This window comes from Odontesthes bonariensis, chromosome 10 (genome assembly GCF_027942865.1).
Source record: "Odontesthes bonariensis isolate fOdoBon6 chromosome 10, fOdoBon6.hap1, whole genome shotgun sequence".
NCBI classification, from domain to species: Eukaryota; Metazoa; Chordata; class Actinopteri; order Atheriniformes; family Atherinopsidae; genus Odontesthes; species Odontesthes bonariensis.
The window spans coordinates 29,562,684-29,706,862 of NC_134515.1; the positions used below are offsets into that span (position 1 = coordinate 29,562,684).

General features: G+C 40.5%; 4 protein-coding genes across 6 annotated transcripts; 2 read left to right on the forward strand and 2 right to left on the reverse strand.

Moving 5' to 3' along the window:
• Nucleotides 1-2,846: 2,846 nt before the first annotated feature.
• On the forward strand, nucleotides 2,847-38,008 carry itga5 (integrin, alpha 5 (fibronectin receptor, alpha polypeptide)). Its single transcript, XM_075475208.1, has 30 exons — nucleotides 2,847-3,299; nucleotides 13,244-13,374; nucleotides 18,243-18,343; nucleotides 18,822-18,945; nucleotides 19,124-19,185; nucleotides 19,273-19,318; nucleotides 19,407-19,529; nucleotides 19,635-19,679; nucleotides 19,876-19,919; nucleotides 20,142-20,198; nucleotides 20,667-20,719; nucleotides 20,870-21,078; nucleotides 21,602-21,793; nucleotides 21,894-21,939; nucleotides 23,313-23,426; nucleotides 24,678-24,733; nucleotides 25,118-25,275; nucleotides 25,399-25,536; nucleotides 27,708-27,775; nucleotides 29,086-29,236; nucleotides 29,316-29,408; nucleotides 29,871-29,950; nucleotides 30,499-30,579; nucleotides 30,682-30,787; nucleotides 31,103-31,261; nucleotides 31,842-31,949; nucleotides 34,125-34,238; nucleotides 34,869-34,970; nucleotides 35,072-35,194; nucleotides 35,322-38,008. The coding sequence occupies exons 1-30, from the start codon at nucleotides 3,091-3,093 to the stop codon at nucleotides 35,403-35,405; spliced, it is 3,177 nt and encodes a 1,058-aa protein (XP_075331323.1). The 5' UTR covers nucleotides 2,847-3,090; the 3' UTR covers nucleotides 35,406-38,008.
• Nucleotides 38,009-38,034: 26 nt separating this feature from the next.
• On the reverse strand, nucleotides 38,035-65,395 carry rapgef3 (Rap guanine nucleotide exchange factor (GEF) 3). Of its 3 annotated transcripts, none has more exons than XM_075475210.1 (28): nucleotides 65,141-65,395; nucleotides 62,680-62,765; nucleotides 56,116-56,160; nucleotides 50,602-50,708; nucleotides 50,403-50,524; nucleotides 49,786-49,963; nucleotides 49,546-49,630; nucleotides 49,080-49,140; nucleotides 48,637-48,713; nucleotides 48,400-48,546; nucleotides 48,133-48,239; nucleotides 45,493-45,581; nucleotides 45,308-45,386; nucleotides 45,004-45,154; nucleotides 44,809-44,891; nucleotides 44,691-44,721; nucleotides 44,464-44,539; nucleotides 44,104-44,241; nucleotides 43,296-43,393; nucleotides 42,736-42,861; nucleotides 42,360-42,541; nucleotides 40,571-40,661; nucleotides 40,421-40,471; nucleotides 40,214-40,301; nucleotides 40,054-40,118; nucleotides 39,854-39,908; nucleotides 39,625-39,696; nucleotides 38,035-38,736 (listed from the first exon to the last, which is right to left on the reverse strand). In XM_075475210.1, exons 2-28 carry the CDS (start codon nucleotides 62,740-62,742, stop codon nucleotides 38,618-38,620), a joined length of 2,586 nt encoding a protein of 861 aa, XP_075331325.1. In that variant the 5' UTR covers nucleotides 62,743-62,765; nucleotides 65,141-65,395; the 3' UTR covers nucleotides 38,035-38,617. The 3 variants fall into 3 exon arrangements, with proteins under 3 accessions (XP_075331325.1, XP_075331326.1, XP_075331324.1); XM_075475211.1 differs by lacking the exon at nucleotides 65,141-65,395 and adding an exon at nucleotides 63,425-63,586; XM_075475209.1 differs by lacking the exons at nucleotides 62,680-62,765; nucleotides 65,141-65,395 and adding an exon at nucleotides 60,856-61,236.
• Nucleotides 65,396-69,391: 3,996 nt separating this feature from the next.
• slc48a1a (solute carrier family 48 member 1a) lies at nucleotides 69,392-74,023 on the forward strand. Its single transcript, XM_075475205.1, has 3 exons — nucleotides 69,392-69,872; nucleotides 71,719-71,886; nucleotides 71,996-74,023. The coding sequence occupies exons 1-3, from the start codon at nucleotides 69,743-69,745 to the stop codon at nucleotides 72,130-72,132; spliced, it is 435 nt and encodes a 144-aa protein (XP_075331320.1). The 5' UTR covers nucleotides 69,392-69,742; the 3' UTR covers nucleotides 72,133-74,023.
• A 15,965-nt stretch (nucleotides 74,024-89,988) lies between these two features.
• On the reverse strand, nucleotides 89,989-94,361 carry tmdd1 (transmembrane and death domain 1). The gene is made up of 5 exons (XM_075475780.1): nucleotides 94,260-94,361; nucleotides 93,719-93,910; nucleotides 91,673-91,792; nucleotides 90,727-90,879; nucleotides 89,989-90,266 (listed from the first exon to the last, which is right to left on the reverse strand). Exons 1-5 carry the CDS (start codon nucleotides 94,327-94,329, stop codon nucleotides 90,070-90,072), a joined length of 732 nt encoding a protein of 243 aa, XP_075331895.1. The 5' UTR covers nucleotides 94,330-94,361; the 3' UTR covers nucleotides 89,989-90,069.
• Nucleotides 94,362-144,179: the final 49,818 nt, after the last annotated feature.

Genomic DNA, 144,179 nt, shown 5'->3' on the forward strand with positions numbered 1-144,179 from the left:
GAGGAGAGGAAGGAGATGGAAGGAAAGTTTGCTTTGTGTAATTAATAAGCATCTCAAGAAAGGTTTCAGGGTTACAGTTTTAAGTCGCCCATCCTACTCAAATTCTTGGCTAAGTTTTACATGATGATATAGCCCTCTGCTCTTAGACCACATGTTCCATCTCTGTCCTCAATTTCCTTGTTCAACAAACCTTTTTAACAGCAGCTAAATTAATCCCAAACCCAGTACATCTGAAAGGATCAAACAGACTACCAAAAAAAAAAAAAAAAAAAAATTAAAAGGAGTTAGATCCTTTTACTGAAAGGTGAATTGTCTGTGGTCATGGATTACTGGGATACCTGATGTGGCCTTTATTTGCTGTCTCTTTCAGAGTGATAAAATTGTGTTTGTTATTTGACTTAAAAGACAAACAGTAGTTTAATGGCAACTGTTGGAGTGTCTCTCTACCCCCATGGAGCCCATCAGTATCCTCTAACTGTGAGGGAAATGAGATGACAGAGGTTGGTGTCTCTCATTTGTGGCTGATGCATGTTGTAACTGCTAATCCAAGCCAGTCCAGCACTAAGCATTCATTTTCTTTTTGGAGTCCGATTTCTGAAGGCCTTTGCTGTAGAACTTCCATGTTTACATTTCAGGCAGGCAAATTCAAATCTCCTCTTAAAACTCGATTTCTCGAGTTTTTCAAAACCATTAGTTTGAATGATTTGAATCAGTTTCTATTGGCTTTTATCTGAAGAAACCAGTTGTTTTCTTTCCATTCTTCTTCTTTTCATTATTATCTATTTAAATATTGTTAATATTATTACATTATTATCATTCATCATTATTGTTAGCATTTTCAAACCCAGTGAAACTGAACTGCTAGCAGTTGAGTCAGACATTTAAGTGTTTTATGCTATTAGAAACTATTGCAATGTTAATCTGCTGACATCAAGCTCCTGAAGGCTGACTTCATACCTTTTCTTTTTAACATTACATTTCTAATCAAAGTTATCATATCAGAGTAAAACAAAGACACTGAGAAAATAAGAGAAGGTTGTTTTTTTTAACTTTAGGTGTGAACTGAATGTGTGAATATAACTCACTTAGTGATGTTCTGGTGGTGCTATTAATAATAGTATGTCACACCCTTCTGTAAATCATGTTCTAAGTTAGCAAAGAAGAAGATGTATTTGTACTCTTGCATGCAAATCCTGCTCTCTCTACATATATGAATATATGTAATGCAGGCCTACAGAAGTGGATGTGTGTCACTTCTATACTTAAAATAGTTGGCCAGCTGTGTAAAGCCCTGCTAAACATTCTATAAGTGTTATGCTGCACCTCAGATGTGTTGCCATGGTGGCTGAGTGATGATGTCAAAGCCCAGGCATTGGCATAAAAACCACACCCCCTTTTTTCAACAGAAAAATCAAGATGGAAAATACTGTTCACTTGGCCTGACCCAATCATCGAAAGGAGGATAAGCTCTGTCCTCTTGCACAAAATATGCTCAATAAATACACTTGTGTACAATGCTACATTGTCTCTTCTTACATACACACGTGTGAAGAGAGAGATAGAGAGAATACTTGAAAGAAATATTTCTCTTATCTCAAATTCTGATGCTTTAACAGTTCAAACAGATTGTTGTGGGTGTAGAGATAAGAAGAGAGCTAAGATGTTCAATCAAGTGGAGAATAAAGATGAGCAAAAGCTGATACCAGTACTATCTATTAGGAAAGTATTTGCTTGCCCCCTCATACACAATCTTGTAAGGGATTGTGACTAAAATAAGTCCCACTGGTTTCAACAATATACATAATTTTACTTTATTGGCATGTGGTCTTTTCACTTTGGGCTTTGCAGGTAATGAAATGTCTAAAAATGAACTCATGATATGAGCTGGAAATTAAATGTTCTCAATCTTTCCATCAACCACAGTTTAAACTCTTGTTTAAATGTATTTACAATCTCATCTTGAGTACCTAAAAACAGACTGAGTGAATGAGAACCTTCTCAAATTAGGGCTTTGAACCATCCAGTGCCCTCGACAGCTGTGAACTGGCCCCTCCAGACACCCTGGATTTCTCCCATCAGTCTACGTTCAGACTCTACTTTGTGTGTCAAGGCGCTTGGATGAGTTATAAATACGAGCAGCACTTGACGGAGAGTTCGTGTTGCTACAGCCACACAGCCAAATTTGGCCCCTGCGTTCAATCCCTGAGGCTTCAACTGAATCAGTTAAACCAACAGTCACTAATTCCAGCAGGCCTGGAATGGTTTATTAAAGGTCTCATTGGAGTGAGTTGTTGCTTTCTGCAGCCTAACCACTTTTCTCAGTCTCGTGTGACTCAGAAGCAGGAGTACAGAGCCATTCCCACACCCTCCTAACATCACCAGGAGATCTTGTATGTGCAGTCACATCAGCACTGTAATTAGACGGAAATACATGTGGGTCACACATTGAGATGCAAGAGATGCAAATAAGTCAGTTCTTCAGTTTCAGATTTGAGAAATGAGGCAGTAGCTGCTGTATTCTTTGTTTTGGAAAAAAAAAAAGTGATGTGAAGTTTCATTGATCTTTCTGTCACTTATCAAACTGCATTCTCTGGCAACAACTTTGATCTCAAAAGGTCACGATAAGAGTTAGATAAAATCAAAAGGAGGATTGTGGATCCATTGTTCATTTAACTAATAATCTGTGTGTAAGTGAGAACAGTAAAGCAGATAGTTTAGCAGATGAGAGGTTTCATCTTCGAAGATTTTTTTTTTCCAGGGATTCACAGACTCCTCCTCCTCCTCCTCCTCCTTCTCCTCCTCCTCTTCTAAACTTTGTTACGGGTGTGGGAACTCCCTGCACAGTGTATCCTGATTAGGTGAGTAGAGAAGGCGTGGGTCTGAAGAGAAGCAGAGTGGGAGAAGAGGACGCCGTAGAGGAGCTGACGGCGCACTAATGAGATACTGTCCGGTTAGGGTTACAGAGATGCAGATTTAGTCATTTACCCTCACTGTTTGTCAGAATTGATCAGCAGACTTGAAAGCTCGAAAACTTGGGACAGTATCGCAAAACAAAAGTCAGTGGATTATCCCCCCCCCCCTCCCCTTGAAATGGGTTTGGAACGATTTCGTGCAAAGACGCCGGGGACAGTAGTCTTTTTCGCCCGCTCGTTCCTTTGTATCATCGGGCTCATAGTCACCTTTTCTCAGCCTGTCTGCGAGGCATTCAACCTTGATATGGAAAACCCAGCTGTTTACAGTGGACCCAACGGGAGCTACTTCGGTTATGCTGTTGACTTTTATTTGTCTGAATCTGCCAGGTGAGTTTCTTACATATACAAAGTACCAAAAAAAAAATAAATAAATAAATCTGAGTCTTTGTAAAGATAGAAAAAGTTTTAAAAAAACACAGTAATTATTTATTCTTTTAGATTTAACTCCGTAACATTTGTGTACAGTTAAATCTAGCCACTTCAACAGTCCCCATTTGTACGCAAATATGTTGCTCACAGCGTTCAGAATTTCCATTGGATTGTGCTTTTGTTTTTTTTAACCAAATTTTCTAACACCTACAGCTCTCTGTTAAAGTTACAGACCTGATTTCCCATGGGAGATGCATTTATTTTGTGTGATACTGTTGTGGCTCTAACATTAGGGTAAATTCTATGTATACTCCTGGATACATGCTTTACGCACAGCGCACACACCCTCGTCGTGCGTGCACCTAACTGTAATTGAACATGTCCAGGAAAATGCTTTTCTGTTCTGATTTAATCCCAAATAACGCCAAATTAAGGGAGTGGGTGTTTCATCGTGAAACAAATGGACGAACCTCTAACATAAGAAAACTGAAATAAATCAATCTCTCACTTATTATCCGACAAAGGGATATTTATTTTTAAACCTCAAATCTGAACTAGACTTACAACACCTGAACAAACTTGCTCTGCAACCTTAAGCAGTCCCGTTCTGTTTAATATGAAGCGCAGCTGCCTGTGTGGGTGCCTTTTGGGTCCGTGGGGATGTAAACCCCTATGACACCCTGCGTGTGTCACTTTTGGAACTTAAACTCATTTACGGTGGTCATATCTAATAAATACACATAGTAGTGTCTAGAGAACATAACTGGGGATGAAGGTTATTTTAATTAATGCCAGTACTGCATTTCTGTTAAAGAGCCTCGGATGCAGCCCTGTAGTTGCAATAATCATGAACATAACTTTCACTCGGAAATATTCAGACTTCCTGGCCGTGTCTGCTGAGCACCAGCAGACCACTGTTGAACGAGCCAGCATGCTGAGATTTGAGAAAGGGCTATGTGCCGAGTGGGCCGCCAGCAGCAGCATTAGTTTCCCTGTTCCTCCTCCCCATTTCCCTGGACGGCAGACACTCAGACACTAGGGAGACCTCCCCCACTTCCCCACCTCCCCCTCTTTCTGGGCCTTCGCTGTCTCTATAAAAGCCTGCTGCCATTGGACTTATTTTTCTCCCTGGGAAGCAGGGTCTTCAGGGGAATGGTATGATTTAGGATGTGAAGCTTATGCATACACCCCTCTCTTACTCACTCCTATGCTGATGTCATTCTACAGGGCTTTTTAATTCATCCATCGCCCAGACCTTCCCCCCCACTGTCTAGCCCCTCTCCCCATCATATCCCCTTATCTCATTAAGTACCAGACAATGTAGACGTCATCTTACGGATGACTTAATCTGAACTTTTTTTTTTTTTTACAGTTAAGACACGTTGCTTCTTGGGGGCGGATACAAAAGTTTGTATGTGCAAAGCAGCAACAGTCTTCAAATGCAGCCTCCTACAGTGAATTGCCCTATGGTCTTCCTCCCAAAGACCTTTTCCAAAGTTAAATGTCAAACAAAACAAAGTCTGAGAGAAAGCATTTAAGACCATGACCTATCCCGTTATCTGCATACTACATGTATCTGCCATTTTCCATCGACTGTTTTTCTGAGGTTTTCACGTGAAAACATCTTGGACACGAAATGAGTTTTTGTTATCTCCTCTTTTGCCAACACATCATCCTCACCCACACTTTGGAGATGTGGGGAGTGGGGGAGTAGCTGCAACCCTGTGAGGTCAGTTTCGGGCTGCGCAGGATGAGCTGCTGTGAACCTGGCACCAACCTTGAAATTATTGCTGCTCTTAGACAGACATGTTTATCTCTGGTTAGACTGTCGTAATATTTGCAAAATGAGACGGATGGCAGATGTAGAAGCAGAGAGAAGTTAAGATACTTCTTCCATCCATAAATACTCCTTGTCAAGTCAACATACACAAAGGCTTACTTTCTCCAACTTTGATGCTAATCCTTGACAATGAGTTAATAAATGTGCATCTGCCCTGCCCTTTGGCCTGAGCAATAAAATTCAATTTGGACGGGTGGATGGCCCACCATGGTGGAACGCCTGGGGGATAGTGTCTGTGAACTGTGTGTGACAGTTCTCTCATCAGATGCACACAGGAAGGGCAGGATAGCATATTATTCTCTTGTTTTGTGTGTATGCGTTTTTTTTTTTCACAGTCTAGCTGTAATCTGCGAATGTCGGTCCCCATGAATTACTTCTTCAATGTGAACTACAGGGATTCTGAAGGGTGATTTATTTATTTTTTTTGGCTCCTCTGACTTTTTCTGGTGCCATGCAGTGATAAGGGAGTGGATCATACCGAGATAGAAAAGGTCACAGGTCAGGGGCTGTAAATAATAACAGGTCTGGTCCGGTGTTTATGAACTAATGAGACTGGTTAATGCGTTTCAGTGATGTGCATTAAGTTACAGATAGTTTGGCCATGACTAAACCAGATATGGCTCAGCCTGACCATGTTGGTGACTCTCGCGGAGTTTACCCTCTCAAACAGGGTTAGAGTTAAACTAATATTGACATTGGATCAGGGTCTCTTTTCGCAACCAAAGGGGTGATTTTTATTTAGTTATTTTCTTCTTGTCTCCATTGAGTTATATATGATCAGCCTAATTTCTGCTATTGTTTTCACTGGTGTCATTTTCTGTGGAACTCTTTCTAAATCCAACCAGTAAGCATTTGAACTGCGAGAGCTCAGTTTGTATATTTTGGCTGCCAAGCTTTCCTTCACCTCAGTTATCGTTGCGTGGAGACAAAGAGGCCCTTTGTTTGATGGCTGAATTTGTTTACTGTAGTCCTTCATAGGAGCTCTCATGATGACTCATTTCTCTCTTAATTTATTGGCCTTCATAAAGAAAAATGATGCTTTAATTTTGTGTTCGTCAAATGTATGCACCTATGGTAATCAGGTCAGAGGGTTGGAAACACGAGGATATACAGTGTGGTTACAGGGCATGCTTTCCCACACAAAATGACTCTAACTTTCGATGGTCTATTAGTAAAAGGAGCTTTATGTTATGAGACTGTCTGTGCTTCACAGGAAAAATATGTCATTGTGGACAGCGGTGATGTTTTTAAAGGGCTCACGGACCCTCTGCTGTATTGGTCCTGGGAATGCCCCGAGCATGTCATGTCTACTTTGGAGCCGAAATGCCGATCGGTCGGAGTCGTCCTGACTCACGCTTTGCTAGATTTAATCTGGGTTTATCGGCAGGCTTGGTTTGTTTTAACTCAAACTCCCAAAGGGACTCACATCTATGGCAATTTGATAGACTATCCTTTTTATAGCAATAAGCATATGACAGCATTGTTGGCTTGCAAAAGAATTTAGGATGCAATATTAGAGATGGAAATGCCAAGAAACCTTTGGCCACACTTGTCTGTGAAAGTTTGTCTAAATCCATGTGTGGGTGAGCCAGGGTTTGGATTATGTAGAGACAAAGTGCTCAGACAGCTGCAACCCCCTATACCCTATAGCTCTACTCGTTTTAAGACAACAGTCTCTCTATTTGGAGGTGAGAGTACTGGACCCCCTGAAGGGGCCATTGTGTAGAGGTGTGAAGCAGTGGCAGTGAAACCCCCTGCAGGAGGATTTTAGGGCTATAGGACTGTGTAAGGGGAGGGGGAGATGTAGTGTAATTGTGATTTGGGGGACTTTTTGGTATGAGAAAATGCATCGGCAAGACCACGAGTCATTTTGATGTTTTTCAGTAGTAGCAGGATGTTTTGAATTTCTCATTTGCCACTTTTGACAAAACAGCTGCTGCCTTTCCCACATTAACTCCAGAAACCACCCATAAGGATGGTAGAATACGAAACTATCTCTGCTTGTTGAAAGATTCGGGGAAAAACAACAAGGATGGTTAAATGTAGTTGGTGTCGACTTGCTGATTCACTTAACAGACTAGCAACTCCTACGAGCTGCTGAGTAGCATAAAATCATGCAGCCTAAACTAAAACTAGCTAACAAATTGCATCGGGGGGACCACATATTTTTTCACGTGTGACCATAAACAGCATTACTATATCTGTATACTATATCTGACACTGCTTGTAATTTCCAAGCCACCTGTTGCCTCACGGTATCATTCTTTTGAGGGTACAAAGGAAATCTTTTTTTTTTGTCTTCTGTGATGTGGGATCAGATCCTCGACAGACCGGACTGTTTATCTTATCAACACTGGTTTGGTTGGTTCAGATCACAACGGCCCCTTTTCAAGTCAGTCCTTGGATATGGAAATGTCCATAAATTGCTGTAAAGGACATAGCTTGCTTCGGGCTTGTAGAGCAACATGCAGATCTTTTTTCCGTTTCTTGGTCTTCCAATTGCATGTGACCGTCAACAAAAAATGTGGCCTCTGCTCAGCACAGTAGACTCTCTGTAGTCAGCACACGCCATCCCAGCAGGCACTGCTACTCTCATCATCTTCGTGCTCCTGGATAGCAGCAGTGTGTACGTGGTGTGTGTGAATAGACGATCGTCCATATGGCAGCCGTAAGGACTCAAACAGCTTCTGTCTGGCCTTGGCTTTGAGGGGGATGCAAGACCATTCATATGGCTCCATGCGGTCTAGAGTAAGTCATCACACACTACTTGTGTTTCCCATATCAGTCATAAAGCTGATCTCACTCTTAACTGACACATGCTTTGAAAAATCAATATCGGTCTGGTATTACATCACTCAGTTAATGATCTATTTATGAACATGAAAACTGAGTGAACAGGACCATATCCCACTGATCCAAGTACCATTTAAAACCTGTCTCTTAGAAAGATGTATGTGGTATTTTGACACACTCAATTCCTCCACTGAAGGAATGAAGGCCTGTCTCTGGATCATATTTGAGTTGTGTAATATAAAGCAAGATTAAAAGCTTAGCATGGTCTCTTTAAGTCTAAAGTCCCAGTTTTTGATGCCATGAGTTGTCTCTTTTGTAATGTTATAATTGGCTTTGTTCTTAGACATTATGTATTCATATTCTGTATTTTTCTAAACAATCTATGTTCTTATTTTGTACTTTTCCACTCTGCTCATGCTATACAATGTATATCCTTGAATGGTCCAAGACTTTAAGATAGCATAACTGGACTAAAAAAACTGGGACAGATGCAGCTTCTATGTCTTGTCAGATAGGTCTGTTACATTAGATACACGCCTAAAACAACACTCAAACACACGCATTGTTTATCACATCCCAAGAACACAACGTGGACAATGGTTGGCCTGTTCATGTCGATAATAACTCGCCAATTATACTCGGTCGCTTGTAATTCCAACCTCTGTAAGATAAATGTGAAGACGATAAATATGAACTATTTCTGGATATCGGGGCTCGGGTTGATGGATTTCCCGCGAGAGCTCTGTCACTCCGAGTCCAGCGCTGCCATACTTTACATGTGACCACTAATAAATACTTTGTTTGATTAACTTACGACTTCTCCGGCTTGTTCTTGGGCTTCCAATGAAAGAATCCGGCTAACACTAACTACGCTAGATTAACATGTTAACTGAGCACATAACCGGCTCTGGATTTCTCTTAAATTTTCTATCCATCCTTTCACTGATTCTTTTTCTTTTTCTTTTCCTGATGATATCCCAGACAGTACAATCAGTCAAAAACAATTTAAAGGTCATAAGGCAGAAGTATCAAATCTATGTTGATGTCTGACATCATAACAAAACTCAGCTGATGATTACACAGACAGCTGTTGAGCTAGCCTTGTGGCTCCCAAGAAGCTTTGCAGTTACAGTAAAATAAATTTTAGGTTGAAACCATGTTATGTAATCATAGAAGCGTGCATTCAGTTAGTGAAGCACAATCTGATAAGTGTTTATATTTTGTCCTCATGTGCCAAAACTGCTCTTTATCCTGAAGATATTGAATTTAACACAGATTAGAGAAGTAATTAAATTGGATTTATGTCGCAACAAATATCATGCAGATGCAGTCCAATTCAAGCCAAATATAATCCAGTTCACTGTAATCCAATCATAATCCAATAAAATCAAATTTATGTAAATCCATTTCAGTCCAATTTGTAGGTTTCCTAAGTAAGGAAACCAAAAGATTGCCACACAACTTCTCTTTGATCCACCCCCCCTTTCTGAGCATGTACGAGGGGACAGTTGGACAGTGTTCTTCCTTTTTGCGTGAGACAGAGTTTATTTCCTTTCAACAGGAAGAAACCTCCAGCAGAACCAGCCAATCATCTGCTTCGACCAGCTCAGGTTTAAAAATGTTTATGGCTATATCAAGAATAATCAACCACCTCAATCTTATTTAGCTTTGATTTGGTCTGAGACTTAGATGATCACCACGTCATTTTAAATGCACTTCTTGAAAGATGTTTCTGATTGCAGTCCTCTGTTATCTTAACCGGAGCAACATTCTTGCTTTTTCGCTGAAGTTATTTTTGCATTCTTCACATCTTCCCATTCATACTGTACTTCCTGCTCTTCTTATCATGTGTCAGCTGTTTGATGAATTTGGTACATAAGAAGTGTCAGATGATGCGTAAAACAGCTTATTTTACTTGAGTGGACTCAGAGCCTGAAGAGGAAGGCCTGGTTTATAAAGAAGAATTACCACTGTCATAATACTTATCGATTTCTGTTTTTCTTTTTTCTTTTTTTTTTTTAAAGTAATGTCAAACCAGTCTTCTCAAGCCAGCTTACACAAAGTAAGCATGGCTTTGATGAACTTGCATCATAGAATGCTCCCTCAGGTTACCTACTTCTTTTCACTGATATGGAACCACTCCATTGTTCAAGTATGTGTTGATAGCTTAGTGTAAATTCCATGAGCCACTGTGCATGTTTTACTTGAGTATTGGTGAGTTTTGAAGGCCGCCAGTGCTTTCACCCCCCACCCTCTTCCTTTGCTTATGTGCCACGGCGTTCATTGAGCCCTGTTTGACTGCAGATGGTGGCTGCAGCCGGCACTGGTCAGGCTCAACAAATGTGATTTATACTTTTCCTCTTTCAAGCTTAAAATTGTTATAATAGTGTTCAAGTGACATCAGCCTTGCAGCTGGGTGGAAGACAATTAAATGTGGAATGATGGGGTACTGGGCTGAATGGGAGGGTGTAACCTTGGAATTTGCCTGTTGACAACCTCAGTCTGTAACCTCATCATAAACCCTATTAACCATGGCTGCTCGCAATAATGTCACATCAGCAAGTTAGCACACTGCATCGGCCTTAATTTCTCAACCCCACATAAAATAGTGGTTACAGTCTAGCGATTATAGTGTGGTGAGACATTTTTTGTAGATTGCCCCAAGATTGTTTGACCCTCAAATGAGACAGCCAGTGAAGCTGTTTACACATTCTTAACTTTCATAAAGTAGTAATTAATGCTTAATTGACAGTTAGGCAGTGGAAATCATTAGTGGCTGCTGTGTAGCAGCTGATGTAACTGGGTGATGCTTCTAAAAAGCTTTTCATCTAGTCCCTGCTTCACCAGAACATTGCTCAAATATCTCTATTGTGAAACGGGTTAGTTACATGTCCATAGCAACAGAATCTAACAAACTATCAAATAAATATTAGTTCATCTCAAGGAAAATGTATCTCATGTTTTCAAGGAATGTCAGTGAGCAGGGTAACATGTCCCACATCATGCACTGTATAGTCTCTGCCTTTTCATAGCTCATCAGATGCATGCTGAGCTGTATCTCCTCTTAAGGATTTCTGTTGTTTACCTATCAAACCTGCGATGCCGCTGCTGTCACTACAATTTTACATTTCTTTTGTCTGGCCTCACTGTAGTAATAGCAGCATAAACACAGCTCATGTCAGTCCTTTGGTGAACAGCTGAGGATTGCTCGCCCCCCACTAATTACATATTTTTGCATGCCAATCCCAAGAGCCCCTACTTTTACAAAGGAATTTGTAATGCGGCACTCAGTTGACTGCAGCCAGAGCTTAATTAAATGCAAACAATGTAAAAGCACTACCTTTTAAGCTCATAGCTAGCAGAAAAGGTATAGGGGTGGGGCATGCTTGAAAGACCTAGATCCTCTCCAGATAAGGCCCCATTAAATGCTAATTTAAACTCATTTACAGAACTTTGAGATTGCTATCAGTCTGTGTTTGTGTGTGAAAGAGAATTTGTATGTATAAGTGCAAACTATATATAAAAAATAAAAAACAACTAGCATCAATGGCCAACTCTCTGATTAAAGCAGTATCAGCTTGTTATTTCCTGTATTTTTGTATCCTTTGAAAATCTGCCACAACCAACTTTATCTGGCCTTTGGTCAGATCTGATTCAACAGAAAATGTTGTGGCTTTCAATTTCCTTGTCCTTGCTATTGTGTGCATCTTCCTCCACTGGTGTTATTTATTGCATACATGTGTTTTCAGATGATTTCCAAAGTTTTTTTTTTTTTTTTTTTTGCCATTTTCCTTCAGAGTCTGCTCAGAAATGTTCTGCCTGGAACGGGGGCAATGTAATGGGGCTTGTCTGAAATGGGTTTTCCTCAAATAGATTTGGATGGCTTGCCGATGACAGGTGTGCATATTCACTAACTCTCCCTGTATTTGACTGTGAGAGTTTAAAGATAGCAAGAGCAAGACCTTCAGCTGTCTAAGGAGAATCTATACCCAGGAAACCTCTGTGATTTAGATTATTGCACAGGTTGTACGCTGTTGCTCAATGGGATTTTTTTTCTGCATCTGCACTTGCAGTCAGAAATTATCGACTGAGTTGGGACAATGTTTCTTCCTCTCCAAGTAAAACTTGAATCTGGCATTGTACTGTATCTCTTTTTGAAGAATCAAAACCACACCACCCTGTCTAACACGCAGGGATTTGAAAGCTTTGTGCTGACTGCCACCAACAAACTGTTTCCATAACATATCCAATAACTGTCATTATTTTTTCATCAAATTTAAGGGATGGATTCAGTGGAATTTATTAAGTGACATAACAAGGCCTTAGAATATTGCACAGTTTAAATGCTGTTTCACTCAATCTGGCACTTCTGAAACCCGACTGAGTAGTTACCCTTGGGGGCAGAATGCTAAGTTTAGCCAAAATGTAAACTTTTGTCTGCTATTGGCAGATCCAGAGAAGGAAAGGGTGTGTGCTTCCTGTTTTAAAGCCCCCTAGACACCGTTTGGTCTCGGTGGTCCCTTGCCTCCTTTACCCACATCAAAACGACATTAAAATGTCTCCACTGCTTGTTGGGTCAAGTGGTTCAGGATGAGGTAATGGCTAAACCACCCACTTAAGCCACATTATCTACTGGGAATTTTGCTTATCCTTGCTCAAATCTAGATTGTCTCCATTAACATATCATCACTCTACCTTTCCTTAATCTCTTTTGTCTCTGAAATCTGTTCTATATTGTTTTTTGCTCCTGAGCTCACCTGTAACCTCGGTACTTCAGTGTCTGTTGAAGTGGTTGGCTGCCCTTCCTGTAGTTGTACAGCGGAGCTCCAAGGACACTGTCTTTTAGCATCCCAGCTGTAGAAACAAGAGTGTGACTCCACTTAGCCTGTCTGCTCTCTTGTTTTCCTGTTGAATCGGGCCCCTGGGGAGCATGTGCGACCATGCAAGTGTTTCTCCTTGTGTCTCTGACTGACTACAAGAAGACTGAATGTGTCCACGAGCATTGCCTGTGCAACACTTTCCAGTGACTGCATGGACTCATGTAAAGCAGTGCTGCAGCTTTTTAAAATGTTTGTCATCTGAGTCTCAACACAGTTCGCTTAGCTGTTAAATGTACGTACTGCATCATGCTGAAAGCTGACGTTAGATAGGCCTGGAAGGCTACAAACCGTTTGTGATAGTTTTGATATCAGTTCTGTAAGGATTTTGATTTTGTTATCGTTTTTACATTTGATCTAAAGAAAATTCTCTCTGTGTTTCTCCCTCAAAGGGTGAGTGTTGTGATTGGAGCCCCCAAGGCCAACACAAGGCAGGTCAATGTTACAGAGGGGGGCTCTGTGTTCTACTGTCCGTGGAGCCGCAGCCAATCAGACTGTCACACCATTGAATTTGATACAGAAGGTAAGACTTATGATTGACACACAAGCATGCAGTATGTTAATATGTTGTATGGAAACAAGAAACACTAAAGAAAATTCTTTCCATTTTGATAGCACTGGTCTTTGTTTTATTGTTGTTTAAGATGCTGAAAAAAATGGAGATGGTGTTTGAAATGCTCTTTTGTTGCTTCTCAGTTAACTTTTAATACCATCAGATCATTTCCTCTCCAGATTAGGCATCACTGTTTCACTTCCCTAAAGTGTTGTTGCTTCTTTGGCTCCTGACAATCCTTTTTTTTGCTGCTTGTGTCTTGTTTTTTGGAAAATAAAAGGATTGAAGGATTGGGGTGTTGAAGAATGCTTTTTTTTTCTTTCAGAATTACTACCTCCTTCCTCTGGGTCATGTTTAGGTTGTCTTGCCTCAGGATATAAAGGGAGATAAGCGACTGATAACAAACAGGTGCAACAAAGAAAAATCCTGTTTGTATGTCAAGTGAAGCCGTCAGTCTTAACAATAAAGGTTGCAGTTGAGTCAAAATTGAGTAAAGTGGTTTGGCAGAAGACGAGGAAGTCCATGAGGTGGTCTAATGAATGGATTCACGTTTCACTATGTTGACAGAGTCCCCATCAGCCTTGTACGCACAATGGAGCCATGGCGAAGTGAGGAAAGGGGCAGTCAAAGCTGCCCTGAAAAAACGCACATAAACACTCACACAAACAGTATGAATCACACTTCTGGAGGGACAGTTGCTGCGTCATGTTTGGCTTCTTTCCTAAGAAATTAAAGTATTGTATTTTGGGCTAACATAAAAATTCCTGTATGATACAATGGGGAGAAATGTTCCACTGAGTATTTCACAACCTGGTAATGCACCTCTTTTATTGGACACCACTGCTTTGCTCCACTTTTTTGTTGCAGTTTTTCTTGCAATATAAAATGTGCCTTGCATCCATTGGTGCTGGCTGAAGACCACAGGGAGTGATGTCATGCATAAGCAGGGAGGCCTCTCAGTCAAGGTTGGTCTCCTGGGCTGTCAGAGAGTGTCCTTCACGTTTTGAAAAGGCTTTGAAGGAGCAGATTAGAGCGCCAGAGCCAGCTATGACATCTGGATCATGGTAGAGCTGTCGTACAGTGGGGGAGCGCTCACTGTACATGATATCTGCATGAAAATGTGGCTATGACGAACAGCTGTTAGACGGATGACATTTACTGCTGCAGTTCATTTACTCTTTCTCTGCCTGTGTTTTCTTTGCCAGTCCTGACAGTTAAGACTTGAGCAATAAAAAAGGCATTGAGTGATTTATTGTTTTTGTTTCATAATCAATACTAAAAAGGTAGCTTTCTTCAAAGAGCAAAGTATATTTCAAACAAAATGGTTTCAGAGGTCTCCTTGTTTCTTGGTGTGTTTGAGCCCTGACCCGCAGGCCACTGACCCTCTTAATTAGCCTAACTAATTGGGTCAAAGTGGCCAGAAGCCCCCACCCATCCACTTCCTCTTCCATGGAGATAAGAGCCTGTCTATGGATTTGAGAAGAGGAGAGGGGACTGAGGGCAGCAGAGAGGGTGTTAGAGGGCACATACAGGATGGGAGGAAGGGAAGGAGGGGACTGAGGAAAGGGGGGGGAAACCAGAGCTCTGTTGCCCTGCTTCTGTCTTCCTCTCTTCTCCTGCTACTCCCTGAGGGGCAGCTGATGTGGTGAGTGAATTTCACCATTTGTCTTCCACCGCATTGACATACACAAAAATGCGCTCACTTACAATGAGAGGCTGTAACCATTCTAATGGCTGTCCACACACACAAAGTTCAAAGTAGAGGGTGAGTCGATCGACGCACTCCAGATCCATCACTCCCTTTGCTGGTCCTTGGAGAGACTGGGCCTGGCACCGTGTCACATCAGCACACTGCACTAACCAGCCTCCCAGGAGAGATTCTGGTCAGATGACATGCTGTTGTGGCTCGTCTGTGGTTTTCCTGTAATCTCCCCTGTGAATCTCCACTGTTATCATCTCAAGCTATTCCATGTGACTCCAGCTGCCTGCCTTCAGTCGGGTTGCAGACGACAAGCAGAACTTTTTTATCAACCTTTAAGGCTGAGTTAAGCCTGGTTTATAGTTGGTAACGCAAGACGCAACGCAAGACGCAAGCAGCAACGCAAGCCCTTGCGCGGTTGCAAGTCCCCCCTTGCGTGCTTGCGTGTGTCACCTCAATTTTCTAAACTTCACGCAAGACGCAAGCGCAAGCCACTGGCTGTGGTCGAAACCGCCTACTACTTGATCGATCTGACAGTATGCAGAGCGTTTACACACAGTGCACTTCACTCCTGCCCGAGCCGAAATCAGCCGGCCTGAAAAGCTGATTTCCCTTAAGCTATAGGCTAAACTCTGTAAATATATAACTTTAGCAACATTTGAAACATTTTCAGGCGAGAAAGTAGTATTTTAGACCCCCAAGGTGTTGAAAATCTGACAAAATACCGGCTATTTACAAGAAGAAGAAGAAGAAGAAGCATGAATCTATGGAAGAGAGACTTGCCAAAGAGCTCCTGGCGGTGAATTTCCTTTCATCGTAGTAGGCTTGTCATTGAAAAAACCCGCTACTCCACCTACTGTCCTGGCGGTGAATCGCCACGCAGCACACGCAACCGCCGACAAAGCAAAATGAAGTATAAACGTCTCGAGCCATTAACATACGCGCAAGACGCAAGTGCAAGGGCAGTTAAAAGAAGTATAACTCAGCCTTTATACTTCTTTTAACTGCCCTTGCGCTTGCGTCTTGCGCGTATGTTAATGGCTTGCAACCGCGCAAGGGCTTGCTTTTCTTCTTGCGTCTTGCTTTGCGTCTTGCGTTACCGACTATAAACCAGGCTTTATGCTCACACAGAACAATCACTGCCATGTGAGAACTTTACTGCGCTTCTTCTGGGGCTTACGGTTCTGTGATTTCTGTCTCTTCCACAGCAAAATAACTGGTCTTTGTTATACAGTATAAAGGACAATGCTCCATGCTTGCCAGCCTTGGTAACATGACTCAGGCCAACACAGTCAGTGGGGTTACATGGCACTGAAAGGATCGGATTATTGGCTAAATTACAATAAGACACTTTAATCGGACAAGATATTGGATCGGATTACTGGCGATCGGATTAAGACCCCGAGATAACTCGTTTGAAAGTCAAATTAAACGTGCATGTAGACGGTGAAGCACGCGGTGGATTAGACTTTGCGTTCTGCGCATGCTCAAGGTTTTTTCCCGGGGTCGTGACCCGGAAGTCTGAAGAGACGATATCACTGTTGTCGCCGCCGTCGGAAAGAAACAAACAACGCGATGGAGAATGCGCCGTTGTGCATCGCGTTTGTGCAATAAGCAGCTCATCACAAACGAAATGTAGAGGGACGTAGCTTCATCTTGCTCTTCGTTCGACATTTTCTCGAATATCTGAGTCTGTTGTTGTTGGTGGTGGTGAAGCGGTCAACCGGAAGTGGCTCTATTAGCAATAGTTGAAATGGGTACAGCGCCACCTATCGTATCGGAGTATGACATGCTTTGTGCCCCTGATTCCATTCATTCACCGCCATATATCCAAGGATAATTACCCTAGCTCAAATAAGGAGCAACTCAGTCTTATTGTAATTTAGCCAATAATCCGATCCTTTCAGTGCCATGTAACCCAACTGATTAACTCTTCAGCTTTAAACTCCACCTTGTGGGTTTGCATATACATTTTCCAATGAAATTCTCCTGTATGGAAGATATTTAGAAAAAAAAAAATACAATGTAGATAATACAGATTAGTTAAAGTAACAAGCTTCTATTTAAGTGCTGGACATGCAGTTGCCGATGTGGTTAAAGCCCTTCTGAACATTCAGAGCAGGGGTGGCTGTCATTGGCCTACAATGTAGCAGGAAAACCCAGAGATGGAGATTAGGCAGAAATGTAGCCAGGTTATTAAAAATCGATATTCTCTCTGTTAAACGTCGTGGGTGAGGAAAAGCGTCTCTCCCTGTAAGCAAATTAGGGAATAGACTGTAAAGACAAAGGGATGTGGGTGAGAAAAAGGAATAGGAAAATGGAGATGGTGTTGAAAATTAAAACTTAGAAAAGGAGAGTGAAGAGTGTGCATAAACAGAGAAGACTGGGAAGTTGCTGTGAGGAAGCCAGGCCAGAGTGTGTATGTTTTCCTTGGACCCCATTCCCGAGGCTGTTTCCACAAAGACACGGAGCAGACCTTCATCTTCAGCTCCAGGCTGCCTAGTTGGCTGGAACTAAAGACTGGAAACAGGCATGATGAGGAACCTTTTTTTTTTTCTTTGCATTCACAAAAGTCCTGATCTATCAGTAGCAGTATCCATCACTCCTACCCGATTATGCTGTGCCCTTCTCCTACAGATGTCTCATATCCTTGTATGAGCTCTGTGGTGGTGGAGAGTCCTCCTTGCCAAATCAATTTGTTTGCATTTCATTCTTTATTGCAGCACAGATGTAACATATGTCTTCCAATAAAGTTGTGTTTAAACCTGACTCCTGGGACCATCTGTCATATCACCTGCTGCTGTCAAAGTGGGGGATCAGTGTTACTGGCCAGGTGGCCAAACAGAGCAGAAGGTCAGCAGGGTCAAGCCAGTCCAGTCCAGTCCAAACCTGGCCAAGCAAAGACCACTACCATTTCTTGAACAGTGGTGTTGTAGCAAACTCTCACCCAGATGATCTTTGCATGAAAAATGGTGTAACTGGAGTCTTCCAGCCTGCTGTCTGCCAATTGCACAGATGTTTCCAAGAGCGTGAGAGGGGAAAGACGGAAGAATTAGGATACTTGAGGTCGAGCTTATGGAATGCATGTTTTATCATACTCGTATAACTCGTACAACTTTTTTTTCTGTATTTTTCCCAGGGGATCGCTCTGTCTTGATCAACGACACAAAACACCAGGTTGATTCCAAGTCCCACCAATGGTTTGGCGCTACTGTGCGTTCTCACGGTGACACCATTCTGGTAAGATAACCCCCAACCCCCCCGTCCCCTCTCAAAGAAGGATCTTGGATTGGGCAAAGTTTCAGTTTTGCTGTGTGCCACTGATGATTTAGATCAAGATTGATTAACTTTTATTCGTGTCAAATAACATATATAGATTAAAAGAATGAAAGAAATTGGAAAAACAACAAATATTTATTTATATTACAAAGCACAGAGTGGACCTCCAGAGAAGAAAAACTCCTGTAAAGAAGTTTTGTGCCCACATGTGACATCAAAGTTTAGCTACCTGCTGTTTGGTCTGATTGTATGGGTTGTGACCTGAGCTGAGTTAAAATAGTTGCTCTGCTCCAGATGTACCACTGACCTCAGCCTGAGACTCCCCCTGAGCTCACCCGAGCGTTGTTGCAACTGGAAAAACATCTCCTACTTAAAAGCTCATCCCGTTCATCATCACATCTCCTCCCTGACACTCCCCATTTATTTTCTCCACCTTCAGGCCTGTGCCCCTCTTTACTCCTGGCGGACTGAAAAGGATGTCCCCCGTTCAGACGCTACAGGAACCTGCTACCTCTCAGTCCAGAATTTCACTAAATTTGTGGAGTATGCCCCATGTCGGACAGGTGACGGTCACCACTTTTCAAATTGGTCATTATGCACAATGCACCTGCCTATGAGAAAATAAGATGATGGATTTTTTTAATTTATCCATGTCACTGGATATCACTTAAAATCAGAGGGTTTATTAACAAATAATTCTGCCAATGAGTTAAAAATAATACATTTTACTATGTGTTTCAGAACTCAGTGATGCGGTGGGACAAGGCTACTGTCAGGGGGGATTCAGTGCTGACTTCACTGTGGTAAAAACTATATTTGTGTTCGTTCCCCACCAGTAGCTTCTTGGAAAATCTTTTTTCTGTTGTTGTAATTGATGTGTTATCTTTCAGGATGGCAAAGTGGTACTGGGTGGACCAGGCAGCTACTTTTGGCAAGGTACATAGGACAAACAAAACTGATGTGACAAAGCCAAAATCAAAAAGATAATTTTCCTTAATGTTTTCCTCTTTTGTCCACATTATAGGTCAGGTGATCGCTGCAACTAAGGAAGACATAATCAAAGCTTACTATCCTGGTTACTTTATGCAGGCTGTTGAGGGTCAAATCCAAACCAAACAGTTCCAGTTCCATGATGACAGCTACCAAGGTAGGCTGACTAAACTTAGTAGTTTTTGATGAATGCATGAATTTCTTCTCCATTTGTCTGCCATTAAAGCTGAAGCTGACGTCCGGGCCTTTGTATTTATAACAGGCTACTCTGTTGCTGTTGGGGAATTCAGTGGTGATCAGGTGGAAGGTGAGTCAATAAAAAAAGGTGACAATTAGTCAAATACATTTCTTTAACAATGCAAAAATAACTGCTGAAGTATCAGTGATCAGCCACAATATTTCATGTGATTACTGAGCTGAAATTGTCTTCATTGGTGGAATTATGTTGTCCTCTGGGCTTTGACTGTGTATTTTTCCTGCTAAAGCTTTGCTTCTTCTTTCAGATTTTGTGGCTGGTGTTCCAAAAGAACTCATGCTTTATGGTTCGGTAAGAGTGCTTAATCATTGATCTCATTTCGCCATTGGTAGAAATGCTTTTAAAATGAGAGACCTGGATTTAAGACTTGGGACTGAGGTGGGAATGTAAAACAGCCTGAAAACAGGCTCTGCAATGCTGGGGATTGTTTTTGCAGAAGATTCCATCCCAGAGACTGTGCTCATATAAGACCTCATAAAAAGATGTTCGCCATATGTGCTTGATGTGTTGCAGGTGTCCATTTTGAATGGTACAGATATGACAAACATGATGAAATACACTGGTGAGCAGGTAAGTCTGAAAAGTCAGGTTTGATTGTCAGTCATTCTCCAGGAAAATAATTTCCTTTTACAATGTTTAGTAGGTCCTGGTCTCTTTTATGGTGTTCTGTAAAGCTTAGTTACTGAGTGGAAAGTGCAATGGCAATTTGTGCAAATGGTTCTGGTGAATGGTAAAACAGCAATGATTCAGCTGAATTAGTAAAATCACAGGAGAATTTGTATTCACCCTGACAATTCAGGTGGTCTCTTCTGCTTTTCAGTCTCAAGATCATGGCAGAAAATTCTAAAAAGGAAAAAGAAATTAAACTCTAATCTAATCTAATCTGTAAAAACCCACCAAGCCTTTGTTTTTTCTTTAAGTCTTCATTTATTCTACTAATGAAGTATGAGTGTTTTAGATTACGTGAGAACAAATCGAATCTTGATTATGCGAGTCTAAGATTTTCATTGCTTAAAGATATGAAATCGTCATTCACAGATGGGGTCATATTTTGGCTATGCATTGGCAACAACTGATATCAACAGTGATGGGTGAGTGGAAGCATCTTCTCCTTTTCTTGCTAATTGGTTAACTTGGCAGTCTAAATTGGAAACCATCAACTACCTATTACAGCTTTATCCTTGAGCGTCTATGTGGTTGAGTTTAAATGAGTTTGTGCAATGTTCCTTTCATGTCTGCAGGATGGTTGACCTGCTGGTGGGAGCTCCTTTGCTGATGGTCCGTGACTCAGACGGTCGTCTTGAGGAGATGGGGCGGGTCTATGTTTATCTACAGCGTGGCCCCTTGAACCTGGAGCTCCGCCAACCTCATCTGACGGGAAGCCAGGTGTTTGGGAGATTTGGCAGCACCATTGCACCACTAGGAGACCTGAACCAGGATGGTTTTAATGGTAAAAATAGGAAACTGGCCATGAAGAAAGTTTTGAAATGAATAGCACCAGTTTGTAGTTATTTAGATTGCTTACAAAGGAGAAAGCAAGTTAAACAACAAACAAAAATACAAATCTTGTAGAAATCTCAGATGTTTTCCTCTTTCATTTTATTAGGGAGCTACAATATTGAGTTACCAATTTATTTGTCAGCTGAATTTTTGTGAATTTAGTGGTATCACAGTCAGAAGAGAAACTGTATTGCCAGGGTTTTTGTCTTTATATGTCTTTAAAGAGACTTTAGATACTTTAGGTTCTAAGGACATAAATCAATGGTGGCCTCTAAAAAGGTAGGCATAGACATGTACCATATTAATCTAATTTCTTAAATAAGCATGTGATGCTAGCAGGGTCAAGCCCACAAAATGTCCAATCTTGACTCATTTAATGTCTTACTGCAAAATTGAATTGTTTACACCGGGATTGTTTTTGGGCAATTTAAAAGAAAAGACTATTTTTTCCCTCACTTTTTGCTTCTTGGAAGACGTGGCTATAAGCTGTCCGTTTGGAGGGGATGATCGGCAGGGACTGGTCTACATCTATAATGGCTACTCAGAAGGTCTCAGGGAAAAACCATCTCAGGTGATCACGGGCCAATGGGCAGTTGGTGCTGTTCCTGCCAGCTTTGGGTTTGCCCTCAGAGGTGCCAAGGATCTGGACATGAATGGATACCCAGGTAAATGTTTGTTAAATATCTGTCATGACCATCACTGTCTCTTTACCGTTTTAACCGCTCTCTTTACCGTTTTCCCGATTGTGTTCTTTAATTTTCTTAGATCTCATTGTTGGAGCCTTTGGTGTTGATAAGGCAATTCTCTATAGGTATGTTGTTTCATCTTCCTGATGTAGTCATACATGTCTTTTAGGTCAATCACATTGTTTTCATGCTGAGAAACAGTTAAGGGGAAAAATGTCACTCTTTAGGTTTACCCTAAATTTTAAATATAAAACACATAAAACAGACAGACTAAAAGAGCAAATTTTACTAAAAAGCGAAAAGAAAGTTTCAGCATGTGAAAAATGTTCTTAATTTGCAAAATCAGCTATGCTATGGCTGAGGATTTCTGCTATGAATCTGCAGAGCACCACTGAAAGTCTTGGTGATGTAAGGCAGCCTGTGCTCGACTATTTAGAGGAGCCAGTGCTAATCAATCATGACTACCTACAGTGTGGTGCTGTACAGCTTATTTGCATGCACTTTTGAGGAACACGTGAAATGAGAAGCTAGCAAGCTACAACGAGAAGTTAATATAGGCTAATATAGATTAGGTGGAGAACACATGCAAAAGCATGACTGAGTAAGGTGCCGTAGTACTTGTTGAGCTGTGGGGATTAGCTATAACCTTACTTGCTCCTGGTCCAACAGCAGATAACCATGGAAGCCACTAGCTATAGGAGCACTGGGCTAGACAGGGTCAGGAACCAAACTAACCTAGGAGCTAACAGAAAACCTTTGGCACACAGCAGAAGCAAGGCATAGCGAGTATAGCTGGCAAGCTGTGCAAGTGTAAACTGCTATCTCCAGCGGGTAGGCCTGCTCTCAGGCCTATTACAGCTAGTAGCTTCTGCAGGAAGGAAGCTGCCGGTCAGGTTGTATTTCAGCCAAGGCTGTGCTCTGCTAGCTCCTGGGCTTACTTTGCATTAGCTACAGGAGTGGGCGGCTTCCATAGCACGCAAGCTTCCAGTCGGCTTGCACAGCTGACCAAGTTTTGCAGTTTTTGCTTGGCCTTGCTTCTGCTGTGTGCCACTAATCCAGATAATAAGACCACCTCTGGGAGCAATGGGCTACCTATCAGCTCTAAGATGGCCCAGCTCCTGGAGCTAGCAGCACCGGGATTGTTGAAAGCAAAGAAAGCAAATATATTACAGTTATCATATTTCCATGTGCATGCGACCTTCTATATTTTCTTTGGCTCTCTTGAGTCATTCTAAATCACTTGGAGATGTGGGTGTGGTCAGATTTATAGATCCCCATCCAGTGAATGAAGAAAAAAGATGTAGAATCAGAACAGTTTCAAAGATATGACAGATTTGTTTTCCTGGCAAAAACTTGCAAAATGTAGTTTGGAGGAATTTGGAGAAACAGATGAGTTTTAATAGGATTTATAACAGCCGGACTGAGACTTTAAGGTACCGAAAGTGGAAATATAATATCTGGTGATTGACTCTTGTACATTATTTTTTGTTACCCATAGATCCCGTCCAATAGTCAACACCAGTGCCTCCCTGACAGTTTACCCCACCATGATTAACCCCGAAGAGAAGAACTGCATGATCACCAATGGAAACTCCAGCATTCCTGTTTCCTGGTGAGTGTTCAGATTGTCCAGTAACCAGCACTCTCTGTCTTGTATTTGTTTGACTCTACTGCAGAAAAGATGAGCTTCCCCATACCCCCCCCATACATAAACACTTCTATCCTGCCAGGAAATTCTGATAAGCAATACCTATAACATCAGCCGTCACGGTACTTGCCTGTAGCGAGCACTGCCTTTATGTGACCTATTTTCTAAAATGTCCTGATATCACAGCAGAGAAATAACATGCTGAATAGCAGCATTGTTGGCTGCTTTTGGCCTCGTCCAAATGTGCACAGTGTTCAGCTCCAGAAAAGGGGAGAGGAAACAGATGACGGTTACTCGCTGCTCGACATGGTTGACGCTGCACTCGTGTCTGCTTTTTTTCCCCCCTACTCCACATCCTGAACCATAAAGGAAACTCTTGTATACACATATGTCTTGATTATGCTACGTTGCCTGGTGATGAGGAGTATTTGGTGGGGGTGAAAGGAGAGCAGAGGGGATAATGGGAAGGAGGTCGTGTGGGGAGGGGCAGGGAGGTTTTCGCAGTTGCTTTGAATGAGATATTGTTTAGTGGTGGAGCACAGCTGGGAAACATCAGGACACGTAGACTCCTGTGAGTTTGCGCACACAGTTGTGAAGACTCAGGAGCGTATACATGAACTTATTATTAATCCTCAAAAGAAGTCTTTGTATTTTCTGTCTTTTCTCCTTTCCAATTCAGGTTTTTGCTTTTAGAATTTTGCCTCCGCTTTTCTTTGTGGGGTTAGCAGTGATTGGGTTGGGGATTTCAGAGTTGCAGAACCGGACAGCAGCAGCATGTTGTATGGCTGATGTCATGGGAGAGAGCTACAGGCTTATACAGACAGCCACTGACTGGTCAGCACTGAAACCTGAAACTTTGCACAATTTCACCCTTCTTAACTCTGCTATGCCGGTCTGTGTGTTAGGGGGGGGCTGTGGGTGGAAACGGAGACACACTGTTTTATCAGCCCAGCTGGCGAGAGTGGTCAAATGCCAGCCCTGTCTCTAAACATTTTAAATTGTTTTCATATTATTCGTGGCATTCCCATTACGCCTCATGCCTCGTAATGTGAACCATGTAAGTAGCTGACACAAGAAAACTGGGCCATGAGAGGAAGTTGGACACAAAGTGAGGGCAAGTGAGGGGTCCTGTGTGTACGGTATATTAATACTGAACCTTTGCCATTGATGAATATGCTTCTCTCATCATTTCCTTGTTCTTTCTGTCCAAAACAGTGTCAACCTGAGTTTCTGCATATCTGCTGAAGGGAAGCACTTACCAGGCAATCTAGGTGAGCCAATTTTCCACATCTGCACTTTGTTACAAGTATGCAAACTAGCCACCAATGTTCGTGTTTTAGGTACATAAATCTGCAGCTGAAAATGTTTTGACATCCGATGTAGATTTTTTTTTTTTTGGGGGGGGGGGGGGGGACAAACACTTTGACAAAAGTCTTCTGTGATCAATGTTTAACAAACAACCCTCTTCTGTGTTCAATCCATTTTCCCTATCAACCTTTAGCTATTATCTTTAATTACTCCATGCTCTCTCTGCTACATTGACGACATTGTGTGTGTCTCAGAGAACTTATGGCAGCCTTTTTCAAACCTGTCATTAAGCGACTCAAGAACATTCAGCAAACCATGAATGCTCGTTTGTGCGTTATGTGTTCCAGATTTCCAGGTGGAGGTGCAGCTTGACAGTCAAAAGCACAAGCAGAAAGGTGCAGTGAAGAGAGCTCTGTTCTTGGATTCCCAGCAGCCGTTGCTCCATAGGAGTGTGAGGGTGCGCCATGGCGAGCGCCTGTGCCACCACACAAAGATCTACCTAAGGGTATGCCTTCTCTTTGACTAAAAAAAAAAAGAAGAAAAAACACTTTATGGCTAAGACTTGGGTCTTAAAGAAATGATTTTCACTATTTTATATAACCCCTGTAATGTGTTTCTTTTACTGCAGGAGGATAAAGAGTTCAGGGATAAACTCTCCTCCATTTTTGTGGCCTTGAACTTCAGCTTGGATCCAAAAGCTCCTGCAGACTCCCACGGCTTGCGGCCCATCCTCAACTATCAGACCACCAGTGTAATTGAGCAGAAGGTACTTTGGCATCAGTTACACATGGCCCACCTTCTGTCAGTACAGTTAACTAATCCTTGAGTGATCTGCTGAGCTACTAAAATCAAAAGGCTGAAAGTTGTTTACTTCATGAAAGCAAGGTATTTGTGCAGTGGAGTATTTCTATGTCCTTACAGGAATAGCTTTTGGCATGCTTGCCTGGGTAATGACGTCAGGTGATTTCCAAATGGATGGTGGATATCTCTGGGTGGGGGAACAGCCAGGCTTTTTACCTATCTGGTTAAGTCTTTTGGCATTTAGCCGGCATCTGTTCAGCTGTGGCACAGCTTGCGCCATATTTGAGTTCAGTAACAGCTATCAGATTGGAACATTTAGGAAATGGTAATCGGGGTAGTTTGATCTCCCTTTTTCTCTTTTATTCTCAATTCTGGTGTGTTTCTAACTTTCCCGTTGGTCCTTTTACTGATGTCTCTCCTAGATATCAAAGCAGTTTGGCCTCCAGATGTGGTCTGCTGCCGATCCAAAATCCTTGAGAGAAGCCTTAGCCGTAATATAATTTTTAAATCTGAAAAAAAGGGGAATTTTTAAAACAAAGAGGGCAAACTTGATCCGAGTATTAGTGTGTGTAAAAAGCAAGTGGGAATAGTGTCAGACTGCCAACGTATTTCATCAATCTTGCTTAATATTGTGCGAAGGCAACTATGTATAAACAGTGAATAGTGACCATTACACCACAGCCTTGGATTAGATCAGACAGATGATGCTCTATTGAGTTTCACATATGCTTAGAGTGTGTAGCTGGCTATGTAAGATTTCCTTGACGGTGCCAAGTTCTTCTCAAAGCTGGAGTGGGAATGAAAGATGGCTGATTTGCTTGGATCAATCTCTTTCTCCTCTTAACATATTGCACATGTCTCTATGAATTGTTTTGGCATTATGATGAATCTATTAATTACCATATTTTTTTCATTTCGTATCCACTTAAGTATCCAGCCAGTCAAGATTTCACCCTTTTAGATCTCTGAAATGGATGAAATTGTGTATCACTACCCTCATTGTTCGTAAATGATATCATCTGACCAAATGGGTATGACTGATAAATGGAGCCTAGGGATATTGCCATGCTAGTGTCTTGATTTCCCTGCATGATGTTGGTCCTCATTATGTCACATGCTGATGTCATTGTTGATGTTGTTGTTGAAGTACATCCATGTTATAAACATTGTTTTCCTGCCCTGCGCAGACGTACAGACCAGGGTGAACATGTGGCCAAGTTAGCATGGTGGTTACCATGATGTCCATAATTAGAGCCCCCGGATGGTGTAATGACAAGGGGGCCGCTTTGCTCTCTGTAATCTCCTCCTTCACTTCTATTTATTATCATCATCGTCATGAGCATCATCTCACTGTCAGTCGCAGTGGGATGCAATTTGGCTATCCGCAGGGCTTTCTCTGCCTCTGCCCTGACACACTTTCAGCGGTCAGCCACTTATCCGGCAGTGCTTCTGCTCCTCCGCTCTCTTACCCTCCACTGTAATCTGGGAACCCTCACGCCTGTTTTCAGGTCAACAGAGCTATCTTATATCAATACGTCCTCTAAACTGTAAGCTCCTCCCCCTCCATGTGATCATATACGGCTGTGGTTCGCAGGGTGGTGTAGTGTGTGGTGAAAGCGTGGTTCACCACATAGTGCTGTGATGTGGGGCACTGGTGAGAGCTGGGAGCTGGCAACTGTGCGCTCACTATCTCCTTCAGCATTATCTCTGAGCTTTACCAAGTTCATTATTTCCCCTTTTTAACATTACTAACAGGCTGCATGTGTACATCGGGACAGCTGATTCATGGTACCATGTCTGGGCTTGTCATGACCTCATCAAGGCAGTATTGTCCCCTTGAGCGATGACATTGTTTCTGTCTGAAGTGCAGTGATGATGTCTAGTAAATAAGGAGGGCTGCAGTCCAGGTGTGTGTTGGTTGGTGGTCGGGAGGCCGCGGTGGAACATGTTAGTCATGCTGCATGTTGCATCTTGCTACACAAATCCTGTTGTCTCCCTTAATCAAAGTTTTGATTTATCTGTTGTATTCACATGTAAAGTAAGTGGTATTTTGGTCAGAACCTGTGACCTGTAACCTGTGTCATGATTTACAGCAGCCCAATATTAAAACTTTACCACAACAATGTGATCTTTTAGGCTCAGATTCTGCTGGACTGTGGAGAAGACAACATCTGTGTTCCTGACTTGAAGCTGGCTGTCTATAGGTGAGTCTCTTCCTATTCTTACATCTATGTTGAAAAAGCCAGTTCAGTGGATTATACGTGGGGAACTCTGAAGAGAATCACAGCAGCTGTTGCGCTGCTTTGTTTAGTTTAACATACCAGAGAGTGAGTGTTAATAGCCGCAATGTTGCTGTACAGTTGGGGCACCCCGTTCTATAAAAACGGGCAGCAGCTCTGCTTCACAGGTGCACTGACAAACAGTTAAAAGGAGCAGACTGGAGACATGAAAGGCATCTGTTTAGATAGCTTTTTTTGCCAGAGAGACAACCTCATCTGGCCCTGAAGCTGTCAGGAGCACCCGGCCTGCCACACTTTGATTTGAGAAATCTGTTACCATTTTTCTCAAAAATAACAGCCTCCTCGATACACCCTTCTCTGCTCTGTCATTTTGATTTCACATTCCTATATTTATCTACCATCTGCCTTTTTCATTTTTTTATTTTTTTAAACGTATGGTTGATAAGTCACATATGGAATAATCTGCTGCGGCCAACCGATCTAGAAAGTAGGACTAAATTATCTAGGTAAAAGTAATATATTGTTGCTTTTGTCTGCTCTGTTGTAAATTAGAGAAGCTCAGTGGTAGTTGGAAAGGTAGGCCCGAGGGTCACGATTTAGTGGAAGTTCTTCATCATTCTTACAAGGTTGCTTCTTATATTCTGCTGCCACATAACCTGTTAGACCCAAGGTCCCTAAAGGAAGGCTTAAAGGTTTTGTGGTGTTTTCTAATTTGTAGTCTTTGTTTGGTTTAAAAGGTGTGATGCCATTTAGAATCAGGCTATGACTGACGAACAGACGAGAAGAGGATCGGCTTCAGAAATCTTCTCCCTCTTGCTCGCCTGCTTTATGAGAACGGGCCGTAATTAAAAGCATCTGTGTGACCCTCCATATGGAACATCTCATTGTTCTTAAGTGTGGAGAATGGTGGTGGGAGCGAGAGAAAGTAATGAATGGTTGGCTGTTTTACAGCGCTATGTGCTGTTGTACAGCATGTACGACTTTATTACCACATCAGAAAAAAATGTGATTGAACCTGGTGGATTTTCTGCGATGAAATCTAATTGATGCTCTTTGCAGCCTAGATGTGCTTACCCCAAAGCCTGAAAATTTGCTTGTTTAGCTTAAGCAATAGGAATTTATTGCTCATTGTGCTGTAAGCAAACACAAACAAATACATCTTTGCTTACTCTATTACTCTGTTACCCTCACGCAACTTGATCTGTATTTATTTGTGTGATAAATCTAACCATTGAGCTATTTATCTATTCTCTTCCCCTGGTTTGGGCTTTCAGTGACAAGAAGGAAGTCTACCTTGGTGATGACAACTCGCTGACCTTGACTTTCAACGCCAGGAATGAGGGCGAGGGAGGTGCGTACGAGGCGGAGCTGTACGTGGTGCTGCCCCCTGAGGCTGATTACAGCGGTATTGCACGCAATAATGAGGTGAGAGGAAATGCCACAAAACAAAGTGAAAATCTCCACCTTTCAGGCACTAATAAGTCACTGTTTCTTTCTTACTCAGAGCTTAACCCAGCTGACCTGCAGCTATGAGACCGAGAACCAGACCCGGTACCTCAGCTGTGATTTGGGCAACCCGATGAAAGCGGGCACCAATGTAAGAACACCGTTATATTCCTGATATTTGTTGGATAAAGTGTGTGGGTGGGCGGGGGGTGGGTGGAACAGGAAAAGTTAGCATGTGTCAGGAAATGTTGTGACAGAAAGTACAGGCTGCATCTGTGCCTTAAGCTCCCTGCTGGGAAGAGTTCCTCTTGTTAACGATTGAGTCACAAGCTAGCATGTTTTTAATAGGTCTGCAGAGGAAGGCCATCAGCTGCAAGTTAACGGCGAGTGACAGAAAGAGTTGTGTATTTTATTAACAAACTGTGAAGTTGCCGTGGGGTTCTTGATCTCGTGAAAGAAAATGTAGCGCACAAATAGGCAAATGCAGGTGAGATGTAATGAGCCACTTTGCGTGGAAAAATCCAGCTTTATTTCTGTGACTTGATGGACAGTAATGGAAAATAGTAGGTTTTTGGTCCTTTCTGGATAATTCTGATGACATTTCTCTTTGCAGCTATGGGCAGGTCTTCGCTTCACTGTGCCACGGCTGAAGGACACACACAAAACCGTTCAGTTTGAGCTGCAGATTCGCAGGTACAATTTTAATATTCCGCACAGTTCTCAAACGGAGGCTGAAAAAGTACACGCAGACTTTACTCAAGTAGAGGTACATATACCTTTGTGAAAAAATAAAGACTTTGAAAAAAAAAAGTTGAATTAATGATTCATTATCATTACTTGAATGAAAGTGGAAAAAAATACAAGCTCTAAAATGTACTTTAGATAACAAAACAAAACAAAAAAGGACAATTCCACAAGTTTTGGTTTTGTTATCAGAATATCACACCTAATATTAAACCTTTCTTTCTTAATGTTTTTTTTTTTTTTCAAAGTGTAAAGGAAACAACAAACACAACACGTTCATCAAGAATCTTGGCTCTCCTTGTATGGCAGAAGAGTTTATATACAAATAAGAAAAAAATATTTGTAATACAAACATGTTTCTTAAAATGTAGCGTGTAGAAGTAAACAGTTGTCAGAAAAAGTCCAAGGCTGATTTTTATTCAGCAGTACTGATCCCCACTCCTCTTAAATGGCTTCAGCTCATCAGAACATCTTTCCTTTGTTCTCTGTTTCCACAGTAAAAATGAGAATAATTCCCATAGTGAAGTAGCTCCCTACAAGCTGGAGGTGGTTGTTCAGGCTGATGCGATCCTTCAGGGGTGAGTTGAGTATTAAAATTTCCTCATTTGAACTGGTAGGACTTCATTAAGTTTCCAGTTGCTCCCTACACATGTTCTCACAGCCCTCCTTCCCCTTTCAAGTGTGTCTCGACCAGATAAGGTCTTCTTTCCACCGGCCAACTGGAAAGTGCCCAAAAACTACGTGGTGGAGAAAGACGTTGGGCCGGCAGTGGAACACATTTATGAGGTAATCAGAATGCTCTTATCTGTGTACACTCATTGGTGCAGAGCTGATTGGGTTGGAAAGTAGATCCTACCGTTCATTAAAGAAACTCACTTCCCAGAAAACGGCAAAAAAGGAAAACCAAAGAAAATGAGATCCAGATCAGAGTTATTTGGGGTTGTGCAGATCTACTGATGTGGATATTAAAGAAGTATCCTAGATAAGAAATGTTTCAGCATGGGAAAGAAACCCGTTGTAAAAATCTAGTTACATTTTGCTATAGGAAATAATAAAGGCTGCTCATCATATTGAAGGTTGTGTTTTGTCTCTTTTCTCCAGCTTGTGAACAACGGCCCCAGTCAGATCAGCCACACCTTACTTGAGCTGCGCTGCCCTCTCCGTGCCCTGGCTCGCACTCTCCTCTACCCTCTGGAATTCTCCACAGAAGGCCCCATCAACTGCACCTCGGACACAAAAATGAACCACCTTAACCTCAAAGTGAGGATCTTGCATGCACATGCACACCTATGGGGGTCAAATGAGGCTAAATTATATGTCGTTCTCCAGCCCAGTTCCCAATGTTTGGCCCACATCCACCTTCTCCTCCTCCCAGTTTACCAGCCCCACCCAGGACACTTACCCCACCACTGCTTTGAAGTTGCAGCTCTTCCCTAAGAACCACCTCATCCTGCACCACACCCCCTCGTGTTCAACATGCAGTGACACCCAGTTTATACCGAGTGGTAGCCGTAGGATTCTGTAGGCAAAACATTTCAGTGCAGTTATTTTTGTTTACTTCAGACGCTTAACAGATGTTAAGCAGGGCTTCGAATGGTCATCTGTCTTAGCCATGACCTAATGTTTTTTTTCCCCCTGGTGTATTGCTGAGCGTGGAGTATTTCCACGGGAATCCGTGAGGTGGAAAGCTCACATGCTTCTGATTAATGACAAAGAGCCTCAGGGTCATGCTAACATTAGGTCTTATATTGACGGAGAGGGTGGTGTGCTCTTCTGCCCGGTGAAGTCAGTCAATGTGTTGTTTTAATGGGTGTGTGTTTCTGTTTGCATCCTCCTGTAGCTCCAGCGCACATCCACAGAATCTCCTATTCTGGCACTGAAGGCCCATGAGCACCACATCGAGAGGAGGGATGTCAACAAGAATCCACTAGCTCATTTAACGAACCTGGTAAGATTATTAGAGAACAAATGTTGCTTTCTCGAGATGAATCCCAACATCAAAGGTGATTGACTGACGACTGAAGGTTGAAATCTTTTGGCTAAATATGGTCATATATATTTGTGTCGCTCATATAAGTCAGTTAAGTTGCTTTAGGTGTATGATCTGGATCTATTTTGGTGACACAGGTCTAGCACTTACACAAGGCCCTGGGGATTGGGTAATTAAGTTATGATGTCATTAAAAGGGTGAGGTCAGAGGGCACAGGCTGGTCCTGTTGTGGCGATTAACATTAAAGAACCTTTAGTAGTGGTGGGTGTTTAAGAGGCTGAAAAGACATGAGTCATGGGGGGGGGGGGGACTTCTTACTTTGCTGACTGCTCTTTAATTTGTAGCTCTCGGTGTTATGACCCTCCCGAGTCCCCATACACTGCGTCTATTGATCCACCCAGCTGCAGGTAACAGTTTAATCTGCATTCATCTGTGGATACCTGCCTCCACCAAAGAGGTCTTTGTTGGCTTAGCGGTCTCCTCTCAACTGTGCTTGTTTATCAAGCATGTCCAATGACACTTAAGCATGAAGGACCCCTTTGTCCAGTTTCCCATGTGTCTGCACTTTTACTTTTTTATGCCCGAGAGGACAGACGTCACCTTTCAAAGTGATTCTTAATCAGTGTGCGTGTTGGAGTTTAGCAGAACTTGGATGACGGTGGAGGTCATGGCGTGAGAGAACTGCTTTGTTTTTAAAGAGCTGAGCTATGCATAGAGGTCAAAGGCTGGCTCTAATTGAACTGATTATCAAAAACCTTTCAAAATTACCGCCCCACACTCCCTGAGCAAAGATGGGCAGATGATCTCCAGTTTGTCAACAAATGCATGGGAAAATCTTTGAAACCGTTTAAAAACATTGTTTGTCAAAAAAGTTTTATAATACCATTAAATTATTAAATGAATCTGGAAGAATTTCAGTGCATAAAGAGCAAGGATGCAAGCCTAAGTTGGACACCGATGGTCTTTGATTCCTCAGATGGCACTGCATCAAAAACAGTTGATATAACCATGTGGCTGAAGGGTTGCTGTGGGAAACCTTTGTCATGCATGATGGTATATTGGAATATTATGAAAAGAAAAATGCAACAATGGTTTCTCGACTTGTTTACAAGAAGAATGGGCCAAAAAAAGGTCTTAGTTTCATTGCTTGGTATCCTTGGTGCCAGAACATCAGGAACAGCAACATTACAAAGTGGTGAAAGTTGTACAATCCCAACCTTTTTGGAATTTACTGTAGGCCTAAAATGCAAAAATGAATGTATATTAGCTCATTATATTGGGGAAAAAGATGAATCATCATCGCAGAAGTTTTTACTGTCGACAGGGACATTTTATGATCATAATTTGGTTTTACTGATCATGTGCCACACAGGCTCTTAAATTACAATTAAAAAAAAAAAAGATAAGTTTACAATCACCAGATGTGTATGTTAATTACCCGACAGTCACCAACTTCATTAATAAACAAATTTTTGTGGGACTGAGGCATCTTCAGACCTGGACTATCCCTGTAATTTTCTCAGCCCTTTGTTGTCCTGCTGCCCTCAGGGCATCAAGCAGGTATACCAGCAGGAAGTGGACTGATATCTTCCCTGTCTGTCTCAGTTCTCACTAAATCTGTTTAAGACTGGGCCTGAAGGAACTGGGTGGGTACTTTCCTCTACTCCCTCAGTTTGCCCTGCTTGGTGTAATAAGTAAACTAATGCGCTCCCGCGGGAAACCTTTCGGTCTGGGGGGGTGGTCTGATTACAGCACCAGCCCTGAAGGACAGTATGTGCATGTTTCAAAATGTTAAAACTGCCTTATGGGGCTCTAATTAAGATTGCGTATTCTACAGTCTTAAGAGAAACGAGCTGGTTTTAGTGGTTGGGCAATAATGTGGCAAGTGGTGCATGCTGCATTTTTACAGTCTCATGACATTCCTTCAATCTAATTCGAAGCAGGCGTGGGGATCATAACATTGGGCTCTTTGTTACTTTTATTCAACCTGCAGCATTAACATGACTGTGTTATTTGGTCTAACTGTATTCACTATTAGTTTTGTCTCAAATTACACTTGTGTTTCATTCCTGTCATGCTCTTAATCCAAGTTTTGTTGGAGTAATATATATATTTTTTTATCTGTTTCCATAGTCTTGCTCTAATGTAGAGTGCTGGAAAGTCCAATGCAACGTGGGTCTGCTGGAGAAGGGAACTACTGCCATCCTCAAAGTGCGCTCCCGCATCTGGGCCGAGACCTTCACTGAGGTTAGTGGGAGAAGAACCTTGCTACTCAAACTGCCTTGACATGTACTGCACATGAACATGTGTTTCCAGCAGAGGAAAGGACCGAACATTGTAGATTAGCCTCTTCCCACTGGTGCTTGTGTATTTTCTCATGTCAGGCTTTGGCAGCAAGTAAGAAGCCATTATCCTTAAAGCATCAAAAAAGAAAACAGAGTTTAAACCTCGAATGCAAACAGAGGCAAATAGCTGCAGTAGTCAGTCACACATTTGTTTGTGCTCACTTGGCATTAGCAGTGGTTCTGAAGCAGCTGCCAGTGTGCCCAGTTTCACATATGTGCCTCAACGAATGCGCGAGTTGCTTTCTGAGAATGTAAGTTGCTCCAGATTGATGTACAGACTGTAGCTTTAACCTGTGTTTCCCTGTCATGTCTGAGCTACACTCGGTTTAAGTCCAACCTCTTGCACAGTGTAATGCAGATTATGTGTGAAGTATTGGAAATCCATTATCTGCTAGTCACAGCTTCTCATAGGATTGGAATGCTTTAGGGAGTTTCTTTGGAAGACACACACGGTCTGTGTCGTCACCTAGTGTATCTTTCGTATACTGCAATTATTTTTTAATAAGATTTGTTTGTTTGTTTCCTTCATCAGAGAGCTTACAAGCACTATTTGCTGGAGTGTCTGGCCACATACAATGTAAAGAAGATGCCATATGCAATCCCACCCAAAATTTTCCCGAGTGGACACAAGAAGGTATTTAACGTCTTTACTCATTCTTTAGTCTGTTCTCTCCTGCTTGGCCATTCTGTGCAGTGAAAGGATGAGCTGAAGACCAATTCTCCTGTCATCCTCAGGTGGTGACCCCAGTGGTGTGGAACAAGCCAGACATTGAGAACTCAGTTCCGCTGTGGATCATCATTCTGGCTATTCTGGCTGGTTTACTGCTTCTGGCTCTACTTATCTACGTTCTCTATAGGGTCAGTAGCCGATTTTAGAACACATTTCATTCGGAAATATTAAGGATGTTGCAGATATACTAATCAGGTGAGAGCTCACGCCTAATTCTTACATTGATTAAATTTTTTTTTAAATTTTTTTTTACAGCTTGGCTTCTTCAAACGATCTGTACCTTACGGCACTGCCATGGAGAAAGCACAACTCAAACCACAGGCCGCCTCTGAGGCCTAACTGTCCTACAGAGTTTTCAAAACCACAATATCTGGCCATATGATTGCAAGGGAGAAACACAATGGGACATGTGGAGTGGATCTGAGAGCAGGTGACGAGTTGCATGAAAGAGAGACTACTGGAACTCCGCTGTGCTGCACTAGAGGAAGAAAAAATAAGCCAAAGATCTCCAAGCCAAATGAATGTTTTTTTTTTTTAACCTTTAATTTATGTCTATGTTTTGTATCAGGTTGGGATTGTTGAATAGAACTTATCTCAGTGCCTAAAGGCTAATATTAGACTGTACAACAAATGTGACTGCAAAAAGGTTTGCAGGATGTCATCAACCTGTGCATGCAGCAACTTGTTTGGTTTACTTGTTTGTGAATTCTTTCAATGAGAGCTCTGTAATACCCATATTACTGCCTTATATTGGTGCTAATGATCTGACGCATTTGCTGCCTCTGACAGGATTGGGCCACATGTTGCCTTGTGGCCTCTGGGAGTAGTGAATCGGGTTGCCTGACGAGGCCTGAAAGTATTCCTTTTGATAATTCCTGTATGCAGATGATTAGTTTTTAGGTGACATGTTCGCTGCCTACAGGCAGAATCGCATGCAAAGATGTATGACAGCCAAATCAATTCAGTAGCTCAGCTATGATTTCAAAAATGTATAATTTTCTTCCAATAATTTAAGCCTTAAGCCAGAGGCTTATCTGAAATGTTTCCCTGTTCTGACCCAGTCTATGCTGGGATGAACTCCACCACCCCCGCATGCCCTGAGCAGGAAAAGCGGGTACTGAAAATGCATAGATGGATATTTCTCAGCTGTTCATAAGTACTTTCTGCCTCAGGTTGGTGGACAGTGTTTTTGCACTCAAAGGAAATCTACTGATATTACTCCAAAGACACCAAAGACTGACTGACCTTCCTTTGAGTTCTCAATTTGACTCCTACTGATCACTTTGTTAAAGTCCTGTGTGTTTGTGCTCAGAGTTACCACTGCTGGCATGGTCAGTGTCGATGTGTGGTCGACTGGAATGGGACTGGAACCACCACAGACCTGTGAAACCTCATACAAGGCCTGAAGCAGTGTGGTGCTTCTGTCTCCTCGAGAATACGTTACTGTCTTTACTCCTGCTTGGTGTGCGTTGGGCTCATTCTGAACAGAGACGCCGTTGAAGCAAGTGATGCTTCGGGGGAAGCCACAGAGCTAGTGGTTGTAGTACAGCGACGTCTTTAACGGGGACGTGACAATCAGCAATGATGTAGCCTTGACGGAAGGCTGAAGACAGATGGATCAGCTTACAGCCTGTGTTGCTGAATGAGATACTGTATTTTTGATTGTCTTATGAGTAAAATGAATGAGAAGTGGTTGAAGTCACCCCACAACCAAAAGGTTACAGGGACTGAACATTGAAATGCTTTGTGTTGGTTTCTTATGTCATGTACATAGGGTTATTGTGCCTTAAATGTAAATACTTAATGTCCGTGGGTCAGATGTTAAGGTTGCATGAGTGTGCATGTATGCATATTTGACTTTGTGCATACATGCATTTGTGTGAATGTTATATTTAAGGAAGTTTTTTTGTGTGTGTGTGTGTATGGTTATTACCTTTCCCATTGTCTAGTCCTTTGTAGCGTGAGATAACTGAGGTTAAACAGTTCTACATTACTATTGAACATGATAGCATAAATACCTCTAACAAAGGGATAACAACTAGGCACTGGGAACTACACATTGTTTGGAAGTGCAATAATTGTATTCACTCTTTTTAATATTACAGTGCTTTCTTTTGTTTTCTGTTGTGATTAGGGCTCGTCAAGCCAGAACTTTGTGTGTCAAAGTATATGAGGAATATGAAGACTAAATCCTCAGCGGATTTCTGTCTTTTTCACGTTAGCCTGCTTTCTCACTATTTGTAGAGTCAAACTTCTGAAAGGATGTTTCCCACTTCATATGTACTCACCACCTCACTGGACTTCTTTGATCTACCTGCATTATCTCACCGTTTTTTATAGCACAGGCTCACACAGAAACACAACCACCAGAGCATGTCTGAGTTGAGCTTGGATATGCCTACATAGTTTGATAATTTATGTGCTCTGCTGTCGCAGCTGTCCAAACACCGCTGTTACATTAAACATATATGATACTTTTTTTTTCTTTTTTCTTTTTCAGTACATTCTTTTAAATCATCCCTTCTGATTGGAGAGTGATTTACCTTCACGTGGTCCACAAAATCCCCATTTGGTTAATGACTTAAACCCTTTATGACAAATTCTCTCTATATTAAAATTCCTTACTGAACATGTCAACCCATTATTTATAATGACGGGCTCATTTTACTACTTCCTCCATGGTTTCACCAAGAGAAGGCACTGTTCTTTTTTCTTCTTCTTTTTTTTCTTAGCCCACTTTCACTCTCCAGGACTTTCAAAAAGGTGTTGTACATATTTATGAGAAGGAGAGAATTTTGAATTCAACTGATAACTGATTTGTTGTGAAATTTCTCACCCCATATTGGGGAGACTTTTTTTTTTTTTTTTCAGGAGCAATCTTTGAATGCCAAATTTGACCTGTTACTGTTTGTACCTTTAATAAAATATTTCCCTTTTTACAATTGATTTTGCTGTCACTGAACACAAATAACTGGGAAAATAATTTATTTAGAAAAAATGAAAACACAGTATGAAATTATGTGCATGTCAGTTAAAGGCCTTGCTGTCAACACGATACAACATATTACTTTTAAAGGGAGAACGAAAGTGCACAAAAGCGCTAATTTAAGTGGTTATTTGTGGCACAGATTTGTAACGTGCTGGCTCCTACACAGAGAGCAGTATACAACATGTCATATAAAAAGAATTTTGACACCAGAGAAATGAACACTTTGCTGTACATGTTGTTACATTGCCTTTTTTTGTGGTGATGTAAGCCTTGTTGGATTAAAATGTGTCCCAAGAGTCCTGTGCACACAGTCAGATTCAGCATTGGAGGTTATTACTGTGCATGCTGCCCATTTTCACTCTCAATGCTGTGCAGTGCAGAAAGCTTCACTGTGACTGTCCAAGCTCCTTGAATTACAGTGGATTTCCATGGCACTTTATGCCTCCAGAGGCCCATCTTATTCAGGCGAGTGTGAAGGTTTTTGTTCATCCAGCTGCAATTGGTTCTTTGCCTCTGATTTTATTATAGTTTTCCAGTCTCTCTATATTTGCAGGCTGATGTTCTAGCACTCTATTGTTCTTGATAGCTGCGTTAGCTTCCGCTGGTTGTCAATCACCTTCAGGCTTTGAATGTAGTGTCGGATGTTGCTGGGACTCCGCAAAGGGAGGGCATGGTCTGAGTCTGAATGAGAGGAGGTAATCATGTTTGACAAAGCACACTTTAGTGTTTGCACTTGCAAATCAGAAAGAGTAACATAGTATAAAGGCTGTGGAGAAGCTAATTAGCATAAAACAACTCAAAATCTTTGCTATAATATGACATGCCTGTAAATGACATTGCAGATGTACACTGGGGGAAAAGAAAGGACAACCTTTTTTATTTCCTAACGTCTATATGCTGGGACAAAATAAAAAAATCATCTGGTCCTTAGCAGGTCTTGTAGAAAACATCAAATGAGCAACATAAAATTTGATATTATATTGTGTCATCACATAGTTAAGAAAAAATAAGTTAAAATGTGGAAGTAGAGTCTACCCTCACTGTTTTCATAGGAATAAAAGGGTAAATAGCAGTAAGGAGCATCTAATCAAATTCACATGATTAATTAATTGAATTAAGAATTCCATCAGTCTGGGAAGGGTTATAAGGCCATTTCCGAACTTTTTTGACTCCATCATTCTACAGTGAGAAAGATTCAAGGCAGTTCTTCCCAGGAGTGGACGTCTTGGTAAGTTCAACCCAATGTCAGATGATGGAACGTTCTGAGAAATTACGTCTCAGACTCAACAGGCCTTAAGTTGGCATGTTAAATGTTAAAGTTCACGACTGTACAATTCGTCTGCAGTTCTTAAATGAATAATGGCATGGTTAAATATGTCATGTTGTGAGGTCTGAGGTCGTATAACCAAACTTTAAGACCTAAATACATATATATATAAAAATATAAAAATCTATATATTTATAAAAATACAAATCTAAATATATATATATATATATTAAAAATGATATCCTCATGTTTAAAACCTTAGAAAAAGGGTGCACTTTCTTTTTCACCCGTCTTTAACTTACATGTAGATAAACGAGAAGCAGGCCCTTCCAGAAACATCCGATCAGCCAAGCCCCTCTGTGGAGACGAAGGCACTGCAGAGGAGACGGGCAATATTATTTACTGCATGTATCACTCGAAAACACAAATGTGACTTAATCAATGTACTGCAACATCCACATTGCATCATCTGACCTCTGAGGGGATATCCATACTAAAGCTTGTTGTGGGCAGTTAAATTGGATCACTTACCGTATGGTTGGCTTCTGCATCCTCGTACAATTTTCACTGTCTTGGCAAGCATTCGCTATAACACGAGAAGAAAAGGAGATATTGTAAGTCAAATGTTTACTTACATAGTACAAAGTGTGTTTTACAGTCTGACAGAGTCTGTAAAAAACATAATCAAGCAAATACCCTAAAAAAAAAAAAAAAAAAAGATCCAACCATACCATCTTCTCAAAATTGACCAATTTGTCGATGTAGTTTGGGTTTCCCTCATGGATGAATGTCATGTCTAGGTACACACACAAACAGAAACAGTAAGTGTCCTGATGATTTAATCCAAGATGTCTATATATTCATGATCAACTGATTGCTGCTGTCTGTTACCTTTCAGCAGCAGAGGCATGAAGGGGATGTAAGGAGGACTGAGTTTAGCAACAGCCAGTCTGTAGGCCCTGTGGTTGCGTGAAGGGTCCTAACAGAACCGGAACATTTTTTGTTAGTACACAAATCTAATAGAAGATAAGTTGCCTTTCAATGTGAAGAAGAAGAAGAAGACAAAAGCACATCATATACAACGAGGGTGTGGCTTACCATCAATCTCTCATACGCACAGTAGACCCTTTTTGTCTTGCTTGGTATTCTCTGTATAATACAGACAAAAGTCACACAAGTCATTTCCAAAAGACTTGTCAAATAAATGTGACACAACATTCATTGTCATTGTGACTGTTGCATTCTCACCTCCCAGGTCTTGTAAAGCCTGTGCACTGCACTGTTGCTTAACGCAAACATCACAGCAAAAAATGAATTGAGATTCTTCTGCTCTTTTAATCTGCAACAGAGAGAACATGCGGCTGTGAGCAGCTGGGTTTGTGACTGACTAAATGCTGTTATTGAAGTGGTGCTGAATCGTTAAGTCAAGGGATCATCAGTGTTGTTGAAATCAACCCTACAGGGAACATGAATGTTTATCAAATTCCAAGGCAAGAAAACCACTCCTTGTTGAGATGTTACACTTAAAAACCACAAATGTCAACCTGTCAGATGTCAACTGGTGCCAAAAGTCGCATGATGAACAAAGACATTGGGAATCATTTTTTGAGGACCAAAAGTCTCTTCACTTTCTCTCTTCAGTCTCTATAAATTTTCACAAGTTCATAGTTTTCTGTAGACAAAATATTCCAGATTAACCATCACTTCAAGCCTCATTCTCATGGGTCCATTGATATTTGAACTAACCCTCAAAAAATAAAATAAAATATAGTAAAATAAGTAATAAGGTGTAGTGATTTGGGTTTCATCATGTTAAATGATTAAATTGAGATAATTTATCGTTAAAAACAGAGCTAATTTTGATTGCCAGCAACACATTTCCAACAAGAGCACCTAAAAAGCAAAACACCCAGCAAAGGGTGATGCTGTATTTCTCAATGATAATTCCAATTTGAATTAGTGATTTGGACCTAAACTTGATGGATTCTTGGTTTGCCAATGCCCCAAAATTTCCACCAAGTTTTCCGCTTGGTAGTTTCTGTATGATCTCTTTAACTAGACAAATGTCACTGATCCCATATCTGATTCATGCTAGCCTTGGTGAAGGAAAGAATGTTGGGACATGGGCAAGAAAGTCTGGAAGGGTCTAAATCGTCTAAACCTGGTGTAACGTCTCACAAACAATTAAGTTAATTGGCAATGGGTTAGTAAAATAATTGGGAAGAAAAAGAGCCTCCAAAATAGGCTGAGATATGGAAAGCATCAGAGAAATAATGGAATTTCGGAGTATAATCTGATGCAGAAATGGTGCCACCTTGGTCTTAAGACCACTCATGATGGACTGAGGTGACGTGGTGAACTGTGCTCAGGTCTGGTCAATCAGAATTTTTCAGTTCAACAGCCTTGATGGCAACAGGGTGTTTTAGTACGCTTATGATGAGAAACTTTCATATCCATTGATGCTGAATATTGTACACGGGTTTTAGAGCAAACATATGCTGCTATACAGATGATGCCTTTTGTCAGAGGAAAATGATTGATTGATTTTTGTTGCAACTCAATCCCAAACCACTTTCCTGTTTCCTATATCCTGACAGCAAGGCCCAATAGTGAAGCATTTGGGTGCTAAACTGTTCTGCCTGCAATTAAGACATGTCAACAATTTGAGCAACTGAAATTCTATATCAAGTAAAAATAGGGAAACATGGGCAACACAGTGTTAAGCACAAGCCTGTTTTTTAAGCTTTTTTTTTAATGTGTTGCTGGCATCAACGTCATTATGATCGTGAATTTGTAATTACTAACTTACTAAATAACATTACGAAGCTTGGACATTTGATATGACTTTGCTCGATAAAATAGTAGATATATATTTATGGTTTACATTAGTACAAAACAAATGGATTGTTCTTTTGTTGACATTTAATTCATTATGAGGTTTTCTGAAACAAGATTGTAAGAATTTGATGGTAATTCTCAAAGGGGCTGAGATATTTCTATCAGAAATGCCAAACAGTTTATTTTATCTGACACTTACACTGAAGCGATTTTGATGAACTTCTTTAGCAAGATGGCCCGTTTCACCAGGTCTTCACAGAGGCACAGCTCCGTCACCACCCAGTGCTGCACTTCATTGAAGCGACGGACAAACCGCTCCAGGTTAGCTGTGATGGCACCTGGGAATTTATGACGCCCAAATATGTAGTACACAAGTTCCACCTGCAGTGATAGGAACAATGATTCATAACCACTGACATGAAATGAAAATACAGTGAAAACAAGATTTGGAAGTCACAGATTGAACAGCGTTTACAGGCTACACAACATAGCACTGTAATCAAAATTCACTGTAAAAAAAAAGGGACCAGATCATCTGAAGGCCGATGTAAGATTTTTCATAACTGCAAAGTTACCTCATGCATGGCAGTGAATAGTTCCCAGTCATAGTTGGTGAGCTCATTGGCGATGTCTTTAGAGCTCATCTGCTCAAGGACATCAGTTGTTCCTTGCTCTGGGCCCTGCTGTTCTTTCAGGGGCCTCTGGAAGACAAACAGCAGAGTTATATGCCCAGTTGAGTCGAACTACAGCTCAACTTGATCATTTAACTGAACCATCATCATTGTAACAGTATACATGCACGGGAGTGGAAACAAATTATTGATTGAGCTATATCCATGACAACAATGCTGTGGACTTTGTGAGAAAATACTGACATTCTGACGGTTTTTAACTTTCATGTACATGTAAGTATATCCGAATAGCTCTGTCAAACTAACATGTTTACATTCATTTTAAAGTCTGATTTTGGTCAGATAAACGTGGTAAGTGTCATGTTATTGGGCGAATAGATACAGGGAGTGAAAGATAATCAGTAAGCGAATGTTTCAAAGTGTGTGTTTCTTGGCTTTTCTCTAAAGAAAATACAATGTATGTATGTAAAAAAAAAAATGTAAAGAAGGCGCCCGATTCTCACCAGTTGTTCCACTTCTCTGCTTGTGCAAATGAAAAGCCTCTCGTTGAGGCCTAGGGCAGTGTAGAATGCCGTTGCATCCAGCTTTAACTGAGCTCTTTCTGTGTGCATTTACAGAAAATAATCAAAAAATAGTGTTCAGCACAATGAAACGACAAAGAGCAGAAGACAATTTATAAAAATGAGTCAAGTTACAACTGAATAAAGTAAATGATTGATTATGCTTAAATATTTTTTAATTAAAAAAAAGAGCATTTTACAGAAACTGACTGAATGTATTAAAAAAAATTCAGCTATCAGCCACAACATTGGAAACCTATGAACGGTACTGTGAGTAACACTGCTCATCTTGTTACAAAGTGGTGTTCTGCTGGGAAAACCTGCATCTTGGCATTCATATGGATGCCACACTTAACACCTATGTAAACATTGTTGGAGACAAATCCTCCATCTGCTGCCGCTCTCCTAGAGTTGCTGCCTCAACTAGCAGGATAGCAATGGCCTCAATTACTGCTTTGGAATGGCTCAAAGAGCACAAAAGAGTCTGAGGTATTCACCCAGCCTCCAAACACTAATCTAATGGGATCTGATGGCAGAACCCATCACATTTGTATCAACTGGGCCCAAAGATTCGATTACTAACATCCCAGTATCAGACACTCCAGGAGACCCTCATACCCCTGACACCACTCTTTTGGTGGAAAAAAGGAGACCTGGTCACTATTAACCAAGTGGTCATAATGTTATGGCTGATTGATGTATCTGCTATGCAACCTAGAAAAATAAGATATATCCTGAAAATGAGGCCTACCTCCTGTGGAGTTCATTTTGACCAGCACGTGATCGCCGCCAGGTTTGACTATTGCTGCCATCACATCCTGTACAGATGTGTTGACGGGCAGCATCAGAGTGAGAGGTTTGTTGTCTGGCCTGTAGATCTCATACAACACTGAAGCAGGGACAGAGGCCAAAATGTTAGGAAATGCTGATTTGATGGTTGATGACATGATTTACGATGTGTCATCCAAAGACACGCTTGGCATGTAGTGTGAGGTAATTACTTAGCATTGTCATATATATAGTTTCATATAGAGATTTAAATAAGCTACATATAAGTATCCCTGGTGTGTTTGATTGATTAGATTTGCCTGTTTTAGAGTCTGAGCCTTACCTTTGTCCTGTGCTCTGATTGGCTGTAACCTTCCCAGTGGCTCCTCACAGTGTGAAAACCAATCAAATTGCTGGCTCTGGTAAAGGTAAAATAAATGACAGTGAAAACTCACCAATGACCACAGCCATGATATTAAGACCATTTTCTCAGTAAAATCTATTTTTGACATAATATTCTGTTATCCCAAAAATTTTTTTCTTCAAACGCAAACACAATCTGAGGCTCACCCTACTCAGTGACTGGTATCCATTCTCCAGCCTGTTAAGTTATCAAAAAGAAAGACTCATTAGAAAGTATGGCACAGTCTGACCTAAATATTGTGCAGAAATAGAGGAGGATATTTACACTCTTGTTCTCCTCCTCTCCCTAAATTGGTCTCTCAGAATGCTGGACAAACGGTAATCAGCTGCCACGTCCTTTTTCATTCTCTGTTTCAGCCCAAACATAGAAATAATTAAAAAAACAAACAATACAAAAATAAAAAAATTAAAATCTCTTAGAATTTAGTTAAATTAATTGGATATGAGCCTGATATCCCACCTCCAAAAAGTCCGAAGCAACAGGGTCTTCTTTCAGCAGAAGACCAAATAGTGCCACCCACTGGCCAATCAGCTTCACTACCTTCTGTTTGGCGTTCAGAATATAGGCAGCCTTCTCCTGCTCTGAGCCCTCAGAGAGTTCTGCCTGATAGGTGCAATGGTAGTTAAGGGTATAACATGAAAAACTGTGTTTTATGTTATCCATTTAAATAGTAAACATCATCATCCTCATCATCATCAAACAGCATTATACTGATCGTCAGTATCAGCAAAACTTTTATCAGTATTAAAGCGCCACAGGATATTGGTGCTGTAGAGCAGGACACAGCTGACTGGATGGCATGAAGACTTTGTGAGTGAGGAGAAAGTCGCTCACGCAGGGATCTGCAGGAAGACAAACATCAAAAACACACAACTGATCAAGCTGGCAAGGTCTGTACACCCTGTATCAATTACAATAAAACAAGAAAAGGTGTCTGCAGGCTCCCACCTATTGGATCACTTCCATTGGAGTCCAGTTTAAGTGTTTCCAGGAGGTGCTCCAAGATTTTTTCAGGTGTTCCCGACATAACTGTGTATCTGCATGGTGCAGAGTAGGACGGAGAGGAAAGCGTGGAGGTTAATTTTTTTTTTTCATTATTATTTGCTTGGTGTTCTGCATGTGTGCATGTAGTACATTTTTACATTTATAATAGAAGTTTGTGTGCTTATACATTTGTAGCATGTGGTGAGTTAAAACAAATGAACAAAACAGAGACTCTGTCACACTGTAGAACACTTTTGTTTGGTGCGTGAGCATGGTACTATTAGCTAATTACCCCTAAAATCAAACTGCAGCAAACAACTCTCTCTGTAAATTCACTCAGTAAATGGGTAAAAACTATGACACCTGTCTTGCTGTGCATATTTGTATCATAAATCTGCGTATGTCTTGAGTGATAAACTCGCTTAAAAAGAAGAAGCAGGACCTGGCCCTTGATGCAGCCATTGCTTTGCTTGTCCAGTTAACGGCATTTAAAGCACTCTGCATGTAATAAAACACATCTGATAGAGTGATGGCGTTCCGTCTGTTTCAGATCATAGCTCACTCTTGGATTAAAATGCCTTGTCCCTTAATTCAATTCAATTCATTTTTATTTATATAGCGCCAAATACAACAAATGTCATCTCAAGGCACTTAGATAATAAAGTCCAATTCAAGCCAATTGGAATTCAATTAATTGTAATCATAATTATTCATAAAATAATCCAATTCGTTCATATAGAGCCAATTCAAAAACAATTTCCTAGCTAAGGAAACCAACAGATTGCACATGGGTCATTCCGCCAAAAGTTGTGGAATCTGGGTGACACAAATCTCCTGAAATCTATGAAATCTCCATACAAAATGTAACCTTCTAAATAGCAACAATTATATTTTAAATTTGCTGAATAAACATCGGGTAGATTTCATAAATTCTTAAGATATTTTTGATATATTAAATGCCAACAATAGAATGTAATCTAGTAATTGAATTATCAATCAACAACACAAATATTGTTTACATCACAAATCGAGCACACTCATGCAGGGACATCACTGCTGTTATCATTGGTGTTACAATAAAGAGAAAGAAGACGAGTGACTCTGACATGAATGACAAATTGGAGAAAGAAAATACAATTTCACAATATGGCTGCCATGTGTCAGATCACATGTCTTCAGCTATTTCAAAATGATTGATTTATTCAACAAAATCAGTTTTTCTGTTCCAACTTTCCTTCAGTAACATCCTCGATCTGGGAACAACATCAGTCAGCTCACTATCTAAAATATAAGTGTTTTATTTCTAACACCAATAAAGTCATTTAATGTTGTGCATTTAATATTATATATATTGTTTCTTATTGTTGAATTTGATTGATTTAGGAGAAAACACTTTTTCAGCATATGAGTCTACTTCTGTATGCTGTTTGATGAAATGCAATAAACAATTCCCTGCAACTTCAGATTTCTTTCTAAAATAAAACTCTGTGGTATTGTTGTGTGAACTGAAAGGATTCTTTTTCCTGGGAGAAGAAGTGTCAGTGCTTCCCACTGTTATCCTTATGCTGTTTTTTTTTACACCAGCTGATCACTGCTTCCTAGCGAAGTCTATAACAGCATGAAGGGATGCCATTACATGTATCCTTCAGGCTGTGTTGGACTACAGTTTCTGATAATCAAAGCTCTCTGAGATTACACTAGTTTATCATTTTAAAAGCGACTAATTGATTGAAAAAAAAAAAAAAAAGGATCTCATCTCTTTTTGTCCGCGAGTAGTCGCTGTCTGTATCAGAGTCTCCATGTTAGACACTGCTTTATGGGGACTTTTGTTTCTGTAAAAACAAAGTCTGCTGTGTCCATCCTTGTGGCCTCTACCACCGCACTCTCAGTGAAAATTAGCACGTGCACCTGGATGTTGTGTTCCCATTGCTGCTGTGCTGAGCGGGAGCCGATTAATACCTGCGACAACTGCAGTCATTTTACACGGAACTGAATGGCAATGAAACACTTTCACATTGCACTCAAAAGTCAAATTTTAGTGGGCGTTAGTGGGTCAAGAGAGCTCCAGAGACCCACATGTGGTATCGACGTCATAATTAACTAAATTTGAAGGCTCCTTGTCTTGTTATATCAGACCCAAAACTGAAATTCTCACTGGGCTCTTTGGCAAAAAAAAAATAAAATCACACATGGAGTTTCTTTGATAGGATGAAGAGAACAGAACACTGTAGGTGTGCAAGTGAAGCAAGAAACGAAGAAAATGAGTGACCCAGATGAGAGGTAACAGTCAATTTATCTCACTTTTATCTTAGCTAGAATGATTCAAGACTTTTAAAGTGATTCAACGGGTCATTCAGCATCTTATGTTTAAGTCTTTCTATTTTCTGAATATCAGCTAACACCTCAGAAATAAAGTTTCTTTTTTTTTTTTTTACCAAAAAAATATGTTTAATTGTCCCACTTTGTTTCATGATGCTGGCAGTATTTAATCTATTATCATGATTCACTATGTGCCAGCACCCTGGTGAAATGTATTAATAATTATGCACTTGCTTGAGAAGTGACTGTTGTATTATGTCAGATGTGAGTGCTTGAAATTCTCACTTGCTGTTGGTTCCTGCTCCTCCTTGCCCCACTGATTCGTCACTCTTCTCCAACACCAGAACAGTCTTTCCATGCTCCTCCAGTCGCACTGTATTAGCCTCCACATCCTGAGGGACAGAATATTTTAGCACTGGGAACCCGACCTACAGCTGCACCACTGTCAAATGTGTCCCATCTGTATGTGCACATCAATTCTACACTCTTTTATTTCTGACATCTGACTCAGAGGTCATGGTGCTACGCTTAGAATGAGGACATCAGACAAACCTTGAGGATCCGAATGAAATCCTGTTTATCGACACGGAGGAAATGACAGTTATCTTCTCTCAGGATGATGGTGGCAGCGCGAGGGGCATCATTCAGCAGAGCAAGCTGCCCAAAGTCCTCACCCTCATGCAGAGTGGTTACAAGACCCTGTGCGAACACAGTACTTTCAGCATTACATTAAAAAAATGGCAGTTAGTAAGATTTGTTTGATTACTTGAAACTGGTATATGGTTTTACCTTCCCATGTGTGATCACATTCACAGAGCCTTTCCAGATGATGTACCAGGAGGTGCCTTTATCCCCCTGACTGAACACTACATCACATAAAAGACATTCAACATCAGTCATCTCCACACGTCTCTGTGAATGAATAATCTTATCAGTCCTGCTAACAGGGCACTTTTCTGTGATGTGCTGCATTAACTTCAGAAGGGCAGTGTAAAAAATAATGACACCAAGATATGATGACTTTATTGTTTTCAGTAAAGAAACAAATAAATCAAGATGCACAGTGTTTTAAGTTTCCAAACATTATTACTGATCAAACATGTGAAAGGAGTGTTGCATCGATTCAGTGGACTTTATGGAGGGGCTCAGCTGTCCAATGAAACCGTGTGTGTCTCTGTGCATGTGGTAACACTCTTTAGGAGTTCAAACATCAGCAAAGCTGTAACACTCACACACTGTCCCGGCCTTGGCATGTGATTCAAAGACCAGCACTGCAGCCAGCTCCTTCCGCACCTACAAACACAACAGGGGGAAAAATAAGACTGAGCAGCACCGGATAACTCCTGTATTATACTCCCGAGGTTTGATCGTCTCAAAGTATATAAAAGAAAAAGAAAAACAAAGTCAACAGGATGCACAATTTGGATGATTTTCTAGTTGAAAGTTATTTTGATGAATTAATAGCAGTTGTGGCGTAACTTTTATTTCTGTGTCTGCAAACTTAAAAACACAAACCTTTTATCAAGACCTAAGGAAATTACTTAACTTGTTAAAAAAAAAGGAAGATTATATCATATGAACATTATATGCTCCCTTTAAAAGCAAGACTTATTTTTAAAAATTGTATGCCATGTGATTGATCTGCTAAAGAAACATGATTCCAATGAGAGCCAGGAGAGATATATGATAGTGACTGACCGAGGTGGAGAGATGAGCAGCAGCCTTCACATGGAGCAGCTCTTCATAGATGACCTCAAGGTCTTCAGCACTTCTCTGACTGGGGCTGAATTAAAGAGAAGACAAGTTGTTTAATGAGCCACACAAACGGATGAAAAATGATCAAGACTGTCTCCTTTGAATTGTTATATGAACACACATGGGAAAAATAAGTTGTACTATATACATTTGAGCAGTTCAACAGTAACTAAACAAACGTACCATTTGCGTAGAATCATAGTGAGCAGAGCATCTGGACCCAGCTGAGACAACAAGGACAGAGCTTCCTGCAGCTCGTCCTCCGAGTCCTTCTCATTTGCGATATGGTTCAAGCCAAACTGGGAGTCCTGGAAGCGGTAGAACTGGGTGTCCTTGTCGTGGAAGTTCAACTCGTGTTTCACTGGACAGGGAAACAGAAATTTGGTTTCCATACTGGTGCCTCGTAAAACCTCAGATAAATGGAAATAAGTGCAAATTCATTCCAAGTGATTCCTTCCATTTGATGATGAAGGATTTTTATCCTGATTGGAGTGGTCTCTACCAGGAAGACAGCGCCTCGTCCAAGAAGCATAAGTAGTTGGTGAACTCTTGACTAAGTGAGAACACATCGCAAAAGAGATGCAGTGACGGACTTGACCGCTACATTTCAAGCTATTAAAATACTTCTGGGCAATTTTTGAGAGCAGCCGCAGACATTACCATCAGAATATATTAAAGTTACCATATATGACAGGATCTGTTGGTGGAATAATTCTTCAACAGTTTATGCAAATGCCTGAACTCTTGATGAATATTATCTCAAAAAGACATCCTTAAAAATTCCGCTCTTCAGCTCTTACCATGAATAAGGATTCCTTCATCCACCAAGACCTGCCACATCCCGACGGCCTGACTTCTTGATTGGAGGCATTCGTTCTGTTTCATGAGCCACTCAACAAGTTCTTTACCAGAGCAGCATTGTCTGTGAGATAAATTTGACATGTTAACTTGCATGTAGTTTGCGGGCACGGGCATGTTAAAAGATGAAAGGAATCACACCTGTATGTTTTCAGGTGATGCTTTCTGTCCCGGATCAGGCCAGCGTTCCTATCGATCATAAAGCTGTACACTGATCTTGCTGCCTTCACAACACGATCTGAAAGAAACTGAACAAACATGAAAAATAAGGTTAAACTATTAAGAGTGTTTAATGTTGTGTGCCCTTTCAAACCCGTTAGCAAAAGCACACTTCTCATTGCAGCTCCCCACAGCATGGAGATCATGTGTACATCAACAGCGAGAGTGGAGATTTCTGTGGGTGTCGGAGTGTGATGTAGTGTGTGTGTGGGTTGCAAGGAGGTGAGAATGCGTTAAAAATGGCAGTGTGAAACTCTCCCACACCTCGCTGAGTTCCCAGCCTCAACAACTCGCTCTGTGGCTGCCACATTGCAATAGCAACCTTTCACTTTCTGATCACCCACAACGTAGTTTCTTTGAACTGGTGCTTCCCTCCCTCCTTTTCAGCCCCAGGCACACACACACACACACACACACACACACACACACACACACACACACACACACACACACACACACACACACACACACACACACACACACAGAGGTGTGTTTGTTTCCATTCCTTAAGAACACTTACTCAAAGCATTACTATAACTTGCTCAACCCTACTTCAACCTGGCTGTGCACTAGACCAAGTCATCCCCTGACTAAAATGTAACAGTCGCCTTTATGGGGACTTGTGATTTGTTCTGAAAAGAGAGGCAAGTCTCTACAATGTCAGTGTGTGAACAGATTTAGGTCACCACAACATGATTAAAACAAGTGTAAACACCCAACTCACTGTTGTCTGGTTTAAAATCCTGAAAGACATCAGACAATGGTGCAAACCTGTCAGCCACTCATGCAGCGGCAGAGCTCATGTAAAAATAAATGTGCTCGGTTTGTGGCTCGGTAATACAGTTGCCCTATTTCAGGTCTTTTCACGCTTGACGCGCAGCTTATATTTGAAATACTAGTATCACCCACCAATATCTAAAGTCTTAATGACAGAGAGTTAAAGAAACTTTAAATTTTGCTCCCCCCTCTTTGACTCCCCCTCAGACACCTCCTGCGTATCTTGTGATTACACGAGTGACTCAGACGGTTCCCTGTTTGTGTTTTGAATTTTCCCTCAAGACGTTGTTGTTTGCCCAAGGTTGTGGTCTTGAGATGCACATGAAACCAAAACACAGAAAATGTCCTATATTCTCTTGATGAGGGGCGTTTAAAGAAGCAAGCGACAGAACCTCCCTCAACCCTTTCGCCTCTTCTGGTCTCCTGAACCTCCCTCAGGATGGAAAAACACCTACTGACCTTTTCCTTCCCTCCTGACCCCATGCCTTGATGACGTAAGCACATTGCTCATTCGTCTGGACAGAGGTCATACCACATGTCCATTTGGTCCAAATTTATAGGGGGCAACAAATTATAATCCAAAAACTATGATTGATTACTGAGGGTAACCCTACAGTGCATGGTTCAACCCATCATCCTCACACCGGCTTTTTCCCAGACCTGACATCAGTGGAATTAATGTGTCCTGAGGCGTCTGCTGAACCCCCACGGCTGTCTGGAAGTCACCAGTATTCCCAGGGGCCCATTTTCCCCTGGGACTCCCATGGTCACATTCTTAAGCATGTCAGCTCCAAAACTTATTTTCTTGATGAGGCCATTTTCCATTACCTACGCAAGTCCTTGCAAAAATAACATCCAAAGCCATATATCACTGAGGGGGACTGTTTCTTTCCTGCTAAAGCTGACAATCATATAAACATGCAGATAGCGGAATTGTTTGTTTTATGGGATATTTTCTGCATATGCAATGTACTCCACTACAGGTCGTCTGCGTGTAGTAGATAGTCTCCGTGTAGGCCTCCCCATCATGTTATCTAGGGGCTATAATCCACAGACAATTGTTCCACATGAGTCAAATTACAAAGCAAACATTTTTCCCACAGGTGCGCCAGTCAACATCACAAAGTGCAGAGAAATACACACTCAGCCTGTGTGTGCAGGAGCAGCTCTGATGTATGGGCTATCTGTAATTGTTGGACAGGTAGCCATAACCTATTTTATGACCGGTCTATTCTGCTGTCTGTGTAATTTTACAGTCAAGAGTATATTTGAAAAGCACCTTTGGAGCAACAAGGTTAAACAATGCTCAACTTCATGTTGGTTTACACTTAAATTGTTAAACACGTATTATCTTTATCTGTGTCCCCGAATAGCCACACCCATTTTTTTGCAGGTCAAGTGCCAGAACAGCTGTTCTGCAGCCTGCACAGTTTGCTCAGACACTTTTTGGCACAAGTCAGTCGCATAGAAGAGAGTTGTAACTGTCTTCATCACGTCACAATTGCATTATATATTCTGTTCTTACCTCAATAGTTTCTATCAGATCTTGGCACAGACTTCACACTTTATTGGAACTGGAGCCTAGAAATCTGTGGTATAACTTAATGCCTTTGTGTTGTCGAGTGGAATGGTGATGAGTACAGTTATCCACTCTGTGTCTCCTCTGTAGGCGAGACGGTTCTTTGTGTCTTACACCCTCTCTGACCTTAGTGGGATGTGCTGTGTGAGAGGCAGCCTGAGAGGAACACTGCGTGAGTAAACAGCAGCTTAATGCAGCTCCGTAAGTTGACTTTCTCCCCTCTATCTTTGAGAGAAAAATGCAGGACCACACTTCTGAAGGCAACACTTCCACCCTGCAATAGACCACAAGTGTGGGTAATGCGCAATTCCAGGCCTGAGGTAACATCAACCTGCAGATATTTAAAGTTGTCTCAGAACAGAACTTTGTGGAGTTATATGGGAACAGAAACCTACTGTACCTTTCACCAGCAGAACAGAACCACATTAGACAAAGATGAAGGTGTACAAATCATCCTACAGTAAGAGATTACAGACATGTAGCTGCTTGAAACAAGTCGTACACTTGCTTCACTAATGAAAAATATAGTTAAGAAATGCATCTAAAGGTATGAGCACTATCAGCTTATTAAAAAACGACTGATCTTGTGCAGTGTTGTAATAAAATATGAAGCTAATTAGTAACTTTTGGGATTGCTCAGCAACCGAACAAAGCAAAACTGGCTTCCTGCAGACAGCTACTCTCTCAGCTCACTGCTTATTTTAAGAACGAAGGAAGAAAAGGGAAATCCACATGGGCATTGAGTATTTGGGAGCTGAAAGATGCTCTTGCCCTCTCCTGTCAGAGGGAGACGATTGAACCTAAACAGGAGTCACTTTCCACGTCAACCCATTTTATCACTGTTTTTAAAGGTTCTTTCCTTGGCACGGTGTTGAAGAATTTGAGATAAAGCAGCACAAGAGGCCTGGGCAGGGTGAGGTAGGGGTAGGGAGGGTGGGGAGGGTCAATCAACTGTACCTTAGAGTGCCCTTTAGACTTCTTATGACTGCCCTGAAAGGAATGTGTCTTTTAAGACATGCTTGAGTAGTAATGCAGGATATTATTACGACAAAAGACCAAGTTCAGCAGTTTCAGAGGATGCAAGCGCTGCAAGTCTAGATGTTACCAGAGGTCAGTGAAGCTCAAAGCCAGCAGGACACAGAGGACTTCAAAGGCTAGTGGTCAGCTTAATGGTGAAAGGACGACTGTCTATCTAAGAGAAGGGTGTTAAATGAAAGATATAAAGAGTATGACTTTACTAATTGCTAATCAATAATTCCCGTAGTATACATGACTGGAGCTCCCCCTTCTTTCTAGCCTTTAAAGTGTTCTTGATCAATAGTTCCCCAGGCTTTCTTAAGGTCTTTCAAAGATTTTATTTGGACATTTGCTGCTTTTTCACTCATTTTTGGTCCAGTCTTTGTACCTGACCATTTTCAGAGAACTGTGTGTGTTTTTTTCCCCCTAGTCTTTGTTAAGCCACTTAAAGGATAAGACCGGTTTTTTGACATTGGGCCCTTGATTTCACATTATAACATGATGTTCTACTCACCCCTGCTTGTTGTTGAACATTTGGAGCTGTTCCGAAGATATTCGAGAGGCGTCTGGCTGCTCTCTTGAGATATTCGGCCATGAAACGGTTTCCTATGGGCAAGCTTATACAGGCACAAACTATGCTGTTTATAATTTATTAATTACTGTACATTAGCACTGATAACGTGGAGGTGCGTCGCTTACTTAAAAAAATCCGGGTTACTGTAATTTTGATTTTTTTGTCGTAAAGTGGGTGTTACTGACGTCCTCTTCGTGCTACTGCCACAGACAGCCCACAGACCTGCTGCCTATTTATTCATTCGGCTAAAATTCAAAATTAGTAACCCGGATTTTTTTAAGTAAGCGACGCACCTCCACGTTATCAGTGCTAGTGTACAGTAATTAATAAATTATAAACAGCATAGTTTGTGCCTGTATAAGCTTGCCCATAGGAAACCGTTTCATGGCCGAATATCTCAAGAGAGCAGCCAGACGCCTCGCGAATATCTTCGGAACAGCTCCAAATGTTCAACAACACGCAGGGGTGAGTAGAACATCATGTTATAATGTGAAATCAAGGGCCCAATGTCAAAAAACCGGTCTTATCCTTTAACTCCAACAATGTCAACAATAATGCAGTTTGACAGACTTATAATTTCATTTTTGCACTTGGTGATTCCCAAAGAGCCTGAAAAAACAAACAAACAAACAAAAAGAAACGGGTGTATCTCAGCACGGTGTGCAGTGTGTCTTTAAAGTGAAAAAAAATGTGTCAAACCCAGAAAAATCTCTACAACAGAAGAACAGTCTGAAAAGTATGTGCTTAAGAAAACGTGAAAAATCCACCAAAGACCCAACTCAGGACCTGAGAGATGCAGGTGACCCTTCAATTGATCCACCTTCTGTTTGCTGAAGCCCCATCAGAAATGGTCTCAATGGAAGAGTGACTGCATTAAAGGCAGCCAAGGTCTAAAGAAGAGCTTTAGAATGTTCTTAAAAATCCTGGAGAACTATTCCTGATGACTGCTTAAAGATGTTACAAGGAAGCTTGTCTAAGGGGGTTCAGGTTGTATTGAGAAATAAAGGTGGTCCAGTATTATACCAAATGCTGATACTGAATCGGCTGCTTTTAGCTAATCCAAGATCCAGATTTCCTTCTTGAGCTGATGATGCCTTTTTCCGTTGCAGCCCTAACAATCTGGGACAGCTTCCCACTCCAAATCAGCTTGTCCTCCTCAGTACCAGAGTTTCAATCTGTTTGCACACGTTTCAATTAGTCACTGCACCCATTTCGCTGGCAATGATATAGAAATGAGGGGTGGCTCTCGACTTTTGCACAGTACCGTAAGAGAAAATGATAAAAGCTAAAAGAAAATCAGGTTTTTAATCTGCAGAAACTTATTACAGCAGATAGTCCAAACTTGCTTAAAAGATTAAGCTTCAAACCCCACTCCCCTGAAAGTGAGACTTTTTGTCTGTTCGGCAGGATTTTAAAAACAACGGTGAGGAACATTGAATTACTCCTGGCATATGGGGTGATGTACCCAAAACATGTCTTGCATACACACCTGCTTCATAGTGTCCTTTGAATTCACAGCCTCTGGCAGCGGAGTCTGTAAGAAACAGAAAGAAATGCTTTATTCCCACTGAGGCATTTCCTCATATCCACTGTAAAACCTCTGAAATAAAACAGATAAATGACTTTGGAGCAGCATTCCACAGAAACCAGCTGGACTGGTTGATTGCAGTCTTGCCATGGTTGCACCAAATAAACAAACATAATGAAGCTAGACTGTGCAGATAGAGGTAATTATGACTTTATTTTCAGTGGGATATGGGTCAGCATTTTGTTCTCATTGTCTCCATCATGGAGTGGGAGGGTGACAAGTGTGTGTAATCAAGTGTGTGGAAAGAGCCTACAGCCAGTTGCTTCACATTTTCTTGCTTTAAACTATGAACCATCTTTTTTTAAGAAAAGGCTTTTCGCAAAGCCAATCATTTAAAGGGGAAATTAACTGCACCAGGTAGATCAAGTTGGTCATGTTTTTCTCTGTAGACTGATGCACTCAAGAGTCACATCATCCCAAACTTAAACCTGCCACCATGTACAGACATAGTTCTATGTCTGTACTTTGGCCTAAGTAGGACTTCCGTTTTGTTGCTCGGTTTTTATGTTTTTATGACCATCTTGCAACTGCTACTGTGTATATGTATTCCCACGGTAACTGTTTACAGTTAATTAAATTCATGGGCTATAACTATGATGTAATATTTCTCTTCAGATTGGGTAGATTTCAGTGCTCTATCTGAACCTACACAAAAAGAAGGAAAAACTTAGAAATGGAGACCCCCTTTAACTACATATTTACTCAATAGGTTAGCAGTGGGAGTTTGTCTGTGTTGTGTTAGTGGATTACATGAACATGCTAGCCTGGCTGACGTGTCCACAATCTCGATGAGATGGTGGTCTGGGAACTTGGTGTGCATTTTCTCGTATTTGAGGCGTGGTTTACGAATGCCTAGAGCCGTTTATTGGGCGCTACGAATGTCTATCAAATGACGTCAGGTTCTTCCCATGCTGCTTTGCCCGCGATTCATAGCCAATTGTATCACTTATACCAGATGACGACAGAAATTCGACGAGGAAGAAGAAAAAAATGGAAAATAAAAGTAAACTTGCGCTCTAAGCTACTTAAATTGACAACAAAGTAGGCCTATATGCTATATTCTACATGAATTTTTATGTTGTAGAGTTGTGAATTTATTTTAATAATGGAGAAATTGAGCAGCCTTGCTTTGTTGTCTACAGTAGTAGATCAACCCTCATCTTACTTTGAAGCTCCCAGCTCCCAGAAGTGACGTCAACGAAGCTTTAGCAGCAGAAAAGCTATCAGGCTTGTGTTGATGATAATAATAAACTCCTGAACTATGTACAAACTTCCAAATGCATCGTTTTGTGAGTACAGACCATATTTGTACAACTGTAGAAGTTTGGTGTCATGACATGTGATTTTAGTGTGGTAATTTTGGAGATACTGCCAGGGGCCGTTAGCGCTTGTACTAAGCTATTCGGGATAACTCGGTAACTCAGCTGATGTTCAGCCAATATCGGAAAAACTTCGGGTGGGCTACTTGGCTGGATGTCACGGTTCAAATGACCCTAGGGTGAATCTACTCCGAAACACTTTCTAAGGCTGCATTGAACGGTAACGTTGTGTCCGCTGTCATGTTGAATTAACGCTCTACAAGCTTCGGTGTAGCGCATAGACGTCGTCGTCGTCTTGCTGCCCCCCCCCCCCCCGTTCTGTGATTGGTTCCCAAACTCTAGCAAAAATAAGGGCGGTGGTTTCCAGGCTGACTTTGCAGTGAGAATGAAATCGAGCGCAAAGCAGCATGGGAATTCCCAGGCTATGAACATGCAGGAAAAAATGCTAAATATGCAAAGCAATCACATGGCACTGCTCACACTGACACATACAGGAGCTGACGGCATCTTTCAAAAAGTTGTGATAAAGTCTTCACGTCACTGATATACATCTGTGTCTCTGTTCCTGCAGCCTGACTTAATGGTATGTTTTGTCTGGCCTGCAGTGCAGCCAGCTACATCACATGATCATGGAGTGAACGGCAGATTGTTTTAACTTCTCAATAGAAAGACTTAACTTCTTCTATCAAGGCTGGATGAGTGATTAACTTTAAAGCTGCAGTCGGCAAGTTTTCAAAATTACGAGTCTAAAGTCGGAAAATTCGAACTGATACAACTCTCAGGTCCCTCCCCCAACCTCTACCAAGCTCCGAATCGCCCCCCAAACCCCTCCCCCTCTGTGGACGAGGTTGTGCACGTGAGTTCACACCAGTGTGAGCGCACACAAGCTGGGGCAGACTCACGCTCAGCAGCGTGTGCACAAGCTGTGATTGACAGGTAGGATTCCTCCACCCTAACTTGATTGGTTAAAAACAGCCGGGAGCGCTCGGTTTTTGCAAGCATGATTACAGGGAGCTACAGATTTCGTTATTTTTCCTAAACAGCCTATTTAATATTCTACTTCCAGAATCCCATGACAGTTCAAGCTAATATGACTAAAAAAAAGTTGCCGACTGCCGCTTTAAGAAAAGTCTAGATCAGGATGTTGTCTTATTATGATTTTGATGACTAATGACTAATTTGTATCAGTGATGGCTCAAGCAAATGTGTGTCAGAAGAGAGCAAAAATGTGGAGACACCAGAATCCTTTCAGGTTATCAGGGAGGCACAATTTGGAGGATTCACGTATGCGAGTGAGGTATTTTATTCTGGTGACAGGAGGATTGCTGCTACAGTATGGTTTCCCCTTATGGGGATCAGGTTGTGTTTTAGGGGCTATTTAATTAGAAAACAAACCTCTGTGTCTTTCAGTGGTACTGAGCCTGAAACAGTATGTATGCAGTTATAGCTCCAGGTCATTCAGGCCCAAGCCCATTGCACTGCTTTAGCGCCAGTGCAAACAATGTTCTCATAGAAAGATAATCCTGCCTATGATGCCAAATCAGTGCATTTATTCATTTCAGAAATGTATATAAGTTAAATTTCTTAACTAAAATGATCCTATTGTGTAGAAGTACTTATTTGTGTAGCCTTGTGGAAGTTGTGTAAGTTATTATGTGTTAGTTGACCTAAATAAGCACAAAATAATTGGTTTACTGTAGGTTTCAGGCATCAAACTGTACACGCCAGAGACTACATTATTTCCTGTTTCTCTTAATCTTTTAAAGTCCTTTCTTAAAATTTGACATTGGTTATTGCTTGGTAAAAATAGCAATGCAGTCTGGAGATTTATGGTTGTCACTAGCTCACTGATACTTAAGCATCAAGTAAATTTAGAACCTAAGCCTTTCAACTCTGCCCTGTGTCTTCCTGTGACCTGGAAACAAGGACCTCCCTCTTTGCACATTCTTCTACACACTCCTCTGTAAACTGAGCAGGGGAGTAGCAGGGAAGGTGAACAATAAACAATACACTATTTATAACACAACTTTAATAAGAAAAACTTTGTGCTTCATTACCTTCCTGTGTCCCCACGCTGGAGCTGCTAACACAATAGAAAAATCTGCTCCAGTCTACTTGGAAGCGTTCTTGAAATTTCAGCAAACTGCTGTTTTGGGGGGGACGTGAATTGTGTCACAGTAGAGGTGGGAAGGAGCAGTAGATAGTTTACTCAGTACATAGCAAGAGTTTGTTATATTTTGGACGAATACAGCACGCTATAGGAGCACGTTACTGCTGTAGCTAGCTGAGGTGGAGCTGATTTTTTTTGTCCAGGATTAAAGTTCCTGTAATTTAATTTTGAGTTGTATCAATACTTGAAAGACTTGTTATCTAGTGAGAAATGACATTGCTAACATAACATAACATTACATACAACATGCCAAACATAACATAAAAAAGCTTGGTATAGAATAGTAGGTATGAGTAGTTGAAAGTTTATTTAACGTTATCAAAATACTCCAAGGGAAAGGTCCTCTTTTGAGAGGCCTGAAACATGTCATTTTCAGTCAACAAGTACTTTTTTATCAAAACAACATAATTATCAAGATAAGTGGATATAAGTTTCCTGCTGACTGAAACGTTTGTAGACTAATCATCTCAAGTCTACTTGTGTGTTTTGAATAATATTAAAAAAAGCATTGTATTTCAAAAGATCCTCATATTCTCTTATTTTGTGCAAAAAAAATTTAAATCCAAAATCTTGATTCTATGAAGTAGCCATTGGCTGTTGCTGTGTAGGAGAAACATTTCCCTAAAATGTAGAAGTGCGATCCTATACTTCAAAACTCAGCCTTCCTTCGCACAACACTGAGACACTTGATGAGTTTTCACCACTTCTCTAACAAGACTTCATTCTTACATAAGCACACTTTGATGAATAGCTACTTTCATGTGCTCTTATTTATTGTCTTCACCTCTCTTGACACACAGACGTTTTGCACCCCCTCAGCACATACATGTGACAAAAAATCGGGAATTTGCACACTAAGTTATGGTTATTGTCCTCTGGAGGCTGATCAACATCAGAGTCATGTCAAATGTTTGCAGAAAGCACGTGACATCTTGGTGATCTTTTATTTTTAAAGATTTACACGGTCACTTTATGCATTACATAAGTTTATCTTCGCATCAAGAAACCAGACACAGTAATTCGCCTCTCTTTCTCTCCCCATCATCATATTAGCGATGCACCGTAGCGTTTATTAATTCGTGTTTATGCTCTGTAAACCACACGGCAGTTAGCCTATTTCCCTGAAATCTGTTAAACATTAAGGCAGCATACCCAGCTGACGCCTCGGATGGTCGGTGTCTCCTCTGAGTGGCGGTCTGGGAACACTCGGTAAATGTGACTCCGAAACAGATGCATCTTGTATCAGATCAAAACAAGCGACGAACAAGTTTCCCAGTCAGAGGATCCGCGCAGGTCCTCGGCACGTCCAGGCATTATTCACGCTACAGTAGATCGCCCGCTCATTACGCACAGGAGCCCCTCAACACGGCGACATTAGGACTCGCTCAGGACTCCGCATGTTGTCCCTCAGATCCAGACGGGATCCCGTTTGCCGTCCCTACATCACAAAACTCCGACCTCGCTGAAAGTGCCTGCCTCAGTGAGGAAGGGCTGTGCTACGTTCAACCATCCCTTGAAGGCAGCACAGGCGCACTTTGTTGCTGACTTGCGTGTTTGCGCACTTAAGCAAAGAACCGCATCAGCGACACGGCCTCCTCTGGCAGTTTTACAACCTAATTATCGGTGTCTGATTTATCCGTCGTGGCACAAGCTATTTGGTGTGAATGCTGGCAGGTGCACATTCTACATTTGTCATTTACTGTTAATCTGACATGCAATGTCGGTGACCATATAGCAAAGAGTATGGAAGTTTCTCTGTGCCATCAGAGTTTGAATACGAATTTCTAATATCGAATTTTTACAGCATCAAAATCAGACTCTGAATTTGAAAAACCAAAAGTGGAAAAAAAAATTAAACTTCCAAAAATTCAGTGGAAAAAAATTCAACTTCCAAAAATTCTGTGGAAAAAAATTCAACTTCAAAAAATTCTGTGGAAAAAAATTCAACTTCAAAAAATTCTGTGGAAAAAAATTCAACTTCAAAAAATTCAGTTGTAGAACCAGACTTAACATCCGGGTAAACAGGGAGAAGCAATCGATCCTTGTCTCAATTCATCCAACGGCAGCCAACAAAGTTACGCTCCATTGGACAGATCAGCCACGTCCACCAACGCGGGTGATGGTGCTTCGGTGAGTGAGTTTACTTTATTTGCCATTTGTGTTAATAAAATTGAGTAATAGATATTACTCAATATCTATTGAGCTGATCTGATGAATTGAGACAGGGATCGATTGCTTCTCCCTGTTTACCCGGCTGTTGAGTCTGGTTCTTTTTCCACTGAATTTTTGGAAGTTGAATTTTTTTTCCACTGAATTTTTTTTTTCCACTGTTGGTTTTTCAAATTCAGAGTCTGATTTTGATGCTGTAAAAATTCGATATTAGAAATTCGTATTCAAACTCTGATGGCACAGAAAAACTTCCATAAAAGATCTTCAAAAGTGACAATAAGGACTGAACTGCACGAGCGATTTAAAAAAAAAAAAATACAGAGAAAATACTGACAGTAAGACAGTTCGAGGCTTCTCACCCAAATAGAACAGACTCATGGGACTGTAAACCACTTGTTCACGCTGAGTTTCACAAGACTCTATCAAGGGTATGAAAGGAAGCACAGTGTACAGACAATGTGAGGTTTAGTTTGTACAGTTCAGAAGAAAGCGGCAGAACTCTGCATGCACACTTATCAGGTTGCCCAGCTGTCTGGCTCTACCGGGTCTGCAGAGGCTCAGATAAACCACTTCAAGGGCAGAAAGCAGTTGAAGTTGGGGTACAGCACCTAAGGTATCTCATTAGTACTTTCCCCTCCCCGCAGTTCTCATTCTTAGTCTGTCCTCAGGTGTTTGTCTTTTGCACAGGTGTTAAACTGTTACATTCTCATTATGGGTTTGTGGAGTCATAAAACCCTTCCCCCATATGGTCTCTCCTCTTTATTTGCCTCTGGCCTTTGTGTTGCACAACAGAGGAACATGACTTACTTCACCGATGTCTGATGTACGCCGTCTTGACGGAGAACAGAAAGATTTGACCAAGTTCTCCATGGAGGAGATGGCTTGAAGAGTATCTGAGGAACAGAAGAGCCTGTGTCATAACTTGTTTATTTATTGGTAAAGAAGAAAAATGCTGTGTCATGCCTCCCCCATTATCAGCAATCAGAACGAGCAAAACAGACAGATGTAAATCTACAAAAGGGACCACTCAATTTAAACCTTATTTTCCATTTATCACCAGACTGAGTTGGATCGCGATCAGCTGTGTCCTGCAGGCTATTATGCAAGTACTGTTTAAATCCCAGCTATTGTTTCAGTGCAGGGCTGTCCTTCCTGCACTGACCTCAGTGTCATTGGGCTTGCCAAGGCTTTCCACAAGACACACAAGAACATCCATTCTGCGCAGCTTTCCATCTGTGGGTTTGGTTGTTCCTCCAGCTGTGAAGATGTAGGAGGGTAGTGTATTGAAACCATCTCTTGTGTATGTTACTAAAACTGCCGCACCTGTTGCTCACCTCCGCTGTTTTTTTTTTTCTCCCATAGAGCCGTATTCCATTAGTGTGTGGCGAGTGAATGATGGATTCAAAAGCCTAAAGAAATCATTTTGCTTAGAATAACAACCTCCCTTCATTTCAGTTACGTAATAGAAGGCTAATTGTTCTCCCTGCAGTTTGAAACATACAGTTGTTAGTTTATACTCCAGTTGTTAGGGGGGGAAAAAGTAACTTCTTACCAGGTTTACACTTCTGTCATAAGGGTGCCTCGGAAGCAATCTCAAAAGCCAGTATAAAAATAAATTACAGAATGAAATCAAACCAAACTAAACAGGAAATACAGTTTCCGTGTAGTGGAAAAGTTCCCTGTGCTCTCAGTAAACTGTGTGCCTCTGTCTCTAAATGCCCGACAGGGACTGATGTCACATTAAGAATGTTCACAATGAAGTAATCCAGTTTTACTTCTTATGACCGACTGAGGGTGAACACAATAGTTTAGTTGATAAGAAAAGGCATATTGCTACAGTTTGATGGTATCTGACAGAGTGACTGTCTAGATTGTCTTCTGTGAACAGCAACACATACCTGAGAAAAATAAAGTGCTTGTTTCAAGTGATTCATGTTTTGCAAGCAACGTAAAAGCCATAAACTCTGAGCCATGCTAAAAGCAGCAATCGCCCTTCTTTTGAGGCTAATCTGGCCTGGATAGAGATAATCTCAGGATACATTGATGAAAGCCTGAAAATTCAGGGGTGGTAATTGCTTTGCAGCCCTGGGATTGAAATTAAAGCTCATTAACTCTGCTGCAGGTTCGGGTGACCTTATTTTAGGCTCAGAGTGTACCACATAAAAAAAAAACGTACATCAGAAAGTCCCACAAGAGGCTGATTTCAGGCTCCTGACACCTTGAACTCTTCAGTAACACAAGGTCAAAGATACTTTGCCTTGCATAAAAATTGTCCCTTAAGCTGCACCTTTTTTGAAAATAAATGGCTCCCTCTATTGAGAACTCAAACTTCCTGCATATGAAAAAGAAAGAATTAATGAATTCGCACAAGCCATGTGATTTACAAGTCCTGAGAATGTGCTAAATGATTTATCTGTTGACACATTTTTCCTTTTCTTTGCATCGAGCACAAAAAGACAGCGCGTATAACTGAAATCTTAAGTTTGAGTCGTGGCCTTTTATATAATTACATTTTATTACACTGAGAAACTAACTACATTGTTCAGTGTGGTGTCTAAGCTCATGTCAATTTTTCTCTCTTTCTCTTTCTGTATTTATTTTTGCGTGTGTGTGTTTCTATTTAGATCCTTCGGGAATGGGAGTGGGATTTCCTGCAACACATCTACGCCCATGGAATGTACTTTGCCAACTGTCTTTGTTGTGCTTGTCTAGCGTTTTGTTCAGACACACACATATAGACACACTCTCACACGTACACCTTTTCCTTCCTTTCTCCTGACCACTTAGCAGTAACAGGGAAATACATATTTGATCTGTTTGACCTCATGGTCAAATGAGGATTGAAGCAGAACGTGAAGCCAGCATTAGCAAAGGTATTAAAACTGATGGAGTCCATAATGTCCCGGCACCTTATGTTTGGCAGCCATGTTCTCTCACATCTTCTCACGTGTCGCATAGGCACATGTATATATTCAGTAAATATATTCAGGTGTAAAAGATACACTGCACCGAAGAGCTGTAAATCAGTCTTTACAAAAAGTTTTTGCTTTGTGTTGAGCTTTGGAACAGCTTTGATGGAAAGTCACTGCAATATTTAAAAAAAAAAAAAAAGCTCTTAAAATCCGGTCAGTCATACACAAATTTTTAATTTCCATAGTTTAGCAAATTATGGGTAAAACATGTCCTTTTCGCCGAATATTAATATAACAGTACAATAAAGAAAATTATAAGTCAGTCACATATTTCGATCAGTGAATCGGGGACTCACCACTGGCGTCCTGTTGTCAGTTCAGTGGCTTCAACAGTTGTTGGTTTTCAGCTTTCCTTTTCCTGCCTTTGGTTCTTTCATATGTCTGAAGATGATTTCTCAGTCTGGCCCGTCTATGCGAGTCGTACGGGAGTGTTAGTGGACACCGCTTCCTGTGTCTTTCTGATTGGTCATGAAGTGAGTGCCTGAGGACATGGGCTGAGTACAGCACTGTCACACAGCAGTGTGTGTAAGTGTGTGAACACGGTATCAGAATATAAGCAGCTACACTGTTTTTCATTTGCAGCTTTCACTTCATGGCTGTTGATGAATTATGTGGGTTTTTTTTTATCTCTGACACCCTTGACTGCACCATATGTGCAAACAACCACAGGAAAGCTTTGAAGCTCGAGTTTGGGGCATAGATTTCTGCCTTGTTCATCATTATTGCTGTTGCAGTCAGACTTCAAATATTTTTAAGACCAGAAACACCAATTAGAGCAATGGTTGTTGTCTATTGTCCACTTGGCCTTTATTCTATGATTCTGTATAAATTGACTGATTTTTAATTTTTTTTTTATCCTATTTAGTGCTGAGTACAGATCAAGGTTTTATTGTGGGTGACTTTCATGTCAATGTTGAAAACAATGGCTGAATATTGCCCTTATATCCGTATTCGACTCATTTGGATTTTTTAAAACATACCCTTGATCTTGTGCTGACATATGACATTGAAAGTGGACAATCAACAGTGTTTTCTCATAGCCTTGTCTTATATTACCATTTTTTATGTTTGCATTACTTGACAACACAGCATCTCACAATAAATGTCTTGATAAATTAGAGAATGCTGTAACCAAATTTTTTCTGTGCCATGCGCCAATACAACACAGGGCAGCTACCTAAACTTTACACCTGCACAGGCTGATTATCTTATTGACATAGCTAGAGCTTCAATGAATACTACAATTGACAATGTTGCTACTCTAAAAAAAGAAGGTAATCAGTCAGAAGAGGCTGGCTCTTCGGATTAATTGGCAGTTGGGTGCTTTAAAACAGACTTAAAAAAAGCTTGAAGGGAAGCGGCATTCCACCAAATTAGAATAATTGAATTAAGTCTGGCCAGATGGTGTTACAACTCATAAGAAATTCCTTTGCACAACTCGTCCTACTTATTATTCATTGTTAAACAAGTTATCCCAGTTTTTTTTTTTTTTTTACTTTTGCGACCAGACTGTCGGAAAGCCATCGCTCTGTGGAGCATTGTATTCCTTCAACTGTCAGTAGTGAGCTTCTTCGCTAATAATGTTGTTTTTAGGAGAGAGAAAATTCCCAGCATCCTCTCCACTATTGCTGCTGACGTATGATGAAGTACAATAACTTTAGAATCATTTCTAAAGACTGATATGGGTTTGGCCTGTTTCTGTCCTGCTGAACTCTAACAACAGATTAATCTGAAGCATTAACTTGTTACAACCGGACTGATCAAGGAGCTTTGTCTGATTAATCAACACTTCCATAGCAGATCTCATCATTCCTCATCTATTTTTGTTCTCCAGCTATAAACCTCAGAATTCCAAGGTTGCGAGTAAATTGATCCTTTACTGAAAAACCTACTCTCGACTCAGGAGTCTTGGCCAATTATAGACCTATATCCAATCTCTCTTCAATGTCTAAGGTTGTTGAATATAATGTTGCAACTCAACCTTATGACCATTCACACAGAAATGATCAGCCTGAAGAGTTTTAGTCAAGATTCATAGCACATCTCAGCACTAAAACATCACTGGTGAAAGTAAGCAATGATCTCTCTCTCTCTTGGCATCTGATGATGGACCTGTATCTAACTTGTCCTGTTTGATCTCAGAGCTGCATTGCACATGTACATTAAGCCAGATAAAACCAATATATTTACAAGAACACACGCATGTCTTAAAGGTATGAATTAATGGATGACTCTTAATTTTCTGGTTCTGGATTCAAACAAGACTGAGGTTGTCTTTGGACCAAAGTGCCTCAGATCAACACTGTTTAGCTATGTATTTACACTGGATGGCAATAGCTTGGCTTCCTGTACTACTCTGAAGAATCTTTGAGTTATTTTGACCAACATATACACTTTAACTCACATCTAAAACAAGTTTAGAGGAATGCCTTCTTTCACTTATAATATTGCCAAAATTAGAAACATAACTAGTTCCTCATTATTGTGCGCTGTCCCAAAAAAAATCTCTGAAAATTTCCAGCTGATCCTAAATGTTGCAGCAAGAGTTCTGCTGATAAGCAGCAGGAGATATTATTTTCCTTTAATCCCTGCTTCTCTTTACTGGCTACCTTAATCTTAATAACCAAACTCCACTTTATCTTGAAGATCTTATTCTTCCATATTTTCCCATCAGAACTCTTTGCTGTCAGACTTGTGGTACCTAGAAATTCCTACAGTAAAATCAGAGGCAGAGCCTTTAGCATCAGGCCGCTCTGTTTTGGAACGAGCTCCCAGTTTGGGTTGAAGAGGCACGACATTCCTCACCCACATTCAAGATTATGCTTAAAACTTTTGCCTTTTTGATAAAGCTGATAGTTAGGATTGGCCTTGGTGGCCTTGACTGCTGGTGGACTTCCACCAGTTATGTTGAAGAGAGAATCTTCAACATAACTGATTTAGTGTGAGATTACACGACAGGAGACTCAGAGTTGACCTGCCTAACAGGTACAACTAGTGATGTGGCGTTTGAAGCGAGGCCTAGGCTCGGAGCATGTGTCGAGCAAAAAGGGGCGAGCCAGATGAAGCGTTGGTTCGAGGCTTGTATCGTTTCCATAAAAATCACGTGACTGATGACAAACGAGGCCTCGGATTCAGTGTACACGTCACTGATTCATTTTGAGCGTCACTATAAAAAGGGTTTGAACCTTGCGGCACTTCGAGGGTTTTGAGTTGGCGTTTGGTATTGGTGAGAGGTAGAGTGTGCGTTGGTTGTATCAGAGTTAGTGGTTAAGTTCAGTTATTATATCAGTCATATCATCTATTATTATTAGAATAGTGTTAGAATAGTTATATAGGATATGAACCCTCGTTTTTCGCGGGAGTTACGTTCCAAAAAGAACCCGTGATAGGCGAAATCCGTGAAGTAGTAACCTTTATTTTTTTTTTACAAATAACTACTGTACTGTAAAATAATCATTTTAATCATCAATACGAACTGAAGGCTTCAAATTGCGGAGATCAGCACCGCGACCCGAGTCATTGAATTAGAACGGGAGAAAATGAAAAATGATTATGAAAAATAAATACAAAGTACAGGACAAATAGTGACTCACGTGTATTTCACTGCTCTTCTGACTGAGCCGCTGCATCCTGACTCCGCTCTGTAGCGTTTTTTTTTCTTCAAAAGCCCGCGGTGCAGGTGTGTTTTTTCGAGAGAAGAACATAGTTATCGGTAGTTGTTGTCGCTCTTTTTTCTTCTGGGCATATTAAACCGCAACGTTATTGACACACATTTCTTTAAATAAAGTGTACATCATTGATATATTTCATTTGAGTGATCAACACCATAGCACTCAATAATACTTCCATATATGCAGTTTTCACACATTTATTTTCATTGAGACACAGTGACAACAATTGTTTATTTTATATTGCAGGATGCTCTAACTCAGGGTTAATTTAGTCTGTCATATATTCCTTTTGCACAGCAGGTGTCACTAGAGAGACCGTTTCAATGAGGCTTCGGGTAATGAACCTTTTGGCGAACCTTTGGGCTGGAAAGCCTCATTGGTTCATGAAGCCTCGTTTTGCCATCATTAGGTACAACACAAAAACACTAAAAAACATCAAATATTAAATGGATTTAGATTTTATTTTCATGCTGAACTTTGTACGAGTTGTTTCGTAAATGAAAATGAAAATAAAAAATTGACTTTTTCTTGCATCCTAACCTTTCAGTCCAACATTGCACAGTCCCAACTCTGATTCTATAAACAGCCTCATCACTAGGTAGGAGCTAAAAAAACATGCAATTTTACTTAGCTCCACTAGGGGCAACATGTGGATATGTTGGGGATTTCCTTCAAACAAAGATATTTAAAGAATAAGAGATAGATTAATTTCATGCTAATTTTAGTAAACTTACTCGAAAACTGATCATTTAAAAATCACAACGTTACCTCCTTTGTAAGTTTTTTCGTTTCATGTGATGGAGGTTATCAAAATGACGGAAGAAAATAGTCGTCAAATAACTATTTCGTGTGATTTTGTGGTTGTGTGTTCTCGCTCATAGTATGTTATCTTTGCGGTGTATGTCGATAAACACCCATCAGACTATTTGTTGCTGCTTGTCTTGCTCGAAAAGTAAATTGTGCTTGTCTGACGTTATAAGAGACAAAAGCGGGCTATTATTAGCTATTTTGAGAGTCGGTTTTGCCAACAGTGATAGGCGTTGTTGTCTTCCTGGCTGTCCAGCCGAGGGGGGATTTCATCTTGTCGTTTTCCTGTTGGAAAGGATATTACATAATGTGTCGGTAAACTGTTGATGTAGATTAATATCAGTCTGGCTTTTTAAACAAAAATACCCTTTTATCTCGTACGACGTTATAGCATTTGGGTAGCATTAGTTCTACTTCAAAATGGGAATCAGCAGGACGTATATTAGCATAGGATATGCTACGTTTGGTACTCTGGTTGGACTTTCGGCGTTCTTGGTCTGGAATATTGCATATAAGCAGCCATGGACGGCGGCCATGGGAGGCCTATCAGGTACGAAAACACACCGTATACTGTAAATATTTAATATTATTTGTACATGATGTGAACATTCACATCAGGCTTCCTAATCCTAGCGCGAACCTATCTACCAACGTCAAACGTTGTAATCGTGTAACTAAAATGTCTTCCCTTTCCCCCTCACATGTCATTCACTAAAATTCATTCTAAACTGCGTTTATTCCTTGTTTGATTGCATTTCTGTCCATCTTAGCCTGTGTAAAACTTCTACGGGACATTTTTTAGCAGAAGCTTCGAATCACGTAGCTTATCGGTTTTTGCAGCATTCAATTGTTTTTAAAAGAAAAAACAACGAAAAAAAGTTTAATATGCTAAACGTTTGTTATTCAAAGCTCGACTCACATGGGAATTTTGAGCCTGAGAATGACACAGAGGAGTTTTAAGATATTAATACGACAAATGTCAGCTGATAGCGTCAGGATTTTATGCCATGAACTAGTAAACACAGCATAAACAGCCTTTTTTTCTTATGGAGACCTATGTCTTACATTACCACCAGGATATATATTAACTAACCATTTACTCCACTGTATGTAAAAGATGACTTTTCAGTGGTCACTTTCGAATAACAGTGAAAAGCAGACGCCAATCCCATTTTTTTTTTTTTTTTTTTTTACTGCAATTTCTCAACATACACACGCGCACACACACACACACAAGGCACTGATATCGGCAGTAAGCTAATATTTACTGCCATATCTCACACAATCACGTGTTGCTGGAGCTGAAACTATTATAACCCCAATTCTAAAGACATTGTGACACTGAAATGTCAATATGATACAGAAGTAGCTGAAGGAAAAACTAATTAGGTTAATTGGCAACAGGTCAGTGACATGATTGGACATTAAGAGAGCACTTTAGACAGCAGAGTCTCTCATAAAGGCCAGCGCACACCTTTATGATTCTTGTACGATTTTGTCGGCCCGATGACTTTGCATGGGAATCGTAAAGGTGTGCGGTAGCAGCCGACAGACGATTTTGTCGTTTCATCGGATCAAATCAAACATATTTGATATTTCTGTACGGATTTTCCTTGTGCCGAATACAATCGTATGTGTGTGCGGTCTCTCTTCCGATGTCATCGCGCAGGATTATTTAAACAGCCAATGGGAATAGCGCAATTAGTCACGTTGGACGACTACGACACAAACATGGCTGCCTCCAGTTTGAAAGTCACGTGATTTGTGGCTTCCTATTTCGGTCATGTGATAACATTCGGTCAAAAAACTCGTAGGTTCGCAGGTGTGTGCGGTGGAAGTGCGAGCGTGTCAAATACGGTCCGAATTGTTATGCCGATCACCCGACAAACGATGCAACGATGACATCGTAAAGGTGTGCGCCGGCCTTAAGTAAAGAGGAGCAGATGTTCCGCAACCTGCAAATTGTAGCGCAATTTCAGAATAACAGCTCCTCAACGTAAATTTGTGAAGACTTTGAACGTTCCATCATCGAAAGTTCATATTATAATAAAAAAGATTCCTAGAAATTGGAAACATTTTTGTGCTTAAGAGACATGGCTTGAAATAAACATTTTCTGCTTGTGGTCTTTAGGCCCTTAGGAAGTAATGCATTCGAAACAGGCACGATTCTGTCGTGGAAATCCCTGCATGGGCTCAGGAATACTTCTGCAAATCCTTGTCTGTGAGCACAGTTCGCTGTGCCGTCCACTAATGTTGGTTAAAGTTCTATCATGTGAAGAAGCAGCCATATGTGCCCTATGAGCCATATGTCAGACAAAACATATGGAGAGGTTATTCGGCTGTGTAGGATGAGTTTTAAATTCACTCAGTCAAAATACGTGTTTTTCTTCTGGCAGGAGTTTTAGCGCTCTGGGCTCTTGTCACACACATCATGTACCTTCAGGACTACTGGCGGACCTGGCTCAAGGGTCTCAAGTTCTTCATCGCTGTCGGTGTGCTCTTCTCAGTTTTGGCTGTGGCTGCCTTCATTACCTTTCTGACCCTGGCCATCACACAGAAGCAGTGTAATCCTGTTTTTTCTCTTCCCTTCTTTGATATGAGTCATATTCAATATCCTAAAGAATCATACTTTGAGTTCTTGCATGTACTAATCACTGTTTGTTCTGCCCACAGCTCTCACTGACCCAAGGAGCCTCTACCTGTCCTGCGTATGGAGCTTCCTAACCCTAAAATGGTCTTTCCTCTTGGCCTTGTACTCATACAGATATCGCCAGGAGTTTGCAGACATCAGCATTCTTAGTGATTTCTAGTCTGTATTGATTTTTAAATTTTTTTTTTAGAGACTGCAGTGAACTTTGAGGGATTTTAGGCTGCCAGCTGGAGCTGGTCAATGAGCTTTTTGACAAAGAGGAAGAAAAGCAGACATGTTTAGATTTAAATGTCATCTGACTTTTACGACATGGGGTTAAACTAACTAAACAAGCTCCTTTTTGTATTGTAACCTGTTCTCCCACTCTATCACGTCACAGTCCTGTAGGAAGTTAGAAGTCAAAACCTCTGAAGACTGGAACTGCTTTAGAAAAAAATGTTGAAGACCATTTATGAAGAGACATGCAGGTATTTTTTTTTTGTCTTTTTAGATCATTTTTCTCTGGATTCCTTCATTCTAAAACAACTAATATGTTAAAGGATTTCTCCACCATAACAAGGTTTGAATCTAGTGATAAGTAAATAAAATGAAAGTACATGCAAAAAGATCTCTGAACCATAACAGAAACATGACCTGAAACCACAATAATATCACGTAGATAAGTGTTTGATGAGATTTTTTGGATCCAAATGAGCCCTTAGAAAGGCGCATTTATGAACCACAAAATATTTATCTAATAAGTCTTTTAGCACCTATCATCATCCAGAGAATGTCGCACTACCTGAAATTTGGACTTTGTACCATCGAAATTCCAAAAGTTTTGATACCAAACACTGAATGAATGAAACTTATCTTGCATTAAAAATACTGCTGCACACACGGATCAGTGTCTTTTTCGGTAGCTTAAATGTTATGAGACCCACCTAGCTTAGTTTTGAGCTATCGCTACTTTAATGTAAGCAAATAAGCTCAAAGAAGTTAACTTCAGCCTTTGTAAATGCCACGTGTGGGAACATTACCAGACCAGATCCTGCTGTTGTAATTCCATAACAATACCATACATTGTAGCATGTGAACATTTTGATGACATTAATATAAAGTGAAAAACTGTGACTCACTTTCAGTTCACTAGGAACGAGGGTGTCTGCATTTGAGCTCCATAGATACATTTGAGATGATTCCTCCTTTTGCTCAGCAATGCAGAGACACTGCTTTTATTCTGCCTTTAGGTTGTGTTGTTTTCCCCTGATCTTATACAATAAATCTTGGACTGGGCTTTTATTATTACCCCCCCCCCCAGTTTTCAGCTGATCTTTGGCTACAGACAATGCAGCTAGACCACATGTTGTTACTGCACCACGTCGTCTTTCTGTACTGATGCTGCCATTAAATACCAAATATAATTGCACTGACTTGGAACCTTGGTATGGATTCTTGCGACATCTCCATCACATTATCAATTTAGACAAAAAAATTTCTAAAGTTTAGGCACTCTGATTTTAAAGCTTTGTTTATAGAGAAATATATCAATGTAATACGGATCAGATTCTTCACACTTTCCATAAATGATGGAGAGATGTCTTGTATATCTATTATGCTCAATGAGAAGATGCTCAAATAGAATGTGCTTTTCATTTTTATTTCCACCAGGGGGAGACTTGCCTCTCTGTTAAGAGTTTGTTAGTTCCTCTGACATTCCTCTTTTAGAGAAAATACGAATGGATTTGACAGATAATTGCACTTTAGTCTGACATTGATGCCCTTGTTTTGCACACTGTTTGTGATCCAGAATAATGTTTTACACTATGTGGTTTCTGTCTCACCCGATTAATCTTAAAGTAATCCATTTTTTGTTCATCACTTGTGTCCCAGTCAGTTGACTTGCGTAGGCCAAGTTAAACGCGACTTTGTAACTAGTTTCCACTTGAAGTTTATGTCTACCCTTTACCGTCAAATGTGTACACAAATGTGTATTTTTGTTGCTGAGACAACAAATTTGTGGATACTACATGTACATAGAAACTGAACCCATTAAAGATGCATTTAATATATTTATGTCATGTTTTTCTTTTCTCCTTGCTAATAGATTGAATAAACAATGTTTCCAAAGAATCTGCATGTACCAAGGTTTATCTTCTAAATTTTCCCTCAGAAGATGCACAGAATCTAACAGGCAATCAAACAAGTGGATAATACACACATGAACCAAATGCCTGCAGGTGTGCTTTAACAGTAAGGTACCGTCGTCACAATTCAATTGCTTGAACATACGGAAATTTCTGGAATTGCTGTGTTTTTATTTATTTACTTTTTATAAATTTATGTTGAAGCTTGTGTTTGTGCTATGTGTACGTGAATGGAAATATGCCAACAATACACCTTATTCTAAATAAGGCAATATTCTGATTATGGTATTTGCATTATGTGTTACAGAGCATAGTTTAATGAGTCCCGCCCACGTGTCACCTGTCCCCAGCTGTCATTTCCATATCCTTCAAAAGACGAAGCATTGCTGGCGTTTCACTTTTGACCCCTTTGTGTGTCTTCTTTCTACACACAGCCCTCTTGTTCGGCATCAGTGTTGCCAGGTCTTGTGACTGAAACAAGTGACCCAGTCTATGAAAAGACGGTCCAAAACAAGCGAGTGATTTCTTAAAAAAGAGCCCCGAAGTTGCTTATAAAAATGGGACCTAGCGGCTCTGGAGACAGATATGTGTACCGAGTTGCGATTACAATATCCACACATATACGTAATCCAACTAAGATAAGAACACAGAGCTAGATCCGTTTATTGTTTACCAACAATATGACCTTATTCGGGCTTAGGTAACCAGAAAATGTTTACAAGACCTATTTTATTCAGACTAAGGTCTTGGGTTAATATTCGTGTGCAGACTAGAATATCGATGTGTATGTAAACATAGTATATGTTTTTTATTTTAATGGGATTTTCAATTCACTGATGGAGCAGATCAGAGCAAATATTTTTGCCAAATGTGCTTTGTTATGTAGTCTTTAAAATTAGAAATTAAAAATAGTATTTATACTTAGTTGTGAATGAGCTTTTTTATGATGTTAAATAAATGAAGTGAAATCTCATTCAAACTTCAGGTTTGTATCCAGTAGCTATTCTTTTGTTACTGTGTTAACATGGTAGACTTGATTTGAACATCATTTCTCTAATGGTTGGACACTGAATTACTTCATGAAAACCTTTCACTTAAAATTGCCATTTAAATATAAAACAGCATGCCTGTAATCCTGATCAGCCCTTTTTGTCCGCGCCTGTGTAAATAAATCAGTAAGGCGAAATATGGTTATATCTAACACTTAACATTTTTAAAAATGAATATGAAATGTTTAGAATATGTTGCAACAACAATGTGATTTGGATGATGTTTTGACTGGGTTTATCACTAATACTATGAAGAGGTAAAAAAGAACTCTTGCAACTCTTAGATATGTATGACAATATGCTGTGTTGAGGGGATTTGTCAGTGAATGTATTTCCTTAAATAACACATGGGGGAAAATGGGTTGTAAATATGATTTTTCTGGGTATCTTGTCGCTTTGCAATGGAAATGCCCAAGCTATGTGATTGACAGGCAACAACCTCCAAGATTTTGATAAAGAGTTTGATTAAAAAAAAGAGTCGACAATCCCTCTTGGAGAAAAGATGAGAAACTTTTCTGGTACAGGATTGTAATCTTGCTGAACGGTCAACATGAACTACATGCTCTCTACCTCTGACAAGCTTTGTTGGATGATCAAACAGAGTATCGTATGTGCGACTCAGTATGTAATAGACATATGTTGTGGACTTTTATAAAGCAACAAGCAGAATCCTGGAGCGCTTCAGAGACTTTTTCTTGTTTTTTTGTGTCAGATGCTCTGTGCCAAGACTGAGAGGCTTGTTATTCAGACATCTGCCTGTACTGAGCTGACTTCCAAAGTACAAAATGAAAGAAAACCTGCTGTGTGATGACATCAGCTGGGTCAGCGTTGGCACCATTCAGGTTCCCCAAGGTCGGTCAGTCTACTCCTCTCTGATGCCTTCATATAATAGCCACTGACTGGAGCTAGCTGCTGAAGTGCATAAAATGTTTTTGTATTGTTTTTTTTCATGATTTATTTGACAGTGTCTCTTCTTTCTAGGCATGGCATTACCCTCCAGGCAAACTGTTCTCTTGTCAGTGGTCTCTATTCCTCTTTCTTCCCCCTCATCTCACTTTTCTTCATGGGTGCTGCTCGACAGATGGGCCCAGGTAAATCAGAGTGATTTATCTAGAGCAATTTTGTATGTTGACAGTGATAAGTTGCCAGGGTTGCAAGGGGCTGCACTCAGTCTCACTTTGCAGTATAGCACGGAAATGATTGTGACACTATTTTCTACGTCTAGGTACTTTTGCTGTCCTCAGCATTATAGTAAGACTCATGTGTCATAGGCTTCCCCTGGAGTTGAGCTTCAGTCATTTCTGTGCCAGTCGTAATGCTTCACGTCGGGAGGATTGAGGTTTGCATGGGAATATCTGGAGCTCTGGCCTACCTTACTCCAATCATACAGAATGTCACGCCCATGGTGGACTTGTTTTTAGTTTCATGTTTTAGGTCACGTTTTTGAGTTTGAATCAATGTTTAGTTTTTCGGTTCATGTCTTAGTTTTCCCTGCATCCTGTTAATTAGTTCACGCACTGCACCTGTTTATTCCCCTCCAGCTGCACCTTGTCCCCAATCACGCTCACTCCCTATTTAAGTTCTCAGTCCTTTTTGTTCATTGTTAGATTCTTACCCTTACCCATGATACCTGACCTGCCTGCCTTGTTTCCCGTTCCACATTTTTGCAAGTTAAGTATTTATTTATTTATCCATGCCATGTTTAGTTCCTTTTTTTGCTAAGCCGGATTTTTTTGAATCCGGCTTAGCCGCGCCTTTTGTTGTTACTTTGTTTTTGGAAAATAAATCACCCTTTACTTTTAAAGTCCGCATCCGTGTCCTCCATCCTCACCCAAACCTGACAGAAGAATCTCACCAGCCATGGACGTGGCGGACTCTGATATCTTCTGGGACTTAATGGAGGCCTTCTGGACCACCACCTCATGGCAGAGGCTGGAGGCAACAAATAAGCTGCTGGATTTCCTCTGTGGAGCGGACCCTCCACAACTGGACTCAGAATCTGCCCGATTTCCAGCAGGTGGCGAGGAATGTGCAGCGGGCCTTACTGATGGAACTTTTCGGTTTGGAACCAGAGAAGGTAGGCACGCTGTGCACATCCTCCCTCACCTCTTTTACACCTCAGCCCGCAGATTCTCAGTCCAGAGACCCATCAGCCACAGTGTCCTGAGACCCATCAGCCCCAGCCGTCCAAGAGCTGGCCCCAGCCACAGAGGCCTCAGGGCCTGACCCCAAACCTGACCACGAGGCCACAGGGCCTGACCACGAGCCTGACCACGAGGCCACAGGGCCTGACCACGAGCCTGACCACAAGGCCACAGGGCCTGACCACGAGCCTGACCACGAGGCCACAGGCCCTGACCCAGTGGCCACAGGGCCTGACCACGAGGCCACAGGGCCTGACCACGAGGCCACAGGGCCTGACCACGAGGCCTCAGGGCCTAACCCCAAACCTGACCACGAGGCCACAGGGCCTGACCACGAGCCTGACCACGAGGCCACAGGCCCTGACCCAGTGGCCACAGGGCCTGACCACGAGGCCACAGGGCCTGACCACGAGCCTGACCACGAGGCCACAGGGCCTGACCACGAGCCTGACTAAGAGGCCATAGGGCCTAACCCCAAACCTGACCCAGAGGCCACAGGGCCTGACCACGAGCCTGACCATGAACCCGACCAAGGACCCACAGGGCCTGACAAAGAGGCTACAGGGGCCGACAAAGCCTCAGAGCCCATGGGGCCCTGGCCCATGGACTCACCTCTTCGAGCCCCTCCCCCCACCCCCAGACATTGGGGATGTCTGGGATCCATCCCTTAAAGGGGGGGCTCCCCCCCGCCGGACGTCCGGCCGACCGTCGGACGGTCCCCGGCTCCTCCTCCTGCCGCGTCGGCGGGTGTCTGGGCGTCCGCCAGACCACCGTCTCCTGCCGCCACGCCGACGGAAGTCTGGGCGTCCGCCAGACCACCGCCTGTTCCTGCCACGCGGTCTGGGCGTCCACCAGACCACCGCCTGTTCCTGCCACGCCGTCAGAGGTCTGGGCATCCGCTAGACCACCGCCTCCTGCTGCCCGAAGCCGGTACCACATGCCTGTTTCTGGTCCCCCGCTTGACCGGCTTCGAGCCCCTCCCTCCCACCCTCAGACTTTTAAGGGATGTCTGGGATCCACCCCTTGAGGGGGGGGGGGGGATATCTGGAGCTCTGGCCTACCTTACTCCAGTCATACAGAATGTCACGCCCATGGACTTGTTTTTAGGTCACGTTTTTGAGTTTGAATCAATGTTTAGTTTTTCGGTTTCATGTCTTAGTTTTCCCTGCACCCTGTTAATTACTCCACGCACTGCACCTGTTTATTCCCCTCCAGCTGCATCTTGTCCCCAATCACGCTCACTCCCTATTTAAGTTCTCAGTCCTTTTTGTTCATTGTGAGATTCTTACCCTTACCCATGATACCTGACCCGCCTGCCTTGTTTCCCCATGTACCACGTTTTTGCAAGTTAAAGGGGAATTCCTGTATTTTCAACATTAAGCCTCTTTTCTGAGTCGTCTGCAATGTTTTAGAACCCCCCTCACCGCTTTTTTGATGTTTACTGCTGTCTCTGGTATTTGCCTAATTTTGATTCTTCTCAACCTGCTTCAGAACGGCTAGTCATGTGCATGTCTTAAAAGGTCCGTAAAAGCACAATAAACGTCCGTTTTCAAAATAATCAACTCACCGGAGTGGTTACTGGTGTGCACTGGTAATCCATATCAAATTTTTCAAATTTCAAAGTTGCTTCTGTCGTGTTTTATTTGACATTTTGTAAATCCCATTGAGTTGTATTGAAGACTGGATGTTCGTCAATAGTGGACATGTTTGTAGTTCTCTAGCACCGGAAATGCTGCTAGGTGTATTGCATTTCCGGTGCGACAGAAGCAACTTTTCGCTACGAAATTTGACATGGATGGCTGGCCTGGGAACGCCTCGGGGTCCCCCCAGAAGAGCTGGAGGAAGTGGCCGGGGACAGGGACGTCTGGGTCTCTCTGCTCAAGCTGCTGCCCCCGCGACCCGATCCCCGGAGCAGCGGAAGATAATGGATGGATGGATGGAAGTTATTTTAGACTTTAAAAAAGAGAAACTTTAGATTCAACTTTGGAAACTTTTCTCATCTAGTTGATGATTAAAGCAGAACCTTGAGAAGAGGTGGATTTAAAATTGTGAATGAATACACCTTGCAGGCACCTTTGTTCATAGCAAATTTCCTGCCAATGCTAATGATAGCTAAGTTAACATTCACAACTATAATTGTAATGAAAGACGTTTGACACACCGTTTAATTAATTTTCGTGTTAATGACACTGTGATATGTCTATGTTATTTGTCTACATTTAGGTCATGTAAAAATATAAAAAGAAAATTTGAAAATCACCTTCATAAATTCTAAAACCCAAAAGAGTGTTAGTTAACCTGACTCAATCTTTTTATGAAAACATTAATTGTAGACCTTGGTACAGTTCCAACATGTTCATGTACACATTCGCGTTTTCTTTTACATCAAACAAAGACAAACTCAAGCTATACAATGTTCGGCGTTCAACTATTCCTGGCTAATGTTCAAGTTAAACTCTTATATGACCCGAGTGAATTTACACTTTTTGGCTCTCCAGTTGCTATGACAACATGGTGCTAGTCACACAGCATTGAGTTCATTGAGTCTGTGAAGGACACTGGGACAATACTGCATGTTAGGTGTAACGATGTGTTGAACTGAATTTTATTTACTTCAAGCCTCACATGCCCCATATTAGAATGAGACATGAAACATTGCTGTGTTCAGTGGTGTATGAGGTGTATGAGGAAATGGAGGAGTTTTTGATGATAGAAACATTGCTTGCAGTAATGTCTTCTTTCATGTCCGTGATGCCACTTTGTATGCCTACCTCAAAGGAATGCACCCCTTTGCATAAGAAATAGATAAATGAATAAACCTTATCAAACAATTTCCTTTCACATCAAACGCAATCGCTTGCTGTTTAAATGCTCCACGGTTAGAGATAGGGAGAGATTTTGAAATGAGAAAAACAAAGTTTATTTTCTTGGTAAATCATCTTCAGCCTTTGTCACCTCAACTGGTTCAGCAAGGGTAAAAATAAATATCCTACAGTTTGTTTTTTACACCGTTTGTGGGACAATAGAGTAAAAGTAGGTCATTTAAACTTCTGATCAACACCAACACAACATTCGTGTAATTATTGAACAAAAACTAAGCCAAAAGGCAGAAGCAATGTGGAAAAAAACGACACAATTCAATTTGAAATGTGAATGTTGTACTATTTCTGTCTTTACTTCCAGTTGTGTCAATAGTAATAGCATCATAATGTGTGCAGGCCTATTTGACTAGGTTTGTGAACTGACTTTGTTGCCTGCAGGCAGAGGGAGAAAAAAAAAGGACTTTCTTTTTACATTAATGAGATGAAGGACCTGGAGGAGCTACTACGTGGTTTGTCTATACAAGCTGAAACAAGACGACAGTTTCACTTACTTTCCCTAATCCATCACGAAGCTTCAAAGACTAATTTTACAGTAAATGTTTAAGCACTGATATCTGCATAGAAGAAAAGCACACAAAATGTGCTGATGATGAAAAGGAACACTAATCCTGAATGTTAATTTGTAATGAACAAAAATGTATTGTTTCCAAATTGCATTACGTGCTTTGTGCACCTTATTCCTGTCTACCAGTTGTCTAAATAAACAAATTTATTTTTACTTAGGCCAAATTAATCAGTACTTCTTTTCACTGGCAGGGGGTGGTACATAACACCACGAGAGAGCCCAGCAACAAGCACACGATGAGGGGAGCTCTGAGGTTTATGCCCACCCTTCAAAATAACTGTGGAGTAAACCTGCTGAATGTGCACTGCTCCTGTAATTAACTGAGAGTGTGCATGGCCACAGCTGTAAGGTGCAACCAACCAAGCAGTCTGGCCAAGTCCCTGTGGAATCAAGACACCGCGAAAGGCTAACCTTCAGTGAAAGGAGGATTACACAGTATCAGCAGTTTCTTGGCCCTCCTGCAATGCAGAATATTTCCTAAAAAAGTTGGAATGCTGTGTAAAACATAGATAAAACAGGTTACAGTGGTCTGTGAATTATTTTTACGACGTATTAGTCTCAAACTGCCGAACTATTTGCCCATGCAGTTTTTCACATAGTTGTGAACCTCTCCTCATCTTTACTTCTGAAAAACTCTCGAATTTTCAGTTTGAAGCTCAATCATGGTACTCAACTAATTCAATTACCTTAATTAGTTGCAGCTGAGTCTCACCTCACCAAAATGTAATGGGTTTGTTTACATGACCAAAAGGCTGTAGAGTATTTCATTGTTATCAACTGTGAGATAGTTGGTTGGCTGCTGTTTTATATAGAGCAGTGTCAACGGGACCCATGGTTTTTATATATGAAACAAGTGGCAATGGAAACTTTTCTAACCCCTGCCATATATTTTTTTTATAAACTGTGAATCAGTCAGGATGAGAAATAGCACCTTGAAACCTGAGGCCATCGTCTTAAGTAAAAAAAAATTGGTTCATGAGAGGGATTTGAGTAGACCGAGAGATTGACAAGTGGATCAAGGTAGCATCTTCTGATGTGGATGTGGAAGCTGCATGGATCTGTTATGGTGAAGCGAGAGGTGAGCTAAACAACCAAGTGGTTGCTTAACCAGTCAATCGATGCTCCAACCCTCTGCTTTGGTCATAAGCAGTGAGGTGAGGTTATTTGGGCATCTAGTCGTGATGCCTTCCGAACACCTCCCTGGAGAGGTGTTTCTTGGAGGAGGAGGCCTCAGGGCAGATTCAGTACACAGTGGAGAAATGATATCTCTTGGCTGGCTTGGGAACACTTCTGTATACCCCCAGAAGAGCTTTGGAGGTCTCGGGATCACTGCTCATGCAGAAAAAGGATGAATGGAATCCCAAGTCAAGTGGAAAAAAAAAATGAAAAAATTGTGGTACATGTTCTATAACAAATGTCTATTCACTTCAAGTTAAGAAAAATGCATGTTTTTGTCATCTTTGTCATTGATATGGTGGTCATTGATTTTTAGCCAAACAAAACAGAAACTAACCAGGCAACGATGCCAATAGACTGAGGTAGCAAGAGAGCAGTCCTTACAATATACCCCCCCTACATTTAGCATGTTTAATCTCTGCTAAGAACAGCATTGTATAAGCTCTAGAAACAAAAATAATACTCATGCAATAATTGTTGCCATAGCTGCACTGATAGAAACAGTGACAAAGAAAAATATGTGAGTCAACTAACTTTTGTTTGAGTAGCATGTTGCTTGAAGGCCTGTGGCATCTATTGCCTGGCAGCAGCCTGTCAGTGCTGTTGGCATGTCTGTGATGCATGAATGGATTTATGAAGCTATTAAGAAATCATCCTAAGGTATTCAGGCACACATCTGCTCCTCTGCTCCCCTTCGTCTCTGCAGCAAATTGGCACCATGAGTGATTACAAGGTTTCTATGGCCATCAGCTTCAATTTGGAGCCCTGGGATGGTCTCTCATCACTTAATGTGTGTGATTGTATGTGTGTGTATTTCATTTCATCACCTGCAGCTCTCTCCCTCCCCCCCATTGTTTCCATACTAATTTCTGAGCCCTGGTTTGATTAATTTGACCTGGATGAATTTTCTGATTGAAAGAGTAAATTGCACTATTGTTTGGGATTATGGTTATGAGCCATTATGTCACTTCACCCTAAATTTCTATTTTTAAATGTTTGAATGTATAAGAAAATAAACTCCATTATTACATACACACAAACATAGGCAGTACCCCAGCTGCAAATTCTGTACAGCCACTATCATTTCTGGGCTAAAAAAAGCAAACCTAAAGGAGCCCTACTGCTCTTTTACAACTATTTCTTTATTTGTGTCCTCTAAATGTGTCTGTGCAGCAACAAACATAAAACTTAGAAACATGGAACTTTTTGACATGGCCCAAAATTTAATTTTCTGTTTTAGGCAAAAATATTTGATCAAACGAAGTGAAAAATATCTCATGGTGCATTCAAAAGTTTTTGTCTTCTGTGAACTGTTGCAGTTTAAATAGATGGAAAATATCTCACTTAACACCTGGGGTGTATTTGTGTGTGGCACGCCATGCCTCCTTAGTGGTAACGCGGATAAGTCATCTCTTCAAGGGATGGAACTAGGCAGAAAATGATTTGCCAAAAAATTTGCAAGTGTGTTATCTTGTTATATTTGCAAGAGCTCCTGAAGGTCAACAAATTCTAACAATCTTGGACCTTGTTCGTTGCGCTTGCGGTTACATTTTGGGCCTCCCTTTATTATATTTTCATGTTTTATATTGCAGGCATTATTGAACTGTGCACTGCACCTTTATTGTCTGAGTTTCCTTTTAAATAAATCTAAAGGAGTCATGTACTTTGACTTATGTTACTTATTAATTTCACCGTCTTGGTATTGTACCATAAAATTAGCTCTTAACTCTGAAGGTATAGAAAAAAAAAACTAATCTCTTCCGGGGGTCAAATGATGATTACACTGAATTATGAAATACTTACAGCTAAATCCTTTTTCAAGTGAGATACCGTTATAATGGAGTAGCTTTTCAATCCCATAATTGCAAGTTCAGATAAAATTTAATTTTACACCCCTTGCACATTCACTGACCATGATGGTTTAATTAACAAGGTTCCTTGATATTCAAGGCCAAAAGATTTATGTATTGAATTTGTTTACACATCCAGTGGTTTCATACTATTGAGACTAATTGCATGGTGTCAGAGGTTATCTCTTCATCGAGTCATTGGACATTGTCATTTAGCGCTCGCCAGCTCTTGTAAAGGACCTGTGCAAAGAATTAATTGAGTTTTGATCTTTTGGAATCAAGATTTAAAACTTTAAAAACTGTGCAGTAATAAGGAATCAGGGAGCCCCATTTTATTGAGAGACTATAGCTCAAATGTAAGACGGGCTTGTGAGATTCATTTTAAGAAATGAGGAAGACATAGCAACAGCAACACCATTGCTGGTGATCAAATAATGAAGGTTTTGACATTGATCAAGCGACCGTAGTTAGTGCTTTGCATATGCATTTTACAGACCCGTATTTGGGGGTCTATTAAACATTAACAAACCAGTTTTCAGCCAGGGAATCATAAATCTTCACTGTGTAACGTCAGCAAAATGTCTTTGGACAGGGATTGTTTACAGAGTTGCTGAGAGCAAATCTGACCACTGATAGCTGGTATTAATTAATGCAGCCCATTGTCTCACTCTGGTAGTTCAGCGGCAATTAAGTGCACCAACAATGGAACACTCTTGCATGATTAATTAAGGCAAAAAATGATTGTGTCTGCGCTTCTGATTGGAGGATGGTTAATTATTTATAGCTGAATTAAGCTGCAACCCAACGTCTGATAAGAAAGTACTGTTCAATCGACTTGCCATTTTTTGTTTTTTTCTTTAGTAACTTGCAGATGTAATGAATTATTTTAATACACAATACCATAATTCTATCAGAAGTAATGACAAATATAATGATCCCTAAAAATATTAGGGTTTATGAAATGATAGCGTTTGAAGCTGAAGCTGTAGAGAAGCTTGGAAGAGAAAAACATGCCATAAAGACAAAGACAGATCTTGTGTGGGACAGGTATGCAGGTGAGGTGTTTTCTCACCCCAACAACTCATTAAACAGAGCACCAGGTACTGTTTGCACTCTTTTCCTTTTGTTAGATTAACAAAATAAGAACAGTGAGTGATAACTGTAGATACCAGCTCCTCACTGAGCTGTTCAGTATCAGTGGGGAAATTAGACAAGATAAAGGAAAACAACGCAGTGTGGTGCAGAGCTAGGGGAACTCATTAGAACACAACAGTCGGGATAAAAAGCAACATGATGGTTTGCAATGTGTCATTAGGTGTGTTGTGAGTGTTATTACACAATCATAATTTGATAGCTTGTGCACAACTACTTAATTTATTTTTAATACTGTATGATAACCTTACAGGCCACTGTAGTCAATCTGAATATTTAGAATAACGGCACTCTTGCACATGAGGATTTCATAAGAAAGAGAGCTATTTGGAGTCATGAATAGAGGGATGCAAAGTAAAAGCAAAGCACTGCCTGAAAAGTCTTAGAAAGCCAACATCATAATGTATGAAAGTCAGACAGGAAACATTAAACTGTGATGAGTGTGATACAGCTGCCATTTCCCTTTAGAGACAAAGACCAGCCACGTCTGAGCGTCAACAAATGTCTGTCACGTAAAGCAGGCAGAGACCATTAACCACGCAAACATTCGTGAAAGTGCCCCCTTCTTCATCTGTTTGAATATATCAGTCCTTTATCCAAACATTTGCACATTAGGATTCTACTAAGTTCTGCGTGAAAGTGCTCCAGACACTCCACACACAATGTTCACAGGCTGAATAAAAGAAAACAAAAGTAATGGAGAAAAATAGGTTTTAAATTTCAGACCGGTTTGATTTTAGTGTTATTCTGTTCAATGTCTCTTGAGTAGATCTGTTTGTCTCTGGTGCAGAGGCAACACACCTGTCTGAAGCCCAGAGGAGAAATCTTTCAACGCCAGTGATCTTTGATTAAATCAAATCAATAGCCTATCAATTGACAGCGCATCCTAATATCAAACACAGCATATTTTGTTAAACATATTTTTTAAACTTTAATTACCTTTTTCTATTAGGAAAACATCAAGTTTGCTTTAAATCTTAACACAGCGGCCTCCTTGTATACAGTATGAACACTCATATATTATTATTACTTTATCTTATTGGGTCATAAATGCATAGTATTTAAAAAAAAAAAAGATTCTGTAATTTACAATGAGGGTTTAATTTGTTATCCAATTTAACTTTGCTGTGACCATTTACCACCTGTAAGCATGGAAAGTATGCCCCCATAGATGAGATATGTGAAGGCATGCAGGTGGATGCCTTCACAACTTCCAGGATTTTTGACCACCTGACAAACAGACCACATTTTGTGAGACTGAAGAAGGTGGCCAGCAGCACAGGAGCACCACAGAGGACTGTACTCTCCCAGTTTCTCTTTACCCTGTACACCTCAGACTTCCAGTACAACTGTGTCATCAGTTCTGTCATCTCCAGAAATACTCAGATGGCTCTGCAGTTGTGGGTGTATCAGCGGTGGACAAGTGGCAGGGAGAGTACAGGGAAGTCTGCTTGTGGCATGGTGTAGGAAAAATCACCATCATTTTGAACACAGGGGATCATTGTGGATTCAGTTGGACTTAGTCAAATGCTATTTCTGTACTGGGAGAAGAGGTGTAGGTGGTGGAGGAACTCAAGATACCTGGGCAACAGATGCACTGCAAATGCAACACTGAGGCCTATTATTGGGGCAGCAACATCAGAGCCAGTGATTCAAAGAAACTAAACTGATGAAGAAGGCTGGCTCTGTGCATAAGCTTGGAAACATAATAGACAACACTGTACACCATCTACACAGCATAATGAATAAACAATGGGCTGTCTTCAGCCAGAGGCTTCTTCAGCTCCACAGCAATAAAGAACAGTACAGAAGGTATTTTTAATTTTTTTCTGCTGTTTCATTGATACTATACATCTGTTTTCTTCTGTTTTATCTATGTATTCAGTTGTTTATTGAATTTAACTTAATAATGTGTAGTCATTAATATTACAGCAACAATATTAATTCCCTTTGGCAAAGTATTTTCTATTCTATTCCGTATTTTCTTGACAGCAATTGCATATTATCACAGTGTAACTGCTTCTCCACAGCTGCCATTTGAGATAAAGCAGTAAGCACAATATTCTTCTCTGCGAAGCAATAAAGATTATTCAGTTTTATATGACAGCATGCAGATTTGTTACAGCCATTTAAAACAACATAAAAATAGAGTTATCATGCAAAAATTCTGCACTGTAATGGCTGCTGTAATGACCTATTATGACCACATGATGGCACTGTGGTTTAATCTGTAAACCCTCATGGCTGCTGTTGCCTCATCAGCACACAAAAAAAAAAAAACTTTGAAGAAATCTCAGACTCCCTCAAGGAAACCATGAAAGAAAAAGTTGTGAAAGGGATTAAAAGAAAGTATGACTTTAAAAGAGCTGGTGTTGTGATCTTGTTTCCTGTGATCCATATATATTGAGCAAAAGGAGAGGGATGGTTGCGTGGGGACTGCAGCACCTCCGTGGCTCTATAGATGAATAGCGATGCAAATAGAGGGAGGGGAAAGTTAAGCCTTAAGTGACACTAAGCACACCCCAGAGGCCCTAGTGCAGAGCGCTCCGCCTCAGCACATCAAGGACATGGCCCCACTGTCTGAGCGTCCCCTTGGCATGCATTACATCCAGTCCATCTACAATTTTCATCCAGACAAACACTTGACTCCATATGCTGAGCCGAGCCAATGACAAGAGACAGATGTGTCCTCCTCAGAGAATCCTGTTTGATAAGCTTACACTCTGCAAACTATTAAATACCCAAAGGAAACCACTGGCATGAAAAAAAAAATACTCCATTTTACATGAGAATGAATATGCCTGGAAACCGTACCCTCATACACTGCCTTCGCCTTGGCTGTAAATGTCAATTTCATGTCAGACTCTTTCTCCATCCATCCATGTGATTGCTTCATCACTTTGCATGAGAATGGAACGTTGGCCTATTCTTCAGATTTCTGTAAATGAAAGACATCTGAAAGGATGGGGTCGGAGACAATCACATGATCAGGCTCTGATTTACAGAATATGAAACTGTGCACTAGACTGTATATTTCTGTAGATACAGTGGCAATAGAAGGTTTCTATATTTGTGCTTGAACACATCCCATTTTCACCCTAGTCCTGTAAGAAAGTGAATGGAATCCATTCAAACAAATGAGTAAAAAAGATTACTCATTTATATGTTGAGAAAGTTGCTTCAATATTACATATCTGTGAGTTGCAAAAGTAAGGGAACCTTTGCTTTCAATATATAGTTATACATCAAGAGTTCACAAGCTCTAAAAAAGCACAGTGAAGTGTTAGCTTTCCTTATCCCAAGGGAGAAGCTTCCCAGTGGAACCTTACAAAAGAGTGTCACAACCAGGATGCTGGCCCCATGTGGCATGTTGTTTCTCCGAGTCAGTCGGGCATACGGAAACGGCGGCTTTCCTCTCCACTGCTTACAGGAGTACGGCTGAGCCCACAGCAGGTGAACCTGTCATAGTCAGCACCTGCAGGATCCTAACAGCCAGCGGGGGGAAACTGAAGGGCAGAGGAAGTTTTGTCGTGGAGAGCTCTGCTGTGCCACCAGGGAAGCTCAATGATGAAGGTGAAACACAGTTTTATCGTTATTGGTTTTATGTAACAGTGTGTAAAAGCTTTTTTCCTTAAAAATCCAAATCAAGTCTAAATTTAAAATAGGGATCGTTATGAAAAACAAAAATAAATAAAACAATATTTTCATTTAAAATATGGACCCTTTTGTCATGCAGTAACATTATCTAAGTAGTCTATATAAACACTCAAAACCTTGCCTTTTTAGTCTTTCAGAGCTTTGCTCATGCACTTCTTCTTGGCACTACAATTTGTGTAAATGTTGATTTATGAACTAATAGACAGTAATTGCTGCTCAGTGCCATTGGTAATCTAAGCTGTCAGACTCCTGAAGCACATTAGGCCAGATTTGTGTAATGAAGTAGTCAGCTCAATAGGAAGTGGGGATGGTGTAAGAAACTGGGAACAAGAATCCAGAATGTACTTCAGTGCCATGAGCGGATTTTCAGTTTTGCTGTTAAGAGACTGATTGTCACTAGAGTATGTGAAAATGATCCTGTAGTGAGCTAAATATTTTTTTAATTGAAGCCTACATGTGTCAACTAAGTTAATTTCAAGTTTCTAAAAAGGACATTTTTATTTTGTTTGGTTTTCAATGCCAGTTTATGGACCCTTTTTGCTGTAGCATCTCATATCAAGCTATTTCCACACTAGAAAAAACAAGATGTTTTTGCTTAAAAAAGGCAAACAAAATCTGCCAATGGAACTAGAGAAAATCGGCTTGTCAAGATTTCCCTTAACAAGATATTCAAGATGTATTGTCTTAAAATAAGTCCCTATATCTTGCTGAAATGGTACTTGTCAGGCAATTGTGTCTTATATTAAGTGCTATGAGATATTTTGACAAGAAATGAAACAAATATACAAATATATATCCAGTGCACTTTCCCTTTTTAGGTTTTGAAAAAAAAAAACCTACAGCCCTGTGTTTTCTGTTTGGCTTCTTTCACCCAGCAGACGCTGCCATCACAACCAAGAGTGCTCCATTGTCTCCTAGCATTGTCATTGTTATTATTCTTTGGGATTGCCTGTGGAGATATCGGCAGGCTCTGAGGGGAAGGAGGCGCCAGGCTGGATAATTAGTTGTTCTTCAATGCCAGACGGGCACATTGCCGTCACTTGGAGGGGAAATGGAAAGTGGCATCGCTATCAGGGTAACATCGGAACAACCTTTGGTGTGAGGGCTGGGTTCCAGTGCATCTGTCACACTGCTAGTCATCTACCCACTGGCAAGATAATTGTGCCAACCAGTCTGGCAATACACAGGATAATTATTTTATCTAAAAGGACATTTTTGTCATATTTTTTTGTAATTAGCAGTGGTGTGAAATCGATGAGTTTCTACACATATATTGGTACTTGTGATTATGGTGGACAAAGAATCCGAAGGATTTCTACATTATCTGAACATATAAAAAAGACTAAAGGCAAAAATGATCAGATCCATTTCATATTTATTCATCTTATGCCAGTTTTATATCCACTCAATCGGTATGTCCTCCTAGATTATTAGAATTCTTAATTTGACATCAAGTGATTGCGTCTCCCAACTTCTCCTCCCCAACTGTGACCTTCCTACTGTTTTGTTGGCCTTCTTTGAGAAATGTAGTAGATGATGAGAAATAAAGACACCCATGCAAGCAAAGTACCACCAAAACCCAACAGAATACCATAAAAAAGCGGCAGAACCACGTTCAAAGGCCCCCTCTGGTACGGAGGAACAGGAGCCCGCTCCAAAATCAGGTCCATGTCACGCCACTTCAGATCCCTTACTAACACACAGAACAAACAGGACAGACACACTTACCACCTCAAAAGACTATCGGGCCCTTTCTGTCAAGCTGCAACTTGACAGAAGCACCCAGGAGAGTAAATAAATGGACAGGCGATAATTACATTTTTGAATTTCTAACTGTCGTGGGAAATTTTCTTTCTTTAGTAAGAGTGTTGATGCTGAGAAGTAATGAGTTGGAAGCGTGCCCACGGCTAACCGCATCTAATCCAGCATCTCATCTTAACACTTAATAGATTCAGGGTTCAGTGAAACATTATATCATTTGTCATTTAGACAATCTCCAGAGGTATAACTCAAAAATCTCCTTGTGGCATCAATCGCCTGAGATAGTAAAGCTCGAACATGGACACAGTTTCTCAGCTCTATCACTATTTCTGGGTTGTGATGTTACCAATATAATTTCCACCTTTTTCAGGTATGAGGATAATGCATCTCACCTTTTTTTGTTCTGACCCTCTGCTGTTCATGCTGGTGGGTTTTTGTGTCTGCTCTCACTGATGGGATGTGTAGAGAGTTGACAAATTTGTGGTAACCCTCAACATAGCGTTTCAAGTTCAAAGCTTTGTCCTGATTGATGTTCTTCCCCACTTCTGTGAAAACAATTGCAAAGTGTTAAATGTCTATGTAAAGTATACCCTCCTATGATGTTATATCTGATTAAATTGCTGATTTCTTGTCCTGAACATAACAAATTCTGGCAGGACAGCAAGGGCTGTCAGTTGACAAAACAAACCTTTCTAGTTATTATGTATGAGTAAATCTCAGAACAGCAATCAAGTGTACCATAATTGCTATATTCTGCGTCGCAGTCTTCTCCACCAGAGCCACTAATACCCCCTCACCCCCCTGTCTCTTGTCTTACAACACGTCCTCCCATCCTTTTCGTGTGTTTTTATTCCTCCAAAGCTGCTGATGAAAGGAGCAGATGGTTTGTTCTCTGGCTGGTGTCAGCTCCACTGAGTTCTCAGTCAGATCATTTACACCTCCTTCTATCCAACGCCACTCGGCTGTGGATTTGTGTGCACACTGGACTGCAGCATATGCCAGAGACTGGAAGTGTGTAAAATATGCCACATTTGAAGTTCCAATTAAAACAAATCTCAGAGTCATTAAGTAATTATACACCTTTGTTAAAAATCTTGAGGAGGCTATCTTGACTGAAATAAACCAGTTTTGAAAATACACACAGCCAAATAAGACTTTGTTGTTATTTGCTTTTGTTAAGGGTTGTGATGGGTACTCAGGGATTTTCTCCTATCAGCAGCACGGCACATTAAAGAGTGGTCATTTGAAAGCCACCCTACACAAAATGCCTCTATTGAAAAAGGAATTATTCCGTCCTACAGGGGGCATGTGTTGTTTCTGTCTGCGTTTATTTCTCACCAATGGCAATGTCTGTTCTGCCGATGTGCTGCAAGGCGCGAGAAAGCCTGTCGTAGTAGGTCTTCTTGCCATACTTCAGCAGCCAGTCTGTCAGGGCTGTTCGGCACTGAGTCTCACCATCTAGCAAATACAAAACATATGGCCCTAAGAAAGACAGGTTTCTGACAGCTAGCTTCCTGCCACAAACTCTCAGAACTGAGCTGGACATGTGGGAAACAGACAGGTGTCAGAGGGCTTTTACTTCTTCTTCTTTTGTAACTTCCTTACAGCTTATTGTGGGCTTGCTTATATTCTGATAATTTTTTCTCATACTGACAACTAATTTTTCCATTGTCTAGCCTGCAACGTCTACTCCAATACATTCATCTTAAATTGTAGGGCAAGAGACTACTTACTTTCGAGGTGATGATTTTACTAAATGGATAATATTTCAAGTTTTTAAAAAGAAAAGAAAAAGAAAAAGAATTACTTTATTGAGACCAAAGGGTATTTATCTAAACACACAACCCAATTGCTGAAGATTGAACAGGCAGTATGTTGTCAGGTCACATTTCAGATATCTTGGTCACTAAAAGCTGCACTAAGTAGTGATTCTCTCTAAACTTTTCAGATGAAAACAGATTTATAAATCCGAATTTTGTTTTTTTCCTGCCAAATGCAGGACAGAGAAGAGTGAGGCGTAGCCAGCAGATGGTCTTCGAAGATTTAATAATTAACAGAAAAAACTACAAGGAAAAAAACTGAGAATATATGGGGGGAATAACTCTGGGATGTGAAAACAAACAGCATGAAATGATCTGATAAGGAACAAGTGAAAAACAGGGGTAAATATGCAGAGAGAGTAAATTACAAACAAAAACAGCAGGTGAGACAATAGCCTACTGGAAACCAGGTGGGAACAGGAAGAAAAACAACTGAGTACATAAGGGGGCAAAACTCTACAAAACAAAACAGGACGTAAACTAAGGAGCAAGAAGTAATCCGAAGACCAAAAGGATTGTCGGAACATTGGAAAACCTAGAACATATGAAAATTCAAAAACCCTATGATCATGACATTTCCATTAATCATCTCATGCCCCTTATGATTTATCTGATGTCCCCGTAGTTAAAGCTGCACATTAAAGGTCCCATGGCATGCTGTTCCATGTTTTTTGGCTTATCTGTAGTGTTTGAATGATGTATTACCATCTTAAACATCACCCAAGGCTCAAAAAGAAAGGTATACCCATGCTTTAGTGTTTTTATGAAGAAAGAACTAATTTAGTAAATTAGGTAGCCTTGAACTCTCATTTGCAAGACTTTTTTACTTTAACCTTTTCACTTACGCGTGATAATGAGTGAAAGGCAGGATTAGTGGAATTCTCTAGGCAGTGCTTGCCCATGGGAGCTAGAGTTTGCTGTATCCTTGCTTTTGCTAAAAAGACGTTATCAAGAACATGTGTTTTTGGTGGTGAGGGCTCGTTTTTTTTTAGCTTCCCCAAAGACCCAGCAATCTTGGATCAGTGGATGTGGTTTGTTTTTCCTGGCCAGCAGCACAGTCGGGAATAGTTTTGTTTGCCACACTTAACGGACAACAGTCTTTATGAACGAAACCCATTGCAATGTTGGCTTTGTGGAGAGACTGAAGCTGAAAGTCGAAGGCTGTTTTAGCAGTAAAAAGGCACAAGTCCGGACTGAGTGAAACTTTTTCAAATATCTGTGTGTTGTGTTGATATTAAACGTACAAATGATTTTACGATATCATGATTACACGTCCATGAGACAACATAATCCTCTTTCCCTGCCCCCTCTGCAAACCTCCAGTAATTCAGCCAATCAGAAAACTCCAGAAAGTATCCTTCTGAAGAAGAAGTTTCTCCCAATGAAAGCTCTCCCTTCTTCTGAACCAATAAGAAACTATTTGGAGTTATGAAGTATGCTAAACTAATCTGGACATACCCAAGATTAAGAACTAGGTCCACCTCCAACAGCTACAACAGTAACGTGCTACGTACACTTTAACAGTATAAGAAAGAAGGACTAGATGAAATGAGTCAGACCAAACCTGCAGCAGAAGACGTGTCTCTCTTGCTTCGAAGATTGAGATTGAGCTGATTTTTCTCTGGTGAGAGACGATCCAGGTGCTGGAAAATGTTCTCCTCAGGGTGAGACAGGACAAACAGAAGGTCCTCACACTCCTTGGAAGTTAGCAACTCCACTAACCGCTGCAGCTGATGCTCACCAATGTCTTCTGCCACTAAACAGACACCATACAGGCCAAAATAAATCTGTCAGGAAAAGTACCACTTTAGCCAAAAGGCAACAGGACGATAGCTTGCACAATCAGCTGTGAAGGCATGACCATCCTGTAACATGCAAACATAATCCCACCTAACCAAGCATGGTGCTGACACAACAAAGCATTTTTTGCACAATGATTGTAATTTCAATTAGCAAGTGCTGCTTGTGTGGTGTCAAACTGTCACATTACCTCCCTCAGCTGCAGAAAGCACTGAATTATTCACATCTCACAACAGAGAGAAAAGAGGATCTAAACATTCTGAATCACTGCTGGTTTGCACCTGCTAAAAGAACATTGCTCTCACCTGTGTCCTCTCCGAGTGTCGAACTCTGTGGCAGACAGATGAAAATGAGACAGATTGTCCACATCTTCATGTCAGCTGTTAAGATTTGGTATGTGCTGTTCACATTCAAGTCAGTTTATTTTCAAACCTTACAACTGATCTAGAATGTGTAATACATGTTTTTTTACAAAAGTTTTGTAATATCTAATCCCCATGGATACTCACACTGTTGTGAAGGAATTACTCTGTTTGTGTAACAAGATAATATATGACAATGGATATGTATAAATAAGTTAAAATTTACTGGAAGGCTGAAACAATATCTTATTTACTATTCCGTTTACAAACCCCACCTTCCTTAGTGTATTGACAATACAAGTAACACTGTAATTAATTTGTGACATGTGAGGATGTCAGGATTTGATATAAAAGGAGCATCCACTAAATGCTTACTCTTTCCAAGCACTGATGGATCTAGTCCAGTAAATTATCAATAAGTAAAAAAAAAAACATCTTTCAACATCTAGCAAAATTTTGTAAAAAGTTTCAGGGACACTAGGGAAATCTCAGTGCATAAAGGCCAAGGATGGAAACAACTGTTGGATGTGAGTGACCTTTGAGCCCTCCGGCAGCACTGCATGAGAAATCAATCAAGCAACATGAGCTCAGCCCGATTATAATCGCTCAACACAGTCCGCTGCTGAATCCAGATATGTAACCTGAAACCGTATTACAGAAAGAGGGGGTCATATATCAACCAGCAGAAATGCTGCTTAGTTCTATGGACACAAAGTTTTTGTGAGAAAGACTATCCAGGCTTATAACAGCTATCTATCTATCTATCTATCTATCTATCTATCTATCTATCTATCTATCTATCTATCTATCTATCTATCTATCTATCTATCTATCTATCTATCTATCAAAGAAAAATCTTTTCAATAGTTTTTCCAAATTAAAGCTCATGAAAAAAGATTAATTAAACAGTTTCATAAATCATCTAAATTTGTATTGATTAACTGTCAGGTCCTACCGTTCACTGTTTAATTCATCATTACAGCAGCAATTTTAAGCAGTGGTGGCTTTTTCTGGGAATTGAATTACTAACTTTTGGTAATGTGGTGATTTTATGTGTGTGTGTTTACATATATGTGGACATTTTATCAGGGCTCAAAGTGGTTAGGTTTTGATTGTCTTTAGACTCTCCCACTGCTCTTTGCAATGCATATAAAAGCCGAACAATGCTGTGAAATAATGAAATATTTCATATACATGAAAAAAATATTATCATAGACCACAGGGCGTAATGCAATTTCAAGAAATAAAAGAAAAAAGAGTGAGTTTAAATTCATAGTGTAGCCACATATATAATCATGGGCAAAGAATATCTTCTTTGCTCTCTTATATTATTATGATTTCACATTTAGCAGACTGTCAGATACCAAACAAATACCAAACCAAAGAGGCATGTTTGCAACTAGGTGTAATGCTCTGTTGTATTCAAAACTCTATTGATCCTATTGAAAAGATCTATCAAATACGATCTACTAAAGTTATAGTTATGTATTTCACAGAAATTACAGCCGAGCCTACATATTGAATCTATATCACACCACTGGCGTAGCCAGAAAAAAAGACAATGGGTGTGAACCAGCAAATACTGGGTGTGCCAAATTTATTTTCAACAGTGTTACATATCCACAAACATTCAAAAGAATGGATCTCTCGAATACAACATTATTAACACAAAACATTAGTTCACAGCAGGTATGAACATTCACACGTGACGTGCTCTTAAATAAATCAATAACAAAGTAATGCAAAAAGCACACTTTGTGTCCTCAAAAAAAACAACGCAAAAATACAACACACACACAGACATTGCGTGCCCAATGAGATGAACATAATGAAATATAACATACTCATGCGCGTACTCATGCGCTCTCACAGAGCCATAACGTATCCACATTACGCATGATCAACAAAGCTATTTATTCATCTGAACACAACTATTGGGCTTAGAAGCAGAGTAAAGGACACAATGACATTGCTGCTTACCTGTGCGCACTGCGCAGCTCTCAATTTAAAGGGCAAGGCAAGGCTTGGCGATTGAGCGCATTTATAATTTAATCAGAAATAACGCTACACCAGGTTGGCAGGTGCAGGTGTCGCAACACATCACCTTACGGCAATTTTTTTGGTGTGCCAGCTGCCTCTTTGAGTGGCACCGGCACACCCTGGCACACCCGTGGCTACGCCATTGTATCACACATATTAAAATATTTGGAAATGGTGGGAACAATGAGGGACAAAATCGCTCTTCTTATGCAATACTGGAGAGAATGGTGCAGGGAGTGGTGGAGACGCATTTATGTAGCAGGAAGAAACATGTTAAATGGCATTTTTGTGAGGGCTGTAGTGAGGGCATGTTTTAAATTGTTAATAAGCTTCATCTGCCAAGCAATAAAGGTTGTTTGTGTAGGCCGAGTATAAAAATCTCCATGTTTGTTCATGAAAAAAAAGAATGCTCTCGGGCTCTCTGAGAAGCTCTGGTGGTGGTATAATGCCTCTATAATGATTGGAGATGTTGCACTTTTAGAAAAATTGAAACGTGGGGAACAAGGTCAGGAATTTTATTCATGTTACACTGCATTTCTGTTGATAGAAATACAAGCCCTACACATGGCACACAAAAAAGACACCAGAGTACCAGAGAGTACAATACTGCATAGTAGTAATAGTAGCATTTTTGTGAAAAACCTTCTGTGAAAAGGCTTCTTACACATAAAACATAGAATTGGACCAAACTGAGTTGCTTATTTGACCTATGCCTTGACAGCCTTCTGGTATTTTGGTCAGCTTGTGAAGTCATATCCCCATGTCTTTTACACTTCACACCACTGAAATCTGATTAAATACAGACACAGACTCCGGTGGAATGAAGGATAGAACACATGGAATATTCCTGCAGGGTCTGAAATTAAAGACAAAAATGTAAACTGGTAAAAATTCTTTCATATTCAGATTTTCATTCAGATTCACCACAACTTCCCCCATAGTGATAAAGGACAAAGTTTTATTACAGATACAGACGGTGCAAAATTACATCAATAAACCTTAAGCTTTGTTTTCAATGATAAACTTCGGGATAGAAACCAAATCGGTAACTTGGTGCAGAGAATGCAACCGGGACACTGATTTATGAGGAAGCCCCCAAGGTTGAGAAAGTGGCAATGAGTGCAGAAGGAATTGGACGTCAGCCTCTCCCTTTTCTTGAGCTGATGTTTGAGCCTCAGCGAGACCAGGCCTGCCCTGCTTTGTGGCTCCAAGGTTTCAGGCTGCAGTTGAAATCCTGGTCTCTGGCACGGTATCACATACGTAAGCTGAATGACTGTTTAGTCAGCAGTGATGCAACCTCACCACAGCCTGCCTCGAGCCCACCCAGCCAGCCTTGGTACCTGTCTGCCACAGAGACCCGCTCTTGGGGAAACACCTGGATCACTCCTCACTGTTGAAGCTTTCTCACCTGAGGCTTGCACACACTTTCTTTACAGCTGCTAGCCTCTTATGCCAAAAAAAACACCCCAAAACTCAAACTTTAAAAGCAGTTATTCATTCAGTTGATCTTAATATTAATAAATTCACAAGTCCTTCAGATATTGTAACTATAGGAAAATTGCCTGTGGATAAATGAATACCTTACCTTACTGAAACCCATTACTCACCTCATGCTCCTTTATTTCTTCAGTGACTGTGACGGCAAAAACAAAAAAGCTCGAACCAGTTTTGAAGTGAGCTAAAGGTGCAACTGACAAGTTGCTATGCGGCTTCTCTCTAACTTTTTTCTCTACCTGGCTCAGGTATTGGTGTTTTAGAGGACTGCTTCAACCAATGATATACAAGATCCTGAGAAGCACCACCCATTCTTCAGTGCTAAAAACCTGCCACACCTTACTTTGTGGCTTGGCTGTGTTATAAAGAATGACAAAACATCACAATAAATTTATCAAAATAAATATGAAAACAGAAAGTAAAAGCAATATTCCCTAAACTTACGAGGCCAACAATTTAATGATAAATCTCTTATTAACCATAACAGACTAACATTCACTTCAAAGGCATTGAAGGCGGACTCCAGGGGAAAAACCTACAAATCCAATAAAGGAGTTTCATGTAATATTCATCTAATAAGGGCCTTGTGTTCATTATTTGATGAGTCCCGGCTCTAATTTGCTCATTTTCGTCTCATCCTCTAGAGTAAATCACATTTTTCATTAGACCAGAGCCTTTCACAAGCCCTTTAAATCCGTTCTTAGAAAATATTTAAAAAACAATTTACAGCTGTAACAAGAACAAAAATACCACGAGTGCAGTCAGTGAAATACCTGCATCTAAGCGCTCTCTCTGGATTACAATTCACATCACTACAAACTACGTGATGATAAAATGTGAAAACAATTCAACCCAATAGTCCAATGAACTGTCATGTGTTTTACAGTCAGTGTGCTTGTGCTTTCTGAGAAAACGTCTCTTAAAGACATCCAAACGTAATTCTTGGCCAGAAGTTTTAGGTTTCAAGTAAATGTCCAACTTTCAGCCTCTAATGAAAAATGGACTTGCACACGACATCCCTCACTGTGAAAGAAGTGACTTTTTGAAAAGCATTCCTCACCCTCACAATGGCAGGGTTGGAGGTGGTGGTGGGTCGGGGGGGATGGGTGGGGAATAACAACGGCAACACATTCTTGAGGTGGAGAGCTGCACCGGGCCTCACCTGACAAGGTATTCCTCTCCAGGGCACATTCATTTAGCCCCAATTTTGTTTCCGTGTGATTTTATTGACAATGACACCAATATCTTTGAGTTATGAGCTGTTGTTGAGCTCAAGAGACAGGCTGGGCTTTACCTCTGTGTTCTGTGTGGGCTATATAGCTCTGGACAGTGTGACTTGTTCAGGATAATCTTTTGGACCTCTTAAAGGTGACAGGTGAAAAACGAGCCTCTTAAAAGCACACTCCTTGAAGGCAACTTTGCGTCTGGCTTACCAACCAAACTGAGAAAGAGTTTGTAAGATTGTTTTGAATATGTAACAAAACCTATTTCTGCCCTTCTTACAGCTAGACTTTACCATCCTGGCAGCATGTGTCAGTCTGCATCAAATACAGATGTCTCACTGAAGTCTCTGACATACATGGATGTTGTTTTCAGCTCCCTCCCTCAGATAAGATCAAAAGTCCAGGTGTAAAACAGCAGCCCCAATCCACAAAATAGCTCTTTGCTTACTACACTTTTTTATTTATTTATTGGTGTCACTAAAGCAATATTGCAAAACAAATGTAAACACCAAACACAGTGACTTCAAGCAATCTCCAAAGCGCGCTTGCCTGTTTAACAAGCTCTGCTGAGTGGATTTCCATGTTGCTGAGTTATGACTGTGCTCTTGATCAGATCTGCTCTTACATAATGTTACATTTGCACACCTTTTTGCTTAGTATCTCCTTTTTTTTTTTACTGTTTAAAACACAGAATATCCAAAGGAGTTAAATGCTTAGAAATCACACAACTTCAAAATGCACCTCCCTTGGCATTAAATTTGGTATGTGTTTTGTTCGAGTGGGTGACATAACTTCAAGCTGACTGGTTGATCAACAGTGCATTCTGTGCAGCGGTCTCTCAAAGTCTGATAGATAAATACAGTCATTCAAATATAGTGGGGTGTGAGAACTGACCCTTGGAGATTTGTTGAATGAAGAGGTGCTGTATTTCAGCACTACATTCCCAGAAGGCTGCACAGTGATGGCTCCGTTGCAACATGTCACTGCAAAGAATGTGCGCTTCAACACAGTAATCAGACTAGTCTCTGCAATGCAACCTGGAGAAAATGTCTTCACCGTGATCCACAGAAGGCTGCAAGTCTGTATTTTGAAGAGATTCAGAGTAACAATGATTTAATGGCGTAATAATAAGAGATGTGCCAATTTAGATTTTCCAAGATTTGTGGTAAAAACGAAACAACTTATCGAAAACAACACTTTAAAGTTAATTCAAAGTCATTTTGGTAGACAATAACCCTGTTTGCTTAGACTGCAATACACTTCATAGATACCCTTTTTGCATAAATAAAGTGGATGATTCAAATCCAAATTTGAAAAGGATAAAAACTGTTGTATAATATGAGAGTGAATTATTACTAAATTAATTTGGATCATTCTCTATGTACAGTAGAATGCATTACATTCAGATATGTGTTTAGCAATTCCATACATGAATGTAACATACACAGAGGGCTCTGTTTAACGTACACAGAAGGCTCCAATGTTTATTCATGTAATATGAACCAAGCTGCTTTATGAATTAATTTCAAATAGTTGGTACGCTCAAGCAGCAAATCAAGATACACCTAAAACATAAATGTGCATAATATTTGACTAATGAAGTAAAAGAGCTTTTTGTTCTTCAATTATATCATTTTTTTGAGAGGCTTCTGACATGTATAGCTATATGAATTTTTTTGTGAGGGATTTCAGGGTGTTGGCCGTGTCTGCAGCCTGAGGCCGCCCAGGGGTGGTTTCTCCATCTTCTCACTCCCCTCTGTCTTTATTCCTGACGCTGATTCTGCTCTGATTCGCCCGGCCAGGAATGCACCTAGCTTCGAATGCACTTTTGTAATCAAACAAATTAACAATGAGGAGTGCCATCCTATTGCAGGATAAATTTTTCATTCCTCATTTAGATGCAGATTCCAGACGTCACACCCAGAACACAAATGGGTTGTCTAAATGGGATGAATCTACTGCGGCCTATGTGATGTGTGTGAGCTCAAGACAAATATGGTGAAATCTGATCAGGTATCATGGAGAATCACTCTCACTGTTTAACTAGTACATTTAATAAAGCATGATTTATTATTAAATTGCAAAATTTCAACTTCTGGAAGCAGCCAACTGGCAATTCAAAGTATTTTTGGAAAAAAATGTACAAAAAAGTGCTTGTACATTCATTTTTCATGCAGAACTTCCTATGTTGTAATTTTTACACCACTGAATTTGTTTGATCTCTTGTAGTTTTAAAGTCTGAAAGAAAGAAATATGAATTCTAAGTTTATTGCATCATAGAAAAATGTGTTATCCACTACCCATCCCAAATGAATGATTAGAATAATCAGCAAGTATGTATATTAAGGTTTCAGAATGAAGAGAGAGAGTGTTCTTTCAATCCAGGCTCACAACAAAATGTGAAATAATTGAATCTATTGATTCGTGTTCACAGACACAATTTTGCTGTGTTATTTGTGCCACAGCACTTGAAAATAACGGTTGAGTTCCAATTCTGGAAGAAATGGTGGTTAGCAAAAGGTGTTATTGGGTGCACTCATTGTCTCTTTGCAAAGGTTATTAGACCATATGATGGTCAAAGATTTCCAAAAGGTGTAAAGTTAAAGACATTTACTAGCCTGATAAACCAGCCTAAATGGATTGGATGTCTAATTTAGTCTGGCACCGATCAATGGATACAACAGAACATTGTTGATGAGCACAACCCGTTGTCTTTCAAACCGCGTCTGTGCCTATAGGCCAACGCTCTGACCAATCAGCGCAACTGACTGTGACGTAGTAAGCGCGACAGAAAGCTTTGGTGGGAGGGGACTCTTCCAAAACTGATGCCAAGCACAGATTCTATAATAGGACAGATACGCCACTCACGGTGCATTTCCGGTTTCCAACGAGGCGATTTTGGTTGCAGTTCCACCCTCTTTCCACGTGGGGCGCCCAATTTTGGAGACCAGAATGAATGGAGTCCTATGGAGCTATACGCCCTTTCGTGCCCTTATCTCAAGATATAATTTTTTCTCTAGTAATTCGAATGTTGTTTTCGAAAGAGGGTGTTTAGAAAATACCCATGGCTGAGTTTTAGATTTTTAGAGCCACTCATTTGCTTAAAAAAAGGATTTGAAGTGTATATGACGTCATACATAGCTGGTCGACCAGCTGTCATTAGCACAATGCTAGCGCGTTGTGGACAACAAGAAGCCAACCAGTAAGAAATCAAAGGGATATATGTACTCGTTCAGTTGATTTTTTACTTGAAACCCATGTTGAGCTCTCAGAAACTACATTCAAATCTGAGCGCTCTTGAGGAGACTTAGGTGAAACTGACCATTTGTAGCATCTAGCTCCATTGGGCCCCATTCATTCTGGTCTCCACCGACGCTCCCAGTGGAATTCTGGTGGAACTGCAGCCAAAAAGCCGGTACAATGGGGCTTAATAGAGAGTGGCAAGGCTGTTCGTTATAATGGCTGTGTGCCAAGGCTGAATCAAACGAGCACTGTTCCATTGCCGCCGCCATCTTTCTTGTTGTGCTTTCGCTTGTCTATGTTCGCTTCCACTGCCCAACGTCGCACTGCTCTGTCGTCACTCCCTCAGAACCCTCTGGCCCGCCCGCGTTGATTCAAAACACATCTCTGCGTTGTGATTGGTTTAGTTGCCATCTGCCAGATTCAGGGCAGTATTTTCAAAATGACAAGTGGATCGAGGCCAGACCCAACCGCAGGCAAAACATTTTGCCGTCCAGCAGTTGGCGCTGGTTTTCCAGGCTAGACATTTACTACAGTTTTAAAAAGCCGCTTAGTCATTTTTTTTATCTCATCTTTGACTTTTTCAAAATAACAAGAAAAAGAAAAGGGACTGCAGCAAAACATATTTTGGCATCCTGTGATATCCTCAGACTGCACCGTGGTGTGAATGTTAGTAGTTTTTGTGTGTAGTTTGCCTGTTCTCCCTGTGTATGTGTGGGTTCTTGCCCCAAGAGCATGGATGGTTGTTTGTCTCATTTGTCTCTATGTGGATCTATGATGGACAGGCGACCTGTCCAGGGTCTTCCCTGCCTCCCATCCAGTGGCTGGGATAAGCTCCAGCCCCCTCATGACCCTGAGTTGGATTAAGCAGACAGAAAATGGATGGAGTTTCGCTTCCTCAGCTAAACATACAAAAAAAAAAAAAAACGCTAGAGACACAAACCAGTCATTTCTTTTGAAATACATTACTTTAAGAGTAGTACTGGTTTGTCTTCTTGGCAGAAAGAAAAAGTTTTCTTGTACGTGGTAATTTCACATTATTCGGTGAGACTGAGTTGCTTTCTGCTCTTAGTCGCTGGGGGAGTCTCTGCTGAAGTTGCTGGGTGACGGATCTTAAAACTGTGTGTTGGCAAATGAGACTTAACTCTCTATCACTTAACCCTGCACAAAATAAATTCATTGAGCATCAACTGGCTGTACTTGTAACATTTTGATCTTTAGGTACGTACCTCTGCGACATGATGTTGGCTAACTGGATGCGCACATACAGTCCTAGACAGCCGTGGTCAATCATTCACTTGGCCCTTCAATTTACCTCTTATCCACCATGCGTAAAGCTGATTTTCTGCGCTGGTTGTAGCCCCTCCAACATCTGTAGTGTGGTGTTTCAACCTTACTTATCACGATCCAATTCTTCTTCTTCTCAGTACTCCTTGACATTATAAGTGGTCTTAAGTTCTGCAAATTCTGGCATCCAGAAAAGATCAATTTCTGTGATGAAGGCAACTCCACAATTCAGTTTAACGTAGGGTTTTAAATTAATGTTTGGAACTTGACGATGGCAATTAGAAATATTTGGCAGGCACTGCCAGATGCCATCTACTCTAGTGTTTACTCCTGATGACTGCACATTGTAATCAAATAAATATTTCCTAAATGGAAGACTGTGTGCATCATTCAAAAACTGGTGGCCCGAAATGAATCTGCTGGGCAGGAGGAAGCTGGATAATTCTCCCATTCATGTGTGAGACAGGGGGTCTGTCAGTACCCTGTGTTTACGCACTTCTCTCACTGACATGGAACGTTCGGTAATAACAGTGGAGGGATGGCATCACAGCGGGAATCATTGAAAATGCATCTCTTTTGCTGCAACATTGTGCCTCATCTGAATACTATTGGAGCTTGAATGGCTGGTCATTGCCATTACCTCAGCACAGGACCCTACAGACACTGGATCTTTCTGTTTTTTCTAGTTGAAAACCCATAATTTCAGGTACTATGATTTTGTAATATGAGAATATTACTTCAATAGGTACTGCAGAATTTGTAGCAACACTGAGACAATTAGACCACAAACACAATAGCTTCCTGACGACTCCAAGTATTTCTAACAGTGTGCTGCAGCAGTATCGGGGAATGCGTCTGGGCTTGTTTTTCGTTCAGAATACTTGTCTGGTATTTCAATGAGCCTCCTCTTCTATAGAAACTATGGAATTCCAGCTAGCTGGAGGTGTCGATTAGTCCTGCTTTGTTTTGAATGGGAGGGTATGTGGCTTTTGTGGGAGGGGATGAGAGGTCAACGCTCATCTATTGACAAAGGTAAGACAGACATGACCAACCCCCTTTGATTAGCTAGTCCATTAGTTAACCTGGTCACACAATAGACCAGACATGGAGAGCCTGGGTCAAAAATCACCCTGCTGGATTTTTGTACTCCTTAAAGTCTGATGGTGATTTAAAGTGTGTGTTTGTGGGTCTGCAACTCTGTGTGTGCTTATGTTTGTGTAATCATACAGTATAATCATGTTCTTCGTCAAAAGCTTAATTCTATCGTCCAAAATAACTGAAGTCTAACAATAACATTCAGTGTTTCTCCACAATTCAGCTGTAACTCAAGACAAGAATTACAATTTGCACAATCAAGCGATGTTAGTCATGGTGATTTTCCCAAACCCTGTCTTCACATGCACTCTGGATCCTTCACTGGATTGATTACTGTCTTCTTCAGCTAACCTTAGAGTGCATTGTGACACAGAAAGTCAATACATAGTGCGAAGGGACCAAAAGGGTCGCTCTGGGTTACTTTAGGCTACGGCTACACGAAAACGAAACGAGGTTTTTTTTGAAAACGGGTTCGAAAATTCTTGCGACCACACGGAAACGCGCTGCTGGTCCAGACGAAAACGATGAAACGATGCAGTACACACGCCACTGTGTCACGCCACGCTGTGAGACAATAGAGAAGTGTTAAAATTGGCACCCAGCGTCAACGTGTGACTGACGCAAAAACGTTTTAGCTGTAACAATGGAAACGAAACGAGGCCGTTTTCAAACTTTCCCACTCTGGAACCCGTTTTCAAAAACTATCGTTTTGGGGTAGTGGGAACGCCGGCTCCGTGTGGCCGCGACAGCGAAACGATAAGAAAAAGTATCGTTTACAGTGAAAAACGTTTTCGTGTAGCCGCAGCCTTAGATTCCTCAACCTTTAAAGTCAAAAGTTAATCCAGAGACAAAAAAGCAGAAGAAAAAGGTGTTATTGGGTGCACCCATTGTCTCTTTGCAAAGGTTATTTGACCATATGATCTGAGCTGCAGGTTAAAGATTTCCAAAAGGTGCAAAGTTAAAGATGACATTTACTACAATTAGTCACTTTTTAATCTCATCTTTGACTTTTTCAAAACAACCAGTAAAAGAAAAGGGACTGCAGCAAAACATATTTTGGCACCCTGTGATATCCTCAGGCTGCACCGTGGTAGGATGGTTAGCGCTGTTGCCTCACAACAAGAGGGTGCCTTGTTTGAATCCCGACTGGGGCCTTTCTGTGTGTAGTTTGCATGTTCTCCCTGTGTATGCATGGTTCTGTGTGGCCCTGTCATGGACTGGCGACCTGTCCAGGGTGTACCCTGCGTCTCGCCCAATGATGGCTGGGATAGGTTCCAGCCCCCCATGACCCTGAGTTGGATTAAGTGGGTTTAGAATATTGATGGATGGATGGATGTAATATCCTCTTTAGCAAGCATCACATCTTGTTTTGTGGCCAGCTAACAGCTGTTTTCTAATACATAGCAAGATTAAAATCACTTGCACTCCTTTCAGTCATGCTCTGCTTTCTATTTATCAGGTGGAAGCTGATCATGTTGCTGTTATTTCAGAAGGAGTAAGCTGGTGCTCTCATGTAACATTCTTCAAGCACATTTCAAGCCTGACCAGGTCAGACCAGGTAACATATACGTATCACAAGGCACAAGCCTGAACTGCTACTGGCACAATAGAGATGGGTTAGTTACAATCAGATGGAATCAAACAGATTGTTTTAATGAATTAATAAATATGAATTTACCAGTCATAACTAGCTGCAGAACCCTGCCCACAACCCCCCAGAGACAGACTGTCATGCTGGCTGTCCCTAACATGAATTTAACCGGAGTCAAATTCCTTGTTTGTTTACTCAAACCTGGCCAATAAAGCTGATTCTGATTCTGATTCTGAGTTTATATCATACAGTGTGTTAATGTACGTTACCTCATAAAAAGCTGGGCATCTTGTGTGGGAGTTAATACAGTAAATGCAAACAAAATTAAGTTAATCCTCCATGCACATCAAAAACCTTCTAACTCTAGTTCTCTATGTAGATATAGATAGTGACTCTGTCGATCTGAGGGAAATAATTTAGCAGTGTAGCTGTAAGTTAGCATAAGATGCTATTAAATAATGCTTTCTCATCAGCAGCAGTGGTCCAAGCCAGAGATGTACACAACATAACTCGTAGTTTAAACATTTTGTATATATCAAAATCATTTAATAATTTTACTTGGAGACCTAAATCTTTATTAAAAACAGTAATGTAACGTAAACACACGAAGAGTGGTACACGGTGAGTGTGGAGGGACACCTTATCCATACAGCTGCGGGTTGTCTGTGTTGTCAACAGGTATCCTTTGAATGGTGTTATGGTGTTTGTTGTCCCCTCTCTTCTGTCCACTCAAACCCCAGCTGGTCAAGGCGGATGGCCACCCTTCCTAAATTTGGTTCTGCCAGAGGTTTCTTCCCGTTAAAAGGGAGTTGTTTCTCTCCACAGTCGCCTCATGCATGCTCAGAATGGGAGATTGTTGGTTTCCTTAGCTAGGAAATTTTTGAAGTTTTGAATTGACTCTGTATGTACGAATTGGACTAATTTCGAATTTAATTAATTAGATTGGTTGGATCATGATTACAATGAATTGAAACAAAATTGTTGGGCTGTGAAACAACATTGTTAAAATAACTAACAATAATGTTAATCTTTCAAAAAGTAAGTAATAACTCCTTAGAAGTTGGTGTACATCATCCTCATTACCTAAGCCGTTAGCGTTACGTTCAGTGCTAAACAAATAAATAAAATAAATAAAGAAACTCTGACAAATTATTTCTCAGATACTTGCATTTCCCCCTTCTGAAGTTCAGGTACTGAGAGTTGGAATTAATCACTCTCGATGGCTCAGTTTCTTTGCAAGTACGGTGTTGACAGTCCAATAAAACGTAGTTGTGGCACATACACAGGGGTTTGCTAAGTTTTGCTGGAACATTACTCTCAGTTTATTCACTGGGCTGTTATATCCTCTAAGGCTGGGGGTAGATGTAGGATGCAGGCTCGTCAGTACAGCTGACAACAGAATATTTCCACGCAAAGCTGACTTCATCAGTCGAGCAGGATGGATGCAAGTGGGCGGAGCTCAAAGGTCAATGCTTAGCAGAGGAGATGGAGTGAACTTGAGGAGTGATGTAAATTTGAAGTGAAAATCAGAGCGGCTCCCTGACTGAGGAACTTTCAAACAATGGGGCAATAAAACAAATGTAGTATTATATTCACCCAAAAGTGACCAATAGCTGAATGAGTGAATTCCATTTAACTGATTGATGGAGCCATTGATGGTTAGCACCGTCGCCTCACAGCGAGAGGGTTCCAGGTTCAACTCCCGGCTGGTGCCTTCCTGTGTGGAGTTTGCATGTTCTCCCCGTGTATGCGTGAGTTCTCTCTGGGTACTCCAGCTTCCTCCCACCATCCAAAAACATGCATGTTAGGTTAATTGGTGTCTCTAAAATTGTCCTTAGGAGTGAATGTGAGTGTGTGTGTGGTTGTTCGTCTCGTTTGTCTCTGTGTGGCCCTGTGATGGACTGGCGGCATGTCTAAGGTGTACCCTGCCTCTCGCCCGATGACTGCTGGGATAGGCTCCAGCCCCCCTGCGACCCGACCGACGGATTAAGCGGGTATAGAAAATAAATGGATGGATGATTCATGTCTGAAAATAACTTTTTTTTTTTTCAGTTTCCATTGTAGGTATTACTTGTTATCAAATAGCTCTCTTTTTTCGAATTTTGTAAGTATTAGCTATCTATTCTGAGGTTCACACCAAATAGATATTCTACAGTGAAAGGAAAGCACTGCACACCACTGATTGGCTAAAGATAATCTTTTTATTTGGGGGTATTAACATCTCTACAGCAGCATTTTTGCTAATTCATACACAAGAGACAATAACATTTATATTGCCTCTCTCATCTCTCTGCAAATCCATGTCCACAAATTGCAAGAGAACTGTTCGTGAAGCAAAAGAACAGATTTGCACATTGTTTTTCTTTCTCTCCTTACAGAACTCTGTAGTGCACTGCTGGAAATATGTCAAACACCCCTGTAGGCAGAGCTGGTCACAAACACATAATGCAACGGCCACTGGACACACATGCTGGGAATTTCTTTGTCCTGTCTGTGTCACGACATTTTCACATGATGCCCCCATGATAGGCAGCTGATCCGCCTATGTTTAGTGGATATAACTGCAGTAAAAAATTAAGTAGAGAGGAGTCAAGTCAAGACAAGCCATGCCATGCAAAGGAAAAACACCATAAAAATCTTTTAATGTATTGTCGATTTAAAGATGTATTTCCAGCCATTTCAATAATTAGATATCATTTGAAAGGATTTATTGAGGAAATTCAAGAGTTGAATTTCAAACAATTTTGTTTGGTAATTAGACTGCATCACCTCCATGAATGAAGGAATGGGATAAGATAGCCCCCGCAGAGTTCAAATGCTGGTGGTGTATGAGCAGAGATGAGGTGTGGCAGATACTTCAGATGAGGCTCCTCTGGAATTAATAAGAGGTGGCGATGGACGGGAGGCGGGTTGCATTAAAATCACCCTGAAGGCGAAATAACAGAGCAGGAGAGGTATAAATGAGAATCAGACTTATTGGCTCAAAACATGGCAGGCAAGGAGATGATTGGACCAGAAAAAATAAAGACTGATGTAAGTCTGAGTGGAAAATTGGAAGTAACATAGCGTAGCAGGGTGTAAAGCCTCAACACCAGAGCAAAAATGAGGAAACAGATCTTGCTTGTGGAACTTTTGCATGTTGCTGTAGACCCCATCCAAACAGTTTGTACAGACTATATGATGTTTGATTCCAGACTTCCATTTTTAGAATATTTTTATAAACTACATTCTTCCCTCTAATGGTGAAATGTTCCCTGTTTCTTTGCTGTTGGCTGCTACACCCAAAAGCATGAATAATCCACCCTCATGCTTAATAGTTGGAGAGCAACAATCAAATTCTTCAATAATTTTGTTTTTCTAAATATGTCTTCTTGGAAATTTGGAAATTTTATGGGATGATTTGCTACTGTAGGCACCTCTATGAAGATCATACTTATGCAACTATAACTGCACCACCACTCCAGAGCCTGCAAAATCTGTATGAGGGTTTTATTAAAGCCTATAAAGCAATTCTGTCAGCACTCCTCTTGAAATTTTCTTGGTACTCCAGACCTCAAACTGACCACTGTTAGAGTTAATTGCCTTTTTGTCATAAAAAACAAACAAAAAATTAACTTCTTATATATGTTTTCTGGTTTTGTGGGCATCAGCAATTATGATTTTCAGAATGATAGTTAGGCACAAGAGTTTTCAAGTTTTCGACTTCAGATGTATCCTGTTGATGTGGGAGAGAATAGCTGCAATTTCTCTTCTCATACAACAAGAGTGTGTGCTGGTGTGTGTGGGATCTAATCACTGCTGCAAAGACATTGTTACACTTATATGACCAACCAGTGGTCTGCATTTCACAAAAATGGCAACACTCTACAGCTTGAATTTTTGAGAGCCATATACTTTAGAGCCTTTCATGTCATAACTTGGCAAGAAAGCAATTAAAGTAATACTATGTAACATTTCTACCTTAAAATAACAGCTTGAAAAAAATTGTGCGGCTAGAATGAGTTTTAATATTACGATTGGCCTGTCTCCTATGCCCTTCGGGGGTCTGAGTTGGAAAAACTGCACTGTGTAACTTTGCTGGACCGGCCCGGGAGCTGAGCGGAAGTACTTCGACTTGCTTTCTGGCACACCTACCGCAAAAACAAATAGACCCCTCTCACGCTCCCAGGTATAAGGCTAAGCTAGCGCAACATTGTCAGTACGATCATCATGGCAGAGGCACCGAAGAAACAGAAGAAGACGTTGACTGATGAAGCAAGGAAGAGAAAGAGAGAGGCCGACAAAGCAAGAGACCGGACTGGAGTTGCTCTCGGAACAGCCTCAAGGGGGAGCTCCGTAATGGGCTTTTTGAGAAGTTACATGGTATTACTTTAAGTGCATTTTCCCAAATTATTTTTATTTCAACGCGGCAGATACAGTTTTTATCCTACCAGCTGGATTATACTACTCAAAATTTTTTCGGAATGGATAGTGAACCAGTGGTGCAACTTGCTTCTGTGCCACAATAACTGCCAATGACCCTTCTGTGATCTAAAGTGCTTTTGTTGAAATTTCAGCCGATCTGTTACACTGGCAGGATTTGCTGTGCAAAATGGTAGCTTACAGACTCATTTCTATGCAAGAGATATAACTATACTGTTGGATAAAATGGAGTTGTAGCTCATAATTACCTGGAATTAAAACACAATGTCTCTGCAAAGCTATAGATGTGGTGTGACTGCAAAGCCATACAGAACATTTAGATTTGTTAAAATGCCCTGGCAAAACAGCAGACAGTGGTGCTACATGTAAAGCATCAGAAAAAAAAAAAATATATATATAAGCTAATGTTGTTATGAGTTAAGATGGAAAAACAAGAATCACATTAACTCCTGTTGTCACCTGTAATACATGCCTTAAGCTGCTTTCACAAATGCACTGGAGTCCTGAAATGAGCTAGAGATGTTCCAGAGAGGTGGCACGGGGGAACACAAATGTTCACAACGTTTGTTTCCAAAGTTTTTTCAGCGATTATCCACCCAGCCCCTTTGGAAATCTCCAGAACATCAGCGAGTGAGACAATGTAGCCTATAGAGCTTGAAAGTCCCGCCCCCTTTTTTGCTTCTTCTTCCTACTTCCGTCGTCCCCATGGGACCTCATGCCTGGATCTATTGACATGGGCAGGATGATGTCTTCTGTTCCCAGTCATTTTATTGCCTTTTTACAGTACACGCATGATGTTCTGGGGTTAAATATGGATGAGTTCATGCAAAAACATTGGCGATTTGTCGTAGGAGTGCCTGGTTAAACGTTGTAAAAAAAAGTTAGGGTAAAAAGACTACATTGCGTCGCATATGCTACGTCACTGATCCCACATTAACTGTATACCGGCGGTCTCGCTGGCTGGCATGGACGAAGCCAGACATATCACCACCAGCATAGCAGAAGCTCTCCACGTGCCCCGACTGGTAGTGGTTCTCTCCTCGGCTCACAAGTTTTCGTTCGCCCTCGAAAAACTGAGTGAAACTGGCCAACGACAGCGCCATGATTGCTCTTCTTATTCCACTCCTCCGTGCGCCCAAACGTGATGACGTTTATTTTCCGTGCCAAACGCTACATGCTGTAGTTCGAGAAATGCTCAGAAAAATAACTTAACAATGAAGCACTTATGCCCGCTAAACTGTTACACTACTGGTATGAAAAAATATTAAAAAATGTCCTACACAACATATGTGAAATGCAAGACTCAATTCCATCAAGCGCAAAAAATAGTTTTATTCCGTCTTGGCTCCGTCATTGACTTGAATTGCAAATTATTACACTTCCGTGGTCCCGAGGGGAGGAAGTTGAATGACGTCAAGGAGGCGGGACTTTCAAGCTCTATGAACATTGTCATGTACATGTATATATTATAGAGCATTCACTGTCACTGCACGAGGGAGCATGTGTGTGTACTGGTGTGTGTACTTTCCACTCCTCACTCTTGCAGAAACGCACACATCCGCGTAGTACTCATATCACCACAACAAGGAGCCTTGTCTGCTATTCTCAATGTGTCTGAAAAGAAAAGTGACTTCCATTGCTTAATTTCTGCATCACATGCAGCTTATTGCATGCTCCAGTTCCCCCTGTACCCTCTCCCGCGTGACCAACAGAAAGTCTCCTGCTGTGATGTCCATTGGTGAAAAGCTATGGAAAAAGTCCAGATCAAATTGTCAAAACATTCTCCCGAACATCTCAGTCGTTCATGCATAAATATGGCATTAGTCTTAGATATATGAATGGTTATGTATACAAAGTTCAGAGTCAAAACCCCTCACTAAGTTCTGCCTCCACGTGTTTCTATGCCTGTTTCTATGATATATTGGCTCTATGCTGTTCATATAGTCAAGCCACAAATGATTCATAACCCAGGCTCAATTGTGATTTTATAGTAAATCGTGAACTTTGATTATTCTTTCTTTAAATGTTTTTGTTTAAAATCTGTCTCACTCGGGTTGGAAACTAGTTTAACTACTTTTTGGACCTTGCAGGTTAGAATACTAATTATAATTTTTTGCTGAGAAAATCAGTGTCACATAAGCAACATGCATTATTATATTGTTAAGTTTAGCTCTGTTTAAGTGCCAACTTCTGAATCAAATAAAGTAGTGTGTTAGAATTTTTGTATTGGCAATTTTTATATTCTAGTCTTCAACACTGCAGTCCATAAACTTCCGAAACATTTATTTGACAAAGTGCCCCTTTCTTTAGGCCGTAATATAACCCATGTTACCACTAAGTCATAAGCAAGTAAACCAGATATGCTAATGACCTAGACGTAACTATTGTGTCATATTTTGTAAACACAGAACTTGATGAATGGTTGGTTAGAGAATAGAAGCTTTAAAATGGAAATTGAAATGGAGCACCACGTTAGTTCTGGCAGACCACCCTTTGCCTATTGGCTGACGCCGACCCAACCCTTATGGCCAGCTGCGCTCAATGGGTAATCAGCTGCTGCTCGCAATTGGATGCTGGCATTTGGGGCACTTCATTTAAACTTGGTTTGCTGTCACTGCTTTTTTTTTTGTTCTCTGCTTGCAAGACGTAGCGCCGATTAGCATACGCGCCGATGCTAGTATTGTTGTTGCTGCTGCTGCTTGCCCTGTCGTCCGGCGTGGATCCCCGCCTGCCGGGGGACTCGGAGGATTTCGACCTTCCCAAGTCCGGCCCACAGCGCGGGCAGAGTCGAGGTAGGCCTCGGCGGGCTCCTGTACGTAGCAGGGCAGCCGCGGTGAGACACGCGGCTATCTTACACCGATTTCACATGATTTTGCGTGACTGTAGCTGTGTGGCGCGGGTCTTATGCCGGCACATTTGGATTACAAACCATCCTCCCGATTGGTCCGTTGGATCCTCGCGGTGATGCTTCTAAGGTGCAACAGGTGCTACACACGGCTGTGGTATGTATGCATTACAGTCTGATGGGTGCGGCGCACCTGTCGTGTCGGGGTGTGGAGTGTTTGTGCCTATGGGGTACCTCATGTCACGGTAGCCACAAGATAGCTTTGCAAGCCAGTTCGGTAACAGATAGCTGGCGCTACCTAACTGGAAACGTTGAACTAGCTAGCTACTGGCTAGCCTTTGACATCTTGAACTGAACCAATTGAAGTGTGGCATTTCATATCATTGTTGTTCTATGAACCGTTCTTAAAAAGTCTGCTAGTTTGCGTTGGCTAGTATACTAGTGGTGGCTAAGGCTAGCAGAACTGTGTTTGGAACCATACAGAGGAGTTCAGCTCTTAAACTCATCAAAATCACCTGCGTTCAACTATGTCAGAACAGACTCACAGGTTTAGCAATTCTCAGTATTGAGTCTAAACGTAAAAAAATTTAGATTTGGATGAGTTGTTAGGAGATTTGCTGCACATCAATCGTTGCATACAGCTTCTGTAATTTGATTCTGTATAGCAATCAGTTGATATACACGTTTTGTATTGTTATTGGTAATAGAGCCTAAGTGTACTTGGCTGACTGAACTACCTTTGAATATTTATTCAACTGGTAAATGAGCTCTGGGAATTATAAATTTTTAAACAGTGGATACATTTTTAGGTGGCTCGGTTTTAATAAAAAAAAAAATAAAAAAAAAGACATTGTGCAGCTGTGACTCTGTTTAAATAAAACAAGAGCCACTGGTAGGGCTTAACTTTCATGAAAGATACTGATTAAGATCGAAAATAATTTGGGATGAAGTCAAATCATTAAAACCGCTTCTGGAATTGATGGCATGAACAGCAATGACAGAGGTCATTTGTGTTATGCTTTATGGCTTGTTTAATTGTGTGGATATAAAAAATAAAAAAAAAATGCAAGCTCACAGTGATTTTAACTTCCTAGGTGGGTCAGGTGAAGTGTGTTAAAAGCTCTGCTTGCTTGGATGTTGCTTTGCTTTGCTTGGATGTTGCTCTGCTTTGCTTGGATCTCGTTTGCTGTTCTTGGATCAGATCTTGCTCTGCTTTGCTTGGATCTTGCCTGCTTTGCCCTGTTGCAAAGCGCTGTCGCTGCTGTGGAGACTGACCATATTTTTTATGGTGTACCTAAGTGGTTGAGGTCAATGCTTGCCCCAATAAAATTGGTAGCTAATAATTCGTCGGGGGGTAGGATACCGTGGTTCCAACTAATCAATTGGCTGGTCTGCGTTCCAGTATGGTCAGTTGGGGGGTTGTAGGACACCCTGGTCCAACAATCCAATTGGCTGGCTGCGTTCCGGTATGGTCTGTTGGGGGGGTTTGTTGCCTTTACAGCAAATGGAAGGCACTCCACCTGAGGATGCTGCTGTTCCCTGTCTTGGCTTCCATGGAGCTCATGGAAAAGTCGGGAACTTCCTCCGAACAGAGCCATACCGCCAAACATAATTGTATGCATTCAGAATAAGCTTCTGAAATTCATCTTTGTTGCTCGTCTCGTTTTGACGAGAGTGGTTCTGACAGAAATGTATTTGTATAACACTTCCCTGGTATTGTTGATCGGTCAAAGCACTTTACATTACCAGCGACATTCACCCCCACAAATCCATCCAGCCCTTTTCCATGCACTAATTTCTTTGTCATGCACCCGCTCAAACTCATGAACACACCGCAAAAAATAGGTTCAGTCTTTTTTCCTCGGGCACTTTGACATGTAGCCTGGAAAAGTTGGGAATCAAACCACTGACTTTCCAATTTGAGGACATTATATGTTAAAGCTATAATGTGTAATATTTCACGGACAATGAATGTCTCCATGTCGCTCCGCCATTTTAAAACTACGGGATTTGTAGAAGGACATGTCATCAGCTTCGCATTTTCCGTTTCCAATGTGGAATTTCCGTTTCCAATGTGGAAACGGAAAATGCGAAGCTGATGATATGTCCTTCTACACAGGGGCGTCTGTAGCTTGAGCAAACATTCGGGGCTGTAGCCCAGACATGAAAACAATTTTTAACGGTCCGATTATAGCGAAATATTCTTTTACATTCATCATGACATATCAAATTGCTTTCTTTTTCCTTTTAAATTGGCATTAGGAAAACAAAACAACTTCCCATTAAATATATGTCTATATATATATCGGCATAAAATAAAAGACTCAATACACACAAGTTCCAAAATATCACACCATTAACAACCTCAGTTCACTCTCATAGACTTTTATATCACCACAACTTTCTTTAGCACACCTAGAAACAACAGAAAAATAGCCTCAGAGCAGCTAAAAAGACAAGTTTCTCACCGTTGCTCTCTGTATTTCAAAGTACGCCGATATCGGAGCTTGCAGCGGCTCTACAGATGACAGGTGAGTGGTTAGCCACAGAGCTTGCAGCGGCTCTACAGATGACAGGTGAGTGGTAGCCTGTTAGACACAGAGCTAGCATTAGCATGGACGACGGTAAGCGTTAACAAGCCTTTATTTTGATAACTGACTCGTCTTACCGACGTACTTGTCTCCGGACTTCCAATCGGTATGTGCTCTGACTTTCTTTCAGTGTAACTCGGGATTTTTCTCCTTTTTTCTGTCCTTTTCACAAGTAGCTGCGCTTTACTTCTCTGGTTAAGGTCAGAAAATAACGTAAAAATCGCGCACCTGCAGTTCACCTCCGAGCTGAGAGGCTGAACGTGGCCTGCGTAGCCCCTCATTGGCTGTTGAGGCACTCCCCACGTGGGGTCATACGAACTGTGCGGTGCATTCAAATGCAACAGGAACATTAATCTTTACCGATGCAAACATAAAATAAATACTCTCCCGCTTCTTTTATTGGTCTCTATGTCAGTCCAGAGAGATTCGGGTCTGAACCCCGGAGATTCGGGTCTGAACCCCGGAGATTCGGGGCTGAAGCCCCGAATGACCAGGTCTCTCGACGCCCCTGCTTCTACAAATCCCGTAGTTTTAAAATGGCGGAGCAACATGGAGACATTCATTGGAGTGTAACACTCTTATGTACATTCGTATGCTGAATATAAGAACACTGCACTTTTGTGATGGAGGTAATTAATAACAATTGAGGTAATACTTGTGAATGATAAGACTCAAATTTGTTAATAGACAACGTGAAATATTACACATTATGGCTTTAAGAATAATAGAAAATAACAGGAGTTGATTAAAGCTGCAGTCTGCAACTCTTTTTCAAGCATAATGCCTGGAACTGTCCGGGGATTCTGAAAGTAGTACATTAAATACCCCAATACAAAAAAAAAATGAGTTCTCTAGGTCCCCTATATGTCCTGCTAGGTCCCTCCAAAGCCAGCAGGTTTGTTTACAAAATTGCAGACCGGACCGGTAAAAGGTAACCAATCAGGTTTACGAGCTGGGCTCTGCTGCCTGTCAATCACCGATTGTGCACGCGCGATACAAGGTAGGCTCGTCCCCACGCTTATTTATCTGGACTATTGAACTTCATTACGGGCTAGTCTACTTACTGTGTCTTCCATGATCGCAAATGACAGGTGAGTTGATGAATGAGGAGTCGTGTAGGCGCATCTGGCGTGCACGTAGACGCGCACGAGTTCTCATGTGTTTTGAAGGGGCGGGACAGGAAGTTGAATAACTTTTTATTTTTCGGTTAAAAAATAAGCATTTCTTGCATTTTGCGACTACGGAGGTCACCGTTTTCAACTTCAAGCGTTCTGATAGATCATGTAAACTCTTAAAATGCCAAAAAGTAGGACTTTACATATGACAACAACAAATCCTGCAGACTGCAGCTTTAAATGGGAAAAACATATTTTGGGAAAAGCCAGGTGCAGTTACAAATGGACAGAAACAATACTTTCTCTCTGAAGCATATAATCCCGTTAGGAATGATGGACCTGGATGGCTATTGTAATTAAAATGTAAACAAGGCCTTATGGAACGGTCTTCCTCAAAGTTAAAGAGTGACAGGATTATCCAAAGTAAGCCAGCAGAATCATATGACAGCAAATTTTGATGTCAAGCCAATAAAGAAGAGAGGATCCTTCATCAGTCAGTGGAAACATTTAATTCTTGTAATCTTTTTCAGCTCTTTATATTTTCTAAACCTTATTAATCACGCTACTAAAGTGGAGAAGCATCCCTTTTCCAGCAGTTTCTATAAAAAAAAAACCCTTTCGGTGAATTAAAACGTAAATTGCAGAATGACATTGTAATAAAATGCCTCAATAAGAGATTTATTTTACAGCTTTTAGTTGACATGTCAGCAATTATACATGAATACAAAACCAATAAACACTTTTTTTCAAACGGATCATTTCATAACCTCATATTTGTTGTATCGTATTGGTATTGTATATGTGTTCATTCGTTTTGTCATGCTCAATGAACTTGTTATATTTGCGGCGCCTGTTATTGGTTTTCCAATTCTGAGGGAGCACTGAGGATACTGAGAACAGGGCAAGAAAAATGGGCACAGATCACTTTTTCTTCACAGAAACACATTTTTAGTGCAATAAATCCTCCAACTGGAACGATCACATGTATGATTTGTTCACACCCTTAAATACGACTCATAATGCTGCCTGTGTATTACCACCCCTACAAGCATCGTGAGGCAAATACACTGCATGTGAGCATTTCCTCATAGAAGCTGATGTCATTGTCAAGTCTATCATTTAAAAAGCCACAAAGTCTGTATGAGGGGAAGAGTGGTTGCATGGAGCAGCTAAAAGAGTTTTCAACCATGAGCCATGGGAGGAGGACAGTCTTGTTCATCAGCTGTACAATGTCAACAACTGCAATGTCATTTTTATTCTGTTCTGTTCTTGTCTTTTCTTTTTTTTAGATGTAGTCAAGACAGGTGGAAGCTTATCTTTGTCCCCCTGTGTGGTGCCGACATCCGCAGCCCAGTCAAAAGAGTTGTGATTTTTATAAACCCGGCCTTAAGGATACAGTGGAATGCCATCCTTTCATGCTGTCTAGTTACCCACCTGTTCTCTTGGAGGAACAGGCATACTGGACCACCGTTTGGCAGACAGAGCATTGATGATAAACCTGCTGCTCCGTGCAATGGGAGAGGGTAAACGGCTTGTTTTAGAGGGTGTACTTGCATTTAAAGAAAACCTGCCTAGACATGCTAAAAACTGCATAAGAAAGCTGATTTTGATTTGTGTTGGAAGGCACTGCCATAAGCAAAAACAAATTATTCATTTGAATCCTCCTTCAAATAAAGGGAAAGCCTTGTTCACGTTCTTTAACTTTGGGCAAATCTTCTCAAATGTAACAGAACAGCAGAATAAGTCTGAACTGCCACAGATTTAAAATATTCCAGGCAAATACAATTTTTTTTAAAAACTCCTGCAGATAATAAGTATAGTATGAAAGGGGCTATACCTAGTGACAAACCCTCAGAGAATTAAAATCAGAGTAGAATTTGGGCACCCCACAGTCCAGAGTTGTGCATGAACACATTCAAATCAGCACGTACATAAAGGGTGTTTGTATTTTCCATGTTATTTCTAACTAAAAACAGGCACATTTGAACTAATTTTTAATAATGACTGTGATGATGAATTGAAAAGTGCTCATTTTTCAGTGATCCATAGCACCATGTACTCTATATGAACCATGGACTCATTGAAAATGTCAGCTAGTTTATTTTGGGACTGTAAACTCAGGTTAGAATTCCAAAAGGTGAACTATGAACACAAACTAGTTAATTTTATCTGTTTGAACTGAAGCTACTTCTTGTAAAATGTGAACATGCACGACGCTGCCAGAGTCTTTCAGCTCATTGTTTCTTTTTACAGCCCATAGCTGAGGGCTAATTCATGGTTTCTGCATCGGCACCCACGGTCAGACTTTGAACATGAACAGCTAACTCATTCACTAAGATTTAGGTCACATTGGCATCTTCTACGCATGTGTATGATGGAAAATGGCAACTCTGCCAAAAAAGGATTGCGTGCGATACCTCTTTCATTTTGTCATTTGCTGTTACTGTGCCATCAGAGAGTGAGATAAGTTTAGAAAAGCTTTCATGTACTTTTAAACAAAAGTATGGGAACGTATCTAGTAATAATAAAGTGTTTGTTACAGGACTTACTGGTTTGTTTGGTCATGAGGCGTGTCTTGTTGTGAATTAGTGTCAAAGTTTTCATGCAGAAGGTTCTCATGAGAAATTATAGTCCTTGTTTTCTGGAAGAATATAGATTAGAGGCTCTTATTGCAGATGTGGTAAGCACGATTTTATGTTTTTACATGCTGATGCTGATATATTTATAGTCTTTTCTATCTTCATTCTTTACCCACATTTCACTAGATTTGAACTGCTTTCAATTTGAGTGGAGCACAAAAGTAAAAGCAGGACTGTACTGTTTTAAAATGTTTTATCAACTGTAAATATATTGGATGATAATAAAGTTATTTAAAAGATTAGCATTGTCCTGAATGACAAACACACACAGACGGCGGTTAATATTTAGCCCAGAGAGAATTCCTACGTGATTCCATTTCTAGAAATCATTAGGACTAAATTGGGAGTTTGTAATCTGGCTTTGGTCATTTCCCAGCTTCACTTATCTGAATAGAATATGAGCTGCAGAATGAGTTTTAACTTTTGAAATAAGAACCCCAGCTGCTGGCTTTACATATTTATTTGGTAGCAAAGGTTGGATAACGCAGTGGTGAAACTAAATTATGTATCAGCATCTAATGCAGCTTCCTCCATAAGCCAAGCTTTCCATATGAGGAGAGGGCAAGAAGGACAGCCGATGTATAACTCTGCAAGCTCCTATTTCTCATGCTGAAGTATGTGTAGCCAGAATAAATACCTCCTACTTTACATGTGGCTAAGAATAGTGTTCTGGGTTTGGGATTTGATTGAAAGCAAAGCTGTCAAGTCTTTGATAAATATTCATCCAATGGCCTTTTTAATTCAATTGTTGTGTATCCCAGAATTAATGGGAATGTATCTGGTCAGCTCTAAGATGCACTGTAGAGTCAACACATTTGAATATCTACAGTGTGAGGAAACCCTCTTAGTCAGGGACAGTTTTGCACAATATCATGACCTGCAGCAAGTCTACACAGATTTTCTCTTAATAAAGCTATTGTGAAATTACAAAAAAAATGATGGATTTATTTCCCAGTTACAAAAGCATTTGAAGCAGGCATTTAGTCGGTCTCATTTTTCTCCGAAATTCTCCACCCCATCTTTTCTGCCATCTCTCAGGTAGGAATTTTCCAGAGGTGTTTCTGCAGAACTGGAATTCTGACAGGCTGGAGCATGTTTTACACTTTCGCAATCTCCAGAGTAAGTACCTGTGCAAACTGGCTCAGGCATAAAAGAAAGTTGGATGAAAGTATACTTCTGAAAGGTTGTACATAAGGACAAATATTGAGTTTTCGGAAAACTATACATAGCCCATTTAGTCATCTTTGAGTATGTAATTTAAAGGCCTTAATGAAATTTACAGTTGGCTTTAGTGTCTGGTAAAGGAAAAATTGACCAAATATACAGGGGATATCTCATATGGAAACTTCCACAAGGTAACCTCAGTCATTAATATCCACTTTCTCAACACGACAGACCTGCTTCATGGTAAGCTACTGTGAAATGAGGATAAGCAGTTTTAGCTTTTTTTTTACCATTGAGCTCAGGCAGAGGTCTACACATGCTTTAAGGCTGACTCACAAATGAATGTTCAGCTTTCACCTCCTCCTCCATCTTCAATCCTCACAAGCTGAAGTATCCTACTGAGGTTACTGCAGGAATTTGACGGTGGAGTGGAGGATGCCTTTATTTTCTCTTGAACGATGCTGACATAGGGCAACATGAGCTGCAGCTATGTGAAGCTTCTCGTCCTCTGTGATCAACTCTGGTTAAATCGCTGGACCCGCCTGCCAGTGAAACTAGACCCAGTAGTGAGATTTTCTTTGAAATAGAAATGTAATATGGTTTACCTGCCTCAAGCCTAGATTTTTGGTGCTTTTTTACTTTCTCTATTATGTGGGAGTACTATCAAAATGCACAAGGGCAACATATTTCCATGGAGGTAATGGGATCTCACTCCCTGATAATGGTGTACAATTTGAAACCTCATTTTGGTGAGATAGTTAAGCTTTAACATCAACAATAGTTTACCATCTTCTGCCTTGATCCTAATAAAGATTGGGACAGATCCTGAAATTAGTCAAACATGATCACAATGTCCTTTAATAAGAAACATACTCAGTGGAGATTTATCTTGGAGTAACCCAATTTATTCCACTGGCTAATAAAACAAAGTGAGTTGCAAAAGAGCAATAACAGTCTCAGCAGCAGCTGCACTGATGACCTGCAGGAAGATTAAGTACTTGCTTTGCCTTCAAAACTGAGGGACACAAAAAATGCTCTTGTGCGCCATCTACTGAAGCAAAGGTGAAAATGTAAGCAAACAAAAGCTTCCATACTTAAAGTACTGTTCTCAGACAATTCATACCAAAATAAGTGGAAACGTAACTTATAGGAAGAAACAAATGTTGAACTCTCCTTCTTTTAAAGTTAGACAGAAATATCATCAGCACTTCAACTGATCACTGTGTAATGTTTTTACTACAGTAGACAGCATTGCTGTTTAATGGGCTGTAGAATTTTACAGCTAATTAGTTAATTGCAGCATTCTAATCTTGATGAAACTCTGGGACCAACACCATTGTTTCCACACCATTGAAACAATCTGGGTCGCTCAGAGGGAAAGTGGGTCAATGACTGTGTTTTGTAAAGAGGTTACAAGCTAAAGAAGTGCAACAGTGCAGCATGTAAGCACATTGTGTGTCCTTTTTTTTCTTTAAACTAATGGCTGTCAAATAAATGCAGTGAGGTAAAATGTGCAATATTTCTCTCTGAAAGTAATGTACAAGTACATGCTTGTGTAAATTTAATTGCAATCACTTGATAGGTTAGTGGAATAAAAGCTTATGTAAAACCTGACATTCTATGAAATTTGTCTTTCATTGCTTATTTATCAGTTGCTCTCCTGGACCCATCTCACCCTGACTATCAATATAACTGAATATAACTTTAATTTAATAACAAACCATAGTGGGTACACAGTTTGTATCAGAAGGAATGTAAAATGACCCCACGTTAGACATATTCCTTCCTTTTTTTTTTCTTTCTTGACATCTAATTCAATTTTGCTCTTTACTCACACCGATAAACACTCTACGCAGACTGTGAACACCGTGAACCAACCTAGTGGTCTAATCACCAGTTAATAGTTCACCTAGATTTATAAAGAAATTAGTTAAAAGTGCTTTGTCCAATATTTTATTAGACTTTTACAATAACAAGAGGACTGCCTTTCTGAAGAACTATGTAAATCTCGGAATTTGAGGTTGACAAAACCTTACCCAAGTTCCAAATAAAAACTAGCCTCTTGGTGATGTTTTCTTAGATTTTTCCCAATTGGAAGAAAGGAATTTCCAGTTTACAACTGTTAAAGAATGCAGCTCTAGAGTATTCATCATAAAGATGGCAAAATGCTACAAATACTCCAGTAAGATAAAATGGTGTGATTTGGTTGACTAAATGACTATATCATACAACACCACACTCCGCATTGCTCAATTCAATTATTGTTTACTTCAAGTATGACCTTATTTAGGTTAAGATGCTAAAATGCTTTTATGGCAATTAAGAGTAAGCTCTTAACCTGGTCGATATTTGAGCATTGCTGTGCATGTAAATGTAATCATTGTAGTCCAGGGTGAGAGGACTTTTAAATACCTTATACAGTACAATTCATCCGTCTCACTCAGCATGTAGAATATCTTTGCTCATTGATATATTTCTTTTCGTTTTTTGAACTTGAATTGGAGAAATGTCAAAAAACTAGATCGTTGCAACTTTTGAAACGAAATGGTTTGTGCAGTCTCTTCTTTCAATATGAGAGTGGGCGAAACGCATTTTCTCCAGCCGGGGGAGACACATAAAAAGAAAATGTTGGCAATATTATTTCTGAAACGAGTTGACGTTATTGCAGTTTTATGTGTCATGGGAAATCATTGTGTCCTGGGCTGCAGCAAATGATTATTGAGAGCTAATAGTCTGCGATGTTTGATATAAGGGAAAGAACAGACAAAATCACTCATAGCACCTCAGGGAATAAATTAAGGGTGAGGGAAAGGGAGGATAGAAGGCATCTCAGCAGAAAGAGAATCTTTATTACCACCTGCCTGGCTTGTTTTTTTTTTTGTCATTACTGGTACACAGCAAATTTCATACTGTACAGCTGGTTTAGAGGCCTATTCTAAGACTCTGGTATGAGCACTGAGTGAGGACTGCAGTATTTACTGAAGCCAATACATGCAGCAAATATTGGCTTGCGAAATGTAGAGGGGCACCACAGTGTCTGGAATCTCCTGAGGCAATCTGCAGCTCTACCTCATTTCTTCAGCCATGTGTTTGACTTAACAAGTCCGGTGTCCTTTCATCATACACCTCAAACATGTGTGACGCCAAACAAGGAAAAATGCTGTTTGCAAACTGGATCATACATAATTTACCTCTTTAATTTGTGCAGCCCAGTGGTCAGCAGTGTCAGGTCGTCGCGTCTCCTGCATCCTGAGGCTGGAACACGAAGATCTCTCTCTCACTGACCTTCTGCAGGGCAGACAATTGTTGTGTTGTAGGGAAAAGCTGTGTGGTCTCAGGAGGCCTACCTGCTTCTGGGTGTGCTTATCAGCAAGAGGAGGAGAGAAGCTATTTTCCCTATATCCTTCAATGAAGGGTAACTGGAGATGGGTATACACAGGTAGGACTAACTAGAAAGTGTGTGAGGCTACAAGATTACAGACAGAGAGAATACATTTTAATAAATTAACATGCAAAGTCATCCAAAAAGCAGAATAATTTATCATATTTTTACATGCCTAATATTGAAATTAGTTCAGTAATCAAGAAACTCAGAACTAAAACATAGCCAATGTATGTTAATGATTTCTTTAATTTAATTACAAGCTATAAGTTAGAGAGCCCATTTATCCTCCTCTCAGCTGTTAAGTTCAAACTGGAATGAGAACTATGAAAACATTTCCAATGTCAAATGAGTGTACTACAATAGCAGCTATATATCATCCTGCCCAGACCTGTAAGTAGCTGAAACCTGCTTTGTATTGTAGTAGCATAAACACTGTTTCATACATGTTATACAGTATATCTGTACAACATGTAAAAATCTGGATTTCAACATCTACACCATAAAAAAGAAAACTCTATCTAATCTAACTATATCACTGTTTTATGAAAGCAATTTAGAATATAAGAAAATTATATATATAATATATATATGGTTTTGTTGATTTACGTAACGTGTTGTTCATGTTAATAATCAGTGTCGGACTTAACAGTTCTGTTAACTGTGTTAATTCAGTTGAATCACCCTGAATTATATATACAATATCATTATTAAAGAATTAAAAATAAAAAACAATGTAATAGACAGATTTTTGGTACTCCTGATGAGAGTGTCCATTTAAAGGCCAAACAGTCATGATATGCCACACATTTTCAGTGCCTAACCCTCACGTCTTAACACCTAAACTTAACCGAGTACTTTTTAATGCCTAAACATAACCAATTACTTATAAATACCTATACCTACTAAAGAGTATCGTTTAGTTAGGCACAGGTTATGTTTTTAGCTTCACTACCAGTCATGCTACCTACAAATCCTAACTTTGCTGCTTGCTTAACACAATAACCCCTTTCCTGAAAGAGTTTTACAAAATACTATTTGACTGTTGGATAATTATGTTTTTGATCTATTTCATTGTATATTTATGTTATACTGTTTATATGTTTGTATTTGAAATTGGGAATGTGTAGAGCTTAAAAACAAAGTGAAAAGGTGACATGGAAAATGACAGTGGAGCCTGGGAATTGATCAGAGGATTAGGGTGGCAAGATATGAACACATAGTTCAAGGATGGGCTAGGTATAGGTCAACAGTGTGTGCTTTTGTTACAGGGACTCTTGGTATTCATATCCTAATTTCCTGGCATGCGATCTAAAAATCCCAAACAAAAACTGTGCTTGGTTTAGTACTGTAGAATCTTACTATTTTACCACTCTTACCCTTGCAGTTTATCAGTCTAGCACTTTAGCGGCACCATACCAACTCCTTTTGTTATTCTTCTAAACTACACTCATCAAGCACAGAATAGATAAAAATACAGCAAGATGGCCTTCACTCTCTGGATCATCTAATCCTCCCAGCTGTAATTTGTAAACAACATAATTAGTTAGATATGATTTAGTTAACTCAGTGTATGTGCCTTAGGAGGCTAGCACACATAATAAACTTAGAATAATAAGGGATAAACTATGACAAAGGACTCAATGAACAGTGCATTTCATTGCAGTTTTTTCCCCTACAATCCTCCTCTGCTCCTGTTTCACAATGTTTTCATGTATGTGTGATGCAGTCCTGCAGAATTGTAATGTTAAAGTTAACATTAATAATGTTGACAGCTTCGCTTACATAAAAGCTTAGCAATATGTGTTAATTAATCTTAAACTAAAGACAGTTGTTGACTCCAAATATCCTTCAATCAATAGTGAACATGATGACTACAACATCTGCTTCAGATGCCCAAGAAGCTGGAAGCTGATAACCAACAGCTCTTCTGCTGATAACACAATATGTCTCACTGCAGTACATGAAAACTGCCATTAAAATTTGTGTTTAGCTGTTTTAACAGGAAGAAAAGTCTGTGTTTAGAAGATGTTGCTGTCGAGTTCTACCCATTATTATAATGCAAGAGGCACTCAAATATATACACCTAAACAAACGATTCACAAATGATTTGAGAGAGTTGCACCTAAACATACAGAAAAGCAGTAGCCAGAGGAAAAGTCTAATACTTGGTTGGCTGAACAAGGAAATGTTGCATACAGCAAAATTTGTGAAAAAGGTAAAATGAGAGGATTTTGCAATTATCCTATCGTGATTGTTAAGATTTTGGTATGAGTGAGGGATTTGCAGAGACTTTTGATTTGTGGTCCTCTTTCTCCCTAGATTTAACATTTGGCCATGCATGTTGATGAGGAAGAGCACTTGTCTGCCATTAAGAAGGTCAGTGGTTCACAGTGTCCTTGCCTCTCGACTCCATCAATGTGTGAATGTGCGTAGTGCAGCCTGTAATACTGTACAGGCTAAAAAATGCTGTATGTGTGTGTGAATGAGTGAATGTGGCTAGTAGTGTAAAAGTTCTTTGATTTGTATACTTGTCAACAGAAAAGTATTATATGTCCATTTAATAAAAATACAAGGATCTCTGCTACCATTTTTAAAAGATTTCCAAGCATGATGCACTTACTGAAGAGTTCACTTTGTACGGATTTAGCACAGCTTTGTATTCTATTTCTGTAGCAAGATATTTGGCAAACCTGTAGTTTAGAATTCAATAATATTTGTATCATTATCGTGTTATTTCAGTTTTATCTTAAAGCTATTTTATTGCCACATCCAGTCACTTATTTTGTAAAAATGAACCTGCGTGATGCGTATATGGGACGTTAGTGATACTGTCTGCAAAATTATGATGTCATTTTTAGATAAGTTTTACATGTGTTCAGTAATCTCAGCAGGTTTAAGTACCCTCGTAAGTCAGATTATTTCTAACCTAAACAGAATAGTTTTTTGTCCACAAATAAAAATTAAACCTAATAAGCAGTGTTCCAGAAAGTCCCACTCGGTTTTCCAGAGCATCTTAAAATTAAGTAAAAAAATTAATGTATGCAACTCAAACTCATGCCTTTGAAATTGCTCAGAAATGAATTTTCTCTTTTAGTGAATGGGACTCTATGAATTTTTATCTAACCCACCCACATCTTCACCAATTCTAACATTGATGCATTTTAGCAATATATTTAAAATGCTAGTGTTTTATGAATGGATCTATAACAAAGTCTATGTCTCAAAGTCTTTTCAGGAAAAAAGAAAAAAAGGAGTTCAGTCACACATCTTTGAACCAAAAAGCGATTCTCAAGAAAGTTGAAGGAATTCCTAAAGGTTGTATGCACATTGAAGCTTGGTGGAAATTTGTTTAAATGCTTACAGCATTCCAGGTACTGCTAGCTCAAGGACCCAAGCTAACTCAGAGCATCATAAGTGGCATTTTACAAGGTTGTTCAGTCCCTGGGATTCAATTTACGCACAAGCGGGGAGAAATCACAGCACTTGAGAGCCATGCGAGCCAGTCAGAAGCTAGCTCACTGCAGAAGCTGCACACTTCAAGATTGCTGAGCTAGTAGAGAGATCTTGACCATGCAGGCAGCAATCCGACTGGAAGCTTTCTGCAGAAGGAGGAGAAGAAGGAGTTGGCCTTCCTCCTAGGCCAGGCCTAGCACTTCTAGAGCTAACTGCTTAAGTGGCAAGCAAGCTTCCAGTTGGAAGGTTGGTTGCAGTTGCGGCCTGGCTGAGACATTGCTCAATTAGCTTCGGGGGTTAGACTTGTTTTTGGCCTTGTGGAGCTAGTGGCTTCTGGTATTAGCTCCCGCTTGACCGATAGCGAGTGAGCAAGCTTCTCACTGCCTCCCACAGCTCGCTGAGTGCTAGGGCTCGCTCTGCCTTGCTTTACCTTTATTTTTCCTACCCTGTATTAACTTCTCCAGCTTGCTAGCTTCACATTTTATTTGTTCCTCACATCACATGCATTTGCTGTGCAGCCCCCACCTGCAAGGAGTCAGAATGGTTGCTGCTAGTTCGTCCTTATAATCTATGTAGAACATACAGACTGTCTCATCTTTCTGAGACTTTTAACTCTGCAGATTCAAAGCATTCTCAGCCATAACCCTGATGGCTCATTTTGCTTATCATATGTCTTGTTGGACCAAAAAAAAAAACATTTTATAGAAATGTTAAAAAGGTTAAGAATCTGATTTTCAGCAGAATGGGACCAGATCAGTGGTTGAAATCTTGGTTTGAAAACATCAGACATCAATGCTCTCAAATGAGACAAGAATGGTTATTGTAGCTTTCTCCACTGACATTTGGGCCACCACTGGCCTGCCCCCTGCATCATCTCACTGTGCTGGAGGTCTCACCAGAGTGGCAGTGGAGCGATTAGTGATTAAGTTGGAAGGTCAGGTGGAATTGATTCTTTTCCCAGTGGTACTTCCTTGCAGCGCTTAGACAGGAGGCAAGAGCCAATTTGTTTTGGGAGCATAGGATTACTTTGGAGTCTCTCCCTCTTCCCTTCATTTCCTTCCATTCTCTAGGGGTTTTCATCTGCTCTTACTGACCCTGTGGCGCTGGCCGACTGGACAGCTTCAGCTACTGGCTGGAAGACAGACAAGCATGGTCAGGCAGTGGGAAAACAAGGCAAACCCTATGGATATTGGCTTAATTTAGGTCAATTACTTTATGAGATGGCACACTATAACCCGGAATGATCTCTTCTAATGATTCATTAGTGCGTTAATCACCCTTTTAACTAGAAGCTGCCACAAACAAAAATGATTTGCCCTTGGTGTGTGAGGCTTTTCCAGTCTGTGCTGGATAACCCAGGGATGAGCTATTCAGCAATTTTTGATTGATTTGTCGCATAAAACTGTTCTGTTCTTTCGCTGCTTTATGTTTCAGGATGTGTGGTCCGCGTGGCAGTTTATGGGTAAAGCAAAGGCAGGCGTCATGTATTTTTTTGTCATGAAGACAATATCTGAGCAGACTGAGCCTTAGTTTGACAACTTGTTCTGTTGTCTTAATGCCTCATCAGGCATTGACAACAAGCTGTAATTGTAGACCGCTTCATGTTTTGATAGAACTGACTGACACAAAACTGACAGCATATACAGCTGCCATCAGTTATGAGGCAGCTGACAGTGTCTATGTGTTTATTAAGCGGTTGATTTTGAAGATATCTGAAAAACCAAAAAACACACGAAAAATAGAAATTGTTGGCCATGGATGTGTTAGAGGTGTATTTAAGTCACGCATGAAACCAACAGCACAAGTAAAACAGTATGAGTGGCAACTGGAGACTGAAAAACGTGGTGTTTGATGTGGAAAAATAAAAGCCACAGAAAGCTTACGTCCATACACATATTGATCTTTGTGAATGCGTTCGCATCCATTATTTGTCTCTCCATCTATGACTGTGTGGCTGTTATGTGTGCGAGAGTTCCACGGGGACACAAATTTGGTGCGCTGCCAGTCCATTTGCTATTCCCGCCTTTGTGGGAGGTAGATAGAGGTATTCTGACTGACGAACGGATGTGAAATGTGCCGTAGTTAAGCACCTCTCCAAATATCCCATGGGAGATGCAGACACTGAACTCTCCCTAACCCTGCATGGCTACATCCATAGGATATGGGAAATTGCAGTAGTGGTGTGGTGGGTTTTGGTTGATGAGTGCAGTGTTGGCACGGCAACAAATGCAGTCATGACGCAGGTAGTTGCTGCTTGCAATGGTAATGCTCTTATTTAGATTTTGAGGGAATGTCTTCATAAATGTCTGCTCTCAAGGGAGGCAGAGAGGGGACACAGGGGCCCTTGCGTGGTGTTTTTTTTTTCTCACTATGAATAAATTCATGTCCACTCTTGTATGCTGCTGCAGCCACTGTTTGCTCATCTCATATGCAGCTGGTTTTGCGGCCTGTCCCAGGAGATGAAAGTTTGTAAACATGAATAATAATTAGGAATAGGTCGACGAGCAGGTAATCTGCATGTGGGTTCCAGAGACACACTTGTCCAGTATGCAGCCAGCTGGGTGGCCTTACATTAGCATTTTGTTTGCACGGAAACAGAAGCAAACATTTTTATCTCTTATCAAGTCAAAACATTGTAATTCATAATTGCTTTTAAAGGAACTTAGACCTTATATAAAGAGGGAAACGGTTGGCTAGATTGCATGACTTCCGGGCATCCTTTATTTTTGACGACACATATGCTTTTGTTACCACACAATCTGCAACTATACAAGGTTTTGGCTTGGAGACAAATAGGAGAAAAATTATTAATTTTATCAGTAGGAAAGATTTACACAGAGTCTGTGCAGCATTGTTTATGCAGTAAAATGCCATTTACCATATTTGCATATTTGCCTTAATAATTCTGATATTTCTGATATTAATTATTTTGAATTCTGACTGCGGAGCTAAGCTAAGAGCTATACACAAGGGAGAAACATAATAGCAAATATTTGCTATATGAAGCCCTCTACACATATGAACACTGGATATGTTCAGGAGAATGTGCAGACAATTTGGTCTGTTCTTTTTCCGCAGTTTCTGTTCACAGAAGCACAGCAGGAGACCTTCTGCTGGAGAAGCACTCTCGCAGCTGGAAATGTGAGGGAGGAGCTGAGAGACTGCAAAAGGTACACAATGCTGTGTGTTCTTTCTGATTGGTCAAAAATTGCAGGTAAAGCTGCTTGATGAACACTGTTGTGTTGATATCACCTGAGGTTTCACCAGGGCACTGGGTAAAAAATCTCTGCAAAAAGTAAGAAGCGAATGCTGACGATGTTTGTATTTTCACACGCCACCTCTCCTGAACATCCAATGCATGTATGAAAATGGCTCAAATACCTTTCCGGGCATTACTTTTGCAAAGACTTAAAAGATGGCAATTGTTCATCCCAGCTGATCAATGTTGAGCATCTGCTGTACTCAAACATCCTTTGGTTAAAAAAACTGAAAAATAATATCTCTTTAATATAAAAACTAGACGTTAATATCCTATTAAAGCCTGATTTCATTTTTATTGTGGCTAAATCAGGTGTGATCTTGAGATGACTTTGGAACAGGAAAAGAAATTCAAATATTTGCTATTCTACAGCCATACATTCTTCTAGCATTAATGAGCCTCTGACAGCAAACAATTATTTGACAAGTCATACTCATGGCCTGGCCCTCTTTTTATAGACAGTCTTAAGACTTTAATCCGGATCCAGTGACAGACTCATCCTCGGTCAATAGGGTAAAGAGAATCTCATGCACGGGGTGTGTGCAATTGTCCAAAGGCTGGTTCAAATGTACATGTTTTGAATCTTAAACCGGAGCTCAACTCAGATAAAGGGTATTGAAGGGGGGGACTGACAAATGTTTAGTGGCTACGCCCATAAGTTTTAGAAATTTGTGGCTTTTTTTCCTCTTTTGTCTGCCTTTGGTTTAGACTGGGAGATGACCATCTAATTATTAAAATCATGTCTTAACATTTAAGCTAAAAGTAAACAAATAACTTGAAATTGAAGCTTTGAACTTAATTTTCACATAAATGGTTTGCTACTACACTAAATCAATGTCCACAAATTAGTTCACTCCACCCTTGTAACTTTTTTTCTATTCTCATAAGCTGTCTGATTTTTGTCTACAACACCTCGTGTATGTCCCGTATGTTTTATGCTTGTGTTATCTCTATCCTGTCAGCAGTGATCCATGCACGGTCACATTTCAGAGCTTTAAGCGGGAGAGTTTGAGAGGATCTGCTGGTTATGGCTACGCGCCCTGCGGGTCCCAATCTGTCTTTGTTAGACCTGCTGCGTGTCCTATTGCACCTGCCTTGGCTAAGACTGATTACCACCATCTTCACCAGAATGTACAGCCACAGCTAATATAAGAATTCGTGCACACTTTGTAAATGTCACCATTGGCGCATTAACTCTGTCCCTTGTGTATAGAGGCAAGTCCTATTCCTTACAGAATATGGTGAAACTGAAATAGTGAAACAGGTTTGCAGATTTTCTTATGCAACATGTGAAAATTGAATATGTAGTTAAGTAACTAAGTAGATTTACTCAAACACTGTACATAAACGTAAACCTTACGGTAATTATTCTGCATCTTGTGTGCATATCTCTGCATGAAGTGACAGGTAGCACAAGCACCCAAAGAGTTAAATAATGACCCTGGGGTAGAAATAAACTTTAAAATGAACACCACCTTTATCTTCATCAAGTCACTTCCTTACTTTACTTTTCCTGATATTCTTTGAGAAAACAAAACTTCATCCAGGCACAACAATGACATGCATATATTAAACAGTGTCAAAATGACTTTTTTCAGTCTTTGACTTGAACCATGCAACTGTATGTAACAAATAAAAAGCAATGGCATTTAAAGCTACAGCACATGTAGCTGACAGCAATCTTGAGAGCAACCATTAAAACCACGTATACACTGTTTGATTATTGGCTGTCCCAGATAAAAGATGAGCAATGTGAAAGAATCTAGGGGGTATCTTTGAGTACTGATGAAAATAGTCTCTTATTGGACAGAGAGACCCACAGTTTCAATTAAATTAAATTAAATTCAGTTCAGTTTAATAATCCTTTATTAATCCCAGAAGAGAAATCATGTTGCTGTAGTATGAATTTTTTTAAGATATGTATCTGATATAGGTAGACAACAACATAGAATACAACAAAAATCAGCTGACAAACATTTAGAAAGCTGAAGTGTAACAGAGAGAGCTGTGGTAAAAACCAATCCATCAATGGATTGGGGTGTTGTTTTTGTAGCTGGGCAACAACTTAGTTCATGATGTCACAGACATACATAGCGTCTGCAGGTAATACAGATGAACTATTTCAATAGACAACACGAATAGGAACTCACAGTCAACAGTTTAACATCTCTCTGTCTCTCATTATAGTCTTAAAGCTGAGTAGACTAGAGTTAGAGCCCTCCAAGCTTGTCCATTTCATATGCCAGTAACTCACACTTCCGATGATGATCAAGGAAAGAAATGATTCCAAGTTCCTCTACCTTTCTCCCCAATTTTGTTCCTGCTCTGTTTCCACAACATTTCCACTCCTTTTCAGTCAAGGCTGAGTTATACTTCTTTTTACTGCCCTTGCGCTTTCTTCTTGCGCGTATGTTAATGGCTCGAGACGTTTATACTTCATATAGCTTTGCTGGCGCTTGCGTGTGCTGCATGGCGATTCACTGCCAGGAGAGTAGGTAGAGTAGCGGGTTTTTTCAATGACAAGCCTACTATGATGAAAGGAAATTCACCGCCAGGACCTCTTCGAGTGATTCATGCTTCTTCTTCTTGTAAATAGCCGGTATTTTGTCAGATTTTCAACACCTTGGGGGTCTAAACGACTACTTTCTCGCCTGAAAATGTTTCAAATGTTGCTAAAATTATATATTTACAGAGTTTATAGCTTAAGGGAAATCAGCTTTTCAGGCTGGCTGATTTCGGCTCGGGCAGGAGTGAAGTGCACTGTGTGTAAACGCTCTGCATACTGTCAGATCGATGAGTATGTCGTTTTCAAGTAGTAGGCTTGCGTCTTTTCTTGCGTGAAGTTTAGAAAATTGAGGTTACACACGCAAGCTCGCAATGGGGGGCTTGCAACCGCGCAAGGGCTTGCGTTTCTTCTTGCGTCTTGCTTTGTGTCTTGCGTTACCGACTATAAACCAGGCTTCAGTCTGGTTTTGGGGTTTTATTCCAGGCATTGCTTCGGCTTTAGATAGATCAGTCAACTGCTACAACATGCAGAAAGCTTTCCCATTGGTTACGCATCATAACCGATGTAAAAGATTACTCGAGTTACTAATAGAAATCCAGCAGCACGGCATCAAAACTATAGAAAATGTTTAAAGATGGGTTTTCCCAGGAAAAAGCTTTGTAGAACATTTCAAGATGCAAAGAAAGATACAATATGTTCAGAGCTGTAGCAGCAGGCTGTAGATGTAGCATATTCTTTGGACGTACTAGTAGGTCTTATTGGCCTGCATGATCATGAGACTCGTGAGTATATGTTGGGTAAGAGGACAGTCTCAAAAGAAGAGTTTAGAAAGTAACAAAAACACAGTGATTCTTCTTGTTGTGTGACTCAAGTCAGGAAATTGCAATTTTAAGTTTTCTGCCAATAGATTGCCCTAAATGTGACATACTGGAACTTTAAATCAAGAGTTGATACACCCAAATCTCATTGAATGAATCAGTTCCATCTAGTTGATTCATACACCACCGGCTTTAAACTATTAAAGGGGATAGAGAATCAAAATCATCTTTTTCACGTTTTTGGTGTTAGTTCTGAGTCTCCCCGCTGTGGGGAGTACACACGAAGTGCCAGCAAGTGTCAGAACCTCTGTTTCAAGTACTCCCCTTTTTTGAATATCCCACAGAAAAAGTGCCAATCCGTTTTTGTGAAAAAGTGACGTCACTTTTTCAGCAATTGCCCCCCCCACACCCAAATCCACAGCCACCCCGTTTCAGAAACGCCCCTTTGGCGAGAAACAGGAACAGGTGTGCCTTCCAAGGCTGTGAAAGCGGACTACGATCGTTACATATTCTTCCCCCGGAAAGCAATGTTCACGATCAATGGATTTTATTTATTTTTAACAGCATCCCCGGTACATACAACCGCCGACTTTTCCTTTGCTCTGCGCATTTCACGGAGTACAGTTTCACAAACCTTGCACGATTCCGAGCAGGCTTCAGTCGGAATTTTGCTCAGTAGATGGTCAGTTCCGACAGGGACAGACAGACTGCAGTGAGCTGTGCGCTCCGCTGTGAAGGTGATCGGCTGCATCTATCCATGCCCTGCACGTCTCCAGGACTATGGGGCGAGCAGGTCGGATCACAGCTGACCCTTCTCTATTTGCTCCACTCCCCTCGGGCAGGAAGCTTCGGTCCATTCGGACCAGAACCTCCCGTCATAAACAGTTTTTCCCCCTTGCAGTTGGACTTAAAACACTTCATAATCACCTCGTAACCTGCCCCAGTCACTTTACCATCATTAAAATTGCACTAATGAAGCTGCACTTTTGTTGCTCTGTATATTGGATACTGTGTATTGTTGTACACACCTTGTACATTTTATATTCATATATTTTTATTCTTTATTTTTTATTATTATATCCTATGTTACATGTTTGCACCTTACGCCGCAGCAAATTCCTAGTTAGTGAACAAAATCAACCCCAGCAATCAGTACAGCCTGTAAGTATCACATTTTATTTTGTTTTAAATGTGTGTTGTGCCATATTCCTGTTGTAAGAATTGAACGTTAGCTCTGGCTTGTTCATCTAAAGGGAATGAGCTTTCTTTCCAGTCAGTGTATTACTCTATAGCTCTGTTTTCAGTGAGAGCAAGGGCAGCCAATCAAGCAACGGCAACCGAATAGCGCCAACACCTACCTGCATTTCATAATGAGGTTGCCAGATAAGCTCTGAAACGACGCCAATAAGGGAAAAAGACGCATTCTAAACCCAGCATAGTAACATAGCTGTTTCAGAGAGCCTTTTAGGGAGGTTCTGAGCCATTACAGACCAAACCAATTTTTTGTGGGCTATATATCACATCACAGAACAAGGATTAATGCCCCATTCAACCTTTCTCTATCACCTTTAAACATGAAGCACCTCTGTATTGACTTGATGTAAACTTTATCAGAATGTCAATAGCCATTATCGCTTAGCTTGTCTTGAGTATCCTTTGAGCTGTAAAATCAATTAGGCATAATCCAATCCTATTCAGAGGGTCAAAAGTTCATATAAGGTTTTATACAGTATGAATGTAACTTTTTATACGTTACTTTCCTTTCAGAGATGTGCAGATTTTACAAGAATATTTTAGCACATGAAGTATAAATCTAATTAGCAAACAGTGGCACCATTTCACCTGCTTCTCAGTGGGAGAGTACAGGTCAGACATCACTAATCACAAGGCCAATAATGTTAGAAACACATCTGAGAGGGGAGCCAGACAAAGAATGGAAATGACTGAAAAAGGTGAATAACTATGAGCTGACCGATGCAATATTCACTGCACAGCTTACAGGTTAAGAGTTCATAACGTGACCTGTGAATCTCCGTATCCAAGGACAGATAGTCTTCCACATCCTCCACACCCTCAACTCATATACCACATCAATGGCAACATCTTCAGGTTATTAATCTGAAAGCTCTGTGAATGACTCCATCTCCACCTTGCCCGATTACATGAGCAAATACATGAGAGTGAGAAAACAGTGTAAAGAAATAGAACACTGAAGTAGTAATAATCCCTTTATTTCACCCAGCAAATCCAATTTTAACAGCATATTGTGTCTGGATAGATGTTCATCCTTGAGTGAATTTGATGGAAACTTACAATAACATGTGGGCATGCATGCCTGAGATAATGCAAAGTGACATTGCGATGAGTGACATTGTTTCATCTATCTCATGTAATTTACTGACTCATTGTGAGGTCAGAAATAAGTGTGCTTAAGAAAAAAATTGCCAAACAGGTTTTGATCATTACACGGACAAATCTGTATGTCAATGATAATGTTCATCTGACGTGAAAAAAAAACACAAAGTCAAAAATGAATAAGTGCCAGCTATTTGAATATTCAACAGACTGTAGCTGTAGGGGGCTAAAAAGCTGTAGGTTACTGAGGAATTGTCCCTGCTGTAGCCCTGGCCTAAGACCTCCATGTCTCTGGATCAGAGTACACTAATTTGATTTCACGGCATGCTGTTGAAGATGCATTAATCTTTCCCAGACCATCGCATGCCCCTGAGCAGCTGGAGGAAGAGGGAGAGTGAGACACAGAGAGGGAAAAGGGGTCGGAGCGACGTGCTTCCCATGCTAACAATGTTCTCCTGCCAACAGAAGCGCATCCCTTCAGGCAGGTCGTGTAAACAGTGCACAGCATCTCTAAATCACATTCACACCCTCAGAGACTTCCTGGGCTCTTTGTCTCTCCCCATACCTCCCTCCTTCCACCTGAGGCCTGAGACAATACGGTCACTTAGTGCTTGATGCTGATGCCAGTAGTTTTTTTTTTCAAGTGTCATTTTAATTTTTAATTTCTGTTGAGTTTTAGTCTGTGGCAATAAAATCACAATTAATTATATGAATATGATTAATTAGGTTCATCCTTTGAGATATTTAGAACATTTAACAATTGAATTCTATTGGAAAGCATGTCTACATCCATTAAGTTTATCTTTAAAAAGAATTTGTTTCTCCTTTCGCACAGTTAGTGAGTACAGTGCTGATAACATTAGTATTCCACGCCATAGTTCTCAAGTTTCCACAAACATAGTCTGGACCCTATAGGTTGCCCCTGATACAGCTGTGTTCAGTGATAACTTCTGTCACATAATCAAAGCTAATCCACAGCTTTGAGGCAACTTCTCATATCTTACTTTATAGCAAAGTGGAAATAAAAAGATCCATCAGTGAGCAAATGCCCCCAAGTCAATTCTGGTCAACAAAAATCAAAGGGAAAGAGAAGAAGAGAGGGAGGAGATAAATGGAACCACCATTCTCTGTTTTTTTTGCTGTTAACCCCTACCCACCTCCTGTCCCTTTGGCCTATCCAACTGTCATCTCACTCTGGGGTACGGCATAGCTCTGCCAACAGCTTTCTTGTCTTGTTCCATTGATCAGTTTGAACACACGGTAGTGAGCGCATCAAACAGCACGCGGCATGCAGGATCCAACCCCCCCTTCCATTCACGGTTTTCAAAAGAAATGATGAAGGCATGGAAATATGAAAATGCTCTTCACAGGGGTCTGTGACGGAGGCAATTTCCATCATACCCATGTCTATTTCCTATGTAGAGCAAAAACAAGCCATTTCTCTGATGTTCCTGCACACAGAGCAGCAGTGACTCTACTTCTGCTGAAGCTAACAGAGAGGGTAGAACAGATTGGGGGAGTATTAAATTACTGAGCAGGCAGGCATTATTTATTTTTTTTATTTGGTTTACACCCTCGGGGTATGTAATCATAGCCACTGCAAATCGGTGGATTGCCTTATTAGCATATTCATATATGGAGTTATTTGTTCACATAAAACTTTGTGGCTGTCCTTGATAAGCATTTTTAACTGGTCCTTTGATTACAACACTGTGGTATATTGTGCAAAGAGGATAGGAGACAAAATGGAAGCAGCTGAAGGGTGCTTTTTTAACATTATTATTAATATTACATTGTTTCAGGTTTAAGATTCCGGTCTTAGAAATATGAGAAAGACATGTTGGAAAATCTATCTCTCACAATACCGATAATACTTACATAGAAAGAAGAGATTTGTGTTTTTTATTAATTCAAAGCACAAACTGTGTTCTAGGTGTTCACCTCAATAAAGAAAGGATTTTATGGGATATGTTTACTGACTTTTCTATATCTGCTCTACCAATATAGTTTTAGGGTGTCAAGCCTGAAACTATGAAAAATCCCATGCCAGGTCGATAAGTCCTTTTAAACAACAAAGACTTGCCTACAACACGGGATCACAGTATTGTGGAGACAAGTGAGGTACTGAGCCATATATATGAAGGAGATGTGCCCATATTAGCATTTGATAAGCTTCACTTGTTTGGTAAATAATTTGAATACTGTTGTCCATGAGATTAATTCAGCTGCAGTTTTTCCTCTAATACCAATAACCTCATAGCGATTTTAACCTAATACATAGCACTTCAATGGCAAACTGCACAACTTTATTGTTTCAATTTGATGCCAATGACAATGGCTTTAATGCCAGTTAAAGTTTTTAAAGCATAATAAAAATATCTTTTGGATAATGACAAAAAATCTTTATGTTTGCAAAGACTTTTAGTCTCTGAATTTGCATTATCTGCATGAATATTATTTATACAGTATATCTCAATGTTAACTTTTTTTTCTGCTGGATGAGAAGATTTCAACAGTTTGAGACTAGCATTTTAAAAATAACTTCATGAAAAATTGAGCCGTATTTATTTCCATCGACCACTCATCAGCAGTTGTTCATTTTTTCTCTTCAAATTACCTTTATTAGCCTTTGAGTTGACTCTAACCTCGTAATGATAATAATGTTTTGTTAATTTCAAATGTTGTTCATAATTGCCAAATTTGAGGTCCCAATCTGTAAACTGATGGCATTGGCTTTGTTGTGTGTCTGAATTCCTAGCTATTTGTTTTAATGTATTTAATCAAGACTGCTACCAACTTGTGTAGTCACCATAATACCTTTTAGTATATGGTTGCCTTTTTTCACCTTGCAAATGGCAGTGCGCTCCAAAATTGATGTCACAGTAATTTGGCGCCACAGGCACTGTGGTTTCAGCCTGTCATGGATCTGCTGGTATTTTTTAACCTGGTGCATGCTTCACACATTACAGGTTTAAAACTATGTCTATAAGCACTGTGTTGTTGCAATTTGTTCGCAAAATGAACAATGCAGATAGCACATTTAAAGATTCAAACGTTGTTACCTTATGCTTGCAAAGAGCATGAATAACCTGTAAGATTTTTCATATAAATTCATTAATACTCAGACTGTGAAGTGATAACAAGTCACAAGTAATTGCATGACTTTGTCTAGGTAATCGCAATTAGTATGAATGCAAATTTATTGCAAAATTAATAAATTTTTTAACAGTTTTGACTAGCTGGTCACTCCTGTGAAGCAGACGAAATGCATGCTTTGCAAAACTTTCAAGGGAATTCATCACTCCTGCCACTGCAGTGCACTACGCTAGAGTTTCCTACCGTTTCTCAACTTGGTTACCATTTTGGTGAAATAGAACCCTTATTTTTCAAAACTCTGTGTCAGTCCCCTCTTTTTGTCAGAACCAATCTTCTGACTTCATTTGTTTAACCTTTGGCTTAGCCTTGCATTGCAGTTACTGCAGAAACAACTGCATGACAATTTTAGAAGAACATTCTAAAATGTGAAACCTATATAATTGCCAAGCCAACCATCTGTACATATCCATCTTCTGTAGAGGAAAAAGCTGATAATATATTTAATGTGAAGAAGATTCATCTGAAAAGCCATTTCTAACTATAGCTGTTAAAAGACATGTTGGAGTAAAGTAGAAACTAAGTAGCAAAAAATATCATGGAAATACTGAGGTATGGTCTTCGAGTAAATGTACAAAATAATATTGATTTTTGAGCTATGAGATTCATGCTGAAGCTTTGATCTTATTCCAAAGCATTACTTCACTTGAAATCCAATTAGAAATTCTTTTTCTTTCCTAGCTTATCAAAGCATATTGTCCTGACCAATAAATTGCAGTTAATATACAACATAAATGCCCAAAGTAGTAACTTATGCTTCAATGCTGCCATTACAGGGACCTTTTTCTGTTTTACATGTCGTTTAATTGTTATCGGTTTAATTTTCCATCACTGCACCTCACAAACTATCTAACAACTTGTCATGAAATTAGCACTCATTCGTAATCCAGCACTGCACTGTCATCTGTGTAGCTGCAGACAGATGCAATGATTCAATATCCCCAACTGTACCAACATCAACGTCTAATACAACAAACAGATGTGATGGGAATGAGCAGGTGTGAGGGACATGGTAGCCTAATTGTTATTTAAATTCATTTTAAGTTGAAAATGGCTGGAATATATCTAATTCACTAATTGAACAGCTACTCAAAGTAAAGATCCTGGTTGACTCAGCACTGCTCGACTCTACAGAAGCATCTGCTCAGCTGAAATAAGTAAACAAGCTGGGTCGCTTTCTTCTCTTCAGAGTAACAAAGGCATTCAAAATCTTCTCTGGTATTGTCTTCAGCACCCGCTGAAAAATGAGGTTCGGTTCCATATCAGTGAAGAATAATGAAAATGTGTAACATTAAAGATGGTCAATCTTTGGTATTTTATGGAGACTTCCATGTTGTCCTGACGTAAATAAGCAACTGCCTGAAAAGAAGAAAAATACAAATTACAATAATTGTTTTGTGCTGAGTATGCTGTTATGTAGTCTAAAGTTAAACGTTACAACAGTCACCCAGAGGGTAAAAAAACCCTAAATAATAGGCCCAGAGTATGACCACTGTGGTTTAAGTTTTTTTTTTTTTGGGGGGGGGGGGGGGGGGGGTATTTGTTCAGTTACAATTTGTGAATTTTGCTACTAGAGCATCTCACATGTTAGACCTTTAACCTCAGTGCCACCATAAAATACTCAGATTTGCTTGGTAGCATAATGCATAATGGTTACTGGGGGCCTGAATAAGTCACCATCATCACCACAGCTTTGGGCCTATTCATTCAGTTTATTCTAATCAAACAAAACCACACACCACATAAGGTGTGCTGCTTTATAAATTGCTTCACCGTAACACCCAAACCTGAACAAACATCTCTCGGCACATGGACTGCATGTGTCAGTTTTGTCTTTTGATGTAACTCTAAACTGTCATGAATGGATATTGTTTGCATGATTTCATACATTTGCACACGTTTTTTTTTTTAAACTTTCATAAAATTGTATGGCTTTAAACGAATGCCACTTGGCTACTATAAAAGACATCCGTTTCCCCTTTTTTTTCACGCTTAAATCTAAAAAAAGATTTGGTTTATACATAAAATCTCTTAAAGCCTAACTTAAAGGTGTTTTTTTCTTCTATCTGGCTGTGCAGAAATCACCAAACCCAACAAAATACTACTTTTTTAGATCATTTTCATTTTTCCTCATTGCAAATAACTGTTTATGTCACTGTTGGCTGTGGTCCTCTAGCAGCTATTGATGTGGCTTAATAGCAAGATACTGTGGGTATATTTTACATACATTTCTTTCCAGTGTTGTTTTAGAGGCGTACTACAACAGTGACTGCAGTGAAGCCCTTAGTGATGACAGTTCCAGCCTTGACATTAATGGAAGCCTACATAATTGCCTATGCCATTAAGGAAGTAGAGATGCTATCAGGGAGTGCACACATCGTTATTTCTCAGTGTAACAGCTCATTAATATTTGTTGTTTTTTAATTTTTTTGTCTCTCAGCTTCCCTCCCACTCTGTGAGGATGAGGGGTAGATTGGTTTGAAAATGACAGAGAGATGAATCTTTCTGACTCCAGGCTGATGTTTCCTGTTCAGCATTCTAATTAGAGACAAACCTTGATAATAGCCTCAACAGCACACCCACAAGACAAAGTGAAACATTTCTGAAGATCATAAGGTAGATTTAGGCGTTCCTGTCGCATGCCCTAAACCTCCCCAGTATTTAAAGGTCAGATGGCTGAGAGCAAGGTGTGATCTATTCAAAGCTGTTGGCAGAGACTGCAGCATCCCTTTGTAACCTTTCAGCACTCAGGTCCTTGTTAAGTCTGTTTTGACCTTAGCCTGTCACAGTCTGTGGAAAAAGTTTTGGACATCAAGTTTTATCAGTAAACACATTCACACTATAATTTTGGTTATGTGAAATGAAATAAAACCAGCTGAGAAATGGCAGTGTATAAATTTGTTGTGGTAATGTTTTGCTCAGTTTAGTAGGCAGATTTTTTCTTCATTTACTTCCCATAATTATTCTCATAACTCCCCTTCAGTATGGAAACAAACAAGCATTTAAAACGCTGCACTGTTTTCAACAAATGCATAACACAACACGTCCTCAAATCTAACTGACCAAATAAGTTCTTTGTTCATACCCTAAAAGTAAAACTAGAGCAGTGTGCAGTCTTTTTGTTCTTTGGCTCACCCAACAGTTGTGGGATGTAACAACCCTGTCAAAAAAAAAATCTCTGCATGAGCCCTACAAATGTACAGCCATACACAAGTTTTTTTTTTGTCATGTTGGAGACGCCATGAAAAGTCCACAAAAATATTAACGCTGCACACCAGCTTCCCCACAACGGTGTGGCACACAAAGTTATGAACTCTTAGCCCCTCTCGGCACTCTAGGAATATGCATAGCAAAAGTCAGTGTACTTCAAACGTAGTTTTAAGATTCACAAACTTTTCTTGTGTTGCTTTATATACAACCCATACCCATAGGAACGTCCCCTCTACAACCCCTTCTACAGGCGGCAAGATGGAAGTAGAACACCTATGAGCATTTCCACATCAGTACAGACACCATTCTCAACACCACTTACTTTGGTTACAAATCAAAATTTCTTGGCTTGGCTTATGTTTACATATGTCACAAATGTTTTTCTTTCTATGCCACGATCATTATAAGCTGTCTTTTTGTATGGTTATTGCTGCTGGCAGGAATAAACTCCTTTATTGTTCAGTGTTACAGGGGAGCTGAAGAAGCCTCTGACTGAACACACTTTGTTGTATCAACACAGTGTTTTGAAGAGGGTAGGCCGTATTGTTCTATATGTTCATTAACTTGTGCACCATTTTTCTGTGTGCAATCAGCCCCAGGGGCTCCAGAGCAGCACAGAACCAGCTTTGTTTATCAGTTTGTTAAGTTTCTTTGAGTCACAGGCTCTGATGCTGCTGCTCCAACAGATGGCTGTTAAGCAGATTGAACTCTCCACCACAGACTTATGGAAGATATACAACATCTTGTCATAGACATAAGGACCCTTAACTTTCTAGAGCTGATGCAAAGCCTCACTTAATGTGTCCCTTTCACTTTGAAATTGTAACTTTCAAACCTAAATGCTTGTGCATGCTGAAAAATCTGCACTGCTTATATAGCTATAGCTATAGATATTGTTGCCTGTTTGAGGTTTATATTCCTGACACCTTTGATTCCTGAATTTTCTGTTGTTGGATTACCTTCTGTTATAGTTGTACG

Excerpts from the sequence above, each read along its gene's own strand:
- itga5 (XM_075475208.1), top strand. The coding sequence starts at position 3,091 with ATGGGTTTGGAACGATTTCGTGCAAAGACGCCGGGGACAGTAGTCTTT. Across the intron at positions 18,344-18,821 it reads CTCACGGTGACACCATTCTG|GCCTGTGCCCCTCTTTACTC; the intron begins GTAAGATAACCC and ends CTCCACCTTCAG. Across the intron at positions 35,195-35,321 it reads TTATCTACGTTCTCTATAGG|CTTGGCTTCTTCAAACGATC; the intron begins GTCAGTAGCCGA and ends TTTTTTTTACAG.
- rapgef3 (XM_075475209.1), bottom strand. The coding sequence starts at position 60,939 with ATGCATCTGTTTCGGAGTCACATTTACCGAGTGTTCCCAGACCGCCAC. Across the intron at positions 50,525-50,601 it reads CATCACCTGAAAACATACAG|ACAATGCTGCTCTGGTAAAG; the intron begins GTGTGATTCCTT and ends TTTATCTCACAG. Across the intron at positions 40,302-40,420 it reads GTGCGTATGAGAGATTGATG|GACCCTTCACGCAACCACAG; the intron begins GTAAGCCACACC and ends CGGTTCTGTTAG.
- slc48a1a (XM_075475205.1), top strand. The coding sequence starts at position 69,743 with ATGGGAATCAGCAGGACGTATATTAGCATAGGATATGCTACGTTTGGT. Across the intron at positions 69,873-71,718 it reads GGCCATGGGAGGCCTATCAG|GAGTTTTAGCGCTCTGGGCT; the intron begins GTACGAAAACAC and ends TTCTTCTGGCAG. Across the intron at positions 71,887-71,995 it reads GGCCATCACACAGAAGCAGT|CTCTCACTGACCCAAGGAGC; the intron begins GTAATCCTGTTT and ends TTCTGCCCACAG.
- tmdd1 (XM_075475780.1), bottom strand. The coding sequence starts at position 94,329 with ATGAAGATGTGGACAATCTGTCTCATTTTCATCTGTCTGCCACAGAGT. Across the intron at positions 93,911-94,259 it reads GACACTCGGAGAGGACACAG|TGGCAGAAGACATTGGTGAG; the intron begins GTGAGAGCAATG and ends GTGTCTGTTTAG. Across the intron at positions 90,267-90,726 it reads GAGGGTCAGAACAAAAAAAG|TAAGGGATCTGAAGTGGCGT; the intron begins GTGAGATGCATT and ends TCTGTGTGTTAG.